Source organism: Thamnophis elegans, chromosome 2 (genome assembly GCF_009769535.1).
Source record: "Thamnophis elegans isolate rThaEle1 chromosome 2, rThaEle1.pri, whole genome shotgun sequence".
NCBI lineage: Eukaryota > Metazoa > Chordata > Lepidosauria > Squamata > Colubridae > Thamnophis > Thamnophis elegans.
In genome coordinates, this window is record NC_045542.1 from 82,334,249 (window position 1) to 82,478,427 (window position 144,179).

At 37.7% G+C, this 144,179-nt stretch overlaps 3 protein-coding genes and 1 long non-coding RNA gene across 8 annotated transcripts; 2 read left to right on the plus strand and 2 right to left on the minus strand.

The window, feature by feature from the left end:
• Positions 1 to 4,803: 4,803 nt before the first annotated feature.
• ZCCHC10 (zinc finger CCHC-type containing 10) lies at positions 4,804 to 19,545 on the plus strand. The gene is made up of 4 exons (XM_032210268.1): positions 4,804 to 4,899; positions 10,239 to 10,397; positions 14,553 to 14,594; positions 17,181 to 19,545. The coding sequence occupies exons 1-4, from the start codon at positions 4,850 to 4,852 to the stop codon at positions 17,461 to 17,463; spliced, it is 534 nt and encodes a 177-aa protein (XP_032066159.1). The 5' UTR covers positions 4,804 to 4,849; the 3' UTR covers positions 17,464 to 19,545.
• Positions 19,546 to 28,323: 8,778 nt separating this feature from the next.
• AFF4 (AF4/FMR2 family member 4) lies at positions 28,324 to 86,598 on the plus strand. 5 transcript variants are annotated; one of them, XM_032211321.1, is made up of 24 exons: positions 28,324 to 28,634; positions 34,473 to 34,557; positions 51,362 to 51,514; positions 51,791 to 51,917; positions 56,590 to 57,381; positions 58,538 to 58,582; positions 60,187 to 60,273; positions 61,467 to 61,503; positions 62,532 to 62,580; positions 63,593 to 63,613; positions 64,279 to 64,333; positions 66,699 to 66,736; positions 66,937 to 67,099; positions 70,233 to 71,156; positions 73,025 to 73,113; positions 74,159 to 74,393; positions 75,263 to 75,360; positions 78,538 to 78,601; positions 78,696 to 78,832; positions 80,051 to 80,122; positions 80,485 to 80,578; positions 80,926 to 80,969; positions 81,802 to 82,022; positions 82,228 to 86,533. In XM_032211321.1, exons 4-24 carry the CDS (start codon positions 51,795 to 51,797, stop codon positions 82,344 to 82,346), a joined length of 3,507 nt encoding a protein of 1,168 aa, XP_032067212.1. In that variant the 5' UTR covers positions 28,324 to 28,634; positions 34,473 to 34,557; positions 51,362 to 51,514; positions 51,791 to 51,794; the 3' UTR covers positions 82,347 to 86,533. The 5 variants fall into 5 exon arrangements, with proteins under 5 accessions (XP_032067212.1, XP_032067213.1, XP_032067214.1 ...); XM_032211322.1 differs by lacking the exon at positions 51,362 to 51,514 and having other exon boundaries at positions 82,228 to 82,346; XM_032211323.1 differs by lacking the exon at positions 34,473 to 34,557 and having other exon boundaries at positions 82,228 to 82,346.
• A 1,615-nt stretch (positions 86,599 to 88,213) lies between these two features.
• On the minus strand, positions 88,214 to 89,361 carry LOC116504354. Its single transcript, XR_004254798.1, has 2 exons — positions 89,273 to 89,361; positions 88,214 to 88,682 (listed from the first exon to the last, which is right to left on the minus strand). It is a non-coding gene; the product is annotated as an uncharacterized LOC116504354 (long non-coding RNA).
• A 15,100-nt stretch (positions 89,362 to 104,461) lies between these two features.
• Positions 104,462 to 123,729, minus strand: GDF9 (growth differentiation factor 9). The gene is made up of 4 exons (XM_032212139.1): positions 123,660 to 123,729; positions 122,052 to 122,144; positions 105,898 to 106,256; positions 104,462 to 105,459 (listed from the first exon to the last, which is right to left on the minus strand). The coding sequence occupies exons 2-4, from the start codon at positions 122,081 to 122,083 to the stop codon at positions 104,540 to 104,542; spliced, it is 1,311 nt and encodes a 436-aa protein (XP_032068030.1). The 5' UTR covers positions 122,084 to 122,144; positions 123,660 to 123,729; the 3' UTR covers positions 104,462 to 104,539.
• Between the last annotated feature and the right edge of the window lie 20,450 nt (positions 123,730 to 144,179).

Here is a 144,179-nt window from a genome sequence, read left to right on the forward strand (position 1 = left end):
TAAATAGACTAACATCAAAAACCTCATCAAAAAAGCATAACAAAGAATGTGCTTTCTGTGCCAACTCAGGAAGCTCAAACTGCCCAAGGAGCTGCTGATTCAGTTCTACAGATGAATTATTGAGTCTGTCATCTGCACCTCTATAACTGTCTGGTTTGGCTCTACAACTCCACAAGACAGACACAGACTTCAGAGGATAATTAGAACTGCAGAAAAAACAATTACTACCAACCTGCCTTCCATTGATGACCTGAACACTGCACAAGTCAAAAAGAGGGCCTTGAAAATATTTACAGACACCTCGCATCCTGGACAAAAACTGTTTCAACTCCTACCCTTGAAACGGCGCTATAGAGCACTGCACACCAAAACAAGTCACAAGAACAGTTTTTCCCTGAATGCCATCACTCTGCTAAACAAATAATTCCCTCACCACTGTCAAACTATTCACTAAGGCTGCATTACTATTACTATTAGTCTTCTCATCGTTCCTATCACCCATCTCCTCCTACTTATGACTGGAGGACTATAATTTTGTTGCTTGTATCCTTAAGATTTATACTAATATTGATTATTCCCTGATTGCTTATTTGTACCCTATGACTATCATTAAGTGTTGTACCTTATGATTCTTGATGAATGTATCTTGTCTTATTAGGTACACTGAGAGGATATGCACCAAAGAAAAATTCTTTGTGTCCAATCACACTTGGCCAATAAAGAATTCTATTCTATTTCCTTCATTCACTTTGTTGTATGACACAAAATATTATAGAAATTTAAAAAATAGAAATATATGTATATATACAGTATATGCCCTGCCTGTCCATTAAATCCCTTTCTATGTCTACATATTCTGCTTTGTTTATTGTGATCATAATAAAAGCTACAGCTAATACTAATCCCAAGCAATTCTGATGTCACTGTGCATAATCTAAACATGTCATGAAGCACATTGCTCATTCTCTATTCTGGGATCATCATGCACATATGGTACTCAGGAATATCATGTTTCTCAGATGCCAAATTCAAATTACACTGCAGATAATATTACATGGTTCTTAGAACTCAGTTGAATTAAATTTTATATTGAGCTATTATCTCACACAGTTACAATATTAAGACTTTTTCAGCTATTCCATTTCTTTTCCAGAAATGATTTCCATTTCTGGAAATTTATATTATAAATATAATGGTTAGGTAATTTAGTTATTTTAACACCTTATTTTTTTTTACAGATATTAAATCCATGAAAGGAAGAACAGATTTGTCTCTGAATATGAATATTTTTATTTGTTCATACTTCATAATAGGAACATGCATAATTGCTATGCTCAAATCCATTATATCATTAATCCTAAGAATACACTATTAAGGGTAGTGATGACTAATCTTTTGAGCTCAACTTGTCAAAAAATTCAGAAAATGCCAAATCTGCTGGCATGTCATACATACTCCCCCCCCCCCGAACAAAAGTGAAACAATTCTTTACATATCCATTTATTTATTTGTTTATTTATTCCAATCGTGTGATTCCCAGGATCTGCCACATACCTTCAGGCAGTAATCTCTTTCTGCTGACAGGCCTCTGCAGCTACCCAAGATTGCTCTAGTTCATGTAAGACCATTCTTGAAGCAGCTTTGGGGAATATTCTTCAGCAGCTTCTGTGGCCTTCAAAAATCCATGTGAAAGCATGCCCCATTCTCATGCAATTTTCGGAAGCAGTAGAAATTGCATGAATTGGGTATGTGTAGTTAGTGAAAACAAAGGCTACGGGTGACATGATAGTGTTCCAATATTTGAAGGGTTGCCACAAGGAAGAAGTCATCCTATTTTCCAAAACATCATAGCCAAGACAAGATACAATGGATGGAAACTAATTAAGGAGAGAAGCAATCTAGAACTAAGGAGAAATTGCCTAATGGTGAGAACAATTAGCCACATCCTACCTTCAGAAACTCTGGGTGCTCCATCACTGGAAGCTTTTAAGAAGAGACTGGACAATCACTTTTCTTGATGGGGTGTCCTGCTTGATCAGGGGGTTGAACTAAAAGACTTTCAAGGTCCCTTCCAACTCTGTTCAAAACACTGTGCAATAGACTATACACATTGAGAATTCAAAGTGCATGCATGCAGAAACAGAAACATAATTCACTAATGACCTGAAAGAAGCCAAGCTAGAATAGGGTGTGATCTTGCACAACCTCTGGAGCCTCAAAGAGTTGCATGAGAGGCTAGTACTCCACAACAGCCTACAAAAAATCTCATGAGAATAGGGTGTGCTTTCAAAAATAGTTGTTGGGTGTTGGGAAACTACAGTAATGCTGAGTCACCAAAACTTTGACATGCGTGTCATAGATTCACCATCACCGTCCTAGCCTATATATTGTGTGAATTCAGTTCATGTAGTTAATTTATGCTTCAACATATCAGAGAAAAAGGAGTTAGTTGAACAAACAATGGTTCAGCTAATCATGAGTAAGCACATAATGCAAACTGGCATTTTCTCAGAAGATCACTTTAATGCCCTTTTAAATTCTATGGGAAACTTGTCCCTATAATGTTAGAGAAGTGCCTTAAGAAATGTCATAGAGAAATACAACATTCTGTGAGAGATGGTGCCCATGAAGGGAGAGCTAGCATGATGGACTATAGGAAAGAGGGAGCACATTTCAGAAAGGGGAGGGAGACAAGAAGCAGCCCAGTTCAGAGCTGGATAGGAGACAGGAAGAAAATGACACACAGACTCTACAATCTCCCAAGGAGATCCATTAGTGTGAAAGTAGTAAAGATTTAGTCTGGCAAGAACCTATCTATAGGTACTGTTGATTTACAACAGTAATTGAACCCAGTCCTAAGTCCACCTAGTCATTAAGCAGATCATCCCTGGAACCACACCCAATTTTACAATTTTTTTTTTGTGGCAGGTGTTAACTGATCATTAAGCAAGCCCATGGTTCACAGTGGGCTTTTCTTTGCTGGAAGCCAAAAGTAAACACTGGTTTCTGGCAAAAAAATAAAAAGTTGTAAATCATGGTGATGTGACTCCAAAGTATTACAAATGGCTGTAAATATAAGCAGGCTGTAACTGAGTGCCCAAAATGTGATCTATCTTCACACAAGGGATTGGAGTAAGAATTGCACTCAGATTAATTTTGTTCTTCCAAGAGGATTTTTCAATACTCCTGCAGTGTTCTGGGAGGTTCGAATTCTGCTAGGACAACATGGATAGGCACTAGGTATGGATGACAAAAGATGAAATTGGAAAAGATCAAAGCCTCTATATTTCCTCAGTGAATGCCAGATCTCAATTTTCTCCACTTATAGAAGGAATGTTCAGCTTAATATGTTTGGATAAAATTCTGTTTAGTTATGTTATATTTCTTTTCTATATTTATATAAATATCAATATAAATTCCTTTTGTTACTTACAATACAGTACATGTCTATTATTTCAAAATCTCCATGGATATTTCAGCTTAAGTGCCTGATTTATGAAGGGAGGCCTAACAAATGTATTTATAGGGTATCATACCAAAAAGCTGCCTTTTCATTCTTATAAACAGATTCTGAAAAAATACTGAGAATGTAGTTGTTGGATTAAAAATAAAAAACAGTATTTTAACAGTTGGATGAATGTTCCGATGTCTGCCCTTCCAAAAGAAATAGTTTATTTTATCAATGGTGTATAATTAAAGTAGTTATAGTCTGTTTATAATCTTGTAAAGACCAATCCAATTCTCATTCATTAAAAAGGCCAATTACAGAAAACAGATATTGGTAGAACAGGCAATAGATAAGTTGCATTTATTTTAGCTTTGGTCATACTTTGTTGTGTGAAGATGACTAAATGTAAGTCTACCTCAGTCACCAAAACATTATCCTATTACAATGTTATAACTTGTGAGGCATAAAAGTGTGTGTGTGTGTATGGGTACCTGCAACATAATATCTCAGAGTTAACAATTGTCAATAAGAAAGACAAAAAAGTCTGGATAGTAGACTTGACAGTGCCTGGAAACAGCAAAAAGAACTTGAGATAATCACAAAATACAAACACCTGAAAATAAAAGCACAACGACCATTTACATCAAACATCCACAACTACCTATCACAGGTTGACAATGTCTTGCTAGGTGGATAAAAATGCCAAATCTGGTGAACATCTGCCTGATTGTGTGATGAACTACAACACTTCCATGTATGTAAAAAATAACAAGGGAAGAGTAGTACAATATTATTTTTTAAAAAATTATGACTTCTTCCTCTTGTTGAGTACAGAACATTCACAAACTGTAGCACATACAGTCCCAAGTAATAATCTATTTTTATCACCTATGGATTTTAGAACCTCATTATATGAAGTTATGACTGGCAGTGTTATCTGAGATTGCAGAAGGATATGTATACTTTTGATTTTTGAATGTTCTTCCACACTCAAAGAAATAAGGGGGGAGGGTGTTTCATATCAGAGACCAGCATCTCCCCCGCCTCCTTTTTATAGCTAATGATCTCTTTTAAGAAAGAATTTGCAGTTCGAAATGGTTTATTCCATTCTGGTTGGACATCAAAAGTACTTAAATAAACACCGCCCTATTTCGGTTGAACCCTCAAGAAAAAAGGGTTACTAATAGCTCGGGGAAAGGCTAAAGGAGGCGAGAGATGCTTGAAAGAAAAAGAGTACGGGCAAGAAAAAGAGAGCAAAGACGCCCACCTACGATGACCAATGGTACAGTCCGAGCCTTCCCTTCCCCGTTCTTTTCACGGGCTGCCGAAATACGTCATCCGATAGAACAGGAAAAGGGAGGGTGGAATTCCCGGCATGCCTCTTGAGTCTGTGCCCGGCCGATGGCTAAGATGGCGACTCCCATGCATCGTTTGATTGCTCGGAGACAAGCGTGAGTGTGTATGGAGGGCAGAGAAGGGCTTGGAGAAGAAAGCTAACACCCCGGACTTCTCGAGAGAGCGGGGTGTTAAGCGATCTGGAGGCAGTCCTGCGGGCGAAGCGCGGGGAATCCAAACCACTCGCTCCCCAGCTGTTAGGGAAGGACAGCAATAAGAGAGAAGAATTGGGAGGACCTTTTTAAAAGGGCGAGAAATAGTTGTATGTGTACAATTGGTCTTTTAAGGAGGCTGGATTCGCATGTACGAGTCGAGGGGGCAGGTGCTGAAGTACCTTAAAACCCCGCTGCTTCTGCAGGGGTCAGGAACTAGAGAGGTGCGAAAGATGTCGTAGCCCCCCTGATAGTAACCTCGGAGGTTTTGGTCCTCTTTTGGTCCATTATGTGTTGCGGCGTGTTTCTTTCAGCATCGCTTACTGTGGAAAAACCTGCAGAATAAGCGGTTTAATGGGTATCTAGACAGTTACAGTCGTAACTTCTTCTTTATTTTGCTTTGCTTAGTGGGGTGCACCTGCAAGTGCCGTCCTCCATAACTATTTCACGAAATGTTATTTGTTCAAACATTGTTAGAAATAAAGTGTAATTATTTCCTATACAGCATTGCTAAAATGTTACCTGCGATGTGATTCTACACTGTCTTAAATAGAATAGAATCAGTGGCCAAAGGTGTACAGTACTGAGCTATGGTTTGTTTGGTGTGTTTTAGCGTACTGTGTGAACAGATCAAACTATGGTTTTATAAATTAATGATTAAATACATCCTTACACTTTAAAGACTTCAGTAATGCTGTTTAGATATATTACATCAAATGTAATGCATGTCTTCTAATTAGCTCTTAATTTTGTGTTAGACATATTATAGTGAGCTTTCATTAATAGTTCTGGCACTCGGTATTTTCTCTCTGTAAATCTAAATATTTTGCAATGCTGCAATTAGTTAAGAAGTTCTTAACTTCTTAGAATTAAATGAATATTATGAAAGAGTCCTAAATCTTCAACCCTGTCCCAATTATTATGTATACAATATTTTAATATCTTCAGAAAACCTGATAAATACACAGTCACAACAGTAAATATAAATACTATATATTTTTATATAATATAATATATAATATAATATGTAGTATTATATGGTATGAAAATGAATATATATAGTCTGATGTATGTATGTATGTATGTATGTATGTATGTATGTATGTATGTATGTATATAATTTTCAGACTATGTCATCCAATGTCACAATTGCTGGTATTCTTGTTAGCAATAATCAGAATTTGAAAATATCAAGCAGACAATGGCAGCTGCTCTGGGACTGGATAACATTTATAGCTTTAAGGAAGCAATAAGCCATGGTTAAATGAGCCATGTAAAATGGGAGCCCAGAAGTTGTTTGTCTTAATTTTCTAAAATTGATCATGTTCTGTAAACATTGCTTAGATGTAAAATCAAGATGATAAGAGAATAATATCACAGGATATTAATTTGCAGTAAGATTTATGTGTTTTTGAGTAGACTGTTTTATGTACACACATTCTCTCTCTGACGCTTTGCTGCATTTCATCTGAACTGGTCTTCAGACAATCTGTTGCCATTTTCCACTACCTCATCAGGAGAAGCTTATTGCAAATATATGATGAAATTTCTGCATAAATGTTTGGATGGCCCATTCAGACATTATCTATGTTATAGCTGTATTTTAATTCTTCAATCCACACTTTTCAATCTACAGTTTTAATTGTTTAGGGCTTTCTGGCTCTCTTACAGCTGCTGAAGAATAATTTTCAGCATTCTTCACCATCAGCTAGTTGAGTTGTAGAGTTATTTTTCAGACGCCTAAAAAATCACCCTGTCAAGATAGATAATCTATTTAATTCTGTATACAATCTTATTCTAATCCACTTAATTGGAAAGATATGAATCTAAGAAGTGAACAGCCCAGCCCATATGTTATATGTCTTTATAGGATTGAAAAAAGCTGCTAAATTGCTTTAATGAATGTAGTATTAAATACTGACAACAAAATATTTTATTTAAAAACCTAGAATGTTATTAAAGAACAAATTTTCCATAACCATATACCAAACAGCAATGTTTAATATTATCAAATCAGTTCAGTTAGAAATAGAATTTAAAGGATTTTAAGCATTCAATCTTCATTTTTATCCTTTTCTACCGTAATCTTTTCAGCAAAATCCTATCTCTCTTCTGAATTTTCAGTCCTGATCCTATATTATTTCAGTTCTATTTGTACTCTTTCAAGCAGCAAGTAATAATGGCAATTTCAGTTGCAGCAACTCTATACCTGAATATGACTGCATAAAGAAGATAATACATTACACAAGAAAAATGATAATGTATTCATAAATTGATGAAATACATTTAGCAACAACCATTTTTTTTTTGGTAGTATCATGATATAATTTAAGAAACTATATGTTTCCAATTGCAATCTTTTTTGCAGTCTCCCAAACCCTAGTTTTGTATTATTTGGAATGGGAGTGGAGAGTGAATGGAAAAATAGATTATTTAAGCCTTGCAAAAGTCTAAACACATTAATTTTATCCCTGAAATTTGGTGTGGAGCTAGTTGGCCCCCTGCAGTGCATCCGGAATAAGCAGAGGAGCTCTAATAATACAAAATTTTCAGAACCTAAACTCTTAACTTTTTTTTAACTTGCATCCTGATATCACATGAAAGTATCTAAGTGAAAAAGATTGTATCACAACACACCATAAATCTTCCTCTAAATTATGCTGTTAATTCTGAAAGAAATAGTTAATATTGAGACTAAAAATGACTTTATGGACTAGAAAAAAAGTCCTTAGATAAAAATTCCAAGGAAGCAAACATTGTATGTGAATCAGTACAATGCATACTTTTGAATGAATATTGAGTTACATTGAGTTGGTTTGTATTAAAAAAATGATGAAATTCAAGTGTCTTAGGCCAAGTAATCTTTGTATCAATTATATAAATTCCAATTAGGTCAGTGATTCACAGCAATATTTTAGCAAAATTTGAATAGCAAAGTAACCAGTTACTGTTGGTTTTATTGTGACTATTTATCTACCATACTAAGCCATGAGTTGTTAAATTTATAAATTGCTGCATTTGCAGAACTTCCTGAACCATTAACTGTGACTTATAAACTGCAGTGACTGAATTTGAATAGCATGCTGAACTCAAAGTAAATAAAGTATGTTTAGCTTGTTTTCGTGAACCCAGCCATTGTGAGCTCAGTCTAGCAGGTTTCTATACTTATCATATATTATTTATTAAATATGCTCTGAAGCTGGTTTTAAATGCTTTGAAACGATAGCATTCCAAACAATGAATTTCTGAATTGTACAGATGAATTACTGATAGTCCTTAAAATACAGAGACAGCCATAAGTGGTTTTTAAAAAAATGAAATGAGTCAGCTATCGTGATATTTAAATATAAGGCATTTAATAATGACATATTTTGAATTTGACTGCTGTTTAAATAACGTAAAATGTTCCTTGTTTATGAACATGCATTTAAAAAGTGACAGCTCGTAACAACCATCAACAGATTATAGGAGGGGAGCATTTTAGGTCAGTTGATTGGTGTTCTAGCCACAACAATTCAAATCAGATGTTGGGGCCATCAGCACAACACAGTGATAAGGATGAAGGAAAAGGTGCTGTAGAATCTTGGCAAATGGTCTGGATATTCTGCTGGATATGGCTGCAACGGATTATCTCTGATGGTAAGAGTTGATTGGCAGTAGAAGCAGGAATTGAAGGCTGGTGATGGGATCAACCAGCCCGGGCCTTATGATTGCTAAACAGCTTCTGGTTTGGTATGACAGCTATCTGGCCTTTGCCATGCAGGAATTGGGTTGTGGGAAATGGGCCTCACTCAGGGACTGTATTTCTGGTGTGCTGTACCATTGCTGTGTTTCAGCCTTCTGCTCTCTACCACACTTCTTAATCATTGAATATTCAGAGGCCCAGGCTTTTGGATGCTGCTTCTAAATGGCAGATCAATCCATAATAAAACCTCTATCACTTGTGATAAGGATGAGAGGGCTGCCTTAGCATGTATTATTATTGAAAGTTGAATGAGCATAGAAGAAGATCTGCCTCTCTGGGTCTCAGCTGTAATATCAAGTTAAGGCCAGGAGATGGAAGCAGGAACTAGCTTTGCTAATGTAGGACGTTCTGGTGACATTCATAGGTGCTATTCCAAAAATGACTGGACATGAGCTTTTGTAAAGTCGGGCTTTAGGGATCATGTGAAATACAAATAAATATAATTATTGCTACGAAAGTGCCATGCAGTTTCTGTCTTGGTGTTTGGAGGTTGAAGGGATCTGGAGGGGGAAGAATAGATTCAACTCTAACAAAACTTGAGTGGCTGTGGGTGCTAGAACCCTCTTATGCCCATGATTTATCATCCTTAATTCTGGATGGGCATATTTTATAGACAAAATCAATGTGCTATTTGGGGGTCCTTCTAGACTCATGGCTTCTGTTTGAGGAACAAGTGGCAACCATGGCTAGGAATAGCTTTATGTTGCGTGCTGGTTATGCCCTTTCCTGGACATCCACAGAAAACACTGTTCATGGTAACTTGTTCTGTGGTTATCTTCCATTGGGGTACTGAAATGGACTCTACTACAATGGCTGATTTGAAGGATATCAGGCAACTAGTTGTTGCAGAATCTGATAGGCATAGATAGAATTCTGGCTACATCTGATATGCCCATGTTAACCTTTGTTACTCAAGCCATCCTGGCTCTCAATAGGCTTCCGAGTGCAATTTAAGTTGTGAGTTATACCTATAAATCCTTCGAGTTATGGGACTGATTATTTGTGGGATCACATTTCTTTAGTTATCTTTATCTATTCTATCCCATTGTATCTATCAGGAGGATCATACTGAAGTTCTTTGATTAATGAAAACCATCTTGCAAGTCTCAGAAAATATGATTTTTCTATTGGAATACCTGCCTTCTGAAACACCATCCAAGCCCGCATTAGGTTATCCCCAACCTAGTTGGCTTTACAGAAAGCTCTTAAAACTTGGCAATTTTCTCAGATATGAAGCTGATTGCTGATTTCTTTGGTTTTTAAATTATCAACCCAGAGTCATTTGCAAGATAGATGGCAATATAAATTGATTAAATAAATGAAATTTATTGAACTGTGAGGATTTGAGTAATCATCAAGTTATAAATAATGCAACTACAGCAGGAGTTAATTTAAAACTGCAGCCTAATTTCAAGCAAAGTAGACCAACTTCTGTTCTATCTGACTTTTTAAATTAAAAAAACCAACTGATTTCAATCACATTTATGTATTTCCACAGGGAGGCAAATAAACAACATGTAAGGTGTCAGAAATGTTTGGAATTTGGACACTGGACATATGAATGTACAGGGAAAAGAAAATATCTCCATAGACCATCACGAACAGCAGAATTTAAAAAAGCACTTAAAGAAAAAGAGAACCAGCTACTACAACAAAGGTATGATTTACTATGTAAAAGATTACATGTCATTTATAGAAATACTTATATCTATAAGGAAAAGCTCAACATTAAGAAAACTAAGATCATAGCATCCTGACCTCTGAATTCCTGGCAAATAGATGGGGAAGAAATGGAGGTAATGACAGATCTTATTTTCCTGGGCTCCAAGATCACCGCAGATGGAGACTGTAGCCAAGAAATTAAAAGATGCTCACTCCTTGGGAGGAAAGCTGTGGCAAATCTAGACAGCATACTAAAAAGCAGAGACATCATCTTGCCAACAAAAGGGCCTATAGTCAAGGCTATGGTTTTCCCAGTTGCAATGTATGGCTGTGAAGGTTGGACCATAAGAAAGGCTGAACACCAAAGAATTGAGGCTTTTGAACTATGGTGCTAGTGAAGACTCCTGCAAATCCCTTGGACTGCAAGATGATCAAACCGGTCAGTCCTAGTGGAGATCAACCCTGACTGCTTTTCAGAAAGCCAGATCCTGAAGATGAAACTCAAATACTTTGGCTACCTAATGGGAAAGAAGGACTCGCTGGAGAAGAGTCTAATGCTGAAAAAGATTGAGGGCAAAAGAAGAAGGTGACAACAGAGAATGAGGTGGCTGGATAGAGTCACTGAAGCAGTAGGCATGAGCTTAAATGGACTCCAGAGGATTTGTAGAGGAGAGGAAGGCCTGGAGGAATGTTGTCCATGGGTCGCAATGAGTCAGATACGAGTTTGCAACTAACAACAACAACAAGAAAAGACCCTGAAAAGCTTCTAACAAGTTCTGTACTATGTAACTGGCCATTGGAGAGGAATGAATCAGAATGTCATGCATAACACTATAACCTAAATAATCCTGAAAGCTAAGCTATAGAGGGTTCATTTTAGCTTGAGAGAACCCTGGGTGAGGTTATCAGGAGTTAAATGAACAGCCTCGTCAATAGAGGTATTGACAGTATTGACAAGGTCAATAAAACATTAATTCACTCTCTACTTCTAAAACAGAGATGAAATGTACTGGCAAAAATGCTGCTTTTCTTTTTTAACATCTATCTGGCAGGGTTACATGAAGGGCTAGAAAAGTTAGAAAATAGTGAAAGTGGCTAAGCTTCTTGTTAAGTCCCATGAGACAAGCAAACTCAGGAAACAAGACCATTTGGATTTCTGAAAAGATCTTTATTGCTTTCAGGGTAACTACAGAATCTTGAAAACCCACTAACAGTAAAGCAGTTTTTCAGATCAAGTCTAATTAAGCAAAGTTCAGCCTCGGTGGAGGCAGAACTTACCAGAAGCATTCTGATATTGAAATGGGGCTGTTTACTGTGATACTGAAGCAGTCCATTTCAAATTTAAACCATCCAGGAGTTCATAAAGTCCTGTGACAAGGATAAAGAGTTAGTGCCTTGGGATCAAGTCTCATCTGAATAGGGCAAATCATAGAGAAGGATTGGAGGTGAACTTTTGTCCAGATGTAAAACCACTGGCTATGAGAAGCTGCTAGAACACAACAGGAGAGGGGAGGGGGGAAGTGAAATTAAATTTGCTCATCTTCTTCCAGGCACAGCTAGTTACTCTGAAACCTGAATTGTCTCTGCCCTCTAACATTTGGGGGGGGGGAGGGATTCTAGGACCCTACAGATGCAATCTTGACATTGATATAGTTCCAATAGTGGTCACGTTAATGCTCATCATTAGTAACATCTTACACAATGTAAATTATAATTTGACAGAGATGCTAATGATTACACAAGAAGAATGGGGGGGGGGAGATTGCAACATTTTTGGAATGGGTTCTAGCAAAGCTGATGTTTGAGAACAGAACTGCCTGTTTTGAAATTGAAATGCTTCAAATTGGAAATGTTTGACACACCTCATGAAGACTGAAAATTGTGCATGGGAAAAGAGAATATTATTTCACTGCCTCTTTTCTTTAATTACAGGGAAACCATTAAAATAGACATAAGTTCGTAAGGATGTTTGTTTGGACATAAATTAGAATATGCCAAGCAAGCCTTTGTCAACTTTACAAATCAGTATGTAAAACAATTGCAGTGGGGGCTCTTTTTAATATCTATCTGTCTATTATGATCAATAGAACTCTGGCAGTAGCCATTTAAGTCAGCAGTAAATACCTTCCTCCAGTTCAGTTTTGAATAATTTTCTTTCATGAAACTATTGTGTGGTCGCTTTTTTTTCTTCCTTTGTTATCTTTATTCTGCTACTAGTTCAGTTCTCCCTTCACTCCATTTCTGTTTCTAGTGTTATTTTCCTGCCCACTCCCTCACTATTTACCCTCATAGTTAAAAGTATTTGTGTAATTTAGGCTTATGCATTATTAAATGGAGATGGAATGTTCTGTTTCCCTTCGGACTGTGCCAAATTCCAGGGAGGCAGTTTGGACCATGCTATTCTGGGTGGAGATTCAGCCTTTTCCAGAATTAAATTATTTGAATCAACAGTAGTCCAATGTGTTCTGGACGCAGTATTCCAGATGAAACAGTCAAATAGTCCCTGAAATGATACACTATATTGCCAAAAGTATTCGCTCACCCATCCAAATAATCAGAATTAGGTGTTCCAATCCCTTCCATGGCCACAGGTGTATAAAATCAAGTATCTAGGCATACAGACTGTTTTTACAAACATTTGTGAAAGAATGGGTCGCTCTCAGGAGCTCAGTGAATTCTAGTGTGGAACTGTATAGGATGCCACCTGTGCAACAAATCCAGTCGTGAAATTTCCTCGCTCCTAAATATTCCACAGTCAACTGTCAGCTGTATTATAAGAATGTGGAAGTGTTTGGGAACGACAGCAACTCAGCCACGAAGTGGTAGGCCACGTAAACTCGTCCAACATCAGTGTGTGACCTCACAAATGCGCTTCTGGAAGAATGGTCAAAAATTCCCATAAACACACTCCTGAACCTTGTGGACAGCCTTCCCAGAAGAATTGATGCTGTTATAGCTGCAAATGGTGGACCAACATCATATTGAACCCTATGGATTGGGAATGGGATGTCACTTACAGTAAGTTCATATGCGAGTAAAGGCAAGGTGAGTGAATACTTTTGGCAACATAGTGTATATCTAGGAGTTCAGATGATCCAAAGAGAAATGCAGTTTTCTAGAATTCTCTGAAATGATCCCTTTCTGCCTCAATGAACCTTGCTCATAATTTAATGAGATGTTATTCAAAGTGGACATATTATAAATGTATTCTTTTTTTGCTACCATGATTTTTATTTTTATTTTAAATAAGAGACTAATTTTTACTAACACTTGCATTTTGGTGACATTATAACTTCCCCCCACCCCTATATAATGCACCTTAAGAGAACATTGCTGGACATTTCAGTCCAGCAAATAAGTCAGGGTTGTTGCTCTTTTTAAAAAATATGTTGAAGGGAATAATAGCTATTCTAGACTAACCAAAGAACTACCAAGTCTGTATTCCTATTAATATGGCTAAGATCTTTTCTTCAAAATTTGTAAATTTTATTGGCCATTTAAATACCATAATTTATAGTTTATTCTGCATTCTGTTATTTTGTTGGTGCTAAAAATGTTTTAAATATTATCCTTTAATCTTAACTATTTTTTTCTATAATCTTAGTTTAAACCTATCTGCCTGCTACATGCATGAAGGTCAAAACCTATGCATTCTCAACTCTTAACAAATTAGTAGGCAGATAGATTTAAACTAAGATTATATAAAAGAATTAGTTAAGATTAAGGATAATTCTTAAAACATCTTTCTTTTTTTTAAAAAAGTTCAGTGTACTTGCTTTATGGTATCTGAAATATTACTCCAGTACAGCTAATACTTTCTTAAGTTGGACTTAGTAAAAAAAAAAACAACCAAAATATTTTGTTCATATAGAAATGATATTTATATGCTATTTGATTATGAAATTTTGTGGATGATTTATTAATAACATTTATTTAAATAGTTTGAATATGCAGTTCTATTTATTTAGTACTTTTTATTGTTTTGTTTATTTTTTATATCTTAGATTTCCAACTTTGCCTTTATGTTTTCTCATTTGTTAAGAAACTGATTTTGATCTTAGTGCAGGTTTTCTGATTGAACTCTTAAAAAAAAGACATGTTAATTGAAGTAATTTCTTCCTTCCACCTGATTCCCTCCCCTCCCAATCAGCTCTGGCGAATGTACTACAGACAGGAAGAACAAGAAAAAAAGGTATGTGAGGAAACATTTTTTTAAAATTAAATAGATTTCATCGCATTAATAGTTTCATAGTATTATTATCTTAAACTTGGACTCATACTGACATGCCCTCCACTTCCGATCCTTTCCTAACTTGAAAGAAGATATTCTTTTTAATATGATTATTCATTTTTGACTTCTATCCTTTCTTTCTGTTCTTAAAGAACTCAAGGAAACTAACAATAATAAAAATGCCAGTACAGAAATATAATAAAATGGTTTAAATGTCAAAACTTTTCCACATTGAAAAAGGCTGGCTAAAAAAGAACATGAGAATAACTTGATAAATCAGGCCTAAGCCCACACTAGCCCTGCATTCTGTTTCTCACATTGGCAAGCCAAATATTTCATAAACAGTGGTTGGAGACCGTATCTCTCCTGTCATTGTTGCTCTCTAACTGGTATTTGGAGGCACCCTTCCAACTCAAGAGAAACATTTGAGTCTTCAAGACTTAAGCTCTCAATCTTGATCCGCTACATACTCATTTAATCCTCTTTTAAAGATATATCTAGGTCATCACCACATTTGGTAACGAATTTCACATGCTAGTTACATGCTCTGTGAAGATTTTTTTTTAAATGATTCTGAATTTCCTTTCAGCCATTTTCACTGGATGAAAATCTGATTCTATACTTTTGGGAAGGAAATGTACCTCAAGAATGTTTCCCTCCCCCATCCCCAATTGTCAGGCTTTATTCAGGCTCCCGGCAATTCTTGGCTCTTTGAATTTCTTGGCCCCCTTTTTTTCAGAAATTGGTCTACTTAGTAGACACAACTCAGCTTGATTAGTCTTTTTTTACACCAGACAAGCATGAAGCCACATATACCTAGAAAATGTGTGCCCTGCACTATACATAAATCAAACCCCTTCTGTTTATGTTTCCAAGTCAGTAAATACCTGGATGTTCTAATGTATGCCTTGAAAGGCACCTGACCTGTGTTGACATAACAGTGCTCTCTAACCTGGTTCTACTGGTTTCCAGCTCAACAATTTTCATTCCTTGCATTACTTTTTCTTAATGTCTCCTAGTTATATTAGTGACTGCTGTATTTGTCTCAGCTACTATGTATTCTAATGTTTGTAGTTGTGATTGTACTTCTTTTACCTTTATTTTAAATATTGTTAGGCTGCCTTAGACGCATTTGGTGTGATTTCTTGTTGAGAGTAAATAAATAAAATGTGAAGAGGGAAAACTTTGAGTTCGTAAATATTTTTGTCTTCAGTATCTTCAATAGTTTTCCATCTCTATGATATTCCCTCCCCCCTCCATGTAACTGGCATAATGCTTACAGTATTATGGGTGTGGATATACTATAGATTTTTATAGGGCCATTATAATGATGACAATTTTATTTTTAGTCTATTTCCTAGCATGGATTTTCAAAGCTGCTGCACAACGACTCAGTACTTTCTCCAGCCTATCCCTGGGAACCCCCCAAGAGCCCAAGACCTTTCCTGGGTATTTAAAGCAAAAAAAAAAAACAACCCACAGATCAAACTCCATTTCTGATGCAGTACATTCTGTAGCTTGAGAAAAATATAGAAGGCCATTTTGTTTGGTGGCCAAACTGACCTTAAAATGTGAGAGCTTCTTTAAAAGGGCCTTACCTGCTGGACAAGCTCTATTGAGTTAAACCCAGTGGTGTAATGGAGTCAGCTTGCGAGAGCCAATTGTTAAATGTTTTGGAATGTTGTGAGCCAGTTCAAACCAGAGCAGAGCTGAACTGCAACAGTTGACATGCCTGTCACCTATTTGGCAGTGCAGCAGTATAAATGGAACTGGCATAGCCAGTTGTTATACATTTATCAGCACACCCTTGCATAAAGGGTTGTGAGATAGCGAGGTTCTAAGCCGTTTAGGGTCTTAAGCACTGAAAAAGAACCTTAAACATTGCCTGGAACACCTTACAATCAATTCAAATAATTGAACATGGATGCATTCTTATATAATGCACTGTAGAAACCTTGCTGCAGAAAACCAGACTTTATTTAAATATCTGTAAACACTTCCTGCCTTATTATCATCAGAAAGAAGGAGGCCGAGGAAGACACATGAACTGTAAATCATTGACACAGTAGGAAATGATGTTCTAATAATTTCTTTATCATTTCATGGGCTGATATCTATGCCTTGAATCAATTAAATGGGTTAATTTTAAAAAACAAAGCTTTTTGTGATGTTTGTTGTTCTTTTATGATTGTCGATGACTACATGGTAAGTCTGTGCAAATAATTCGATACAGGTCCCTTCCCATCGTGTTCCTCCCCCAGGCAAGGATTTGCTTTTTGACATGCCAGTCTCAGGAGAACCTTGAAGCGGTTAACAGACTCTTCTGCTTTGAGAGACTGTATGCTGAGGCAAAATCTCACAGAATGGTTTGCATAGGCTTACTGCAAAGGAAAGTGAAATGTCAGCCCTTGAGTGAATGTCAGAATATTTGGGGAGAAGATGCAAGCTGTTGCCTAATACTTGGTTGTGCTTTTCCTACTAAAAATCTAAAATCTTGTAGTAAAATTGCTAAATAATTCTGCTGGTCTTTTTAAAACTTCTGTCCAGGTCTAAAAGTGTGACAAGTTCCAGCAGCAGCAGCAGCGTCACCTCCGCTAGTGAGTCTTCATCAGAGAGTGATGACTCCTCCTCCTCTTCTTCAGATGACAGTGATAGTGATGAAAGCACATCCAGTTCTTCATCTTCTCCATCATCCAGTAGTTCTTCTAGTTCTTCTGACTTTGAAACAGAGTCAAGTTCTTCCAGCAGCAGCAGCAGCAGCAGCACAGACAGCAGCACAGATGATGAACCACCAAAGAAAAAGAAGAAGAACAATTTAGTGCGATGCTAGGACTATGGTGGCATTAAACAATAGCTCACATCGGAAATGCATAATGGCCAAACTAAACTAACCGGTTGTCTGTTTTTACAGTTGTAAAACGGTATGTGTTTTTACATAGTAGTTGATAGGCCATAATCTGTTAAATGGCAAGTAATACTTACTGAAAGAGTATTTTTGTGGATTACTGTTTAATAGGGAATGCTACCTTTTTTCTTAATTTTTAAAGAAATCTAATATTTATATGAATTAAGGTCCAGTCATCCTGATGTTTACATGCCAGAAAGCAGAATATATTTTCTGAATCATCCTGTGTTATAGTCATACAGCAACCTTGTGTTTACATCAGTTTTATAGTCTAAGTAAGATGGAAAGAGAATATGAAGTTTGATTTCAGATGGCTAAGATACCCAAAGCCATATTTAATGTCTCTCCTCAGTTACAGAGAAAACAACATTGCATTTTGTACAGGAAAAGCAAGCTTGTTTGAAAAAGTAAAAAAAAATAGTTCAATATTGTAGTCAATTAATAGTTTAGTATCAAATTTACATTACCGGTAATTGGATTCTTTTGTGATCAGTATCCTATATACTGATCTTATTACCATCTCAGTCCAGTAGGATTGTTGAGCCTATTGAAACCAGACTCTCTGTCTCAATTGCCCTTCTAGACTTGCAAAAATGATGCCAGGTAGAGATCTTCACATTGTGCTGAGGAATATGTATCTTACTACAATTAAGCTGATTCTCTCTAAAGTCTTATAGCAAGCACTCCTGTAACATTAGGTTTTGATTGACCGCCATGTACAATTTCCTTTTGCTCTTTCATTAGAATAATTGCTGGCTAGTTCCTTCTACTTACACAGTACACAAATTTGTGGAAGAGGATATGATAGTGGGGGGAAGAGAAAGGTAAGATCTATTCCCTCATTCACTCTTCCAGGCAAAGAAAACTCCATTACAATATTGTGTTTCCAATAGAAATAGATATTAATACTATAAGCAAGGTGTCCAAAAGGAATAAAAATAGTTTATGCTATAGTTTCAAAATTAAAAATTAATTATTTCCAGTTTAGAGGAGGTTAGAGAAAGCAAGAGTTTGGGGTGCTTCCTGACTCCTCCTAGTCTTATAATTTAGTTTCATATTTTTCTTCCTTTCAGAGAAAGGGATGTGTTTAAATTTACTCTCGTGTAAAGCATTCGCTTGGCAACTGGTCAATAGATAAACATTTCAGCCCAGAAATTCTCCTTCAAGCTATGTTTTACATTTGGCAAAAGTTTAAAATATTGCCACCTAACCATAGGTTAGCAGTGTTTCTATTCTTTTAAGCCTCTGTTTTTAACTTTTGCCATTTATTAATTCTCTTCCCCCCCCCCAAAAAAAAAATCCTTGAGGAGTTATGGTTGTAATTTAGTGGAATGTAAGTCATTGATAATCAGAGTGAATACTTTTCCAGATCATTTTAAGTTGTCTTTTTAAATGCCCATTCCCTGTTTATGATGACATGTAATGATTTCAGAATAAATTCTTAATGTTATATTACAGGTTTAAAAAAGAGCATACTTCTGTTTGTTACAGATTGGAAAGGGAACACAATGAACACTGAAAAACAGAGTAAAGAAATATCCAAGAAGTAGCATTTTCTAAAATAGAAGGTTATAACATTTCACTCAAAAAGCAATTAATAATCCTGGGCATTCCCTTGAAAAAAACATGTAAGCCAGAGATGAGAAACTTATTTCATTCAAGGCAACACTGATTTCAGTTGACGATGCTGCAAGTGAAAGGGGATAGGGCCATTTCACTTCAAGTTTGCTGCCTCCAAATTACTTTTCTGGAAGCAGATCAACACATCCTTTCCCCGCTGTAGTAATTAAGGTTTTAAACTGACTTTGTTAATATCAAAACTGTTTTTAAATTGTGCACATTTTAAGTTAGTCTTATTTCTGATCAGTGCTTGGCAGAGGTGGATGTTTTTTCCCTGCTTCTTCCAGCTCTCTAGAAGGAGGGAGATCTTGGATTGAACCTGAAGGCCATGTTGGACCTTCATCCCTCTGAATATGGCTTGGATGGAGATTTTCTATGTTCAAATTTAAACACAGGATGAATAGCAAATTGCTCCTTAAATAAGAGGAAAATCTTGAGGGAGCAGCCTGCTGTATGAGAACATATGGCAGCAACAGTACTATTATTATTATTATTATTATTTTTAGCGACACTTGTTTCTGCACTTTTGTCATTCTTTAAATAGTGGCTTAACATTTCTTGTAACAGCGATTTTTCTTCTCATCCAAATCTAAGTGGTTTAGTGTACCCAATGGTTTATTTATAAGGCTAGGATACTCCTTTTTACATAGTTTGGAACAGAACCGTGATCCTCTGTCCACTGAAAGAGAAACAGCATTATCCAGTACTAACAAAGACCACCTTCAGTTTTGTAATAAAAATCCTTGCAGGCAGCTACATACATGTCTCTCTCTCTCTCCCCACCATGCATCAGAATCTTTGAAACAAGGCCAAATGCTTTGATCTTTTTAATCAGACCTGTTCAAGCTTAAAGACTTCCCTTTAAGCTGTTTTTGCACTGTGCATGGAGAGTAGTCTTCAGTGCTGCAACTGAAACGTTTCATCTTTGTGCCTTTCCCTAATATTAAATATGCCCTGAAAGCATTGTAAAATGGAAGAGTTTGAGGTGTTTGCTTTGTTGTCTGCACGCTATTTTGGGCACCTAGAAAAAAATATACAAATACTTACAATGAGAAAAATATTTATTTTCAGTGGAGCTGGATAAAAAAAAAGATGTCTTTAAATATTCCTCCTTGTGATATTTTTGCATAAAAATTATTAGCCTATAACCTGCATTTGATTAATCTGGTCATATTCTAATTTAGTGTCACTTATTTTAAAATGTTTATCTTTTGCAAAGCACAAGTTATATATAGTGAATTTGAATGGAAAATGCATATTATGAAAGATTGCAGTGCATTTCTTGTAGGTTACAGAAAAGAAATAACAGGTTTATTGTGATGAATTATAGCTGTTGACAGTAATCATTAATTGATACAGTTTATTTTTAATTTCTTTTTTGATGGGAGTCTTTTTATGAGGAATATGTGGGAGGGGCATCTTAATATACTAGTCTAGTTAAAGTATGAATCAATGATTGAACTATTTTTTTATATTTTTATGAAATGTGTGTAGACTTTTGAATACAAATGTTCTATTTAAATGTTTATGTAAGTTGTGCATTTTAGTCTGTAACCATTTCTATGTTTTGCAAAATTTAGACACTATAATTCTAAAATTACCAGAAAATTATTTGAATCATGCTATAGAATGTATAATTTAAGAAATTAATAAATTATTAAATGCAAATTAAGAATTTAAACTTTTTATTTTTACAGATTGTAAATTTAGTTTGAATACTGTAGATTCTTTTCATGATGACTAATAACTACCATCAAAAATAATGAAGTAATTAAGCAGAATGGGAAGAACAAATACGGAGATTTAAGGCCACAAAGAAAAGGCAGTGAAAGTGATAGTGACTCCTACAAATATGTAAGATGATTGCATGGCCCAGATATTGGAAAACATGGGTGATACCTAAACAAAGAAGAGAGTTACAGGACAAAGCAAATTATCACACTTTTGCACAAATTGCAATTGCAAATGAAATTTTGCTTTACATGTAAGAATAAAGTCATACATGAAAAGGGAAATGCCAAATGAGCAGACACATTTCAGAAAAGGCAGAAGACCCAAGATAAGACAGATAACGTTAATCAGATAAAGAGAAACAGCACTCTCCCCCCACAAGAATGAGGTTTGTTTTTGCTTGATCAGATATAGCAGAGTCTTTTTGCAGATCATGCCCAAATGTGCAAAAAAGTAAGACTACCAAAGGTTGCTAGAATATCTGATCATTCTTCTGAAAAATCTTTTATAAGAACATATTGTAGGAACTGAGCTTGATGTAGAATGGTTCAGAGTGAGACAAGGATGTATAAGATTCCCATTTTTTTGTGTATTGTCATAAAAATGATAAAGTTGGAAGAGATGACAACAGAAGTCAAAAACAGGAAGCTATACTTAACAAATTGAGATACATACCATTTTATTTATTGAAAATGTAGAGTTAGTGGGCAAGAGGGAGTGATGCAAGGAAAGATGCAAAATATGTTCATTACCACATTTATGTATTTAACCATATTTAAGAACTGCCCATCCCCCTCATGTATTCAAGATCTTGCGGTGCTACCTTGCTTTTGATACTCTTGCCAAAAGCAGCAAGAGATTACAACACTCCCGCCTCATTATGAAAGCAAAAATGGATTACTCTTATGTTGAAACAGTGATATGACAAATAGAGTGTCAGCCTGCATGCCTAGTGACTATACTATTGTTGACAAAGAAATGAAGGTGGCAAGTAGTTTTGATTTGCTCATTTGAAGAATAAAGCTGGATAGCGTGGTAGAGAAATAGAAAGGTCTGATTTTAAGGAGGAAGATGGCGAAAGAGAAAATTGTGAAAAATAAAAATATTTTTCTGGCAACAAAGATCAGAATAGTTCCAAGCAACGTTTTCCCCAGAGGTAATATGTGATAGATGCCTTTCAAGAAGCTTATGAAAGTTACTCTGGACTATAGAAAACCAATCAACTAACCCTAGGCCAAATGAAGCCTGTGTGTTCCCTTCAAGGGATGATGAATAAGCAAAACTTCATGTGATTCGGACATGTGACATGAATGGATGATGAACTAAAAAAATATGCTTGGGAGGTTCAGAGAATAGGAAAGGAAGACACATGTTCAAATATGTAGATGGGTCAAACTGCAGGGCATTTGTCCTAATAGTTGAGACAGACATGGTACCTAACCTCACTTCTTTTGCAGAATATGGTGACCCACTTACAATTGTTAGATGGCTAGTAACTTGGAAACACTATGCCATTGCCCGGGTTCACACATTGGCATAGGGCAATTTGAGTTTAGGCTAATTTTGTGAGTTTGCTTATGTACAATATTCCATTTACTGAAATAATAACATATTAGCATTTACAGTGTGTATCATCTAGCCATCTCCTCCCTTAAAACATTCAGAAAAGATTTAGATATTTTTCAAGTAAGGATACTGAGCAGGATGCAGAACATCTGCATTAGATGCTAAATGTACTTAGAATTATTCTGGCTCATGAAAATTGAGGCCAAGTCATTAAGGAATTGTTGATAATAATCTGATGTGCATGTCTTACAGCTTTTTTTGGCTTTCAAACCTAGGAGTGCAAAAATATTATGCAATGAGTTAAGATAATTAATTACAGACAGGATAAAGAGCGAGCTAAAATATCACAGAAAGAAATGAGGGCAATGCTTAAGCTGAAATACTTATTTCTTGGTGCTGGTATGTACAAAAACAATATCATGCAGTGTCTGTCTGTCTGTCTGTTTTTTGCTTAACAAATTTATATGGCTGCTCACATGAGTGACTGTGAGTGCCTTACAAAATTAAAAATCCAAAATATAGAAACCCATAACCTCCCTGACCATCTGTAGCAGTATCAAACACAATCAAACTAATTACTTGATTGGCTCTGTGTCAACCTGGGGTCTCCCTGCCTGCTGTTGGAACCACATCTTCAGCGCCTTCCAGAAAAGTATCAAGGTAGGATTAATGTTATATTTAGGGAAACAATATTCCATGGGAAGGAAGCCACCACAGAGAGGACCCTTTTTCTTGGTCCCACTAGATGCGCTTCTCTGACAGATGGGACCCACAACATACTCTGCCTTCCAGTTCCGGTGGGCTGAGTATATGTAACTGGGGAGAGGTGGTCCTTCAAATATCCTGGCTCCAAGCCATGTAGGGCTTTAAAGGTAATTGTCAGCACCTACAATTGAACTCAGAATAAACTAGCAACCAATGTCGCTCCCACAAAAGCGGTGATGCATGTGCAAATCTAGACTTGTGTAAAACTTCAGGCTGCTGCAGTTTGAACCAATTGAAGCTTCTGGATATTCTTCAATATTCGTTCCATGTACAGCGCATTACAGTATTCCAAGTGGGAGGTATTAGGGCATTGGCGATTATGAGAAGGGCGTACAGGAATGGGGATAACTTATGCATAACTCGCAGTTGTACAAAAGCCTTCTGGCCACAACTGCCATCTGTTCCTCGAGCAGGAGTTGCAAGTCCAGGAGAATCCTCAGATTACATACCATGTATGGGGCAGTGCCAGCCCATCCACAACCATCAAAGATGTTAATTCTCCAAGAATCAAGAAGCCCCAAACCAAAAACCACTTCCTGTTGCTAGCGTTCAGTTTCATCTATTCCTATCCTGTGAAGGTCCAAAAACCAAGAAAAACATGCTGAGCTTCTTCTAAGCAGTTTCATTTATTGTTCCTTGTGCATAGACAAAAATCCTGCTTAACTAAAGTAAACTACTTACACCAGGAGTGAAATTCAGCAGGTTCTGACAGTAGCAGGAGAACCAGTAGTGGAGAACCAGTAGCAGAAATTTTGAGTAGTTCGGAGAACTGGCAAATACCACCTCTGGCTGGCCCCAGAGTGTGGTGGGAATGGAGATTTTGCAATATCCTTCCCCCAGCAGTAGGGAGGGAATGGGGATTTTGCAGTATCCTTCCCCTGCCATGCTCACCAAGCCCACAGTAAAAAAAAAATGAATTTCACCACTGACTTACACCATTAAACAATACTCTGAGAGCTCCCAGGGAGGAGCTATTCTGACTATCCTCCCACTAAAATTACCTAAACTCTGCTGTCTTTTGCTTCTCTGGAATGCATTTCCTCTCTTCTGGGAATCTGGACTACATTCCACTGCCTCTCCAGACCGCAACAGCCTCCAGGCACTAAGAAAGGGCAGTTATGGCATCACTTAACTCACCATAGGCAGAGATATAGTTGAGTATCATCGGCATACTGATGATACCTCACTCAACCCCCCCTCCCCCCGTGACAGATAATCTCCTCCAGGTCATTAAAGTTTCACCAAGTTAAACAAGACTGGAGAAAGCACCAGACCCTGCAAAATACTACAAAGCAGGGGCTGCAAGTTGGATCTCTTGTTCTCATTCAAGCCAACTCAAAATGGATTTTAGTGGAGAAAATGAACCAGGACAACACAGTTCCAACCCCACTTTCAAGCTCCAAAGCTGTCTCAGAATGATATATAGTTGATGATATCAAAAGCTACAGAGAATCAAGTTATGCAAGGACAGATTTACTACTGTGTTTTCCTGAAAATAAGACAGTGCAGGAGGCGACGAGCATGACCACCTCATGGCTGCTGCTGTGTTGCGCATTGCTGGGCCTGCCACTCTTTTTGCGGTGGCCATTAGCGTGAAAGAAAGGGCAGAGTGACTACAGTTGCAGGAGTGGCTGTTAACTAAGGGCATGTGGTATGTATGGGGCATGTTCCCCCCTGCCTTCCCCCTCCCTCTGACCTTGCCTCCTCACCTTGTGTTGTTTGCGCAGCAAGCAACCAGAGGGAATGGCGAGGACCAGATGTATATGCACTTAAATATTTTCAGGGAGGGCTTATTTTTTTGGGAGGGCTTATTTTAGTGCATGTGTTCAAAAGCCCAATTGGGCTTATTATCCTGGGAGGTCTTATTTTTTGGGAAACAGCGTAACCTCATTCCGTTCCTGCCAGAGGTCATCAAAAGTGCAACCAATGTTTCCATTCTGTATCCAGACCAGAAATTTGACTGAATGGGATCCAGATTTTTTTTCATCCAGGATCCTATGGAGCTGCAGCAAACCATCTTCTCAACAATGTTCCCCAAAAAGGGAAGGTTTTAGTTAGGACAAAAATTGTCCATCATGGTGAGATCCACTGTTGGCTCCTTAAGAAGACAGCAAAACCATTATCTTCTTTAAAGTGCTGGAGCATCACTCCCTCATCCAAAGATGCATTGACTATACCACCAGTATCCAACTGCATGTCGCCTCTTGGGAAGCTTTTGCCAACCAGAGAGAACATGGATCTAAAACATAAGCTGCCAAGCTCATGTTTCCTAAGATCTTGCCAACTTCCTCAAGAGCAACAGGATCAAACCATTCCTAGATAACTGGCTAAGAATCTACCTCAGGCTTCTCTACTGGACCAATATCCATGTCAATATCCAACTGGGAACAAATCTGAATTATGTGCCAGGAAATAATTAAATTCCTCAGCAGGCCCCTGGTCACTTTACGGAGGGCAGCTGGATGATTATCTGCAGAAGCAATTGTTTGAACAAGTATTTCTATTTCACTTCTTGAATCAATGGTAGGCTTTAATTGCAGTTTTATCCATATTTGATTGAGTTCATTCTATGTCTTCTATCAGTGGTGCTCTAGATGTCTCTTGATCCATTTCATCCCTCTCAACCCATTCACAACTACTTTTCAGGTATAACTGTCCAACCAACTTTGCATCCATCTTATAGCTGTGTCACCTAGCCTATATTTTGGCAACATCTGTTAAGATCTCATGGAGCTCTGGTGTACTTAAATTATATTAAGGGCACTGAATTCATATAATCGAGGGCATGATGGCTCAGCAATTTAAAAAAAATTCAGCTTGTCAGCTGGAAAGCTGACATCCTAGGTTCAAGATTTGAATGTCACACAATGAGGTGAGCTCCATTACTTGCCCCAGCTCCTGACCACCTAGCAGTTGCAAAGCATGCAAAATGACATTAGATTAATAGCTACCACTTCAGTGGGAAGGTAACTGGGTTCTATGCACCTATGACATACAGTATAGCCATGCTGGCCAGATGACCATGGAAAATGTCTTTGGATAATGCTGGCTCCCTTGGCCAAGAAACGGAGATGAGCGCCACACCTCAGAGTCGGACACAACTGGACAAAGAAACTTTTACCTTTATTTTATTTCTATAATTAACAAAACGTATTACTCTACCAAAAAAGATCAATGCCTTATTCTTGATAAATCCATGCTGTCCCGATATGCAATCTTCTAAAGTTCCCAATTTTCTTAATTTGTTTGAGTTTTACCCAGTATCAATATAAAATTAATAATCTGTAGTTGGGTGGGTGGTCCTTGCTTCCCACTTGAAGGTAGGAATATTTGCCCTTCCTCAATTCTCTGGCTAAATTATGGTTATCATAATTTCTCAGAGGTCATAGAAATAGGTTTCCAATACAGCATTCACAAGACCTTTCATTATGGATGTAACAGGTCTCATCTTGGAGGCAAAACCATTCATAGTAGCCAGATGCTCCATAATAATCCTTTCCTTACCCTGTATCAATTATTCTGTTCAAATACATTTCAACACAATTCCCACTGAAACAAAGTAGGAGTTGAGGAGTTTGGTAATTACCCCATCATCTGTTAATATTCATCCATCTTCTCTAAAATGAGACAATCCCATCTTTTTTTTTTCTTTTACTATTGACACCATCAATGACTTTGTGGTCTACGCTTTTTATGTTGATTGGGCTGGATTCTTATACAACCTTATGAACAGAACTGCCCAGTAGTGTGTTTGTGCCATGAAAGATGCCTTGCACACAGGGCCGGATTTAGATGAAAAGAGGCCCTAGGCTATTCCACTTATGAGGCCCTTTCACCTCCCATTTTTAAGTTTGTAAATTACATGAGAGACAATAAAATACATCATTACTGTGATATATATCAATATATATATCAATATATATAGCTGGCCTCCCGACGGAGGGCGGCTCTGCTCTGCGGCAAAGGCAGCAAGGCCAGCTGCCTCCCCTGCTGCGCTCAGCTGCCCGGCTCGGCCCCCTCGCCCTCACTTGCCTGGCCGCTGGTGGGCTCCGCGTCGACAGGGTGGCTACTGGGAGCGGCTGCGCCTCTCGTCCGACCGCCGGTGCAGGGAACGTGGGCAGGCTCCCAACTGCTGGAACGATCTTAACCAATACATTTTTATGTTTGTTTATTAGTCATATGTGTAGAATTTCTCCTTATTTTCGGTTCAGTGTTTTAGTGTTCACTGTTTTTAGAATAGTGTAATTTTAATTTTGCTAACAATTTGAATGTAGGCCCCTCTTGATCTTGAGGCCCTAGGCTGAAGCCTAGTTAGCCTATAGGAAAAGCCCTGCTTGCACATCAGTTACAAAAACATCTGATTGTGTCCTCAAACTCTTTTATTCAACAAGGTTAATGTTTCGGTGTTTTTTTTTCTATCCTTGCTCCTCCGTTCTAACATAACTCAAATGCTGACTCTGGTTCTAGCAGTGTGAATGAAAATGTGCAGAATATAGTTTGTGGTTCCACTGCTGATTTTTATTTTATTTTACCGAATTTGAGTTTACACTTCTGATCAAATATCGCTTATTACTTTTAATTATTATTTCCGCACCTGTTAATTAAGTACTTGAAAAGGCATCCCAATACTATATTATTCTTTTGGGATGAAACCAAAATCACTTTGATCAAGGTAAGCCAGGAGGGCAGAGTAACAATCAATGGAAGATTTTCGCCGCAGCCGCCTGGCCAGGCTGATAGTTCCATCGACGACTGTCTTCGCTCGCAGGGCGTCCTCCCATCCGAGACCTCTCGGCCTAAGAAAGCGGGTCAAGGTGCCCGTTTGGGCGATCGCATCTGCCTAGTGACCTTTCCGCGAGTTCACAATCCCCAAACGAGGAAACCTGGCAAGCCTTCATCCCGAAAGAGGGACGGCGCTCGAGGCTCGGCAAGGCCTTTCCGGGAGAGGATCACGTGGTCGCCTACTTGGTCCCGCCCCCCCTCAGTCGCCGGATGAGGCGCGGGCGGGAGGGGGAGGAGGCTGCCCGTTGACGCGGGGGTTGCTGGGAAGTCCTCTACGGGGGAGGGAGAGGGAGGGGGAGGGGCAGAGACAGAGAGAGGGAGGGCGAGGAGGTGGAGGAAGAAGGAAGGAGAAAGCGGCAGGGACCGCCCGGGCCTTGACATCGCCGCCCACCCGCTTCGGTCCCGTCTCAGGCTCGCAGCTGTCGAAATGGAGTGGCGCCGGAGATGGTACTCTGCCGCCGTGCCTTCCTTTGGGCGGTGATCCGCCGTGGCCCGCCTTTCCCCTTCTCTCGTCAACGGCTCCTGCCGTTGCCGTTCCTGGGGGCCTTTCCGGCCTTTTGTGGCTCGCGCGGCAGCAGGCCCCCCCCACCCCCCGAGAAATGTTCGGGGCGGTAGCGGAGTAGTCCGTGGAGGTGAGTGATGGGCGGCTCGGGAAGGTGGGCCCGTCGACAGGGCCTTTGGGCTGGGCTGGGCGGGGCGAGGTTAGGCGCAGTTAAGCAATTCAGAGCCAGATAGGCCCCGTGTCTCTTTCTCCCTCCCCCCCCCCGGCTTGGGGGTGGGTGGGGGAGGCCCGGGAGCGGACCGCTCGCCCCATCCTCCGGGTAGCCCCAACCCCTCCTTGTCTAGCGAGATGCCTTTGTATTGCTTGTCCTCCATCGGCTGCTGCGGGAGGGGGTGCTCTGTACTCTTCCGATCCCAAGTTGGATTTGGCTTTCCTTCTCCCCCCCCCCCCCTTGTCCCACGCCCTGAATTTCCCATGACTTCGCTATCCGGTATCTTCTTTTCCCCGGATCCCACCTCCCTTATTCGTCCCACGCCGAGCTCGGTATATTTTGGGGAGGGTGGGGGAGACGTTGTCTTTGAAGGTTTGAGCGTGCCGAGATCTAGAGGCTCGTGTTACAAAATGGACAGACACGGGTTATATATATGAGTCATGTGTGTCTGAGTGTGTGTCCAGGTAATAAATGCATATATACATATATACACACCCCAGGCAAGTTTTAGGTGTTTTCTTCTGCCTTCCTTTCTTCCTTCCTTCGTTCCTTCCTTCCTTCCTTTCTTTCTTTCTTTCTTTTTCTTCCCTTTCCTTTTCGGAAGTGTCAGCAAAGTCGAGGCAGATGAAAGAGACAAGATAAGCTTTTGACGGAGGGCCCAGTCATCTCTTGCACAAGTTGGGTTTAATCAGAATCCGGCCTTTGACGTCATTGCTTTGTTCCTTCTACTTTTGCTATCTGTGTTTTAAAGCACTGGGCATCCGAAATCTATTTCAAATGTATTGTGCTTCCAACAACCCTCCATCCCCCTTCTCATAATAAAAGCACCCACACGCTGTTTCAACACATCCAGTTGAGTCCGAAGCAAAATCAAAGAAATCTGTGCTGATAGGGTTGTTTATTACACAAAAATGCTTGGTGGAAAAGAAATGACTTCCCTTGGAGCTAAAGTAAAACAGTGGTGTCACCAGCCTCCTTTCCAAAGGAAAGGATGTTCTAACAAACTCAAGTTCCCTGGGCTGATTAAGATTTATTGCAAGTTTGGTAGGTCCAGATCATTTATGCTGGGCTTTTCCAAATGACTGATTTTTCTAGCCTTGGCATAACGCCTGCTTGCGTCATTTTTGGGATGAGATTGTGGAGAAAGGATCCCAGAAACCTTTGTATTCAGGTTTTGGTTTTTGCCTCTGTCCTATAAACTGTGCCTTTTCCTCAGTCATCCACTACATGTCCTCAGTCACCAATAGGTTTTATGACGTTTCACTTTGCTGTTGGGGAAGGTCATCCCAGGACACCTTAATTTATCATCATACCATGAATTAATTACATTTGATTTATTCTCTGCTATTCTACTTTGCTGAATACTTGAAATAGTTAACAATTTTTTAAAAACCAACACAGAAAAGAGACTTTAAAGTTAAAAATATAAACTTCAATACTATTAACTGTTAAAATTTGGTAAAATCTGTAAAACAAAATTACAGATTTTCCAAAAACAAATGTTTAGGCGAATATATTTTTGTTATTGCCTTGCCAGTCCAAAGTGTATTATTTTTGTATATTTTCGCCACACCCTATTAGTCCTTGTCATATCATGCTTGGAGCAAGTGCTCAGGAAATCAACAGCTAGCAAACTTCCAAAGGACTTGTGTTTACAGAACTTGTGAAGGATGTGTATATAAGGGATTTCTTGTGAACTTCCAGACTTGCATATCTCAGAATAGAATGGGGATAGTCTCTACAGATAAACAACAAAAACAATTATTGACTGGTCTGCAAAAGGATTCACTGTCAATTGCAATTGTGTGTACCATTGCATTATACAGGGATTGCGAGGACAAAATGCAAACATCCTAAAACTATTCCAGGTATATATAATTTCACATCTTTAACGCAAAAGAATACAGGAATAGTTCAGAACTATTTAGACCAGGGTTCTGCACATGAAACCAGCACATTGAGTTGGGCTTGGTGCCAGATAATTAACCAACACTCTTGAAGGATCAATTTTATATGGCCTCATGTTGCCAAACCAGTTTCCACCCTCACAGCTGCATTTTGCGCAAGCTGCTCTCTCCAATTCAATTTCAAGGCATCTCCATGTGAAAGTGTTTTGTTCTCTTTTTATAAAGCTATATAATATTACAACCAAGAAATTAGCAAAAAATCATGCTTGAAAGTATTGATAATTGAAATAATAGTTGGAATTGAAGTAGGTGTTTTGTACTACTAAAAGTTTGGGCAACTCAAGTGACAGGTAAATTTCACATGAATTATGATAAATTATATTTTGAACAAATTCATTTAGACTAAACTATTTTCTTGATTTATGGACTTGGACACTATCAATCTACAGCTCCTCTATTTTGCTTATCGATCGTCATCCAGTCTATTATTGATCAAGCATCTTCATTTGTAGTACAGGTAGTCCTTGACTTACAATAGTTCATTTAATGACTGTTTGAAGTTATAATGGCACTGAAAAAAGTGACTTATAACCATTTTTCACACTTACGACCATTGCAATATCAATCATGGTCACATTATTTACATTAAGATGCTTGACAACTGTTTCATATTCATGACGGTTTCAGTATCCTTGAGTTATGTGATCCCTTTTGCAACCTTCTGATCAGCAAAGTCAGTGGGGAAGCCAGATTCATTTACAAACCGTGTTACTTTACACCTGCAATGATTCATTTAACATGTGTGGCAAGAAAAGTAATAAAATGGGGCAAAATTCACTTAACAAATTTCTTACTTGGCAACATAAATTTTGGGCTAATTGTGATTGTAAGTTGAGGATAATCTGTATAGTCAATTCATAATTAGGAAACAAAGACCAGTATAAAATATTGTTTACTGTACTAAATTCAGGTGTCAGAATTTACTTTTGATGCTGTGATTTGAAACAAACTTACAAATGTGAAGAACCAGAGGAACCAAAGTTGTTTAATTAAAAACTGATTAAAAAATAAATAAAATCTTAGTATATATACATCTTTTGATTCATTGCTGTTCTTAGATTTGGGCTCAGTTAATCTGGGATGTATAACTAGCCTGGATTTCCTTTTTTCAGTTTATCACAGAAGTTGACTTAGAAAAACATTCATTGGCTGGATTCTATGAAATCATACCTCAATCATAGGTTATATCAATGGCTAATGCTATTAATATAGCACTAATGGTTTGAATTATTGTTATGACTTGCATGAATTTTGGTGGTAGGCAATATTGTGGATTCCAGATGTTTTGAATTACAACTTTTATAAGTATCAGCTAGCATGAACAATACTTTCAAGTAGAATTCTTCTAATGTCAAACATCCAAGAATACTACATAATTCTGTTTGGCAATCTCACTAATTATCAAGTGCAATGATAACTTTCTAAGCTTTAAGATAAGATTACCTCCAATGCTAATGTGCTATACTTGAAATTTATTGTTGATCATGTATTTGTTTGCTTTTCTTCCAATTTTGGGGCCAAAGATGTGTTCTGTCTACACATTTATTTGTAATGGAAATGGATGGAATCACTAACTCCCAATCTATGTATTGGCAAGGTGGAGAGATTGTTAAGAGGTGAAATCATGACACACATAGCAACCCTTAAAAGTAACCTCCTTTGCAAATCAGGAGACGACAAGAAAGTGTAGTTGAAATTGAAAAGAGTTGCCTACATATACTATAGCCTGTCTTTCAAAGAAAGATAATACTGGCTATATTCTGATAGCACATGGGTAAGGTAGTCCTTGACTTAAAACCACGTTTGAACCTAAATTTTCTGTTCCTAAGCAAGAGAGTTGTTAAGTGAGTTTTGCCTCATTTTATGGCTTTTCTTCCCACGATTGTTAAGTTAAAAACATGGTGGTTAAGTAAATCTGACTTCCCCATTGATTTTGCAAAAGGGGGGAGGAATCACATGACCCCCTCTATTCTGAAACTGTCATAAATTCATGCCAATTGACAGACTGGATTTTGATCAGGTGATCTTCTACAATGGTTGTAATATTAAAAATGGTCACAAGTCACTTTTTTCAGTGCCGTTGTAATTTCAAATGGTCACTAAATGAATGGTTGTAAATTGAGATTATCTGTATTTGACCACACTGGTCAAATACACATAATCTCGATTTACAATCATTCATTTAGCGCCGGAATAAAAATCAAAACTGATAGTTCTATATAAATCTTATTCGTTTATAATGCTTAGACAATAGACTAAAATTCTAATTTCTATTTCTTTAACTTTTAATGGGCTCTTATCCAATAAGCTTTTGATTTAATTTTAAAATGTAGATACATTAAATATCTTTTCTTAATGTACGCATTTATTTGCATTCTTTTCCCAATAAATATATTATCTGTTTATTTTCCTTGTATGGTGTGTTTAGAATTCGCCATCTCCAAATAAAGGTTTTTTTTTTTTAATTGTCAACTGCATTAAAATATTTGAGGAAGTATGATTTTTTATTACATAAGCATGCTCGTTCTCTAACCAGGAATTAGGAAGTGTGTTTGCTGGAAATTTTGTCCACGTGTTATAGATGCTCATAAAACACCTGCTTTATGATGCATGATGTTCTATGACTGGCATGATGCCAGTCAGGCATGATGCCAGTCATAGAACACTCACTTATCAGGAGTCAGCTGAAGGAAGTTAGCACCCACCCCTCTACTAGAAAAATGAAATATCCTAAGAAATATTAAAAAAGCAGAATATTATATTTCCCTGGACGAGAAATGGAGAAACATGTTTTTAGACAGGAAACAGATTCACTCTTAGTAGCCCTACCCCCACTACCTTTTTCAATGGGCCATTAAGGCCTGAGCCAATCTATTGTACATAACCCCTTCAGGCAGAGCCATTTCATTGCCCTTCATTGCACCACCCAACCAAATTTAGCACACAGATAACCTACAAATATAGCTATGACCTCTGACAGCAACCAATCAGGATACTCTTCCTGTGCCCCAGGAAGTTAAAAGCCCAGAGGGGGCATAAAACCCAGGGACTCTCAGCATCTCTTCCCTTTTCACCCAGGAGCTCCAAGGCATGTGATCTTGTCCACCATTAAACCATCTTTCCAAAGAGTCTCCATGTTTCCAGTGTTTTCCCCCACTTGGAACTGAACCCAGATAGACATTTCTTCCAATACACCTGTTGAAATTGTTTCTATCCAGAGTGCTCATTTCACCCAACTTAACTTTTCTTTGTGAGTGGGTGGGAGTGTTTGTAGTAAGTATGTATTCTGCAATCCAAAGTGCTACATTGTACTAAAGCCAAAATCTTGCAGTGACATTACTTACAAGGTTTTGCATAAGGAATTGTATTTCATAAGTATATATTGTTATTTTCTTACTCTACTATTAATTTGCACATAAAACTAAATCTTGGGTAATTTACAAACATTTTTCATGTAATGAAAGTCATTGCTAAAGACAATGACATTGCTATACAATAGTATTAATAACATTTTGATAAACCATACCAATAAATATTGAAGTAATCCCCATAAATAAAATGCATTTTAACAAGAACAAGTTAAGACATAAAAATGGATGTATAGAACTGAATAAGGATGTTGCCATATTTTTTTTAAAACTGTAAACCACTTTTATATCATTAAGAAAATTCAAATTCTCTTTTATGTGTGATAGCATGTGTACAAAAACACCAAATAAGAATAGCTAGTTTTAAATATAATGTACAAAATTCTGCATATTGTATTAATGTAGAATTTTCCTACCTCCAGATAAGTTTGCAGTGTTGTAAATAAAAAAGATCAACATAATGCTGAAGTGGAACGGTTTTCTTTTCCATACCTAAGACATACCTATGTAAGTTGTGCTTCTTTTTTTCTTTGACAATGTAATGATGTTTTTGTCAAGTTCATAATGCCTATCTAATTGCCAGTTTTGTTTTGCCTATAAACTGTTGCTGGAATGATAATTGATTAGATGTTCTCTGCTTGTATAATTGAATTTATGTAAGCCAGAAAAGTTTTCTTTAGCACAATTTTTAAATGCAATGCCTTCTGAATTATAGGCTTAGAAATATCCATGTTCTGTTGTTCATCCCTGAGTATATGAAAACATTGATGTGAAGGGTTGGAGAGGTGATATCCAGGGCAATGTGAGCATTTCTCCTCTCCTTATCTGGAGAGATACAAAAAGTCTATCTATCAGTCTCTTTTAGAGACATGCTAGTCCCTTCCCTCCTTCCCCACCCAGAAGTCTCCTCAGGGTAAGCATAGTTATGCAAATTATAGAAAAGGAACTAGTAAACCAACAAAATTAAAGGCATGACATTTTTAAAAAAGGAAACATGTAAAACTAGTTTATACCAACTCAATCACATACCTCTCATGTTCTTTCAAATCACCTTAGCTACCATGAAACATACGTTTACCACTTTGGTTGTTGCTTTTCATTGTTTGAACATCTCACTTAATTTCTCACCTCTGGTTTTGAGGATCTCATCAACTCTATCCAACCACAGCTTTTCTCTCAACTCAGGCGTCCTTTCACATTCATTCAGCATCCATTTATTTATGGCTATCTCTTCTTGTTTTAAAATCCTCCATTCTCCAGTGTACTGCTTGGAGTGTCCAAGCAAGGGTTAAATTCTGTCCCACTGCCTAAGGACTGGATTGAAAATCTTTGGCCATGTCCTCTGGCTCCTTCCATCCTCAGTTTTTCAATTCAGTCCAAAGCCCATCGGATGTATTTAACAGCCTTAGCTGATAGAAATTCAATTGCTACCTTTCCTTAGCTTAGATTTTTATTGTTTTACCTTCCCTTTTCAGTTAGCTAGCCTTCCTTACTGTAGCAGTATCGTTTGCCTTGCCCTGAGAAGCCGGATTCGCTCGGATGGAGCGGTGCGCTTCTCAGCCTCCCGGGCGGCTCGTCACCTCTGCGGTGCAGCCGCCCAGCTGATCTTCACTGGCGGGACTGTCTGAAGCTTTGGCAGCCCGTCCGGCATTCGGGAGGCACTTCCATCGACTCCAGAGGCTGCACGACGAGGGATCGACCAGGAGCGGCCATTCTTCTGCCAGAGCCGCACCACATGTTCCCACTGGGCGTGGCCATCTTGGTGGCGGTGGCCATTTTGGAGGCGGTCTTTTTTCCACCGAAAAGCTGACTTGCTGCCCATTGCTGCCAGAGCTCCAGGACCCACCGGATGCATCTCCCTGCAGCAGTTTTGGGCAAGTGCTTGGGCATTCGGAGGCCTTGGCAGCTGCCATCCTCCATGGCCCTTTTCCCCTGCCAGTAGCAAGTTCCACCTGCGGCCCAACAGAGCCCTGCCCCTTCTCCTGACCACAGTGCCTCAGCCTGAGCAAGTGCGTGGGCAGAATCACCATCTGCCTCCAGGCCCAAGTTTTCCTCAGGCTCAGCTGTGGATATCTCAGGCAGCATGGACACGGATCCCATTGTTGAAGCTCCTGAACAAGGGCCCTCCACCGGGATAGATAGGCTCTATAACAGAAGGGCAGCCAGGGGAGCCAGGGGAGCCAGGGCCTTTCCCAACCTGCCCCTCCCCCATCCTGTGGGGGAGAATCACAGGAGTTCTCCTCAGACCAATCTTATAGAGAGTCCAGGTCCCCTTCACCTTCTATTGGTGGGGGTGCAGATCTGTTTGACTGTGAGGTAGGAGAAGAAGAGGAGGATTCTCCCCCTTCCCCCCTTCTGTGCCCTGTAGGCCAGCCTCAAGTTCTATTTCCAGGACGGGGACCTGCCCAGTGGAGGACCACCTCCTTCCAATGCCACCTCCTTCCAATGCCCTTATGCCCAGGGCTCTGAACGAAACCAGGACAGGCAGCCCGTTAGGGACAGGACCTATCACCAGTCCTTCTCTAGATGCCCATTTCAAGACGGATCGGCTAACAAGATGTTCTGCCGTAAATGACCACCAGTCACATACTCTTATAGGGGGTCGGTTTCAACTGTTTGCAGAAAGTTGAGAAGCGACCATGTCAGATGCGTGGCAGTGAGGCTCGGCCTCACCCTAAAGTTCATTTCCATTCTCCCTGTCATTTCATTCATTGTCCCACACCCAGGTATGCCATCAAGAAGGGCTCATGGAGACAGAGATCCGTCATCTGACAGAAATAAGGGCCATAGAACTGGTTCCCCTGGGCAGGAGAGGAGGGGGTTCTACTTTATCCTCTTCCTGGTCCCAAAAAACTCAGGAGGGTGGAGGGCCATCTTGGACTTGAAGAAGCTCAACTATCATCTTGCCTACAAAAAGTTCAAGATGCAGCCCCTCCAGTCAATCCTGGGCAGCCTTCGACTAGGGGATCTGATGACTTCCATTGACTTACAGGAGGCCTACCTCCACGTTCCGATAAGACTGGCCCACAGGTGATTCCTGCAGTTTTATTATGCTGGCCGGCATTACCAGTATTGGGCCCTTCCCTTCAGCCTGTCATTGGCCCCGAGGGTCTTCACAAAGATACTGGCCGCAGTGGCGGCGGACCTCCAAAAGTGCCCCATTTGTCTACAATGTTATCTGGATGACATTTTGATCCAGTTGTTGTCCCACATGCAAGCGCTGCAGGACCTGAAAGTCACCATGGACTCCCTGCAGTACCACGGGTTTTCCATCAACCACAAGAAGAGTCATCACACTCACTCCATGAGAGTGGTACACTTGGGAGTGGTGATCGACACTTCGTCACGCCTTGTATCCCTGTCTCCAGATTGGATCCGCAGTCTCCAAGACCTGGTACAGCAGGTTCAATGGTCTCACTGTTCCCGTGGTCCTGCTGTCGCAATTGCTGGGCAAGATGATTTCCTGTCTGGCAATTGTTCCCTGGGCAAGGCTGTACACAAGAGACTTGCAATGGTTCCTCCTTCCATTGCAAAGAACCAATGTTCCACTTGTACATAAGCAACTTCAGGGCCCACGTTCGCCCATCGCCGAAAGTACTTCGCTCCCTCAGGTGGTGGCAAACACCAGCATTGATGAAGAGCTCGTTGTTCTGAGAACCCAAGCGCGTGATCCTCACGTTGGATGCCAGCCTCTTCGGGTGGGGAGCTCACCTCTGCAACAAGGTAGTGCAGGGCAGGTGGTCCGCCAGCGAGCTCACCCACAACATCAACTGGCTAGAGTTGAGAGCAGGCGGTTTTGCTCTGCGCAAGTTCCAATCAGACATGCAGGGGCGTCACATGCTTGTTCACACGGACAATGTGGCGGCAAAAGTGCACATCAATCGCCAAGGCGGCACCAGATTTGGCGCATTGATGGTGGAGCAGATGCACTCTAATGATGGGCAGAGCGTCATGTAAGTTCCATAAGAGCAGAACACATATCGGGGATAAACAATGTTCAGGTAGATTGGTTAAGCAGGTCCATTCTGGACCAGTCAGAGTGGCACCTGCATCTGAACCTGTTTCGTCATCTGTGTCTCAGGTTCGGCACTCCTCTAGTTGATCTTTTTGCCACCCCAGAGAACGCCCAACTTCCCTGATTTTACACCAGGTACAGCCACCTCAGGCGGAAGGGGTAGACACGCTCAACTGCCCTTGGCCCAAGGGCCTGCTTTACACCTTCCCGCCATTGCCTCTTCTTCCTGGACTCATCAGGAAGATTCTGCTGGAACAAGTGGAAGTGCTGCTGGTGGCCCCTTACTGGCCTCGAAGGACTTGGTTTGCCGACCTCACCAACCTCTCGGTCAGCCAGCCTTGGAGAATTCCCCAGGATTGGTCTTCCTCAGCCAGGGGGTCATAGAACACCCAGAGCCACAGTGGCTCAATCTTACCGCCTGGCACTTGAGGGGGATATCCTAGCTCAAGCCAACTTCTCGAGGCAGGTCATTCATACCATCCAGGCGCCCCTGCGTCCCTCCACCATCAGAATCTACAGGGCCACGTGGTCTGCCTTCTTCACCTAGTGCGGCTCACATTACCTAGAGCTAATTTCTGCATCTTTTTCTCAAATACTGGACTTCCTCCAAGAGGGTTTCGATAAAGGACTAGCTCCAAACACCTTACGACACCAAGTCGCTGTATTGGCCACTGTAATATCTGTTGACTTTTCCCAACCGCTCAGCCATCACCCCAGTGTATGGGCCTTAAGGGCGCATCGAACCTGCGGCTGCAGGTGATCCATCAATACCTGTCCTGGGACCTTGCTGTTGTTCTCAGTGCTCTATCAGATCCACCCTTCGAACCTCTCCACTCTTCTTCTATAAGGCACCTTGCCTTCAAAACGGCTTTCCTCGTCACCATTACCTCGGCAATGAGAGTGTCTGAACTGGCAGCCCTGTCAGTCAGGGAGGATTTGTGCCTCATCCATAGAGGCAAGGTCATTCCCCGGCTGAACCCATCGTTTATCCCGAAGATCAATCTCTACTTTCACAGGACCGAGGAGCTCGTTTTCTCAAACTTTTGCCTGAGGCCCTCACATCCTAGGGAACGCCTTTGGCATACCCTCGACGTGCGGAGAGCATTGAAGCCGTACATTATGCGTACGTCCTCCCTCTGACGCTCAGAGGCCTTCGTTGTATCATTTCAACCGGCGGCCATGGGCCAGAAGGTTTCATCCGCCACCATCAGTCGCTGGCTCAAGGCTCATATTGCCCTCACCTATGAACACCAGACTGACAGCGCACTCAATCCGAAGCGCAGCGGCTACTTCAGCCTGGGCTACCCAGGCCTCGATTGAGGAAATCTACAAATTGTTCTCGGTGCACTGCAGGAGTCCAACCCCACCCTGGGGTATTATTTCCAGAATGTCCTGCTTTTCCTTGTGAGGATACTTTGCCTGACAGACATCCGTCTCAGATGGACCATGCCTTCATTGAAAAACTGAGGATGGAAGGGGCCAGAGGGTGTGGCTAAAGATTTTCAGTCCAGTCCTTGGGCAGTGGGACAGAATTTAACCCTTGCTTGGACACTCCTGCAGTGCACCGAGAACGACCCTTCAGGTAAGCCAATGGTCATTCCAACTGTATTTAGTTTTTGTTTTGCCTGATATACAGGTAATCCCCGAGTTACAAACGTTCCCTTAGAGAACGTTCACAGTTATGCTATAAGCATCCCTTGCGTTTACAAACAAATCCCAAAATTACGAATGTTGCAGCACCTCAGCAGTTGTTCGCCCTTGCGAACAACCACAGAGGCTCTGCAACATTCACTCTGTCTATTCCCCCACCTCACCAGGTCGTCACAGGCACTTTGTCTATGGAGGCTCACTTACCTTGTGAAACTCTCCTCTCTATCCTGGTTTCTTTGCCTGATTCATTGCTTCAGGCTTTTGGTGCATTTGCAGAGAACAGAAGCCTAACATACTGTGAGATCATGCAAGATCAGTAGCGCGAGATCTCGTGCTACTGTTCTCACATGATTTTGCATTTTGGGCCTCTATTCTCTGCGAATTGAGGCCTGGACATTTGCAAATGGAGAGAAGGCTTCATTCCTTCAGGCTTTCCCTCTGTTTGTCATTTCCTTGCTGAAGCCTGCAGGGAGATTGTATCCCTGTAGGCTTCAGCAAAAAGCCTTTGCAAAAAGCCTTTGTCGGCCCTAGCAGAGCTTGGGAGGGGCGGCGCATCCCTCTGAAGCTCTGTTCCTACCAGCAAAGGCTTGTTGCAAAGTGCTGCTGAAGCCTATAGGGAAGCAATCCTCAAGCACTTCTGCGGCGAGAAAGGAGGCCCGGAAGGGTGCAGGCATTCCTCTGGGCTTCTTTTTTTGTCACCGAAGGCTTCATCAAGTGGTTTGGTTGCGAGAAAGGAAGCCCGGAGAAGCGCAGGCATCCCACTGCACCTCGTTTTTTGTCACCGAAACCTTTTGCAGATGAGAAAGGAGGGAGCAGGCAAAGAAACAGAAAGGCTGGAGAGGAGACAGATCTTCATAAAGTAAGTGACCCAGTGGGGCAGAATGGGGGAGAGCAATTGTGGGGACCCTAGTGGGGAGGGAGAGTTAGGTATCTCAGTGGGTCAGGGGAGGCCTTGGGAGGTCTGAAGTAGGTGCCCTGTTCCATTGCTAGTCCCACCCCATGACTCCCCCCCCCCCCCTGAGATACCTCATGTGAACTTAACAAGCCACCCATTCGATTAGCAAATCTGGGGGTAAAAGGAGGAGCGATCAGATTCAAGTTACACAATTCACTCCTACGAATCCTTGGGTTATGAATGGAATGGGCAGGCTCCATTGCATTTGTAATTCGGGAAGTACCTGTACTTAATTTTCACTTCTGTATATAACAAGTAGGGCAGAAGCATGTTTTATATGCAGCCATTTTGTACTTTTTTTAAAATGAACATTCATTTCTTGCAATAGACCACAACCTTTGTACTATATTAATATTTGCATGCCTTAAAATTTCTCCATCCATTTTTCCATTTTTTAATAAAAAAGGTAACAAAATGTCTTCAACATGTCTCACAGTTTATAATTTCTGTTTATTCAATGCACTCTCCATTTCAAACCCAACTACCTGTCCTTTGAAAGCTTGATTTTCAGATCCATAGTCATCAAATGAATACAATAGCAGAGTTGGAAGGGACCTTGGAGGTCTTCTACTCCAACCCCCTGCCTAGGCAGGAAACCCTATACCGTTCCAGACAAATGGCTATCCAACATCTTCTTAAAGACTTCCAGTGTTGGGGCATTCACAACTTCTGGAGGCAAGCTGTTCCACTGATTAATTGTTCTAACTGTCAGGAAATTTCTCTTCAGTTCTAAGTTGCTTCTCTCCTTGATTAGTTTCCACCCATTGCTTCTTGTTCTACCCTCAGGTGCCTTGGAGAATAGTTTGATTCCCTCTTCTTTGTGGCAACCCCTGAGATATTGGAACACTGCTATCATGTCTCTCCTAGTCCTTCTTTTCATTAAACTAGATATACCCAGTTCCTGCAACCGTTCTTCATATGTTTTACTCTCCAGTCCCCTAATCATCTTTGTTGCTCTTCTCTGCACTCTTTCTAGAGTCTCCACATCTTTTTTACATTATGGCGACCAAAACTGAATGCAGTATTCCAAGTGTGGCCTTACCAAGGCATTATAAAGTGGTATTAACACTTCACGTGATCTTGATTCTATCCTTCTGTTTATGTAGCCTAGAACTGTGTTGGCTTTGGCAGCTGCTGCACACTGCTGGCTCATATTTAAATGGTTGTTCACTAGGACTCCAAGATCCCTCCCACAGTTACTACTATTGAGCAAGGTACCACCTATACTGTATTTTGTTGCCTAAATGTAGAACCTTATTCTTTTCACCATTGAATTTCATTTTATTAGATAGTGCCCAATGTTCAAGTTTGTCAAGATCCTTCTGTATCTTAAACCTGTCTTCTGGAGCGTTGGCTATTCTTGCCAACTTGGTGTCATCTGCAAATTTGATGAGTTCCCCATTTATTCCCTCATCCAAATCATTGATGAAGATGTTGAAGAGTACTGTGCCTAAAATAGAGCCTTGGGGTAGTCCACTGCATACTCCCCTCCATGTGAATGCAATTCCATTGAGGACTACATGTTGAGTGCGTTTGGTCAGCCAGTTACGAATCCATCTGGTGGTGATGCTGTCCAACCCACATTCTTCTACTTTATCTAGTAGTAGGTTATGTTCTACCTTATCAAATGCCTTACTGAAGTCCAAGTAAACTATATTGACAGCATTCCTCTGCTCCACTAATTTTATCACTTTGTCAAAGAATGCAATAAGATTAGTCTGGCATGATCTGTTTTTGACAAACCCATGTTGGCTTTTGGCTATTAATTTGTTTACTTCTAGGTGTTTGCCAATTTATTGCTTGACTATCTTTTCCAGAATCTTTCCTGGTATTGAGGTCAGGCTGATAAGTCTATAGTTTCCTGGATCTATTATTTTCCCTTTTTTGAAGATGAGAACCACATCAGCTCTTTTCCAGTCCTCTGGCAGTTCCCCGATGCTCCAGGATCTCTGAAAGATATAGTTCAGTGGTTCTGAGATCTCATCTGCCTGTTCCTTCAGAACCCTGGGGTGTAATCCGCCCGGATCTGGTGATTTGAACTCGTCTAGGGTAGACGTGTTCATTTTCCATTTTCTTCCCTATTTCAATTTGTGTTCCTAACCTGATTTTTGTGGTGCTGTTTTTGATAGGTTGGACTGTTTTATCCCTTTGTGTAAGGACAGATGCAAAAAATGAGTTAAATAGTTCTGCTTTTTCCCTGTTGCTTATCACCTTGCCACTTTCTCCCAGCAATGGACCAATTGTTTAACTTTTTTCTTGTTTTTAACATGTTGGAAGAAGCTTTTTAAATTATTTTTTTTACTTTTGTGGCAAGCCTTTCTTCATTGTGAGCCTTAGCTTTCCTTACTTCATCTTTACAGACTCGGGCTATTTGCTGATATTCTGTCTTAGTAATGTCCCCCTCTTTCCACTTTTTATACTTAACTTTTTTGTCTTTCAATTTGTCAGAGAGTTCTTTATGCAGCCATGCTGGTTTCTTTTGGGAGCTGTTATTTTTCTTCTTCATTGGTATTGTGCTAGACTGAGCTTTTGTAATCTCATTTTTCAAAATTTCCCAAGCTTCTTGAGTTGTTTTCCCTTTGAGGATTCTCATTCATGGAATTCTTCCCAAGCTCTCTATTGAAATTAGCTCTCTTAAAATCCAAGACTCTAGTTTGACTTCATTTTACTACTTGTGTTTGCATAATGTTGAATTCCAATATTGCATGGTCACTTCCCCCCAGGGTTCCTATGGCTTCAACACCTTCTATCATTTCCTCTCTGTTAGTGAGAATTAAGTCTAATATGGCCGATCCCCTTGTTCCCTTCTCTACTTTTTGGGAAACAAAGTTATCTGCTAGGTTCGTTAGGAACCTGTTGGATCTTCCACTTGGTGCAGAGTTTGTTTCCCAGTTGATGTCAGGGTAGTTAAAATCCCCCATTACTATTGTGATGTGCTTCCTACATACCTTAGCTGACTAGCAAAAAGTTCATCTACTTCCTCTGCTTGGTTGGGTGGCCTGTAGTATAGACCTATGGCAATGTCATTCCCCCCTCCCCAACCTTTAATATTGACCCAAATGCATTCAAAATATTTCTCTTCTTTATTGTGCTCTATTTCTGTAGAGATGTAGTTATTTCTTGTATATAGTGCAACTCCACCTCCTCTTTTATTTGGTCTATTTCTTTTAAATAATTTAAATCCTTCTAGCTGTATGTTCCATTTGTGAGTTTCATCTCACCAAGTTTCTGTAATGGCAACAATATCGTATCTGCCCTCATTTACTTGAATTTCTAATTCGCCCTGTTTATTCCTCATACTCTGTGCATTGGTGTATAGAGTGTATATTTGAGTCCATTTTGATTGACTCTGTGTTTACTGTCTACATAACCTGTGTTGATTGCCTGCCCCTATTTTCTTGCCACTTGTATGATTCATGCACATGGTATGGCACTCACTATTAAATGGTTGGTTTTGCTTGACAGCAGGAGTGATAATCTTACCCGCACAAACATCTATGTTACATGCACTGATAACCCTATGAGTTTTAGATTGCTGGGGACAGAAATGTTCTGTATCAATTAATTTTCTGTCCCCGTTGTTCAGTTTAAATGTTTATCCAGAAAATATGCAAATTTAATGCCAAGTAACTCAGTCCCTTTCTTGGATGGGTGCAAACCATCTCTTTTGTACAGTTTCATTGGACCAGCTGCAGGCATCATGACTAATAAAACCAAAGCCTTCTCTTTTACACCACTCCTTTAGCCACACATTAAACTCTGCTACACTCTGGCTCTTCCCTTTTTGTTCCTTATATACTGGTAAAACCTCTGAAAAGATAAGCCTACAACCTACACTACTAAGTTCATACCCCAAGCTCTGGAAATCATGCTTCACAGAAAGTACATCTTTTTGGGACAGATCATTTGTGTAGATGTATAATAGCATCAACGTCACAGTCCTTACTTGCATTCTTGACTATCTTAAGAATATGCCTCTTGTGTCTGCTGGCAGTAGCACCTGGCAGACACCTGATCTCTTTTAAAACCTCCATATCCTTTCCTAAATTTACATTCCTTACGATTGAATCACCAACCAGAAAGTGATTTCTCTTTTTACATACCTTGAACTTCTTGTGCAACTGATGTGTGATACCTGGGTCCCCATTTTGCCTTTCCAAAGAAAGTTCTTCATTTTGGACCACGATCCCCTGCTTATTTGAGTTATCACAACTATCTTGACCTGTCTCTTTAGTGTCCCCATTAAGGTCAGCAAGGGCACTATATCTGTTATGCTGGGTCACAGCAAAAGCTTTGTGTTTATGGTTCACAACTCTCACCCTGCCAGATCCCACGGTTGTCCAGACTACTCTTCTCCTGTGGAATCTTTGCGGTAGGGGGGGCTGATAGCGTGGCATGGCCGAATTGGACACCTAATTTCTGCTTGGAGAGCACAGATTAGAGATTCTAGATAGGTAATCTGTCTATGTAGACTAGTAATTTGTTTACAAAGGGGACAATATCCAAATTTGAAAAGAATACTGCGAAAAACAGCTATTATATTGAACTAAGCCGGTCATTTTGAAATAAAATAAAATCACAATCTCAAGTGCACTTATCCAGAATGCATTATTGCTACTTTGGTTTATAGATATATGATTTGTGCGCCATTAGGTGTTTGGGCTACTACCTAGTCCTCTTTGTCTCTCTGACTCTCCCCTTGTAGCCAGCAGCTCCAATCACCAGCCTCAGGGAAATTCAAATGAAATGGACTTAAAGGGCCCCTACCTAGTCCTCTTTGTCTCTCTGACTCCCCCCTTGTAGAAAACAGCTCCAATCACCAGCCTCAGGGAAATTCAAATGAAATGGAGTTAAAGAGCCCCTACCTTTGTCTCTCTGACTCCCCCCTTGTAGAAACAGCTCCAATCACCAGCCTCAGGGAAGTTCAAATGAAAGTTTAATCATGCAGCATACAGTCTAACATTCCCTGAAGTTCATTCAGATTCTCAGCCAACAGCATGGAGTCATCTGCGTAGAAAAATACACATACATTCAAATTCCCAGCCAACACATCTTGACCGAACATTTTGTATATTTATCCATAGTTACAATAAGCAATCAAAGAGACATAACACACTCTTGTCTTATACCTTGATCCTTGCTGAACCATTTGTTAAATAATAAATTTTCATACATTCTTTACATCCATCATACAGTATATTACCATTGACAGCTAAACCAAAACATTCACATTTATTCAGTTTATCATACACTTTTCCTAAACAGATAACTTTGTTTCTCAGATTCTTTTATTTCATAAGAGTTGTGTTGTGAACAAAACTTGATATGTGTACCATCTCAAACTTTGCTGATTTTGATTTCTTGTATCCTTTTGATCATAATTCTGCCATACACTTTTCCAAAAACACCTAGCAAGCAAATGCCTTTTAATTTTTGTGTGCACTTTTGTTATTTTTTACATTAATGGGGATCAGTGCTAGTATTATTAGACACATGCATTACAGTAACTGCATAGTTCCTACTCAAACAACTGACATCTATATTTTAACATTTCTCCAGTTGCACTTATCTATGTTTTCAATCTTAGAATTTACAAGTTTTTTATGGGTAGCCCTTGACTTAACAACCACAATAGAGCCCCAAATTTCCTTTGTCAAGCAAGGCGGTTGTTGTGAGTTGTGTCCTATTTTATGACTTTTTTTGCAACAGTTGTTAAGTTGCAACTGCACTACAGTTAAGTGGATCATTGATAGTTAAGCAAATCTGACTTTTCCCATTGACTTTGCCATTGTCAGAAGCTGGCTAGGAAAGTCACAAAGAGGGATCACAAGATCCCAGGACAATGCAACTTTCATAAATACATGCCAGTTGCCAAGCCCCTGAATTTTGATCATGTGACTAGGGGATGCTGCAGCAAACATCATAAGTTGAAAAACATACATAAGTCACTTTTTTTCAGTGCCATTGTAAGTTTGAACAGTCACTAAATGGTTTTAAGCCAAGGACTACCTTATATAATTTTCAATTTCATTTTCACCCATTTTTTTCTTGGTTTATTTATACCATTCTTTTAAAATGCATTTATATATATATTACTGTCATTTTCATAGAAATCAATAAATACTTCTTTCCAGCTTTCTCTTTTAGTGGAAATCATTTCCCCATATTTATTTTTAGTTTACTTCACTCTGTTGGAGTTTCCTTTTTTTTGCCATCTTGGCTCATTTTCAAAACAACTTTGTATTTCCTTTAAAATTATTCTGCATTTTCTTTGTATATTTGCTAACAGGAAACAGTAAGTAGCACACATAGTTTTTTCTGAATAGTAGTGCCTTGAGTAATGGTTTGTTTCTATCAGCATTCCTGCATGAATGGAGGAAGGGTCAAGCTAGTTAGTAATCAAAATAGGGAGCAAGTACTCTTAGAGATTGTGGTAGTGAAAGTATTATTAAGATTGCATTAAATTTATTCAGTGTTTACTTCTGCTCTTTCAGAGATCAGAAGTAAACAATTCTATGAGTTGTTATCTTTTCTATTAGAATGCCTTCAAATGGATAGTTGCGACCATTAGGCTTTACTCTGAACTGGCCAAATGTTGTTTTCTTGATTCTTACTACATAACAGTGATGACAGCCTCCTTCTTCTATAGGAATTTATTTGTGTACAGGATCTTAGCTGAGCCACTAAATGGTCTCACATTCATTCAGTACTTTACTCCAAGTGCTCTGCTAGAGAGATACAACTTTTTGTAAGGACTAGCCTCAATTTAGTTATTTTCAAGTAAGAAACTTGTGTGAATCTCAGAGACTATGATGAGAAAAAATTGGTGACATGCCTAGGCAGATATATTCCCTTAGTTTTCAGAGATTATGGGAAATAATTCGGATAATGTTATCCATGCTAATGTGCAGCTTTTATCAGTTTCAAGTTTATTTTTAAACTTATCCCTAGACATAAATTACGTAGTAAATTTAAGAACCCTACTGCAGTGCACACATAGAGAATATTGTCCAAAATGCACCAGAACAATCCAACAGTCGCTTTATTATAATTATTACATTATTATTGCATTAGAGATGCATTGTTCAAATTTGCCTCAACTAAAAGTATTATCATTTGTTCAGAGCCGAAATGGAACTGTGAACTGTGTTCACATTTTAAAGAGGGTACAGTTGAACTCTTAAGGAACATATTTCAAGCCCCACAATGAGTTGCTAATGTAGTGTTGTGCCATGAGCTGAGCTTGAACAAAATTAAAACTCATATTTAATTTGCATATTCTCTTATTGGCTAAAGTTAGTTTTGTTCCACTGTGGAGTTAACACACTAATTTTAAGTAACAACTTTGTTTTATCTTGCGGTAAGGACATTACATTAGAAGTTGAAGAACTGCGGTTTAGTGCAATCCTGATAATGGGATATCAGTGGGTAGAGGCAATCTTTAAAACAGCAGGCCAAGAATTTGGATGATGTATCACACCCAGAGATACGTTTATGGACAGTCATTCACTTTTTCTCCCAAGCTTCCCCAAGCCAAGTAATAATTCCCAAAGTCAAAAGATCCCTATCGCAATTTTAATGTCCTCCAAACAGATGTTTATGGGGGGAAATTATGTGGTAGCACACTTGAATACAGAGTTTGCTCCTATAATGGAGTTCCTGAATATTAATGCATGTTCTGTATTGCTTCTACTACAAAGATGCCTGGTTGCAGCTACAGTAATAACATGCCATCAACTTGTATTTCCAAATCACCCAGATCTATTTTATTTATAATTGTTATTGCCAATGTGATTTTATTTCTCATAACATTGTTAAGGTTCTTGTGTCAAAGCTTGAGCACACCAGTTTTATAATTGGGTTTTACTGTTTTTTTTCTTGCTTCTCACAATTTTGTTTTTTGATTATTTTTGAGCTGGAGTTTGGCTGTGATAAAAGTATCTAATAAAATTACATTTTTATTTTTTTCATACTTTTGAGACATAATTTCTCAACATTATAGTACATGATTTATATGGTAGACATAAATACTTTATTGAATCTGTTCTAAAATCAGTAATTTGGGAGCTGGCCATCCTAAATGAATATGTTTAGATGGGTATACAAATAACTAGTTATTTATAGTAACACAGAAGCTTATTTATCTTTCATAACTAAATATTGGCAAGCAGGAGTAAAATTGTGTCATGTTTTGCTCACTGGCAACATCTGCTAAGAGCTATTTCTTCTTTGTATTTTTATGTTGCATAGAACACCCCAGTTAGTTAAAAGTTAGAAATAAAAATAATTGAAATTAACATTATTAATCTTTAAAAGTCTATCTAAAATTTTCTTAATTGTTTTCATCATATTAGAACTAGTAGGAGCTAAACATCTCCCGAACAGTTGCATTATTCTAAATTTTAAAATAAGCTATTTTTTTTCAGTGCAGGTAGTGTTTAGTGCAGGTAGTCCCAACATACGACCATAATTGAGCCTGGAATTGCAGTTATAAGAAATTGCGGTCATTAGGTGAGACATCACTTGACTGGATCCAATTTTTGACATTTCTTGCAGTGATCAGTAAGGGCATATGGTGGTTGATAAGTGAATGCTGCAGCTAAGCAAATTCATTTCCCCCAATGAGCATTTTTTGCCTGAAACCAAAAGTAAACACCAAAAACCATCAAGAAAGCTGAAAATCCAAATCAAACAGTTGTAAAGGTGAATAAATTGCCAAGTGCCCAAAATGTGATCACATGTGGGGATGCCGCTGTCATAATTTTGAAAACATCGTAATAGCTCTGGGGAGATCCATCATAACTTCAGCCAGTCAAGTGACCACTTGCAAGTCAAGGACTACCTGTATTGTATTATTCTCTGAGCTTGGGTGGCTGATATTGATTTAAAAAATGAATCTAACTTTATTTTTAACATTTTAGAGAATGACCTCCTTTGATATTTATTCTTTTCTCTTGAAATATGTTTGATTATCCAAGGGAACTTTAATATTCTTCTTACATATTTTTGTTTCAATATTTGTTTTAGCTGAATATAGCTATTTTGTACCTACTGTAGCCTTTTATTAGCCTTTTGTCTACATGTTAATTGAAGTATTAAGTGAGCTTCATGCCTTCTAGTCACATTTTACGTTTAATATGAACAGTGAAGTTTGAGTGATCTTATTTTGCAAATGCATAATCTTATCAATAAACACAGTACTACTTGGATTGTTTTGGATAAAATGCAGTTTCTGGTTGTTACAAACCAAAGAGGAACTAACATTTCAAACAGAATTTCTTACATTTTCCAAAGAAATACCTATATCATATAGTCACAGTAAAAATTATTTCATCAAAAGCTAGTTGACAGTACATACGATTGAATTCAAAACTGAAAGTATGGATTTAAAGTACAAACAAATCCTTTTTAGAAACATATAAAGAGTAGATTAGAGACATATTGTGGAGCATTTTCAATAGACTGACAGAGAAAGTTAGGGGGACTGCAGGTTTTGTATATAAGAATGAAGAAACATAGCACTTGCTGATAAGAATTTTGAGTAAAATACACGCAGTCTTTACAACAGCAAATGGGGCTGGAATTGCCATTACTAAGTGACACAGTTGTAGAGCACAATGTCATGTAACCATGCTGCTTAGCAACAGTTGTTTAGATAGTCCCAGTTGCCATCATTAAGAAAGGATCTTATGTGGCTTCTGACTTACTGATGGCTTCTCCATTGACTTTGCTTCTGGGAAGCCAGCAGGGAAAGTTGTAAATTATGATCATGGAGACACTGCAACAGCTGGAAATCTGAGGACTAGTCATAAGTACCACTGATCAGCATTGTCGCAAGTTTGAAAGGTCGCTGAATAAATGGATATAAGCCAGGGACTACCTGTACTTTATTCAAAAGTCCTCAATTATTTTTTTGAAAAACTGTTTAAATGTTAAATTAGACAATACATTTACTTATACAATAAAAATAATATTTAGAATTGATTGGATTCCATTATGTTTGCATAGAAAAGGGCTGTCAAAACCGGAATTTTGTTGGAAGTGTAATAAGGATAATGCTTCTTTAAAACACATGTTTTTACAATGATCTCATTTCCCAAGATTTGGGAGAAAGTATGATTGTGCAACAAAAGCTAAAATTCTCAGAGGGCATTATTGTCTTAAGCTGCACACCTAGTACATGGAAGTTGATAACTGGACAAACAATGTAAATGGATTATCTCTTTACTATGGTCAAAACACTGATATTGCAGCATGGAAAATATAAATTTATGGCTCCCTTTCTTTCAATGAATTGAAGACTTGATTGCCCTTGTCACCTATGAGTGGATTGTCTATAGATGTAGACTCTGTAAGGACAAGCATAATGAAATACAGGACTCATTTATACAGAGTACTTTATGTTGTATAAATGTATTAGAAATATTTACATATTTGAATATTTGCATTAGACAAGTATATATATAATTGTTTATTGTTATAATGATATATGTGTCATATTTTTTCACTTTTTGTTTTATTGACTTATTTTGACAATATCGTTATCATTCTTATGTTTTGTTAATTTAAAAGCAATAAAAATTACAGTGGTATCTCAGTACTTGTCATTAATTGGTCCCGGGAGGTGAAACGAGTACTAAAAAATGAGTACCAAACAAACCACATGACTAATGCGTGACCCTTTGTTTCAGCTGAAAGGGTAGCAAGTCACGAGGCAATTGACATCAACAAGTTCTAGCTTGCGGGTCGAGTACCCAACAAACGACGAGTACCAGGACAAACTTTTTGCGTCACAATGCATCGATTACCAAATTCAATGAGTTTCAAAGCAGTCGAGTACCGAGGTAACACTGTAATTTTTAAAAAATTAAGACAATACATTTAATAGTTTATTTAAAGAATGCAGCATAATTTTTCTTATGAAAGTAAACGGCTAGGTTTTGTCAGTATGTATGCATAAGACAATTTCTGATGTTTAGGCACTTATAGATTTTTAAAAAATGTGCATTAGAATACTTTTTTGTAAAAAAAAAAAGCAAAGCTGCAGATTGTCAAGGTGTAAAAAGCAGAATCACTTACTTTCATACCCTCTCATATAATTACATTGTTTTTCTTTATAGCAACATGAACCGTGAAGATCGGAATGCGCTGCGTATTAAAGAAAAAGAGAGACGTAATCAAGAAATTCAACAGGGTGAAGAAGCCTTCCCACCTAATTCTCCTCTTTTTGCTGAACCATATAAAGTTGTAAGTTCATGAGGTTTGTTATTTTTCTTAATGATCACATCACAGATATTTTTTTTCTGTAAATTCAGTACTGTGATGAACTTTCTAAGTAGATGTAGTGTATACCGTAATATAATCAGTATTCTAGAAACATGAAAATAAGAATTTGAACCTTACACTCTAAATGCAAATACAGAGGGAAAAAAGATATTTTATAAACTTACATTATTTTTTTAAAAAGTTTATGTTGATAGACCTATTAATGAAATATTAATATTGTTAGGAATAATACAAGCTCATTCATGTCAACATTCTTTTCTTAATGTCCCAGCACTGACAGGTCAAACCATTTGACCATCGAACTGTCTAAATATGAAATGGTAAATAGAAAGTACTTACAGAGATAATTGTTACAATGTACTCTTGCCTTGTAGCAAAAGAGTAATTCAAGACAGTAGCATTACTGAGATTGCGGAGAATGTTTTCTATAGATGAAAGGTAATTATTAGGGCTTGATATTTCTAGTACCTGGCTGTTTGTACATAAGAGATTCACTTTGATGCTGCAAAATGTGTTTCTTTCATGCAGTTGAGTTATTTTCCTGATCATGATGGCATACATTATTTAAGCATAAACTGTTATTTTTATTTGTGCTTTCATTTTAAGACTGAAAGAGGGGAGTAGACAATGTGTTGTTGCTTTTCTTGTCCCCTTATTTAAAGGTACTATGTGTATTTCAATATTAAATAGTATTTAAATATTTTTTAAAAATAGAGAGAAATAATTAAGAAGAAGGGAAAAAAAGTTTTCCCACTTGTTTTTCAGTCATCTTTGATTTCAATAACATTCTCAATACAGGAAGGTAAATACGTGTGGTGAAAATTAAGAGTAGTTAACATCTGCATTAAACAGTCCAGTGAACTTTGTTTATTCAAATTTGTTATAGTTGGACAACTCCACTGACTCTGGATGGCATATGAAACAATAAAATAAAATAAAAACATATAAGAATAAACCAATCTTAAAAGTAACATAAATCAAACAGAATGAGGGCTGCCAAAGTACAATAAAAATAATAAATGAGGGAAATAAATAAAATAATATACCGTGTTTCGTTTGACCCCCCCTCCAAATTTTGCTTGGACCTTATTATTGAGGGCGGGGGTTATTGGTTTGGGGTTGCCGGGTGGCTGCTATCTTGCGAGCGGGCGCCCGAAGAGCTGGGCACAGCCTCAGGGGCAAATGGCTGTGTTGCACTGTTGCAGCAGTGCAACGAAGCCGCCATGAGATGACCACGCTCATGAGCAGCTGCCCGGCAACGCCCTTTCCTAGCCGGTCAGAGTGCCACTCACCAACCCAGTAATATCCCAAAGGTGCTAAGCCACGTGGCACTCTGCCCGGCTGGAAAGAGAGGTTGCGCGAGCACTTGTTCTGCCTCCAGCTCGCGTGACTTCCTGCTTCACCATTGCCAACATTCCCTGCAGGGCTGGCCATGGCGCCACTGCCACCCCGCTGCTGCTGCCACGCCATGCTCCGAGCATAACCGGCTTCTAAATTCTGGAGATCCGCTGCCAAGTCTTCCATAGAGCGTAGTCCCAGAGCGGCTGCTGCCGGAAGACTTGGCAGCGGATCTCCGGAGTTTGGAAGCCGGTTATGCTCAGAGAATGGCAGTGGCAGCGGGGCAGCGGCAGCTCCCTGGCCTATCCCTGCAGGGAGAATTGGGCATGGTTAGGCAGGGAGGCATGCGAGCTGGAGGCGCCTTTGGGATATTACTGGGTCGGTGAGTGGCGCTTTGCCCGGCTGGAAAGGAGCATTGCTGGGCAGCTGCTTGTGAGAGCAGCTGCCCGGCAACCCCCACTCCAGCTGGGCACACACCACTCATTGCTCCAGTAATATCCCAAAGGCATCAAGCAATATGAGCGCCTTTGCCCCCCCTCTCCCTGGCTCCTGCAGCTTTGCGCCTTTGGGATATTGCTAGGTTGGTGAATGGTGCTCTGCCTGGGTGGAGGGGAGGTTGTCCAGGGGGTTTATTATTGGGGGAAGGCATATATTTTTGCTCACAGGAAAAATATGGCATGGTCTTATTATCAGGACATGTCGTAATTTCAGGGAAACACGGTATTATCTCCAGGCCTGGGACCAAGCTAGAAGATAGGATACACTCCTTATTTTGGAGAGTGGGAGTGCTGTTCTAGGGAATGGGGCCACCACAGAGAAAGCAAAACTCCTCAATTCCACAAGATGCCAATATTTGATAGACGGGTGCTCATTACACTCGGCTGGAGTGTACTGAATAGAAAGGAACAATTTTAGACAATTGGCAGTGCACATATACATGTATTTGGGGTTGAATTTTTAGCGTAAAAAGCGTTATTTACTTGCTGGCTAGCTTTATTTGTTTACTTCGTAACTCTATGGGTGATGATTTAGTTTTAGAAATTTTTGTATTTCTGTCCTTTGAGAGAGGTTCTATTTCTTTATATATTTATTTTATTCAGTTAACTTGTGCTGGTTCTTTAGTTTAATTACTTAAAAGTGTAGTTTATTTTTAAAGATTAAGTTCTGAATATGATTTTTAAAAATCTGTTTTCTTCTAACGTAAGCATTTATATCTTTCTATGCGAAATACAAAAATCATCTTCTATGCAAAGATTGACAATTTGTTGTTTTTTTCCATTCTCTTTATTAGATCTATACCATTCTACGGGTATAGACTCTCCAATATTGCCTTACAAAATAGCCAGATTTTAGTGACACAGTTTACCTTTAATTTTTCCCCCTTCAAACAAAACAGTGGGAAGAATCACGGGAAGTGGACTTTTCTATTCTCATTTTTAAAAACCCCACATGATTGAAATTTTGCCACAAATTTATATTTTTAAAACTTTTTTGGCTTTCAGAATTGGAATGGGAATGCTGTGTATTCCCATTTCAACCATCTGTGTATAAACTCATCCAGAAACTTATGTCTGAAAGAATAGCGGTACTCAGAGGCCCATAGATTGTTGGGAAGTAACCCTTCCTTCATTGTTGAGAATGTTATCCTCTCTTGCCTTATATGGTTTGCGCCATGCCTTGATTTTAAAAAAGGGAGATACAGATCTCTAGAAAAAGAAAGTCCCTCTTCTGCACTTTTGCTTAGTCAGTCAGTCAGTCATTCGACACTGTGAACAAAGCTCTTTATATGTTACAAGTGGCAATTCCACTATGAGGACAGGTTATCAGTTTCTTTAAAAATAGGGTTTCAGGTTCAAATTTATATTGCAAGATTGAAATGATTTTTTTAAAGTTTCCTAAAGGAAAGGCATGTTTACAAAAATGCATTTAAAAAAGCTAGAAAAGATGGTGTACTTTTGATATAAGAAATCAAAATGTTGAATATTTTTAATTACAGAAATAAAATTATTTTGAAACGCATACTCAGTTTGATGAAAAATATAGTTTCCAAATAATATGCATAGTTAAGAGAGCTCTTTCTTTGCTGGTTTTCCAGGGCCCCTACATCCAGAAATCTTTTACTTTCAGTTTTACCTGCAATCTGTCTTTCAAATTTATACCTGTTCTTCCAATTAATCACAGAAAATACAAAACTCTGTTTGCAGCAAGTGTCATGGAAAAGCTAAAAGGCCCCTCCCCTAATACCTTTATATTAAGAAGCTAAAATTCAGATGCATATAGGCCTTGATATTAGTAACCTGCTAGAATGGTCAAGAATGCTTGCAAAAGCAAGAATAATTGAGAATGATTGCTCAAATGAAACCCCAAACATATCATAGGACAAGCCAATGTCTTGGGAAAAGATGAACTAGGGGGAAATATACTAATTATGATATAATCAGAGGTGGTACTTAGCAGGTTCTGACCAGTTCTGGAGAGGAGAACCGGTAGCGGATATTTTGAGTAGTTTGGAGAATTGGCAAATACCACCTCTGACTGCCCCTGCCCCCATCTATTCTCTGCCTCCCAAGTCCCAGCTGATTGGGAAGAAATGAAGATTTTGCAATAACCTTCCCCTGGAGTGGGGTGGGTATGGAGATTTTACAGTATTCTTCCCCTCCACGCCCACCAAGTCACACCCATAGAACCCGTTGTGAAAAATTTTGAATCCCACCACTAGGTATAATGTGCTAATTGTCACTGGAAATTAGAGACAGAGTGCTGATTGCTGCTAGATAATGCTGATTATGCTAGCCAAGTAATATTGGCTGAACACTGGATAAGATGACCTAAAAGGAATGGAGGTAAGGTGAGCTTTTAAAGAAATAACTATAAAAACTACTATTGATGGAGTGGCTTTTGCACAGACCTACAGAATGATGCCTCTGTGTCCTTTTTCTGCGCAGAATAAAGACTTTGCAATCTCTACCTCCATTTGTGTTTCACTAGGCATGGCACACCTGGTACGAACCCAGCTTTTTCAGACAAGTATAATGTAAAAATCAAAGGAATTTTAGTGATATTTCTGGGTAATAATTATGTATTATTTTTCTGGGGAGTTGGATTGCTTTTCAAATAGCTGTGCTTTAAATATCAGATGCTTCAGATGGCTGCTAAAAAAAGATTACATGGATAATTTCCAAATGTGTATTACCATTTAATAATTCATCTGATATAAAATTTATATGATTACAGTATATCTTAATACCGTAACATTATGTATCGTTTTTATTCATTTCATTCATTCTTCACACAGACCAGCAAAGAAGATAAATTGTCTAGCCGTATCCAAAGCATGCTTGGAAACTATGATGAAATGACGGATCTTATAGGTGACCAGTCTCTCCAGAAACTTGTTAGAATTCCCAAACCAACCGGTCCATCAGCAACAGACGACAAATCAAACCAAAGTTTCTTTGGTGATCAGAGACACAATACTGGCTCTCATCAGAGCAGCAAATGGACACCTGTAGGCCCAGCGCCTAGCACTTCTTCCCAGTCACAGAAACGGTCCTCAGGTTTACAGGGTGGACATAGTAGTCAACGCAATAGTGGCAACAGCACTAGCAATAGCGGACAAAGGCATGATCGTGACTCATATAGCAGTGGTGGAAGCAGCAGTAGCCGCAAAAAAACCCAGCATGGATCAGAACATTCAAAATCCCATTCTTCCAGTCCTGGAAAAACATCTGTTGTTTCTTCTCTGAACCCCAGCCATTCCAGATCTCATGGAAATGACCATCACGGTAAAGAACATCAGCGATCCAAATCTCCACGAGACTCAGATGCCAATTGGGACTCACCTTCCCGTGTACCGTCTTTTTCTAGTGGTAGCCAGTCGTTTCCTCCTTCGCTTATGTCAAAGTCAAGTACAATGTTGCAGAAGCCTACTGCTTATGTAAGACCTATGGATGGTCAGGAATCAATGGAACCAAAGTTACCTTCTGAACACTACAGTAGCCAGACTCATAGCAACAATATGAATGAACTGAAACCTAGTAGCAAAGTACATCTAACAAAGCTGAAAATTCCTTCTCAACCACTTGATGTAAGTTGTCTTTTTAAAATGATGGTTATAGTAGTCAGAACGATGATTATGTCTGATGTTTTGTAAATATAAATTAGCATTAAGAAAGTTACTAAGAATATATAGCATGCACATTTTCATATAAAGTCCATTAAATAAACTAAATAAAAAGTAAAAGAAATACATCACTGTTAAAATATTAATTTTGATTTTCAGTTCTGCATGCTATTATTAATTTAGCATTAAGACACTAGAGAGCTGGTAGTACACAGCAGTATTTTTGTTATGTTGATATTTGGTTCCGATAATTCAAAATACAAACAGATAATTTTGGCAATCTCATAATATATTAAATGAGCTCATTTAATATAACGAGATTGCCAAAATTAGCTGTTTGTATTTTGAATTATCGGAACCAAATATCAATATAACAAAAATACTGCAGTGTACTACCAGCTGTCTAGTGTCTTAATGCTAAATTAATAATTAAATTAAAGTTTAATACTAATTCATCAGTTGTTCTCTGTTTGGATTCACTCATGTTCTCTGAGTTTGAATTCACAAACTACTGAAGCAGATCCAAATTCCGTATATACCGTCTATATTTAAAATAAAAACACTATCATATATGATGAATGATTAAAAATTGTAATTTATGTTTTTATTCCATCTCCTGTATAGAATGATAATCCTCAGAAAAACTGGCATCATTACTTTTTAGTATGCTATGCATTTAGATTAAACGATTCTTATTTTCAATTACAAAATACAACATGCACATTTTTATATTAAAGAATTTTTTTTCAGTGATTCAGTATTTTCTTTACATTCTGGATCTAAGGACATCATTTAAAAAGGCAAGGTACAGGGATGACAAGAGAACTCTTCACTCACATACTTAACAATTTGCCTCTTACTTTTTATTAAGAATTATAGTTTGGTAAACAGCTGTAGATTTCTGTGGGCTTTATTCAGCCCATTGTGATTTTAGTGAGATTTCTAATGATTTTCTGGGTGGGGAGGGGGAGAGAGCATCACAGTTATTAGATGAAAGTACCTAATTGAGTTGGAGACCTGATTGCTTTGTAAAATTAGACATTTTGGATAGCGCTATAAGTTTTGGAGATGTTAACATGTTGACATGTAGTTCAGTTAAATTTTCAATATTGATTTATAGGCTTCAGCATCTGGTGATATGAATAGTGTGGATGAGATTCTAAAAGTAAGTTATACGTTTTTACATTGGCTATTATTGTTTACTTGCTTAATTAATTAAAATACTTAAAAATTATTTTAAATTTCAAGTATAATTTTAAAAATTATGAAAGAAAAGCATATTCCTATATTAAGGTAAAAGTAGAGAGCAAAATTCGCAAGGAACATTTTGCTGGAACAGATATTAATGATGTTAATTCTTTATCTTGAGCATTTTGACAGCTGGTAAAGGAATAGTAACGTTGCATGTCTTCAGTGCTCTTATGACTAGAATTCATATTATCATTTATGAACCCACTGGTATTTTAGTGCCATTAAGTTATACCTAAAAATACTAATTCCAATTGAAAAAAACCATACAAGGCAAACACAATCTTCATTAAAATAGCTCAAAGGCAATTAACAGAATGCTTGATTATTTTAAAATTACTGAGTAAATTGTTTTTTGAATAGTGCCTAGTAGTAATGTGCCAGGCAAGTTTTTGCAACTAAAATATTCAAAGAACAGGTGCCATTGTGAATGACCCCTTCACATATGCGTGCGTGTACACAAACAATTTAATCCAGAGAAAAGTTGCCCCTAAAGATCTTAGTACTGATATAGGAAGAAGTGATCTTTCGTGTATCTGTTTGCCAAACTAAGGATTTAAAGCAAACATCAGCATCTTGAAATGGTTGAGAATAGACAGGTGGTTTAGTCTTTAAAATGTTATGTTGATTCCATCTAACTGTACCAGTTGTAGTTGCTGCATTCTGCATTAAGGTTTTGAGGTCATCATCAAGGGACAATAACAAATAGAAACCCAGTAAGAAAACTGAACTCGATTGTCACTGTCAGATCATTCCTGAAACACTAGGAAACCAGCTGAAATGTATTAAAGGCATTCTGCTGACCTGAAGCCACTTGAGCCTTTAGTGAATTCTCGCAGAAGAATTCTCTCCCTTTATTTGTCTTTGCCATTATTTAACTTTTAAGTTTTATTGGCGTTATAGTAATTTCTTTCTTTGCTGTTGTGTGCTGCTCAGAGTTGTGGGGAATTAAACAGCATACAAATTTAATAACCTATTTTATGATAAGAATGTAGCCCTGTCTAGAATGAGCTGTACTTAATTTTCAAACATGGAAATAGCAATCCACAGTATCTCCCATCTTATCAATTTGGCCTCAAATTTATTTATGCAATAAATCCAGTAGCTAGAGAGCTTCATTGACTCAGATGACAAAAATTAGAATCAATTGGTAAATGGACCCAAGTGATTGAAATTTCCAATTATACTTTCCATTCAGTATTTTAGTTACTCTACTTTTAAATGCCCAGACTAGGTTCATCTCTACTTATAGCTCTGTAGTTGAGAAGTGAAAGGGGAGTTGGGTGATTATTATTGGGAAAGAGATTAAGGTGAATCTAGAGCAGTGGTTTTCAACCTTTGCAAATTTACAACATGTGGACTTCAACTCCCAGAAATCCCCAGCCAGCCTGTGTCTAGAACATGATTGAGTGACACTGATGATATTCTGTAGATATATAGTTAAATTATATTGCATTGAAAGAGAATGTTTCAGTGTTGTTTTGGAATTTTTCTAATGTTTTGGGTTTCTGTTCACAACAGGAGATGACCCATATTTGGCCACCGCCACTTACTGCAATACACACACCTTGCAAAACTGAACCTTCAAAGTTTCCATTCCCAACAAAGGTAAATGAATAATGCTATAAAGTAGCTGTTGTTAGAAATCAAATAATCCTGGGATGAGGAAACAATATTTTCTGAAGAATGATTTTCTGAATCTATTTCAACTCAACACTTGGTTTATTTTGTGGCCTTGAAACTTCTCTTTCTTGTGTAATTGTTTTGATGTTAAAAGTTATTTTGCACTATTTTTTCACCTGTAGTTAAACATCTTTTAATATATTCTACACATTAAATCATACAATTATTCATAACCGAAATCCTGTCTGGAAGCTTGAGTTGGGCTGTTTTCTGACATGGCACTTCATTGCCTTCAAAGGATTTTATTAGTACTATAGGCAATCCAGTGTAAATGGTGCAGTGCTAGATTTCTAACAAACATGTACTGTTTGGTGACAGTTTATTCTAATGAAAAAATATCCAAAACTGACAATCTGTTAAGAAATCATTGTTGCACTGGGAAGAATCAGAGAATCTAATAGACTTGACAACTGGTTCACACTTTTGAGCAGTTGCAGCACTCTGCAATCATCTGATTTCCATTTGCAACCTTCCTTGCTGGCTTCCTCAGAAAGTCTATGGGGAAGCCAGCATGGAAGGTCACAAGTCACTAGGGTGAGTCTTCCCCACCAGTGCACCCACCCCTAGTCCTTTTGTGCTCATGTTGGCCACTTGTGCATTTTTCTTGACATTTATTGAATCCTCATATACCCTCCCCAAACTGCACACTTCCCATCCACATAAAAAACTTCCCAACATGTATTCCTGCACATCCTCCACAACTCATGATGTAGCTCTTACACACCTATCCTGATCCATACCAGGCCTCTCATGCATACCCTTGTGCATCATACCCCCACCTGCCAGCAGCCACTTACCTGCTTGCTGGTCTGGGACTTGCAACTTCCTATCAACTTTCCCACTGCATTTGGTTGTGGGAAGCGTTGCCTAACCACCTTGGGCTTTGGTTAATAATGGCAATATAGACTGCAAGGATTGGGTTTAGCATCAGTAGTTCTGGTCCTAAGTGCTATTGTAAGTTGAGGATTACCTGTACTTTTTTCATATATGAACTTTGCATTTATGATTACTTAAATTACACAATGGACTGGCAAATGTAAAAGCTGCATGATATTTGGTAGCTTAAGCTTTTCCTCTTAATATGTACTGTTAATAACAACTTTTTCTGTTTTATACAGGAAACTCAGCAATCTAATTTTGGCTCTGGGGATCAAAGTAAGTACATGCTTAATCTCTCTATTGAATTATTCCTTTGTCTAATTTTGATGTTTTACATTCAGATTTTCTTTGGAATGCTTTTTAAAAAAATATAAATAAACATTTAATACTGATCTAATGGGACTTTCAGCAGAGGAAAGAACTGAATCACATTGCTCATGCATTCTTCCAATTATGGTTGTATACTTGCTTATTTAATAGGACATAAGGTTAGAACATTTGGCATCTCATGATTAATTTTGCATTTCCTTACATTTGCTCTATAGCTAAATTTGAGGATTTTTTATGATATATTTTGAATATGATATATATTTAAAGCTAAAGAAGTGATTCATGAATCCTATAATATCCATAAATAACAAAAATGAGCACCAGCAGAGCTGTCTTCACTTGCTTTTCTAATTGGGACAGAATTGTAAGCAGGCAATATCTGTGCCAGACCTTTGTGAGATAATTTTCCTGTTCTTTTATTTTCCTGACATTGGAGTGATTCCAATTTTAAAACAAATTTCTTTTAAAAACGATTGTTGTCAAAATTAATTATAACTAGAATTCTAACTAGTATAGCTGCATGCAATTTGAAATATCAGACTATTCTTCTATAACTTTGATGACTGATCTACTTCATGTATATAGTGTGCAATTGAGTGTCAGGGCTCACAAACATCTTGCCTTCTTTCTTTATTCCTTACCAGGTTCCCCTACATGCCATCTTTGCCCTATATCTAATATTTTGCTAATATAGTGAGCTTGAATGTACTGTATTTTGCTTACATTGAAATCCTGAACAAGTGATGGTTGTTGCACATTTTATACAAAAGTGTCCCTTTTTTCTCCCAGAAGCAGCACTCATATTCCATGGTCTAAATTAAGCAGACCATCCATTTACAAATTTTTTTCTGAAATAATAAACTTGTCCAATCTTGCAATGTCAATCTGGGCCATTATAGTCTGTAAAGTGTATAATTTGGTTAGTGCACATGTTTTCAGAGTTCACTTTTAAGCCATTACATTCTCCTTTTCAGAAAGATACAATCCTTCAATGAAAACATCTAATGGCCACCAGTCTAAGTCGTAAGTATGGCTATAATTTTGAGTGAATATAAAATAATTAGCAATGGTCATATTTATATAAATATTATTTCAAGATACCTGCGTTTACTACACCAAGGTATACTTATTTCTAAATAATTCACTTCCTGTCCTAAAAAACAGAAATTGAGTCTGTGCTGGAGAACAGGAAATGACTATGGACCTAGGTTTCCATAATTTTATTTTATTTAATAAATAAATTTTTATTTATTGTAAAATTGTGTAAGGCTTGATGCATATTCAGTTTACTTGGCAGCAATATGGAAATGTTTGGAATAGGATATTTTTGATTTCAAGGCCTACCCTAGTAGCTTTATTGAATTGCCTTTTAAGCCGCTCGATATGTCCTTATTCCTACTCCTCATCTTGCTCTGCATTTGTATGTACGATCAAAGACATTCTGGAGTTGAGGCCTCCCAATGGTTTGGCAATCCAAACAACTATAGAGTTGATATTTCCTATTTCTGCTCTAGACTTAGAACTGGATAGGCAGTTTGAATACTTTATGGTTCAACATTTAAACAGCAATCTCAGATTTCCTCTCCAGGGTTTCTATAGTTTAAAGTATTACAGTATTGCAATGCAGTTGCAGGGATGATTCCATTTTTCCCCAGCTTAAAGAGCCCTTACCACATAAATATGGTAAGTAGGTTTCAGAGTCCTACTAAAAGCCTACTTGTTTGTAGAGACAGACATATCTTGATCATACCTAAAGTTATTTAGAAACATTATCTAATGCTGTTTCTGGTTATCCATGCCACATAGGAGAGTAAAGCCAGTAATTGGTGCCTTTTATTAAGAGCTTGAAACTGATATGTCTCATATGCAGTCTGCAGCAGTTGCAATCCATTTCTTTACCTTTTGTGTATTTTCTGCTGTATGTGTAGAAGTCAAGTGTAGAATGTAAATAAAATATCACTCAATCTAAGTTTAATCTTTATTTTGAAGTCTTTTAGCTTGAAAATGTTTAGCCCAATTTCTGCTTCTATTCCAGATGTGAATCAAGCCAGACCAAGTAAGATATTATGTTTGTTATTGTTTATCATTTAATGTAATGTCTTAATTTTTTGAAAAATACGAATATTTTGTTCAGATTTAGTTATTTGTAAAGTATTCAAATCCCAGGACTTGAATTTTCAGAGTAAAGCATGAAAAACTGAAGTATGAGCTAATAACTTTTAAGTCAGTTAAAAAGTTATAACGGTTTCTAAATTATAAATCTAAAATAGGTTTTATCTTACTATCGAGTACAATGGTTTTTAGTTTGGATCTTTTGTAAAATTATCTATAGCCTCAGTAATGTGAGTTACTTATAATTGTTGAAACAATAGTTATTACAGTCTCTGATCAATTTGTTCCTGATTTAATATTGACTGTTTTGTAAATTTTGGGTAGATGTGGTCTGTTGCAGCATCTAGACATGTTTGCAACATAGTTTGGATTTTATTTATGCTAGTTACCATGTTGTTTTCTGAGGTATGAAATTTTACAATTAATGCTTGCATTTTCAGAATAAGTATTGGGCTTTGATAGTATTGTAAGTCCTTACTATCATTCTTGGAGTAGTATTTTAGTTTAATAATAAAGGAAAATCAAAAGTATCATGATATGGTGTATCTGATAATATTTTTAACAAATATTTTTTTCCATCTCTCTCCCTCTCCTCCCCCCCCCCCCCAGTGTTCTGATAAATGATTTGAAACTTAGCAGCAGTGAAGACAGTGATGTTGAACAGGTTATTATTACTATTAATTTCTGTTCTGCCTTTTTATTCCCAAATTGAAGAGCCTTGTGACGTAACCAAATTTATGTAATATAAACACAAAAATGAAATTAATCCAAGGCAAAGACAAAAAAACACAGTTTTAAATTGGAGCACAATTAAAATCTTTGTTCTAGAAAAACCTATTAAAAATAACTTCATTACTTTTTTTTTTTAAGATAGTGAAGCTCAGGCTCACTTTCATGCCTCAGTTGAAAAAGCTGTCCATGTTCTTAGTGGCAAATCTTTGAAATGGAAGTACAGTCCTGGACAGCTCATATGATATGTTGGTATTCAGTTGTTGTTGGCAATCACATGTGAAATGCATTAGTGTAGGTAGTCCTTGACTTACAACTACAAGTGAGCCCAAATTTCCATTCCTAAACAAGTCAGTTGTTAAATAAGTTGTGCTCCATTTACAAACTCTTTTGCCACTATTTGAAAGAGAATTGAATGGTTGATAAGCAGATCTGGTTATCCCATTGACTTTGCTTGTTAGAAGCTCTCTCAGAAGGTTGCAAATGACAATTCCAGGACTCCGGGATGCTGCAAGCTAGGGGAAGATCACAAATCATGTCCACATGACTACAGGATGTTGCAAGTGTCATACAGCATATGTGAACCAGTTGCCAAGCACCCAGTGATCACATGATCACAAGAGTGGTGTGTCAGTTGTAAATTTGAGGACAGCTCATAAGTCACTTTCTTTATCATTATTGTAACTTTGAACCATTGTTAAAACAATGCCCGAAGGCTACCTGTACTGTAAACTACATCTCTAGCTAAAGAAAGTTGTCCAGTACAGGTAGTCCTCAATTTACAACAGTTTGTTTAGCAACCATTTGAAGTTACAACACACTGAAAAAAGCAACTTACGACCATTGTTCATACTTATGGTTACTGCAGCATCCCCTTGGACACGTGATCAAAATTCAGACGTTTGGCAACTGGCTCATATTTATGATGGTTGTAATGAACCAAGATCATGTGATCTTTTGCAACCTCTGACAAGCAAAATCAATGGAGAAATCTGATTCACTTAGCAACCATGTTACTAACTTAAAAAATGTAGTGAGTTGCTTAACAACTGTGCCAAGAAAAATCATAAAATGGGGTAAAACTCAATTAACAACTGTCTTGCTTAGCAGCAGAAATTTTGGACTCAATTGTAGTCGTAAATCGAAGATTACCTATACCCGTGATGGCGAACCTTTTATCCACCGAATGTCCAAACTGCACATGCATGCAGGCCCAAACTGAAAGGTGTTATCGTGCAAACACGTGCATGTGCATGTGGACATGTGTTCATGCACAGACATGCTCAGCAGAGACCCAAAAACCAGCTGACTGGTGGGAGGCGGGGCATTCCAACACTGGCAGCGTGGCAAGAGGTAAGATCTTTTTCTTTCCTGAGCTTCTATTTCGTTGTTTGCAGGGAAACAGAAGCTCATGAAAGAAATGCCACAGAGATCTGGATTGAGGAGACGGAGCATGTGCCAGCAGAGAGGGCTCTGCGTGCCACTTCTGGCACGTGTGCCACAGGTTCGCCATCACAGACCTATTCCGATTAAAGCATTTATTAAAGATCTATCTTTCTTGAATTCAAGAATAAATTTGAAATAGTAAGGCTATGCAGTGCTTTAGGTTCTGTTGGAAAGGTGCTTCAGTGAGCATGGGAGCATCAATTCAATCCCTGTCCAATGCATTAAAGCAGCTTTGTCTTTATCCAGAAAGACTGATTTGCTGTAGGGAGACTTCCTGCCCAATCATATTAACAGATGTCTCTGCTTTAGTCGGTCCCAAATAGGAGCTGTGTTCCTACCCCTGTGATTTCCAAAGGACCTCTTTCTAATGGAATCAAAAGCATTGCACAGACCCGACAGGACACAAAAATGTAATAAACTATATCACTAGTGAAAAAATATCACAGTGGCCATTATAAAAAGCCTGGAGAAAATGTTTAATCAAGTGTTAAGAAAATAAAGACAGTGGGAGGTTTCATGGCAGATAAATTAACTCAACTGGAAACATTACTCTGTTTTCTGTCATTTACTTCATTTTAAGTAAAACTGTAAAAATTTAAAAAGCAACACTGGAATTGTACTCATAAGTGTATTTATTTCAAGTACCAGATACAGGAAGAAAAGCTGATATATAAATTTACACAAAATGTGTGGTAGTATTTAAACTATGAGTTGATAATCTAATTTCATATTGTTTTCCTTAGTTTTCATTTATACAGATAATCCATCTTTATCCATGTCATAAAACACTAACAAAGCTATTATTACCATAATTTTAATCAGCACTAATCTGCATTTTTTTTCTTTACTTACAGGATTTTGATAAGACAGTACCAAGAGGCACACCTGGAAGGTATGTCTGGCAGTTATATTAAAGTAATATGCATGGTAGTTGCATATAATCTATTTTTGAGAATTAGGTTTGAAATAGTTTTACCTGCAAATGCAGCCTTTTCCATGGTTGTTTAGTTACTTGCTCTTCATATCCTGTGAATAAGATTTCAAGATTTTAAAACCTCTCAGCCTTTGTTCTTTATTCCCTTTTTCTCCTAGTAATTCTGAGCCTTCCCAGCATACAAGTGAAGGAGCAGATAATTCTAGGGATGACTCAAGCAGCCATAGTGGGTCTGAAAGCAGTTCGGGTTCAGACTCAGAAAGTGAAAGTAGTTCCAGCGATAGTGAGGCAAATGAGCCTTCTCAAAGTGCATCTCCTGAGGTAAGTTTTTTTTCCCTCTGCCTTTCAAATAGTGCTATGGCTGGCAACCATGACATTAATTGCCCTCAGGTACTTCAATAAACAGCAGTAACTCTGTATGTTACAGCTTTGTGGAATCAATTAATTAGTTTATACAAATAATCTGTTTACAATCAAAACTTTCTAACAGCAAACATAGCCTGATGCCTGTTTAGCTTAAAACCAAAAAACTACTGATGATTTCTATTTACTCTCAGGATTTCCAAAATTTGCAGAAGTAAATGTGTTCAATTTGTTCTGATTACCGTTTAAATTTTGCCAAAACTTTGTTGTTAGTTGCGAAGTCATGTCCACCCCATCGCGACCCCATGGACAACATTCCTCCAGGTCTTCCTGTCCTCTACCATCCTCTACAGTGCATTTAAGCTCACGCCTACTGCTTTGGTGACTCCATACAGCCACCTCATTCTCTATCGTCCCCTTCTTCTTTTGCCCCCAATCTTTCCCAGCATTAGGTTCTTCTCCAGTGAGTCCTTCCTTCTCATTAGGTGGCCAAAGTATTTGAGTTTCATCTTCAGGATCTGGCCTTCTAAAGAGCAGTCAGGGTTGATCTTCTCTAGGACTGACCAGTTTGATTGCCTTGCAGTCCAAGGGGCTCGTAGGAGTCTTCTCCAGCACCATAGTTCAAAGGCCTCAATTCTTTGGCGCTTAGCCTTCCTTATGGTACAACTTTCACAGCCATACATTGCAACTGGGAAAACCATAGCCTTGAGTATACACACTTTGGTTGGCAGGGTATGGCTCTGCTTTTTCGAATGCGGTCTAGATTTGGCACAGCTTTCATTCCCAGCAGCAAGTGTCTTTTAATTTCTTGGCTGCAGTCCCCATCTGCGGTGATCTTGGAGCCCAGCAAAATAAAATTTGTCACTATCTCCATTTCTTTCCCATCTGTTTGCCAGGAATTGAGAGGGCCAGATGCCATGTTCTTAGTTTTCAATGTTGAGTTTCAAGCCAACATTTGCACTCTCTTTCTTCACCCTCATCAAGAGGCTCTTTAGTTCCTCTTCACTTTCTGCCATTAGAGTGGTATCATCGGCATATCTGAGATTGTTGATATTTCTCCTGGCAATCTTAATTCCAACTTTTGATTCATCAATCTCCACCTTTCTCATGATGTGTTCTGCATTTAAGTTAAATAGGCGGGGCAACAGAATACATCTTTGGCGGACTCCTTTCCCAATTTTGAACCAATCAGTGGTTCCATATCTAGTTATCACTGTTGCTTCTTGACCCGCATTTGTCAAGAGACAAATAAGATAGTCTGCTATTCCCATCTCTTTAAGAACTTGCCACAATTTGTTGTGATCCACATAATCAAAGGCTTTAGCATAGTCAATGAAGCACTAGTAGATGTTTTATGGAACTTCGTAGATTTCTCCATGATCTAGCGTATGGATGGAAGAATGCCAAATCTTACACACTGTAAATTAACATTTGTATGTTGAGAAAGCTAGAGGAACTCTTCTTGTTTCATAGAAATGGAATCACCAAACATCAAAGGCAGGAATTCTTGGGTGAATTAATTAACTCTACACTTAATATAAGTCCTTCACTTAAATAATTTGTTTAAAGTTACAACAGCTCTGAAAAATGTGACTTATGACTGCACTTATGATCATCACATTTCCATGGTCATGTGTTCAAAATTTGGGTGCTTGGCAACTGGCATGTATTTATGACAATTGCAGCATCTTGGGGTCATATCACCATTTGTGACTTTCCCAGTTGGGGAAAGTCAATGAGGACACCTGATTTGTTTAACAGCCATGTGATTCACTTCACAACTGCAGTGATTTGTTTAACAAACGTGGCAGAAAAGGTCATAAAATCAAGCATGACTCACTTAACCATGTTGTTTAGCAGTGGAAAGTCTATTCCAATTGTGGTCATAAGTCACATACCACCAAAATGTCACTTTGATAATTATCAAGAAGGAAATAAGGTGGTGGGATATGGATGGCATTGATTTGATCAAACAACAGTCTATCCTCTGGAGGGAGAGTGGGTTAAAATGCATGCGCACAAACCTTGATGATTTAAAAATGATTTTAACTGATTTAAAAATGTCATCCTTGTAGAATTATGATACGGGGATATTCCAAAATGAAGGAATTCCTTTTCCATTCTTCAAAATGATTGTGTTCCAGCTTGTTTATTTGTTTAAAATGTGCTAACTGTTATATGCTATATCCAAGCTGCTGAAAATGTTATATTTTTTAAAATGTATTATAAGTAACAAATCAAATGTTAAAACAGTAAACAACAAATACAGGTAATCCTCAACTTATAACAGTTCATTTAATAACTGTTTAAAGTTGCACTGGCACTGAAAAAAGTGACTTATGACTGTTTTTCACACTTAACAACCATTGCAACATCCCCATTGTCACGTGATCAAAATCCAGGTGCTTGGCAAATGACTGGCATATTTACGATGGTTGCAGTGTCCCAGGGTCATGTGATCCCTTTTTGTGAGCTTCTCACAAGCAGTCAATGGGGAAACCAAATTTACTTAAAACTGTGTTGCTAACTTAACAACTGCAGCGATTCACTTAACAGCTGTGGAAAGGAAAGTTGTAAAATGGGGCAAAATTCACAACATTTGTCTTGCTTAGCAACAGAAATGCTGGGCTCAATTGTGGTTGTAAGTCGAGGACTACCTGTAGTCAATGGTTTATACTGTCAAGAAACCAGATATCTGAATTGCACAATGAAGCTTCTGTACTGTGCTAGCTGAGCCCCTAGGGATAGCTCTCTTAGCAGAAAGGATTGCTACTGATTTGTGTCCGTTATTATTGTATCAGCCATTTTGGGTAACACTGAATCTGCTTGTTTGAAAAGAACAGTGCTTCCTTCCAGGTTGATGGTATGAATTGTGAGCTGAATTCTGTCATTCTGATGCAGTTCTCTTGGTTGAGAAATCTAGCAAGCTATGGCAGCCCTCCTCTCATTTCTAGATGGTTCTCTTTTCAAATCTGGATGCGATCACAGCCTTTGGGCCATAGGAGAGAAGTGAGCAAAATAATCCCTGTTTTTCTCAGGCTGTATTCATGCAGAATTTTGTCATTTGGGTTTTCCTCTTTTCTTTCTTTAGCCTGAGCCACCTCCAACAAATAAGTGGCAGCTTGACAACTGGCTAAACAAGGTGAACCCACACAAAGTATCTCCAGCTTCTTCCGTTGACAGTAACATCCCATCAACCCAAGGTTACAAAAAAGAGGGGAGAGATCAGAGCACAGGGGGAGGATATGCAGACCAAAGTGGATCAAAGGATTCCATATCCTCCACGCCTGGGAGAGATTCAAAAGGTAGCCAGAAAGGATCGGAGAGCAATCGTGGTCGACAGAAGTCACCTGCTCAAAGTGATAATGCGATCCAAAGGAGGACTGTAGGCAAGAAACAGCCCAAAAAAGCAGAGAAGCCATCAGTAGAAGAGCCCAGAGGAGGCCTGAAGATAGAAAGTGAAACCCCTCTGGACATGGCAACAAATATACCCTCTAACAGACACAAAGCAGCCACAAAAGGCTCCAGAAAACCAAATATAAAAAAGGAGCCTAAACCGTCACCTCGGCCTATCACAGAGAAGAAGAAATGCAAGGTGGCAAACAAACCCACCCAGAAATCTAAGGAATTCATTGAAACAGATACCTCCTCCTCTGATTCTGACGAGAATGAGAGCCTTCCTCCTTCATCACAAACCCCCAAATATTCGGACAGCAATAGGACTCCTGTTAAACCTTCCATAGAGGAGGATGACAATTTTTTACGGCAACGAATGTTCTCTCCTATGGAAGAGAAGGAACTCCTTTCACCGCTCAGTGATCCTGATGAAAGATATCCCCTTATTGTGAAGATTGACTTGAGCCTCCTAACCAGAATACCAGGGAAGCCTTACAAAGAGACAGACCTCTCCAAATCAGAGAGGAAAAACGTGTGCGAGAAACATCCAAGAGAACCCCAGAAAACGACTTCTGACAAAAGTTCCAGCAAGGGCAGAAAAAAGCATAAAATATGTCAGGTCAGTTTCCAGAATGAAGCTCCAAACTTGTGATCAGAACTGAACATTTAATAAAGTAGTTTTTAAAGTTGGTGGCCTTCATCCAGAGGTTATTTTGATCTTCGCCTAACATAACTCACAGGGTTGTTGTGGAGGAAAATAGGAGGAGAGAGTCCTGTGCCTAGAGTTCCTAAAAATGATGTACAAATCTAATAAATAAATGTTAAGTGTTCACAAATAAGTACTGTTCTCTACAGTATTGATTACAAGCTTGACGCAAAGCCTTGTTTAGATATAGATATATAGGTATAAGTGGAATGTAATAATAGATTATGATATAGTCCTTTATGAACATAGGGTCTATAACCACGTTAATAAATGTGGGCAATTATGTTTCACTGTTAAAAGTAATTGCATTAATTTTATTAAACTTCAAGAATATTGAAAATATTTTTTTAAAATGCTTAGCAATAATAAATAAATAACTAGGTGGTTTAGGATAGATAGGTAAGTTATTCTTTTTTCCTGTCCGCCATGCAGCTTGTCATTCCTGCAAGGTTTATTTTTAAACTGATTTTGTTTTATTATATAATAATATATGTGCATAGTTATATCGCTGTATAATTCTTATTTCATTTTAATGAGAAGATATTCTCAATGTTTGTAGATCCGATTTAATACATTATTAATGGTCACAGTACTGTTTTGGCTTTGATTGGAAAAGGTCTTTTGAATCATACTGGGCCAATGTAATGGCTGCAAAGGCCAGAGAAAAGATGCAGCTGCTTTAATGAGTTCCTCACATATGCCGCAGGAGCATCTCTTACTGCACTTTTTCCCATTTGAAGCCAAAGCACTGCACAGCCCTATTAACTGAATAGCTTAATAACAAAAATATTCCTACGTATTTTTGGAAATAGTAAAGTAAATAGGACTAGAAATTTCCATTTTTAGAAAATGCTGTTGTCAACATAGCAAGAGTTGTAGCTGTTTTGACAGTCTGTGGTCAATAAAAAATAAGGTGTCACATTTGTTTACATTCATCAAATTAAGCAGTATTTCTTGTACTATGGCATCATAGATCATCAATGTATCATCCATGTATGTTATCTACTGAGGAGATGTGAGGAATATTATTTGTAACAGTTGTAAGGAATTATGGGTGGTAAAAAATGGAAGAAATAGCAATGACTAAGTTGGTTGACAGCTTCATAAAAGGCAACTTGGCCCAAATGGGGAGAAATATGGGGGGAAACACTGAAAGTTTTCAAAGATATTTTGCCTTAATATAACTGAAAATAAGACTGGGAAATATCTTAATATAATTTCTAAGAATGTATATTTATTGCTTCCTTAGTCTGGCCCAGCTACACAACTATTTAGGCAGCTGTTTTGCCAAGATTGTTATCACTCATCAGGGTCTAGGAGAACTTGCCACAGCCATGGCCAACTTGCTGCGGCTAACTTGCCATGGCCATCTCACTGAAACCAAATCACCGTGACACAACTCATCAAGGCCAACTCACCACGGGACAAGAGTTACACTAATATCAAGAAATGGTGGAATAGAATAATTAAAAAGTAATGCCAAAAGAGGGACAAAATGAAATAGGAATATGAAATATGATTATTTTAAATAATTAAATAGAATTGTTGAGTTGTCCTGCAGCAAGTTGGCCATGGTGAGTTGTTCCATGGTGAATTGGCCATGGCGAGTTGGCAGCAGTGAGTTGGCTGTGACAAATTACTATGGCAAGTTGTCCCATTCCGCACTCATATCATCCTAACGTCACTGGGTTCTTTGAGAATTGCGATGATTTATAAAAATCAGTGTAGTTGAGATTATTAAACTTTGTCTTGGTTATTAACTCTCAAATGTCCTGTCACAGAACTCAGAAGACAGCAGAGGCACCGAAAGCAAGAAAACTAAAGTGGAAGAAAAACCTTCTTCAGCACACAAGACTTCTAGTAATAGAGAGTGAGTAACTTTCCAAGCTATAGTACACAAGTACATGGTGTACTTCAGTTTCTTGTTTTCATTTCATTTAGGGATCAAGCAAATCATTTCTTTTTTAAAATTCAGTTGTATTGTATTATTTGAACAAGCACTGATGCCAAGTGTATTATCTTACACATTTCATATTTCCATTGCAGTTTTTAAATCTTTGGGATGTCATTTTTAAGACATACTATTCCAAATATTGGGCATCTCCATCTTTCTAGATTAAAAAATACTTTATTTGGAGACTTCAAATAAAGTGCTTCTAGCTGCTATGATGTCTCTGGAACTTTCTATACCTTTTATTTTATTTTTTTAATTTGTTTATTCTTATTTTTGAACTTCCCAATAGTCAAAGCTCTTGTGCAGTTTACAATATAACACATTAAAACAAAATCAATTTATGTAAAAATATCTGTACTACCTTTATATATTGATTATTACTTAATTAGATTTATAGGAGGAATTTTTTTAATGCTTTCTAACCCTCTGCTATTTTTCTTTTCTTTTTCTTTTCCTCTGCTATTTTGCATTCCCTTGTTTTATTTGAAATAACCTGCTTCCATTTTGATTGTGACAGTTTTGATTAGATGAAAAGTATTGTAGGCAGATATATATTTATTTATATCTTGAAGAATAAAGGATTAGGACAAGGATTAGGGAAGATAGAATCTTTTTGTGATTTTGGCATATTGTGGTTAGTTGCACAGTCAGCCAGATGTTTAGACTGGATTTGGCATTTTATCTACCTATTGAATTCTTCCTAAGGACCTGGATAAGCAGATTTGTTAGTTGATGCTGTTAAAGGTATTGTGAACCGTTGGAACAAGTAAACAAGTTGTAAACCGTTTCAAGTAAACTTCCTTTTGCAAATTTATATGATCTTGGTATATTCCAGCTATTCTTTTGCTCAATCTGAGATAACTGTCAAAAGTTTATTGCTTGTGCAAAAGCAAAATACCCTTTGCATATAATTAAATACATCATCTCTAATTCTGTTTCCTATTTTATTTGGGGAGGACAGGTCTTCAAAGCAAAGCACTGTTAAAGAGAAGGATCTTCTCCCATCTCCAGCTACAACCTCAGTTGTTGCAAAAGATCCAAAGCAAGAGCATGGATCTCGGAAAAGAACTATCAGTCAGTCTTCTTCCTTGAAATCAGGCAGTAATAGTAACAAGGATAATAGCAGCACTAAAAGTAGCTCATCTAAGCAAAAGAAGACGGAAGGAAAGGCTTCAAATAACACTAAAGAAACAAAGGTAAAAAAAAACACCTTCAATTAGTGATTATAGCTTGTTTTTTAAAATCTTGTGTGAAATTTAGCATATATAAACTTTATTTAAAAAAATATCCTGCACTAAAACTCAGGCCTGCCATTAATCCTCTTCCTAATACCAGAGGCACTTATGTAGTTGCCTCTGTAAAACAGGTAGGTCCATGTGATTTGGAACATTGCTTCATTTGAGTCCCTAAATGGGTAAATGTCCAAAGACCTCTTTCTTCCTTGAAGATGTTTGAATTGTTGGGGAACAGATCAGGTTTGTGTAGATTATATTGAGAGCTTAGCCTAATTGACATGATCCAAATTAATGCTGACATTCCTAAATAAGCTTATATTTTCACACTAGGGAAATAGTTAAATATTTAATCCAAGAACATACAGATGTGGCCAAAGATATTGGTAGCCATCCACTTCCCATCCCCCTCCCAGCATGCCATTAAATAAATTTAAGCATGCAGAATATGATTTTGTCCATTTTGCAAATTCTCCTATTTTTGAGATGAAAAGCTCTGTTGGGGAAAAAACAGTTAAATGGGATGAAGCCTATTTTTGTCAAATATTTGCTGCATAGCCTAGCTCAATGTAAGTTAGTATACCATTACAGAGACAACAAAGCTTTATAATTCAAATATTAATGATGCCAAATAATTACTGTATTAACAATCTTCATGCAAATTATAATAGCACAATTATTAAAATCTCACCTGCTTTCTGTTTTGAATTTATTATAATGGTTAACACATTTGTTTGTCAAATTAAATTTGTGGCAAGCCTGAACTTGGCAATTACAATGCCTGTCCTTCCAAATAGTGTTTTAATTAACTGTATTCCCCTTTTTTTCCCAAGGAAAAGGTTTTAAATAATTCTTCTAATTGTCCTCCTGACTCCACCACAAGTTCCAATAGTTCAAAGTCCCGAAGAGCAAAGCTAGTATTTGATGACAGGTGAGAACAAAGAAGAAAAACAAGTGCATGGTTTTGTTGTTAGAATGCATTCCTAAAATTATGGAAACATTTGGGTATAGTTCATATTATTTTTTCCCTATAACTATACTGTAATTTGATAAAAGTTATAGGAGACTCTTTGCTAGCCAAAAACTTTAAGTTGAACATATTTTATAAGCATTCGTGAGTATTCATCTGTAGTAGAATGTCCTGAGAGGTTAAAATGCTCTGTTATTTTTTTACGCTTGTTCTGAGTCCTATTGTCAGATTTGTTCCATGAATTTGTTTCATTAACAGATCTGGCCTGTTTGTGCTACAAAAAATGCAGAGGGGCATTCGAGTTTTGCAGTGCTACATTTTGGGGATGCCAATATGTTATATTTTAAAAATTGCTGATGAATAAGATTGTTCCCAGAAGCTGAGCGGTATTTTGAACTCACTTTCCAGCCTACGATATATCTATGAAGATTCTCAGTCATCCAGGTCATGGTTGTCCCAAAGGTGCTTTTTCAACAGGCAACTGGACTTTCTGGTTTTCCTTTGAAGAGCTGAGCTGAAGAAAAACCAGAAAGTCCAGTTGCCTCTTTGGGACAACCATGATCTCTATGACTGAGAATCTCAATAGATATATCCTAAGATCCCAAAGTTGCTTTTTCTGACAAACTTGCAAAATTTGACCCAAATTCATTACTGTATATTCCATCTGAACACATTAATGACATTGCAGGCAGTTGAGTCAAAGCTGAATCCAGTATATCTGTTATTCACAGAGATGTACAGATGTACATCTGCTGTACACAGGATCTCATGCTAAGCACCAATATAGGAACATCATCCAGTATTCTAAAACAGCAGCCCCCAACCTTTTGGGCATCTGAGACCGCTTCTGTGGAGAGAAGTTTTTCTGTGGACTGAACGGGGCATGGTTTCATGTGCTGTCTGCATCCTGCAGTTGGGGTGGACCAGTTGGGAGACCGGTTTCTGGCATGCCACAGACCGGTTAGGGACCCCTGTTCTAAAAGCTCTGCATTGTATCAGTGCAGATGGAAGAACAGTGAACATTGCTAGACTGGAGTTATGTCTTGGAGAAGATAACAGGATTTGTGTGTGTTTGTTTGTTTGTTTTGAAGGCAGGAATTTCATCATGGTTTCTGGCAAAGTGTCCTAAATAGTATTAGAGATTTAGAGATTTATTAACATTTATAGGCCGCCCTTTTCCCTGAGGGGACTCAGGGCGGCTTACATAAAATCAAGGGAGGGATATACAAACAATAACGTAGACAAAAACATAAAATAAAATAATGAGCAACATTCATTCATCATTTGGGAGGGGCAATTATCTTTGTCCCCAGGCCTGACGGGCTAGCCAGGTCTTAAGGGCTATGCGGAAGGCCTGGACGGTGGTGAGAGTACGAATCTCCACGGGGAGATCGTTCCAAAGGGTCGGAGCTACTACTGAAAAGGCTCTCCTCCTTGTAGTTGCCAGCCGGCACTGGCTGGCAGATGGAACTCGGAGGAGGCCCAATCTATGAGATCTAATTGGCCGCAGGGAGGTAATTGGCAGAAGGCGGTCTCTCAAGTACGCAGATCCACTACCATGGAGGGCTTTATGGGTGACTAGTAGCACCTTGAAGCGCACCCGGAGATCAACAGGTAGCCAGCGCAGCTCGCGGAGGATAGGTGTTATGTGGGTGAACCGAGGTGCACCCACGATCACTCGCGCGGCCGCGTTCTGGACTAGCTGAAGTCGCCGGATGCTCTTCAAGGGCAGCCCCATGTAGAGCACATTGCAGTATTCCAGCCTAGAGGTCACAAGGGCCCGAGTGACTGTTGTGAGGGCCTCCCGATTCAGGTAGGGTCGCAACTGGCGCACCAGGCGAACCTGGGCAAATGCCCCCCTGGTCACAGCCGTCAGATGGTGGTCAAAGGACAGCTGTGGATCCAGGAGGACTCCCAAGTTGCGAACCCTCTCTGAGGGGTGTAGAATTTGACCCCCCAGCCTGAGCGATGGAATACTGGTCGAATTGTTGGGAGGGAAGCACAACAGCCACTCGGTCTTTTCCGGGTTGAGTACAAGCTTGTTAGCCCTCATCCAGTCCATAACGGCCTCAAGGCCTCGGTTCATCACGTCCACCGCTTCATTGAGTTGGCACGGGGCGGACAGATACAACTGGGTATCGTCCGCATATTGATGGTATCTTATCCCGTGCCTGCGAATGATCTCACCCAGCGGTTTCATGTAGATGTTGAATAGTAGGGGGGATAAGACCGAACCCTGAGGCACCCCATATGTTAGGGGCCTAGGGGTCGATCTCTGCCCCCCCACTAACACCGACTGCGACCTGTCCGAGAGGTAGGAGGAGAACCACCGCAGCACAGTGCCTCCCACCTCCCGCAGTCATCGCAGAAGGATACCATGGTCGATGGTATCGAAAGCCGCTGAGAGGTCAAGGAGAACCAGGATGGAGGGATGACCTCCATCTCTGGCTCTCCAAAGATCATCGGTCAATGCGACCAAAGCGGTTTCTGTGCTGTAACCGGGTCTGAAGCCTGACTGGAAGGGGTCGAGATAACTTTAAAAGTGTATTAAAAGTGTTTATTACTCCTGGTATCAGTATATAATTGTGCAACCCAAGAAAAGTTCTTTCCCATGCCAAATTAGTGACAATTGAGGCAGGCTTCTCCATTTCATTCCATTTTTTTAAATTCTGTCTCAGTTAAATGTGATATTTAGCCTATTTCTAGTCCCTTCTGTTAAACTTTGCCACTTCATGGGAATTAAAAAGTGTGACCTTTCTATGGCAGCCATTGTCCTATGGAAACTGTTTACCCTGACGTTCAGCAGGCTTCCACTTTCCTAGCCTTCCAAAAAGTGTTGAAAAGTTGAGCTTTTCCCATCATCTCCAAGATAGGATAAGATGACTGCATCTCAGAAGCTTCATTTAGTGCCAGGTTTTTGTTCTTAATGTTAATAGCTTTAATATGGTTTTTATGTTGTATTATGGATATTTTTTATTTCATGGGAGCCACCCACAGTTCGTTGCAAGATGGCTAGCTATATGCAGGTTTTGAATAAATACTCTTTGCATTCCATCCTCAAATAGACACAAATAATGAAATAAGCAGAACAAAAAGATTAGACATATTGTAATTTTATCGTTTCATTTTATGTTGCAGAAGCTACTCAGCAGATCACTACTTGCAAGAAGCAAAGAAATTAAAGCATAATGCCGATGCATTGGTAAGAAAAATGTATTGTCTATTGATTGAATCCTTTTAAGGTGAATTCTTTGACTTGGTCATAAATCTCCATGTAAGACACTTTTTTTTTTTAGTCTGACAGGTTTGAAAAAGCTGTTTATTACCTTGATGCTGTAGTTTCATTTATTGAATGTGGGAATGCATTGGAGAAAAATGCTCAGGAATCCAAGTCCCCATTCCCTATGTATTCTGAAACTGTGGAGCTCATCAAGTAAGTTATATAGACAATCAATTAGTATAATTACCAGAATAGGGACACAATAGGGAATTGTACTCCTAATTGATATACTATATTAGTAGTTGGTTCTAGAGGTGTTCTTCAGTTGCCACCATTTGTTTCTAAGACTTATATGGCAGGGGTTTTTTTTGTACAATAAACCTGGATGGCTCACAGAAATAGTAATAAAAACATAAGGAGTCAAACAAATCAACATCAAAAACTCCCAACAGCCCAAAAATAATCCTCCATTCAGCAAAATTTACATTGACCAGATTAAAGCCTCATCCTAACTCAGTGCATGAAAGAATCAGTTCGGGAAAGCAAGGAGAATCGTGGCCTGCTTTCTAGGTCCCAGCAGATGGCAACATTTATGGCATCTGGAGCAAACATGCCCAATTCTCTGATATGATACACTTTGAATTGCACCTGGAACGAAACTGGAGAGCAGTGGAGAAGTACAGGCAAACTACCCAAAGCTTTACATGTTGCTGCATTCCAGACCTGTTGTAACTTCCAGATTGTCTACAAGGGAAGCCATGTAAATCACATTGTGATCCAACTGGGAAATGATTAGAAAGTAAATGATTGTAAGAAAGGCCTTCCTGTCTAGGAATGGGTGCAGTTGCTGCACAAGATGAATCTCTCTTTTTGTTGAATGAGATGAATCTGTCCAAAAGCTCCCCTAGTTTGCTCCTTGAGCCTGCACTGTAGTCCAGAATGCCCCCACCCCAAATTGTGCACCAGCTCTATCCAAGGGAAAGCAGCCCTACTGAAAGTTAAACATGGCACCAGATCCAAAACCCAGTCCCACTACACTTTCCTAGGTTAAGTTGGATTTGGTTCCTCCCATGCAGATTCATATAGCCTTTAGGTACTGAGTCAATATCTGAATTCAATTGCCTTGCCAATTGTGCAATAGGAGTGGAGATGTATAACAGGATATATCGTTGTTTAGTTTGTGGCAAAAGTAAGGTATTAAATCTTATATAGAAATAGTTAATATTTTGCAAGTGCTTGCAAAACTAAATATCATTTTAAACACTTTCTTAACACTTAGCTTAGTACAGTGTACAAACTCTTATCTTTGCTATACTTGACATGGTTTTAAGAAATGGAAAATGCTCAGTATTCAAGCTCTTAGGCGATTTTTTTTTATAAAAGTGAAAAAGAGTTTTAAAATGTATTATTTGTCTTATTTTTTGGTTGAAGGTATACTATGAAGCTAAAGAATTGCTCAGCACCAGATGCAACTGCTGCAGACAAAAGGCTAGCAGTATTATGGTATGTATTCAGAACTAAATTAGCAAGATGGGAATAGCTAGAGGCAAAACGTATTTGGGTAGTCTTTCATTTTGTGTGTGGTCAGATAAAGCATATATTACTATTCCAGTTTAATATATGCTTATACTGGAAGCAGCACAATCACTATATAAAATAAATAATTATTTGCTTTATTATTAATTTTGGGTTTTAATACTTGCATTTCTTTCTAATCTTTATTGAAATTTAATTATTTTAATAAAAAAGCAATTTTTAAAAAGAATCTCAGTAGAAGTATAATTTCTATTTTAAAATAAATTAAAGATCAGTGAGGATCTTTTATTAGCAAATTTCTAAAGTAGTAGCTTTCTTCTTTTTATTAGTCTCAGATGCCAGTCCCTCTTATATTTAAGACTTTTCAAGCTGAAGAAGGAAAGTGCGTTAAAATATTCCAAGACACTGACTGAACATTTGAAGGTAAAAATGTGTGTTTTTTAAAAAACGTATTAACTTGTAATTTGAAAGATTGTCTTTTTCTAAATATGTTATCATTGATATATAATTCATTCATCATGCTTTTGAAAAGTTTATTGTGTCACTTATTTAATTATGCAGACATTTTTACACTTCATTTTAGTAATAATTATGCCTAGATTTGACTTCCATTCTTACTCAAATTCTTCCTAGTGTTATAACATTTATTAAATTGACTATTTCAAAGCACTTCATGGATTGATTTTTTTTTTTTTTAGAAATTTGTTGTTATAGAATGTATAGTATTTAATTTGTATTCATTTTGAAATTTGTGGATTTTTCCTAAACAGAATTCCTATAACAATTCTCAAGCCCCATCACCTGGTATGGGAAGGTAAGCATTTATGTAATGCATTTTTTTGTTTTTTGCATGAAGGCATGAATTAAACAGTGAAAACATGAAATGGATAGCTGAATTTCCAATCCAATTTTGAAGCATTATAAAAGCAGTTGTTCTATAAGGCTTTACGTTTTAATTAATTTGTGGGTAAATATTTTCTTTATATATGTTTTATATGACAGAACGTTTCTATTTTCGCCTGAAAGATTCAAACTTCTTTATGCAGACTTCTGTCAAATTTTCATAAATAAGGGGAAGGGGATTTTATTGCATAATTATATCATATACCAGAGCAATAGTAGTATCATTATAACACTAATAATATCATTGAACGCTTATAAGCAGTTTGAATGGTTTAAATAAGTGATGAACCCCAATCATAATTCAGTTTTCAGAATAAACATAAACACACACGTACATGTTTGTGTGTTTGAAAAATTAGATGGGCAAAAATTATATGCTTCCTGTCACAACTACCCTGGGCTGCACACAACAATCAAAGAAATTAATATTAAACTTTTTTTAAAAATAAAAACAAGGAGTGCTTAGTACTCTTTACATTCAGTTACCTCCTTAGAAAGGGTGCTTAAAGGAGGTTTAATACTAGATACATGGGTAATACATGGGTTTAATACATGGGTTTAATACATGGGTTTCTGCTGCAGCTACCAGGGCACAAATATTGAAATTGTATTTCTGTAGTTAATAGCAGAATGCAGGTTTTGAATTATGTAACTTTATAGCAGTTTTGTAATTTTGCATGTGTTGGTAAAATTTTCTGTTTTGCAAGTGTTAGTAAAAAAAAGGTTCCCCTTTTAATTTTTAGCAAACCTGTCAGTATGCCATCTCCAGTTTCACCGAAATTGTCTCCAGGGAATTCAGGAAATTATTCGTCAGGGTCAACTAACCCTTCAGGGAGTGCTTCTTCAGTTACTATTCCACAGAGGATACATCAGATGGCAGCCAGCTACGTCCAGGTTACTTCCAACTTTCTATATGCCACTGAAATTTGGGACCAAGCAGATCAGCTTGCCAGAGAACAAAAGGGTAAGATTGTGTTATATATATATAAGCATTGTTGCTGCTGAGTCAATTAAAGCAATAAAGCTTTGATATATTTTCCAATCTCTTTTTGAATTATAGTTTTATAAAAACTAACAAGGCATGTGACTTTTATCAATTTGTTTTGGGAGATGTCATGGGAAACAGTCTTTTTCAATTTGTTTATTTTTCTTTTCTTTTTTTTCTGTAGAATTTTTTTCAGAACTGGACAAAGTTATGGGTCCTCTGATCTTTAATGCAAGTATTATGACAGATCTGGTACATTACACCCGACAGGGATTACATTGGTTGCGTTTGGATGCCAAGTGATAACTGGATTGAAGTAAGAGGTTTGCTGCCTCTGGTTTTTTTCAACACTGTGTCATAAAAAAAAATTAAGGAAGACTGCCATAATGAAAGCAAAGAAAGTGAAATCAAAGAGAAAGGAACACTTTCCTGTGTCTCCCAGCATCATGTGTGTAAGAACCTCCAAACATTGTGTTAATGAACTTTTTCAGCTGACCCCATTTTAAAAAATATATATTTAAAAATAGTTTAAACTCTGCGATGTTTTAATGTAAGATGGATTCACTGATTTGCAATTGGATTGGAATTCTAATAATGATGCCTAACAAATCTGTTTTAAGACTTATTTATTTTAATTTGTTTTTAAAAGCTGTGTTTTGGGGTTGGTTTAAAACTTAGCTGTTTTTCCTATGAATTTTACCTAATCAAGTACTTAGTGAAGATTAAATGTAGACACTTTATTTAAGTATTTTGTGAGCTTTGTTATTCTGTAATGTCTTGTGATGGTGGAGCTTGTAAGAGAAAGGTCAGGGTTGATAGATTTTAAAGTGTAGACACACACATTTTCCTGCATATTTATGTCAACCCTTAATGATGGCCACAGTTTTATTGATGTGCTAAGTTACAAGATTATAACTTCATCATCAATTAAATCATTTGAAGTCAAAATATTCAAGTATTTGAATGGAAAATCAGTTTTGAAACACATGTTTTAACACTAATAATCTCAGTATGTTACAAAATATTGCATTTAATGCAATATTCAGTGTGTTGTGAATCAAAATGGACTTCGGTTTCCGAGTATAAAATAGGAATGGTTTCAGATGGACAATCTCGTACTTTGGTGCAGCCTCTTTTATTTCCTAACTTGTAATTGTTAGACACCAAAGCTTCTAACATTAGTAATTCCTTAGGTGAAACTGATGTGCTTCATCAGAAAACGCCATGTGTGACAAACATCTGTCTTTGTCAGAATTATGTAATGGACAAGACGGGGTAGAGAATAGACCTGTAAATTACAGGGACATTTTAAACTGTTCGGTCCAATTAATTTGAAACTTTGCTTTTATGCCGTTCTGTGGCACATTCATTAATGTTAAATGTTTGTGATGGGAACAGATTATTTAGTTATAATGAAATAACTGTGATCAGCAAGAATCATGCATGGAAATCTGCTTTAAGCAAGGTACCTTTTCATAGAAGGTGCTTATCTGATTAAAAGAAAAATACTGCTTTAGCGTCCCTATCATGTCTGGTGTGCCTTATGCCTTTTTAGATGAAGATTTTAAATACTGTTTACAAGACGTTTTACACTTAGGACCTGGTATCCAGTCAGTCTCCAGCAGTAAAATTATACTTCTTTTTCCTAATTCTAGTGGCTGTCATTTGTTGACAATTCATGTTGCTTGTACTTTAGAGTCAGACTCTAAACCTTTTCGTTGTGGAATTGTGATATGCTGCTTTGCCTGCCTTTGTTCCTAAAACCCACCCAGATGTGAACATGCATGTTCAAGAAAACAATTGCACTAAAATTATGTCTAGCTGTATAGCTATGTGCCAAAATGATGGCGAGTTTTGAAAGAAGGATAGAATTTTACACCAATTAGTATTGCAGTATCTTTGGGACAGTGAAAGTTCAGTAGCTTCATAAATTATAACAACTAAAGAATAGTTTGTATATTCATGGATATTTGTATCCTAATGGGATACTTGGTTTCTTTTATATCCTGATACTTCGGATCTGTTACGTTGAAGTTGCTAACCACTTGGTTTGTAATCAAAGTAATTAAAGCTTACTGTTGCACCCTGCAGCACAAGAATGAGTTGTGAGAGCAGAAGAAAAACATGTAGGCACAACCATACAGCATTTTTGTTTATACAAAAAAGTATATTGTGGTTTTGCCATTTAAGTGATTGAATTATCACTGTAAATTTACTATGTGCAAAAATCACTTTAGCTAATCAATAATGGGAAAACCCATCTGTTTATATGAAATTGCAACATACCAGTGTTCCACATACTTATGTTCCTTTCAGTCAGTGTGAGCAGCTGTCTTGGAGAAGATTTTTTAAATCACTCCCTTAGCAAACAATTTATCGTATTTACTCTTAACGCAGAGATTAAAGAGTTAAAGAAATATTTTTAGCGGGCTTTCAGTGTTTCATGTGAGCTGCTTGTGAAATTGTGAAAAGCAATTTTAAAATATATGCATTTTCATAAACTATAGAGTCAAGAGGAAGAGCACAGATTCCTGCTAGCATCAAATAATAGATAGCTAATTTTCCAAGACTAATTTTCCTGCTAATATCAAAAGTCAACATCTTTGACATTTGAAAGTGCCTGACACATTTATTATAGTAAAATCTTTACATTATCCCAGCGTGGATTATAGGCGCTCTTCTTATAAGGTGCTGCAATGATCATTTGACTAGCTTGCTTCCTTTTGTACCCATTTAACATAGACTAGCAGTAAGAAAATGTCTCTTTTTTATCTATTGTTTTTAAACTAGAATAGTATATATCAGACTGATTTTTTATATATCTCCAGATACTTCCTAAGTGTTTGTCTCTTTATTAATTTAGCAAGGCTTCTCTAGGTTTAAATGTAGACTTAAACGCAATGAATTACCTGTTGCAATAGCTGTCTTGTGGAGGTCTTATTTGGATGTCCTAAATAAATCAATTGTTTATTCATAATAAGTTGTTTGTTTTCCAATTTAAGGATCAGTCAAATTTTCAAGCAATTGAAATCAAATTATCAACTTTTAAAATACCACCTAACTTAAGAATTCAATTGTCTCAGGAGTGCATGAGTAATTTGCCAAAGTTCATTGTCAAATGTAAGGACGTAATAAACTTAAAGTTCAAAGGCAAGTGACTTTCCTTAATTTGCCTTTTATTGAGTTGGACTTAATCTATTCTGAACCCATTGCATGTACATCTTGACGACTAACATAAATTGTTCAATTATTTTTGTTTGAAAACTCTGGAATATTATATATTATCGAGTCCATGACTGAGTATTAACACATCAGTGTTTTCATATATCCCAGTGATGCGTCTTTATAAGATGGCCTAATACTTTACACCTCAGTGAGCAAAATGAATTGCTTCATCGCACATATAATTTCGATCCCCCCCCCCCCAAAAAAAAAACCTTGTTGAGTTTTAGGAGAACAATTCACAAATGGTAGGATGAAATCCACTAGAGATCTTGAAATGCTTTGTCAGAGTGTTGGCAGTGAATTTTTCAGATTGTATTGGACTGAGAGGTTATAAAAGTTTTATTTTGGGCGTTAGGAATAGGTTATAAAACAATGGACATATACCATTCTAAAATGAAGTTTTGATGGCAAATTTAGTCTGGGATCCAGTGATTTTGTACATACGTGGCTACTTCCTTTTGGATCTTAAATGAACATTCAGGGTACTAGACTAAATGACCCCAACGTGTTCAAATGCAATTTAAGTCCCTCGTCTGTAAAGAAGAGCAAATGGTTGTAGACCTTTTGACGGCAGTATGCAATTTGTAATATACGTGTTTCTAATACTATATCTATATGCCGAAATAGATGAAATTAAGCCTGTTCAAAGTTTGTTATTATCTGTGTTAGATTATAGTACATCTAACTACATCACAATATCTATTGAGTGTTGAGCCATCCTCATTTTGATGGTGGTGATAAATTTCGCATTTTATGCAGGAATGCTTTCAGTTTCTTTTAGATTGTTGAAGCTTCATTACTATGATTTTATACAAAACAACCCATGTAAGAGTGTTACGAAGCAAGTGCAGCCATATGGAGCCAATAGGTATATTTGCTTGCCGAAGGCAAGTAAGTCAAGCTGCAGCAGATAACTGTATAGTTTGCCAAATTTGCAGTTTATAGGAAATACTACTTTGCTATGTGTAATCCTTGCCCTGTAATCAACCCTGCAGTATTTTATTCAAATGGTTTAAATGGGCCTGAGCAAATCAAGCTGACTATATTTAACTAATGGAAGGAGAAAGGAACCTCCAAACATAGGATAAGAGTCTTGAATAGCAATATTTCATAAATATTTGGATCAAAAACATAATGATTTTAAATTGAGCAAAAAGCAGTATTGTGGGAAATTTTAGTTTCCAATGGTTCAATAGTATACTTTACTAGTCAACACTATTATGAACTTCATTTCCCCCCACACTGTAACTAACACAGCTTAGCTGTACAATACAAAGTGTGATGAACAGTTTTATTCTTTTAGATAAGTTCAATGTATTTATGGCATTTTATAATAGCATACGGGAGATAATTTACTAATAAATCTCACTGGAGTGAGGCTATTCTGGAAATGCAAGCATTTTCACTAAATGCGTTCATGCCCTTCGCATTTACTGATTTACAGTAAATCCAAGTTCTGAACAAATTCAGTTCATTTGTACCACCGCTTCCACTAAAAAACCTGTTGACCTGTTGAAATGTTGGCTTTGCTTCTTGGTTCTATTTAAAAACCTTTCTGGCAAAGCATTTTGTTTCTGATAATGTGACTGCCAAAATAGAATTGATGTTGGCATATTGGATTCAAAACCATTTTCTCTTAGTGAATAAATAACATCAAAACTGCAGCCACTGCCCCATGATGATTAGATTCAGATGTCTGAAAATGTGGCTGCACAGCCCAGGCATAGTCTCTGCAAGCACATTTGTATCAACTCCCTTTTAAATGGTTTTAAGAAGTTTTGTATATGGAGGATAAAGTGCTTATATATTTATAAAGATTTTTTATCTTATTTGAAATTATTTGGTAAGGAAGATTTTCTTTTAGTTTGGGCAATGGGGGTGGGGAGAGAGGTTATTTGTACCCTTTTATCTTTTTTTTAAAAAAAATCTTTCTTTAAAAAAAAAAAACCTTGAACATGCATCTTGGTACTGATTATGATCGGCAGTATGGCTGTCTGTTGTGTGCATTGTACATGCTGTGTCCATGACTTACATTTTTACTTACTATTTAGTCATCTGTTCTCAACCAAAACTAAACATATAAAACTGATTTTTCTTCCTTCCTTTCCTTTGCAATACATTTGAAATTTCAAAAGGGTACTTTGGGCTCCAAATTAGGATTTCTAAGTCAGTATATGTGCATTTCACGTATGTTAATGGTGAGCAAAGTATTATATACTAACCAGATTTTTCCCCCATATCTGTATAGTATATTCTATGTATTTTGTGGTATTGAGATTATAGAAAGTTTAGTGTCTGAAATATGCGTTTAATGTGTATTTTTAAACAAATTTATGGCAATTAAATATTTGGAGAAAAGGGTATCGCATTTCAATTTGTAAAGATCTTTTTAACTACTGTGTCATTAAAATGCTTTGTATAATGCAGAACTGTAACTGGAGAAACTAAGTTTAATAAATATCAAATAGATTTTCTGTATTAAATTTTATAAGCACTGTGCTTGAATTAATCCTTTAGCATAAACCTTTCTGCCATGGCACTGCACATTAGATCAGAAAATCTTTTCGGTTTGGGAATGGGAGCAATTGTGATCTGTCCTCTCATTTCCTGAACACAGAATAGTGGGAAGGTGATAGGACTTCCTACGATTGTCATTGAAATATTTTCATTAAGCTGACTGCAGCATTACCCACTACGCAATGAAAGTTTGAAAGCCATAGGAAAAATTAAAAAGGGAAAAAACTTGGAAGAGTGTTGGAATTGGTGGTATTTAAATGCCTGTTGTTAATAATTTAATGTTCTTTAAGTGCTTCATTAAGACTGGAAACTGCTTGAAACTGTCTAGCACTATTAATGGTTAGATAGAGTCAAAATGTTATCACTTTTGCTCAGAAGAGTCATCTGTTGGAAAAGTCCATCTGTTCTCAGAATATTTTCAGTGTGTCTTAATTGTTCTTTCTCTTTTGAATGGTATGCAAGAAAAATATCAAGTTGTAGTTGCTCTTACAAGTATTTATTTATTTTGTTTTGCACACAAAAAAATACAAATAAAGATAAAATCAGTTGAAGCTACCATAGCTTGGATAAAGCACTATTGGAACAAGATGGAAAATATAAACTAAATTAGCATATATTTCTGCCAAGTTGAAATTCTTTCATTTGTCCATACAACTGAAGCACCAATTGAAAGCTTTAAATATATATGTATATATATGTATATACACTATATTGCCAAAAGTATTCACTCAACCATCACATAATCAGAAGCAGTTGTGAGCAAATACGTTTGGCAATATAGTGTATATATATTAGGAGAGGTGACAATAAATAAAGGGGAGCATAATCCAAGGTAACAGCTTGTTCTTCTTAAGACATAATTACTCTTGCAATATTCTTAAAGAACATAGTTTGTTCCTGCAAATAAAACAAAGAATCAGTCTGATTTACTGTTTTAGGCACATTAAGATTAATCCATTTGTAGGAAAGAATCTAGTATTTTTAACTTCTGTAATATTGAAGCAAACATTGCATTACTTTGTTTCAGAAAAGCAATAGTGCCACCAGTACTTATTTAGCTCATTTTTTAGAGTTGCACATCCAAATGGGAGGTTTTTGTTGTTGATGGTAATGATGTACAATTGCAAGGAATAAGAAATGTATCAATAAAGGTAAATCAGTTTTCATGTTAGATTGTCCTAGAATTGCCTGCATTACATTTTCCAAATGTTTTAATTTCAATCTGTACTGTACTATATGAAAAATTACGTTTAATGTTTCAGTTTTAACATTAAATAGAAAATATTTGTAAATGAAGTCTAGGTTTGTAATTTCTTTTGTATTGATTTTTTTTTTTTTGCTTCTGCTAATTTACAGAGAAACATTAATTTATTTTTATCTTTCTCCTATTCAAAATGATCTGATAATTGCAGTTATCCTAAGAGTAAAAAAACACGCTGGAAGTAGTAGGAAACACTTTTCATTTTCAGGCATGAGAAGGAAATTACCTGCACACTCTTGTGAAGCATTCACTGTTATCTCTGCATGGTGCTCCAACTGGTCTTGAAAATCCCCTCCAGAAAGGTGTCGTTCTTTTGGCCTCACCAGATGAGCATTTTCTGGATGCATGAAGCACAGTGTACCTGAAACATAATTATAATCTGGCTATGATATGAAGCTGAAATCTGTTTGAACATCCAGCCCTAGAATTCTCTTCAGACCTTGTTTCAAATCCTGTCATTTCTGCATGAAATTTATACCACTTACTCTTTCTGTACAAAACTTAAGACAATTATAATTTCAAACTTGCCTGTCTCACAGAAATTCACATAACTTACATCTTAATGTCACCAATTTTCCATACTAATTTATTGACAGTATTTGCAGATTAGCTCAATTTTGAAACTCTTGTACAAAAAGAAAAGGCAAAATCCAATAAATTAAACAAGTTAAACAAATCCAAACTGTTAAACAAATATACATATACAAAGCTACTTATCACAATAAATTTCCCTGGAGCATAAGATGCCTTGGTTGTCATCAGTCTCTTTCCCAGAAAAGCCAGGGTTTGTAGCTTATCAAATAAGCCAATGTGATAGAAATTTGAGAAGAATGCCATTCCAAAAATGGAAAACATAATGCAGAAGGTTTGTCCCCAAGGTCTCTGAAGAGGACATTAAGGGAAGAGACCTTGAGTAGCCCACCCTTCCTGAACTACTGGGTAAGCCAGAAGCCATTGGAAACGGATGTAATTCCTTCCATTGAGGAAGAAGTCCAATACTGAAATAGTAATTCCAGGATATCCTGGATTCTTGATAATGGCCCCTTCTGATAACAGACATCTCTTAGGCATGATATATATATAGAAATACATTTGCCTTACAATTTTGAAATTCAAATGCCAATTACGTCCTTACCCTGAAAAAAGTAGGGCTGAACAAATTGAGAAGATTGCCAAAGCTTTCAAACCCTGAATCATCTTTTGGATCCTTTTGGGCCCATCAATTTTTTCACAAAAGGGAATGAGTACACTTGAACATCCTGGTTCACCTTTTATAGATGCAGGTTCCCATTGCATCACTCTTCCAGCTTATTCAAGGGACAAAGATCACTTTAGAGACACAAAGATTTAATAAGTTAATGTCTACTAAGTGATAGTCCAAGGTCTGTCCTATAAGCTAAATATATTTATTTTTCAATACTTGTACCTTGATCAGTATATGAAACCTGCCAGCTGTTCCTTTTAAAGCCTAGAATTCACTCTATTTCGTGTACTTGTAAGTGGTCAATGTCAAAGCACAAGAATATAAGTGATGCTGTTTTCTCATTGTGTTTTAGGCTTAACTACATAAGAAATAACTACCTATGCCTAGCAAAGGAAAAGGAAAACAGATTTTAAAAAATCTCTATAGTGAGTGGTGTTTATTCATTATCATCAAATAAATACATAATCATGCATGCATGTACCACAATTGGAATTGGTAAATGTAAGACTGATTCTCTAAACGTTTTTGCTGAATAAAACGGATCAACTCTTAATTCTTCACAGTGTGTGGCAATAATATATTTTTAACTTTTCTTCACGAAGATAATGGTGTTTAAGTTCAGAATTTGCCTCAATTGTAATTCACTGGGAGTATCTAGGAAAACTTCAGCATCTCAGGCACAGATTGAACTTCATCAATTCTCTGACAACTAAAACGTCTGCAACAATTTAAAGTTTATCTAGTATTTACATTTATTTTCCTTTTTAATTAAATTCAGGCAACACTATAACGTACTGTACCTGTACAAAAACATGTCCACAGGAGGTTATGGCAAGGTCAATACTAGTGTCTGCTTCCCTGTGCATTTGGCTTAAATTTTCCCAGTCCAACATCAATAAGAAATTAGCAATTATGGACGAAAATTCATTTGCAGAAACAGAAATATTGTACAATGCTATGTCCAGATTTTTTCTGGTGCTACTATTTATAAGATATTCCAAAATACTTTGTTTAAAGTGTAAAATGCTTGTTTTTAGAGATAAATACTTAAAAAAGACTCTAAACCCATTGCCCCCTATATGTGTGCAAGAATTGCAGTATCCAAGATTCTCGAATGGTTATAGACATGACACATCTGGAAGGCACCAAGTTGGTAGGTGAATAAGTCGTTCTATGCATCTAAATTGCTATTGCATGACTATTGCAAATAAAAACAAACATCAAGAACTTCTGGGATGCGGGTGGTGATGTATTACATTTAGATATATATCTATATATATATATATATATTATATATATATATATATATATATATAATCTATATATATTATATATATACTATATATAATATATATATATATTTTACAAATTCACCGTCAGTCAATTGCAAAAGGTAGCTTTACTCAGAACAGCTCACATCCTCCGATGATACCTCTTAACACCCATCGCACATCAACATCTGTCTATCCAGGGTTCTTAGGAAGGACTGGATAGCTAGATTAAAATGCCAAATCCAGTCTGAACATCTGACTGACTATAAGACAAACCATTTAATAATTTTAATGATGGAAACACCATCAAAAGCCATCAATACCTAGTGACAACAACCTACACAGGTGGAATTAACCGGACACAAGCTGAACTGGACAGCTTGATCAAAAAACAAGAAAATTCATGATTATTCACTATGCATTATCCCTGCAGTAATATTAATAGATTATACCTGGCCCATAGAAATGGAGGCAGAGATTTACTTCAAGTTGTTGTTAAAGAAAAGCAATCATTCGCTGATGTAAAGGATCTTCAAAATCAAGCACTGATGCAACTTAAAAATTGGAACTTACTGAATGTACAGGAGACAAACATGAATATCAAAATGATATAATTAAAAATGATATAAAAAAACATGCTAGCATTACACGGCCAATCTCTGTAAAAGATCAAGGAAAAATGTATAAAGGTAAACCTGGAAATTCCTTACAATAGGAACATTGAAAAAAGAAGGCGAAGGCTTGATTTTGGTTGCTCTAATGCAAGTTATTGTTACTAATGCAGCCCAACGCCAGAACTAAAAAAATCATCAAATGATTTAAAGTACAGATTTTGCAAAAAAGCAGAAGCAGCAATACAATCATATACTCAGTTTTGCAAGAAGATCACACAGCTGATTATTAATACAACATAACACAGCTGCCAAAATGATTCACTGGAACATCTACACAAATTATCATGTGCTGCTAAGGAAAAATTGGTGGGAACAGATAGCTAAAACCAGCAGTTTAAAATATTGTGGAATTTCTGAATACAAAATGATAAAAAGACCCACCAAATTTAATTGTGTAGATAAAAAAGAAAGTGTAGATAATTGACATGACAATACCAGATGATAGTGTAAGAGAAGAGAAAGAAGTGAAGAAGGTCACAAAGTATTAACACTTGAAAATGGAAATGGAAAAAATAAGTCATAAACCAGTTGTAGTGGTCCTAGGGTTATTGGCACACTGGATATAATACTAAGCAATCTTGGACAACACTTAATCTCTAAACACCAATAAAAAACTGGCAGCTATGATTACACAGTGATGTGTGAAATAATAAATTATATAGACAGAAATAACTTGTTATTGAGTAAGCAGGGCCAGGACCATTCGAAGTAAAGTTACTTTCCCATCACAAATATGCAATGACAAAGCAAAGGAATAATGATTCAAGCTATGAATCAAGTCCAATGAGAAGAGGCTATCTGAAAAGAATGCACCAGTTCTGGAAAGAAACAACTTCCTGAATCAGAAGTAACAGAACAAAGGCTATTAATTAATAATGCAAAATAAGCATTTGCAGAAGTAGAATTAGAAGAATTGCAAAGGTCTAATCAGATAAAGAAATTGAAGCTATGCCAGAATAGTTCAGATAGTAGAGGCAAAACAAATGGAGTCAGTAGTAGAGGAAACTAGCAAGCTATTGAACCATTCTCATTTCTAAATCAGCTGCTTTTCCCCAGAAAGAACAAAGTCCTCTAACTGAAAGAAGAACAGAAAACAAATAACTGATTATCTAAAACAACACAATAATGTTGCCTGCATTGAAGCCTGTACAAAACCCTAAGCTAGCACATATTAAAAGATGCAATACTGTAATATTGAACATTAGTACCAGCTCGCTCTAAGAAACAAACTAATGTACAGCACAGCTGTAATAATAACAAGATCTTGGATGCAAAATCAACAAATGTTGGTTGGTTGGTTCTAAAAATGGAAGATCAGATTGGAAAATAAGATCAGCATGTTATGTTCAGATGCAAGCAAGCAAAACACATGGAAGAAAAGAAACTAAGGAGGCCCAGTTTGGTCTAGTGGTTAAGATGCTGGGCTAGAAACCAGGAAACTGTGAGTCCCACCTGTGGCATGAAGGCCAGCTGGGTGACTTATGCCAGTTACCCTCTCTCTCAGGCCTACCCACAAGCAGGTTTCTGACTGTGAGAAAAATAGGAGGAAAGAGTATTAAGTATATTCACTGCCTTGAGGTATTTATAAAGTAATAAAGGCAGGATAAAAAAAACTAATCTTAAATAAAAGTAAAAAATACTGATCACAAAATGTCGTCTAGAAACAAGGAAGATCAAGCAAGCAATGGAAATATTAAAGCAACAACAATGGACAAGAAAATCAGTAGATACAAAATTCAAATTGCACACTATAGGCAAAATTTAAGATGAATCAGAACATTTCTACCAATCTTTCAATAGAGCGACAGTAATGAATCAGTCACACCTGAGAAAGTAGGAAGTGCGGTTCTGGGGAGATAACCCTAGTAATACAACGAGAATGCCGTTTGGATAAAGTAGTGGATAAGAATAAAAGAAGAAGCTGAAATGAAAGAATTTGTAATAATGGCATGCGAGGAAAATCTAGAACTGATCAGTACCGGAGGAGAGGTGAATTGCATGGTTTTGATTGAAACATCTGACTGGTCTGCACTCAATCATTGCCAAGCAGTAACAGAGGCTACACCCAGCAACTATAGACCATTTGCCTGCTTACTAACAATGACAAATTGCTAACTGGTATGGTAACTAATGCAGCCCAATTGAAAACAAGCTCTTTCTATCTGAGCAGAAACAAACTGCCCAAACAGCAGAGGGATAAAAGATCAGTTCCTAATTGACAAGATGATTTGGAAAGCTATTTAGAGAAGGAAGACCAACTTGAATGTAAGTTGGATAGATTACAGGAAGACATTTGCCACATGACTGGATAATCAAATTTCTAGAAATAACAGGAGTCAGGAAAAACATCATATCTTTTGAGCAAAGATCAATGGCACATGGAAGATACAGTTGCTGGTCAATGGTGAAAAAAACTAGGAGAGGTTAATATTAAGAGAGGAATCTTTCAATGAAATGCACTATCACCTCTATGGTTTGCCATTACACTGATTCCTTTGTCGAGAATAAAGGAGCCGAGGTGGCACAGTGTTAGAGTGCAGTACTGCAGGCCACTTCAGCTGACTGCTATCTGCAGTTCAGCGGTTCAAATCTCATCGGCTCAAGGTTGACCAGTCTTCCATCCTTCCGAGATGGGTGAAATGAGGACCCAGACTGTGGAGGCAATATGCTGACTCTGTAAACCGCTTAGAGAGGGCTGAAAGCCCTATGAAGCAGTATATGTCTAACTGCTATTGCTATTGCTAAGAATAGAGAACAAGTTCAAGCCATGGCTATCAAACATCAAATATATCTGCGAGGCTATCCCACCTCCTTTACAAGGATGATCTAAAGCTGAATGGGGAAAAACCATCTGAAATGGAATCGCTGCTCAACACTGCCTGAATGTACAGCCAAAGATATTGCAATGGAGCTGGACTGGACAGATGTGCCACCCCTACCATCAATAAATGAAATCTGAAGGTATCAAGATGTCCTATGGAAATAAGCTCAAGAATCTTGATCTTATCTTGGATGAGGAAGATCACTACAAGTACCTGAGCATTCTTCAGGCTGATAACATCAAGCACACTGAAGTCAAGAAGAAGGTTAGTAGTGATGCATTGAGCTAGAACATCATGAAGGCTTAATTAATACCAAGATACCAAATTGGCCTATAAGAAAGACCAAATGAAGAATGGAAAGTAGAAACAGAAAACGAGACATGGCAAAGCATAATATTACATGACCACCACATAATAAAGCTAGTAGGCAAAACAGAAAACCACAAGACCTGGCAATAGCTAAGAGTGAGAAAGGGGGCTAATCTGATTGCACAAGACAAAGCTTTAAGAACAATGGTATACAAAGCCAGAATTGAAAAGACAACAACAGACAGTACAGTACATTATCTGTGCAAAGAAACTGAAGAACAGTGAACCACTTAGCTGCTGCAAGAACACATTAACTGGTTACAACAACAGCATGATAAAGCAGCAACAGCAGCACATTGGAATATCTGCAATAGATACTACTTGCCTGCAAACAAAAAAAATGGTGAGACTAAAAAAATAGACAAAGTAATAGAAAATGAAGAAGCTAAAGTTCTGTGGTGTTAGAATTCAAAGAGACAAGCATCTGCTACACAACACCCCAAACTAAACAATTGTTGATAAAAAAGACAAAAAGTCTGGATAATGGACATTGCAGTACCAGTGGAAACACAATAAATGAGAAATATTAGAGCACAAAGTAGAAAGATCTACATAGAGAAGTAGAAGAAACTCTGGCAAAAGAAAGCCAAGATAGTACCAATAATAATAGGTGCCTTGGATACAAATTCCAAGACACCACTAGAGTGGAGCATCACTTGAACACCATTGGCATTGACAAAATCACCATCAGTCAATTATAAAAAAACAGCTTTGCGAGGAACAGCTTACATCCTGCTGCAATATCTTTAATATTATTAAATAACAATGTCTGCCTATCACAGGTTCCTTATTTTTTATTTTATTTATTAAATGTTTATGTTGCCAATTTCCCTTATAAGGTGACTCTAGGGAAGAGTTTGGTAGGTGGATAATGCCAAATCCAATCTAAAATTTGCCTTATACAACAGCAACAACAACAACAATAATAAATATAGCTATGTATTACACTCGAGTTCATGGTTGGGACTATGGGACTTCTGTAGTACTTAATCATCCTACAAAAACCAAATGCTTATTGATGAAACATACTAGCCCTACATTTTAATTAATCTCGTATGTTAAAAAATAATATTTCTTTCACCAACTCCACAAAAAGCCCAAACTTCTATAACATTTCACTTCACTAAGCAAAAAGTGTTCATACAGTAGGGCAACATTTCTCTGAATCTGGCACTGTGCTTGCTTTGTTTAATGTTTTCTGTTTGCATGTACAGTAAGTACTGTTTGTTCTAAGCAATTCACCAAATCTCTTAGAAGCTAATCTTAGCTTGTTTCAAAATACTTTTCACGGAAGAGGTAATTTGGCTTGTCAAACAGGACTTACAAGAGCAGAACTTGTCTAAAAGCTGCACACAGAGAGAGCACAGACCCTTTACTTCATTTAGGTGCCCAATAAAATGTTCTCATGTGTCTCAGAAAAATAAGGGCCAATGTAGTCTTTGAAAGCAAATATGGGGTAGCAATAAAAGAGACAGCTTAAGAAGCAGCCTCATGATTTTGCCAAAGTGCTTTGTCACTTTAGCATGAGATATTCACTTAGCTAGGGATCGTTTGTAGAGCACCTTTTTGAATTGTTGGCACAGCCCTATGTGTACATTTCAGATTATATAAGATATTGACAAATTGCTTGGAGAAACTGAAACTTAAATCACCTGAGTTGTCATGCTACTTATCAGTTTGGACCATGAAAGTTTATGTACGTTATCCTAGAACATGGCTGGCTATCCAATTAATATTTCAAAGTGGGTGCTATTGAAAGAGAAAACTAAAATCTTGATGTGAAGAAATTATGATATTACTTAACCAAAGTGTAACTGCTGGGATAGGAAGAATTTTTTTAAAAAGCATCCTATAACATTGTGTATGCATATGCACATACACACACGTGGCATTATTAAGTATAGTGAATTGTCATGTTATAACAACAGAATGTGACTAATCTTGCCAACCTGCTAAGTTCCATGAAATACTTAAAATAAAATATGAAAATCACTCATGTCACGGATGAAGTAAAATCATACGGTCAGAAAAAAATCTTGAAAGCTTTTAGCTCAACCAACACTTAAATTAATTGATGTCCTGAAGTTAATTTTAGCACTTAGGAATTTAAATCTTCAATTTAAAATGCAAAAATGTCATCAGCTAATATCAACTTTCCTGACAGTATATAAAAGATTACTGCATTGAAGAGAGACTTTCTTGGTAATAATTCAGTTAATTTGAGTGATGAAATAACAACAAGTAATAAATATTTATCTAAATAAAGTTCATAGGCAAACATTATGCATTTTTCTTTTGCCAAATGAAGACCTTTTTTTGGAACCAATGAACTATTAGGTAAACATGGAATCTCAGCTTACAGGGGCAAAAAGCATAGATCCCATGAAATCTCTTTCCCAGACTCAAAAATTAAAGTTCAAGTAAACAAAGCACAGTCAGTTACTAACTAAAACTAAACTGAGCTGCCATAATGGACTGTTTCCAAATTTCTTCTGCTGTCTATTTACCATTCTGGAACTTAACATATAAATGTCTCTAACTTTACATTGTGAGTTTGCAGTTATCTGACTTAAAGGAAGATCTCCAGACAACTAAAAGTACTGTATTGAATCAAATATGATTCCATGAAATAACCAGGTTCTATTTACTGACTACACTCTGAACAGAAATATTCTCATACCTACTGTATGTACAATGCTATACTCACAGGTATTTATGTCATCTCACCTCCTTTTGTCAACCATATAATCCCATTTTTAAGGTCACATATTTTCCTTCTTCTGCATCCATATTTAGTTTGTTTACTTCCTTACTTCATATAGATCCACCTACTGAAGATGGCTCCTTTACATAAAAACATCTGAAGTCACAACAAAATGCAATAATGAAAACATAATAGAAACAAATGAAGTTAAAATTACTGGCCCACATGCCAGGCAATGCTTAACTTCAAAGGTATATTGAAACATCTACATACAGTAAATCTTTTAGCTTTCTTGAACATTAATCACATCAAGATCTTTAACATAGATCTGCTCCAGAGGAGCAGGTTGCCACCTCTCTGACTTCTTTCAAGGAGGAGATCGATTACATTCTCTCCTGGATAACTTGAACAGGATGGATAGATTCTATACTGAGCAGATGGTCCCACAAATTCTCCAAATTCAAGCACTCATGTTATTATCAGTATTGTATCTTATTTTGACCAAGGTTTTGCTGCTAAAGGGGGTCTCAACCCTCAATATGCATACATAATATGCACCAATGGTAGTTCCTGAATAGTCCTCAGGGACAGACCTAAGAAAACATATTGCAGTACCCCAACTGCAAGATAATAAATATGTAAATTTCTAAGCCTCCCGTTCTAAAAAAGGCTAGTAATTTTCAGAACTATCAAAACTGGCTGAAGTTACCTTTGGCCATACTCTTAATCTGCTGCTCTAATTGTAAATTCAATTCCCAAACTGTAAGCCTGTTACTTCAGGATAAATGCTATCCCAGAATTAGAATAAGAAGTGGCAGCAAGCCAGATAATTTCTGCACAAACAGCCACTCTGCTGGAATGAAATCCCTTATTGCTCCCAGACATCAAGTAAGACAGCCACAAGATCTCTTACTCAGCCCTGGGTGGAAATATATCAATAATCTCAACAGATACACTGCACTCTCAACATCGTTGTACATCAACTTATGGGATGATTCTCATTTCCCTTTTCAGTGACTATTTAGTAAAACCACCACTATGGCCTCTCCTCTTTCCCCATATTACTCGGTTCTATCAACCTTTGAGCTGATGTGGCGAATCTAGGGAACTATCTTTGCACTTTCTACTCAGGTTCTCCATGGCAGTAGCACAATTGTGGTTTTATCTGAAGCAGGTATGTCCTGCATGCTAGCCTAAGATTTGATTGAAGGTAGACTTCTTAAGTCTAGACTGGTATGCAATCCTCTCCTGGTGTTTTATATCTTCTGAATCACTTCACATACGTAGTTCCCCCTTCTCTTGCTTTGGTAGAGTCCTCTATCCGAGCCACTGATACCACTGCTCATTTTCCAAAATCCAGCAATGAATCAAAAGGCCGTTCCTTCCTGCAATCTGCATTCCCTAGACTGACCAAGTTCTGTTTTGCTTAGTATACATCATGCTTAGATTATCCTAGAATTCAAGGTGTGGAAATAACCCATTGCACCCATGCAAAAGTTATGTTGCTAAGGGAGTGGGGAGAAGAAGCCAGAATCAAGACCCAGATTTGAAGTAATATGCAACAGAAAGTCAATCATAATGCTGTTTTCAAGATATCATCTTACTTAGAATAGAATAGAAGAATAGAATAGAATAGAATAACAGAGTTGGAAGGGACCTTGGGGGTCTTCTAGTCCAAACCCTGCTTAGGGAGGAAACCCTACACCACTTCAGACAAATGGTTATCCAATATCTTCTTAAAAAACTTCCAGTGTTGGAGCATTCACAACTTCTGGAGGCAAGTTGTTCCACTGATTGTTTCACTGTCAGGAAATTTCTCTTTAGTTCTAGGTTGCTTCTCTATTGATTAGTTTCCACCAATTGTTTCTTGTCCTGCCTTCAGGTGCTTTGGAAAATATCTTGACTCCCTCTTCTTTGTGGCAACCCCTGAGATATCAGAACACTGCTATCAAGTCTCCCCTAGTCCTTCTTTTCACAAAACTAGACATATCCAGTTCCTGTAACCGTTCTTTATATGTTTAGCCTCCAGTCCCCCTAATCATCTTTGTTGTTCTTCTCTGCACTTTTTCTAGAATCTCAACATCTTTTTATATTGTGGTGATCAAACTGAATGCATATTCCAAGTGTAGCCTTACCAAGGCATTATAAAGTGGTATTAACACTTCACATGATCTTGGTTCTATCCCTCTGTTTATGCGGCCTAGAACTATGTTGCCTTTTTTTGGCAGCTGCTGCACATTGCTAGCTCATATCTAAATGGTTGTCCACTAGGACTTCAGATCCCTTTCACAGTTACTACTATTGAGCAAGGTACCCACCTATACTGTACCTGTGCATTTTGTTTTTCTTGCCTAAATGTACTTTTTCACCATTGAATTTCATTTTTTTTAGATAGAGCCCAATGCTAATTTACATTTAGTTGGTCAGGACTTTGGATCAATAAGAAGTTCTATACCAAGAAGGTGGGGCTTAGCAGTGAGAAGACGGAGTTTCAGGCTATTCCTGAAATTCCCCTATTCCGAAGGAAATTGGACGGGTCGTTTTGGACCCAAGCTGTCCCGGAGAGACAGTGAAAGGTTGGAGGAGATCCAGTGACCTCAGAAATGTTCGCAAAGTCTCTGGGGGGCTTGGAATTTAACCTCCTTTGCCAGTTCCTTCTGGATTAGCTGTAAGCTAACCGAAACTGCAGGTTGCCCCTAAGAAGTGGGAGTGTTTTCAACTGGTAAGCTGATTTTATTACTCAAAGAGGTCCGCATTAAAATTTAAGCTAATTGAAATCAAAGAACAGAAGAATCTAGCGGCGAATTGGTTTTTTTTTATGGGTTTATGGTCGGTGGTTACCCTATTTCTTAAATGTTTTGAATGCTATTTACGTGGATAAAGGAAAGATTACTCCAACATTCCCTCTGACTCTCCTTAAGTGGGCTGTAAACCAATTTACTATAATTTGGCTTCTTACAATTTGACACTTTTATTGCTTGGCTGTGTTGGTCTAAGATCAGATAAGATTGCACAGCTCCCAGCGTGTTCTTACTTGCAAATATCTTAAAGCTTCTAGCTGCATCACAATATGGCGTCTATACATGCTTCAAATGATTCGTTTCAAATGATAAATTCGTTCTCAATTTTCTGTCTTCACTTTACACAAAAACAAGGTATTATAAACTGCTATACTACTGATGCCATACTACTGATGCCTTTTGTTCCTCTGCACCTAGTTCCCTACATTAATATGGAACACTGTGATACTTACAGATTTACCCCAAGCCAAGATGCACCATTAAAATCTAGTATCATTGCTTCACTTCTATGTAACAAAATAGTATTTTATGATGTGTTCGTCTATATTTAAAGGAGGCACAGAAATCAGCCTTGGTTTCAGGATCAATTCTTCTAACAGGCAAAAATGCATGTGCCATTTCTAGCACATGGCTTCTGATTCATGTTTAACTCAATCATGGTTTAATTTAGATGTCTGACTTTGCACTGAGCCATACTGGTCAGTTTCACTAAGATACCTAAGCCACCAATCAGCCAAGCACATTTGATTTAACATGTTCTACAAACCTAACCTAAAGATTTGGCTTAGATTCTTATCATTCTTCATTGTTTCTTGGCCTCAACAATTCTTTCTAAATTAAAACAAATGCCCTTGCTGCCAACCCAGTCATTGCCTTTGCTTTCCTATTGCAAAAAAACCTCAACCCAACCATAAAATGCTGAAACTTTCTGCTCATCCTACAATAATATTAAACAAATAAAGCATTCAAACTATATCATTTTGATGCTTTTGGGTCAGAAAGAGCTTGTCCCTCACAACATTTGGTTATTTAAATAGACTATTTCTTCTACGAGGAGAACAGATTTGTAGTTTAGGATATAAACCTGGCATAGTAACTCTAGTCAATGGTATACCATAAATGATCATTGGCACCAATGCTAACTGTGCTTTGGTTTTAAAGTTGGTATTCAACATATTCAGGAAAAGAACAGCTGGTGGAAACTTAACTATGGGACTCATAGCCATGGGAGGAATAGTAGGGATATCTTAAATAACTGACCACCCATCTTTGGATTTCAAGCCTCATTAGCCTCTTAAAACATGATTAATGAGATTGTGGGAGATGTAGCTGAAAACTTTGGCAATATTTGCCTCAGCAGCAATAAATCAACCAGATGACTGAAGGGATAGCTCCGCATTGACAAGGCAACTTGCTGAAGGGCTCAGTGCATATTTTATGAACCGAGGTAGCACAGTGGTTAAATGCAGCACTGCAGGCTACTTCAGCTGACTGCAGTTCGGCTGTTCAAATCTCACCGGCTCAGGGTTGACTCAGCCTTCCATCCTTCCGAGGTGGGTAAAATGAGGACCCGGATTGTTGTTGGGGGCAACATGCTGACTCTGTAAACTGCTTAGAGAGGGCTGAAAGCCCTATGAAGCGGTATATAAGTCTAACTGCTATTGCTATTGCTATAGCCTAAAAAAATGTTTGATTGTGCTTTACTATACTAATCCACCTGTGATTTAAAACATGGTTTGATTCAGTCCGTTGTCCAAATCAAACTCACTGTTTTCTAAACTATACAGGGCACCCAAGATCTTGAAAATGTTGCTGACTATCCCACTGAACATTTTTAGTTTCAGCTTGACAGCCAGTTTTGAAACTCAATGCATTGTAGCATTGGAGAAAATGCCACCTGTTCTTCTAATCCATGCTTACTTTCCAAGGCAATGAAATTCAAACATGCCAATTTCTAACCCCTTCCTGCAATATTCTTCTATTTGCATGCTAACAACACAGACCCCATCTACCTTCAATCACAAATGTCTTGCTCATTACAGAGATATCTTCACATGATCCATTACAAAATCTCTCACAAACTTCAGATAGGAGCAGACTAGGTAAAATTGTAGTGTCTATTACAGGGTTGTTTTTCATATCAACTTTACATATTTCAGCGTACTTAGTTAGTTCCAGGGAATGTGAAAACAATTACTTTCATTTAGGCAGTACCTTTTTTCTTTAAACTGATCAAAGTATTTGACTACCAAAGATTGCTACAAAATATAGTTAATAAATGATTGGGATTAATGGAAAAATAAAAATCAAGTCAAATTACAAGTGTTCAGGCTTATACACTTAAATGGGATTTCAGTTACAGATAGAACATTAAAATGCTTTAAGATATCTACAGAACACCTACTTTTAAAAGTTCACTAATACCATGGACTATAGTGCAGATTTTTAATTTATATTGAGGTGAATGATGTTTTCCATTGATAAATCAGAAAGCAAAACTGAAAGCATTTAAAACCTGAATGTCAGAGTTAATTAAAGTCATAAATCAGATAAAAGCCCATTAAAAAAGGGATGTTTTTCAGCCTGCTGCAAAGTTCTTTCCACATTATTAAACCTGTAAAAGAAGGTACTTCTACACAGAACTCATGCTTATATTATTACCAATATTCATACTTAATGCAGTTTGCTGGTTATTGGAGAAGTATCTTCACATAACTATTGCAAAATCTCAAGTTATTTAGTAGGAGTGTATAGAGATATAACAAACTTAGTCTGCATTATTTTGCAACATGAACTTGCAAAAGTCAGAAAAAATGGTTATTGCTTTAGAATGAAATTTACATCTGGTAGTCACAATAGTCTCAACCAGCTTCAATCACTAAAAATATAAAAATTAAGCAATTGAGAAATCAGTAATAGTAAGACCCTTTGCTTGAACTAGTTTAAAAACTTTAACACATGTCTAAAACCTGTCTTGTATGACTAGTTTAATATGCCTATTTTCATTAAACTAATATGTAGTTTAATGAAAAGAAGGACTAGCAGTGGTCAGATATCTCAGGTGTTGCCACAAAGAAGAGGGAGTCAAGCTGTTCTCCAAAGCACCTGAGGGCAGGACAAAAAGCAATGGGTGGAAACTAATCAAGGAGAGAAGCAACTTAGAACTGAGGAGAAATTTCCTGACACTTAGAACAATTAATCAGTGGAAAAACTTGCCTCCAGAAGTTGTGAATGCACCAACACTGGAAGTTTTTAGGAAGATGTTGAATAACAGTTTGTCTGAGGTGGTGTAGGGTTTCTTGCCTGAGCAGGGGTTTGGACTAGAAGACCTTCAAGGTCCCTTCCAACTCTGTTATTCTATTCTATTCTTACTCTAAAACAAAAACTATTGTAACATAACATGGTATTTACTTATTTTAATTTAGATAAATGTGCTTTTTGTCAAACCCCAAAACACCAACAATTCATGGATATTTTTTTTTACTTTGAAAACAAGAAAACCTCTTAATTTATTTTGCCAATCAGAAAAAGCTAAGAAAAACAAACACATTAGAATTATGCTTTTGCACTTCATACTTTATTTTTCAATTAATAATTCACAAGTAGGGAAAATATCAAACTACAAGGTTCATTACATCACAATTAGTTTTAACGGCATGTACAACGTTTCGCTATCATGTTCTGATATTCTTTGTATACAATTGATCTATCAGCCTCCACCTTCAAAACACTCAAAGGACTGTAGTCAGCTGGAATGCAGGAAAGTTCAGGGATTGAAGAATCCAGTTTCTCCCGCATGATGTTCAAAATAACAGCATGAATTGGAGAGCCATAGCGATGACCAACAATTCTTGGACAGTCACCTTTGCAATAGTGAGGATTGTATCTATGTGGTGCAATTATCCATTTGTCCCATTTTAATTGACTGAATTCCAACCAAAAGCTGTGAAGCTCACATTCATTTTGAGGAATGGAGAACTGTTTGTAATACTGACTTATGTTAAATATTGGAAGTGGAGTGTTTTTTATTTTCCCATCTTCTCTTCTGTGACGAGGTATTCTTCCCTGTTTAAGGCCTTTCCTGGCCTCTTCACTGGGAACTGTGAAAGGACTCTTTTTGAGACTAGACAATGTAAAATTCCATCTGTGATAAGTGTGCTCACTAGTGTCAACAGTATAGAGGAGAAGAAAAAGGGATCTCTGTGCCATGTTGAAGAACTCATATTCAGAGTTGGGATAATGTTCATTTTTCAAGCAGGTGAAATTCACAGCCAAATGGAGGTTTCTTTTCTTGTCAACTATCCAAGGGTGAAGAATAGTGGTCATATCAATCTCAATCCATTTGCGTCTATGTTCAAAATCCAGACTGAATACCATTGCATGTGGAACATCGATGCACACTTGGCTGGAGGCATCGCTTTCTTCAACAGCCACATTACAAACACAGGTAAGATTTGAAGCTATAGGAACAGACTCATCCAGTGAGAACAGTAAGGCTGACTTGAGTAAGTGTTCTGAGGCAGTAATACCATCCAGGTTGAAAAACAGGTCTATTGAATGAAGATCTCCTGCAAAGAGATTGAAGAAAAAAAAGTTTAAACGAAGTAGTTCTGCCCTCCCCGGTTGCTCCTCTTAATCACTTTATACTTTAGTATATTTGCAAATGAAAGCAATTAATCTAACTCTTCAGGCATGCTTTTTTTTTTTAGCAAATGGCAAGGAAGACAGTCATTTTAGGGTGGCAGCCATCTTGAATATCCATTTTTTTAACCGAAGCCTATCAGTATAAAGCTTTGGAGAAACAATATGGCCACTACTACTGACATTTTACAAAAAGGTTATTTTCCAACTACAGCAAAATATAAATATATATTTAGTTATTACACTATTAAAAGGGACTCCAAAGATGTATCCCATTCCATTGTACATGGAACAACAAGCAAGACCACCCATATTTTGACAAGGTACAAAAAAAATAGTTAACCCAAAAAAAGGTTTTCACATACCATTAGCAGTGGGATGCTTGCATTCAGCATGTGGTGTGACAAGACGGACAGTGTTGTAGAGATGTCTTTTGTTGGCCTTAAGAATGCCTTCCTTGGTAGCAAACGTTTTATACAAACTTTTCATATACCGTAGGGCTCTAGAATCTGGGGGTGGTCTTGAGACATCACTTTCCAAGCCCTGGGCATCATAGTCAGACAGCAGCTTGAAAAGAGCAGCATGTGGGCCTTGGTCATTTTCTTTTGGAAGAACAAATGATGACGGAGATCTCTTGGACACCTGCAGCTCTGAGAGTGGTAATGGCTGAGAAGTCCCTTCATTTCTCAAACAAGGGGCACACAGGACCCCAGGAAAGAAGAACCTGTCCAAACAGAAACAAAGAAATAATCTTCCCAAAAGCTTCGTGATGAGGATTAGTTGGGCAAGGTAACTATCTCCTCCATAACAGAGCAAGCCCTCCAAAAAACAAAAGAGCCAGCTCCTTCTAGCCTCTTAAATAAAGCTACACTAATTGGACCCCAAGGAAAGCCGCACCTGATGGTGTCATCCTATTTACTTGGACTCCTCCCTTTCCACGTGAGGGTTCCTTTTCGCCTGAAGTTCAGTAAGGTTAAAACCAGATTTAACTAAAATAATTTGGAACATGTGGTGAAATGTATGCTGTAACTCTGTAACACTTTCCAGAAAGTAAGCCCATAGTTCAAAATAGGTCTTCCTTGTGGAAAGGGAGATTTAAGCTTGTGCTCAAGATTAATTAGTCCTGATTCTAAAACTACAGCTGTGCTTAACTTTAGTGCCAGATAATAGAAACATTTAATTTGATAGTCCTGTGCATGTTGAAGACACATTCACAGAGCAGTGCTTGTTTGGGATGTGCTTTTCACTGCACTGGCCTTTCAAATGAAGACAAGCATATAGAGAATAATGAATTCCTGGAGGGAGGTACTGTCCCCATTTATTTGTACCCATTTCCTGTGTTCTTATTCATGTTTATTCTTATTCCTGTTACCTTGTACACGAGTGACAAACTAAAAATAAATAAATATTATTACTATTGTCTAACTTGTTTTATTTTCTGTTCAGGTAAATAAAATGAGCAGGCTATTCTATAATTTTTTTTAAAAAAAAAACCTCTACAGTTTTAAGAATGATAATAATGATCCAGTGTAAAACAACTTTTCCTGCTTAAGCCACAATGAATGCCATGATAATTTCATTAGAGAGTTTTCCGTGAATGGAATGAAAGAAAAAAAAATGAATCGCAGATGTTGTTGCTTGCTTTTTTATTAAAAGAACTTATGATGGTTGAAAAAAGCAGGCAAGGAAATAGAATAAACAGCTTTCCAATCAGTTCCTCCAGCTGAATATTTTAAACTATTACTGAAGATTTCTAACTAGAGTCCTTGGGAAATCTAGCAAGCAAGCCTAACTCCTGAGTAGCAGTTTCTACCAAGCACCAGTCTATAGTTAATGTAGAAGAGAAATCCAAAGACCTTCATAATGTTTCATTATGCAGCTTCATAATATAGTGACTGAATAGATAGACTGACTAGTTAGCTAGTGTGTTGTATACCAGTTTATGCCTTTTGTCTCCAAATTACATACTGCTTGGAAGAGTTCCTTTAAGGTCCCTTTGATGGAAAAGAGTTATCACAAAATTAAGACCAAAACAATATTCTGCAACCATCCAAAACAGCATATGCAGTGCTTTGGAACTCAAGAATGGATTTCAAATCACAGTAAGGCCAAAAGTATTCCTTACTGTGAAGCTGTTAGCTTCAAAGGTACTGGGATTTTTTTTTTTTTTACAGATCTAGAGTTTGATTTTCATACATTATAGTATTTTTCCATATTTATTTAGACATACCTCACAAGAGCATTATGTTGTACTCATTCAATAATGAGCATTTATCATGCGATTTTGAGTTTTTTAAAGCTCTGTATTCTGCAGTTTCTTAAAAAGTTTTTTTATTTCATTTACATAATGCAATACATTTGTATATTTGATTATTGTTTCTTTGGTATTTACACAAAAATGTACTGGTTAAAGGTTTATTCATGTTAAGTCAAACTTCTTATGACTATGGATTTATTAAATACATTTCTATCCTACTGCAATTAAAAACTCTCTCCATGCTACAGACATGTGGTAGAGGTATGCAGGTTTTGGGAAGTAATATAAAACTGGTTGCCATTGATTTCTTCCAGAATGTTTTTGTTTAAAATTCCAAACTAGTTTCAAGTTCTGAGTTTTCCTCAGGTGGGTGTGTAAATGGAATTCAGTTGTGGTTGGCAGAAATTCCTTAAATAATATCATAGTTGTGTAATCTTGAGTTTTTGTCTTTCTATTTAGAGGTAAGTCACACTTTGCTTGAAGGGTTTGTTCAGAGAATTATAGCCAGAGAATTAATCTCTAACATTTAAAATGTTCTTTTGTGATATGGGGCTATTAAGAATAGGAGCCCTTCTCCAGAAATGAGAAGCCTCTGTAGGTAGACCTTATGAGTTTATTACATTGTAGAGTCTGTTGTCTCTATGTATTCTTTATTTCTAAAATTCTCAGGATTTCCAGATAACTTAATTCCAGGCATTATCCATGACAGAGATCTAGAGAGAGGGCTTAGTTAATGTCGAGGAGTCCATTTGCTTTCAGTGGAGAAGAGAAGCAAAATTAATTGTGGGTGATGACACCACCAAAACAAGTGCAATACCCTCCATTTTTTCTTCCCTCTTCATCTTCATGTAGGCTGAACAGGTAGACAGGAGAACAACAGATTATTTTGTCAGAATCCGAAACTGGCAATTACAAAGATTTCAGAACTTAAGAACTGCATATCACTTTAGCCTCAAAAGAAAGCAGTGGAACTAGAAAAGTGTGTAATCTATTATAATAGATTAGGAGGACTCTACCATTCCTTTCATCTTCCATTAATTTTTAAGAGGCGTACATGATCAGAGAAGCTTGGCCCCCAACAGACTTTATTTAAAGAATATTTTACAGATACTTTTGTTGACAATCTCTATCAAACCAAAGGAAGGAAGTTTGTTCTGAACTAGCTCCTGGCTCTCCTAAGACAGTGGGTCTCAACCTTCCTAATACTGCAACCCTTTAATACAGTTCCTCACGTTGTGGTGAGCCCCAATCATAAAATTATTTTATGTTTTCCGTATTTTTTCTAAAACATGTGTTTTCTGATTGTCTTAGGCGACCCCTGTGAAAGGGGTCCTGACCTACAGGTTGAGAACCACTGTCCTAAGAGATTAAATTCTTCTCAGGCTCTGTTTAAAATAAGTGATCTAGAACATAGCCTTTCTGATCTGCAGATATTTCAATAGTTCATTTAATGGGTCTAGATTCAGTTATGAAAGTCTTCCATTCCTTATTTTGTTCCATTCTAGTTCTGGCAAAATTTCTTCTGCATTCTTTACTCTGGACCTCTGCTTGGTTTCTGCTGAAGTTCAGGCATGACATGGAGTTAATAGGATTTTCTGATGAATTCATTATTTCCCTAAGGTATTTTCTTCTGGGTCTCAGTTTTGTTGCCAGTTCGTCTTTTCCTCATATAACTCTTGCCAGTATTGCCATATTGATGCCACTTTGTGTGGACTCTGTTCTGTTTTGAAGGGGGCACTAGATTCCTTGTTTGTGCCCTGTTTGTAAGATTGGAAAGTCTCTGTCTCACAATAGTGATTTATTCCTTGTTTCCTAAATTCATTAAGAGATACCCAGTGATTCAAATAAACTTTCTCTATTCTTAGTCTTAGTAAACAAACCATGGTTCTTTGTCTTGTTAATCTTTGTATTAAACTTAGTTTTGCAGCTGGTGTCTTTTGATGAATGAACAATGCTAAACACAGATTTGGTCTTGTAGCATTTGCTTCCCCCCCCCCCCATAGTTTTAATGGCTGCTTCTACTTTGTATTATACATTGTTAAGTATTTGGATCAAAATCCCATCCAACTTTGCTGTAAAAAATCTTTCCTTATTCTAATGTTCTGAATGCACTTTGTGCTTGAATTCTGCCAATTGTGGAATCATTATTCCTTCTTCCTAGAAATGGATGCAGTTCTGCATAGGTAGGTCACGTCATGCTGAAAAAATTGCTTAATTTTCTTCAGTTCATAGTCCTTTATTTCTTGCCACCTTGTAGTATAACAAATGTCAGATTCTAGGAAAAGTCATTTTTGTCTTATCGTTATAATTCTAGCAGATTTCCATGGATTGGATCAATGGATTCTATTTCAACTTCTACTGATCCCTCTAGTGAAAGGTCTGGTAAATTTCATCCTCATATGATTACCTGTCACCTGTTGATCCCACGTTCTATCTCTATTTAATGTGATTTTTTTTTGGTACATTGTTAGTTGTCAGCTTGTGATACACAATTGTTCTATTTAACGGTGACCAGATTCTTGTCAGATAGAACAACCTAAATCAATGTTTGTTAAAAAAAAAATTCCTTCGGGACTTTTCTCACTTTTAAAAAATTATTGAAAACCACAAGAGATGTATGGGTTTGCATGGAGTATGTTTATTAATATTTACCATATTAAAAATTAAAATTAATGCATTTCATCCACTACTGGATCAAATTTATTTTTTTAACATAGGCTGGCAAATAAATTTGATTTTGTGGACCTATGAGAGAGTCTGGAGGGATGCCCGGTGATCCTAGTATCACTTGGAGGAGATATTTCTTGGAGGAAGTATGTATGCTTATGGGCACTATTAGGCAAATGATTGGGTTGTTGTATAGGTATGGCTTTATTAATTTAATCAATTAATTGATTAATTTACATGACTGCCCATTCCAAGTACATGACTCTGGACAGCCAACAATAAAAAAAAAAACAGAAAGAGCTTTGTGGAAAGATCATGTTTATTTGTGGATTCATCTATGTTGGCATTTTGTTCAATCCCTGTGACATCAGGCTCAGTTATAAAGTACAAACTGCACACTCTAAATTATTCTCTTGACCTATTACCTGAACTGACAGCTGCTCACTTATTTAAAAAGCAGCAAATGTACACATCAAGAAAAATGTTTTGAGGTACACACAACCATAAGTGATACCTGAGTGTATCAAAGTAACAGTAAAAAAAAAGAAAAGAACAATAGAACAATTAAAAGGACCGTGAGAAGCATTGTGGGAGGCAAAGGCTCCAATATGGTAGAACTTCCATTTTTAAGGTAGAAAAGAAACTAGGTGGGGTTTAGATGGAACTCACCCACCACATGGAAAGAAGAACTTGAACAAAAGTGAGTACAGTCAAGGTGATGGCTTTCCCAGTTGCACTATGTGGCTGTGAAGGTTGGACCATAAGAAAGGCTGAGTGCCAAAGAATTAAGAGCTTTGAACTATGGTGCTGGAGAAGACTCCTGTGAGTTCCTTGGACTGCAAGGCGATCAAACCGGTCAGTCCTAGAGATCAACTCTGACTGCTCTTTAGAAGGCCAGATCCTGAAGATGAAACTCTGACCACCTAATGAGAAGGAAGGACTCATTGGAGAAGAGCCTAATGCTGGGAACGATTGAGGACAAAAGAAGAAGGGGATGACAGAGAATGAGGTGGCTGGATGAAGTCACTGAAGCAGTAGGCATGAGCTTAAATGGACTCCAGAGGATGGTGGAGGACAGGAAGGCCTGAAGGAATGTTGTCCATGGGGTTGCGAAGGGTTGGACATGACTTCACAACTAACAACAACAACAAATATTGTACTCACATCTGATCCTGGAAGAAAAAAAGCATAGAAAAGAAGATCCAGCACAACAAATAGACATGCATTAAGTAAAAGAGAGTAATGATTTACTGTAGAACAGCCTGCCAAAGCAAAGTTAGGTTCCAAAACTGATCCTGGCTGGTTTGATTGTTTGCTGATCTAAACTTTGTCTTCCCTCCTTTATATCTTTTCCAACATACAGGAGAGTACAGACAGCAGATGGGAAACTGATCAAGGGCCAAATTCCTAGTCAGCCATGGAAACTTACTGGTGTCTTTAGTCCAATTATTATTATTTCTCAGGCCAGACTTCTTCCTTTGGTGAGGCAAAGTAGAAGGGGTAAGGGGCATGGAGGATACCATGATTGTTGTTGTTGTTGTTGTTAGTTGCAAAGTCGTGTCTGGCTCATCATGACCCCATGGACAATGTTCTTCTCCAGAACCATAGTTCAAAGGCCTCAATTCTTTGGCGCTCAGCCTTTCTTATGATCCAACTTTCACAGCCGTACATTGCAACTGGAAAACCATAGCCTTGACTATACACACTTTTGTTGGCAGAGTGATGGGAGATGCCATGATACTGAATGTAAACAACATTTGTAGAATAGCTGGATAAGGAAAAAAATGTGTTTCTGTAAAGTGTCACAGGGGGCAGAAGTGCTATATGCAGTAGTGATGATAAAGCCCAATAGGATATTCATGCAGTTTCTGATTAAGTCAAAAAATGACTTGATTTGAAACCTAGTCTTGAAAGGAGTAAACTGACGGAGCCAGAGTAAATGGTCACTAACCACAATCCTTGATTATATTAGCCTTGTCTTAATTTTATGGAAAAATATTGTAACATTGGATATTTTCCTCAGAAGGGTGGTATATTGGAAAAGAATAGATTCTTACACACAGGTAATATACAAATCGAATCTCCAAATAAAACTAAACAATGAAAGGCAGAAATTTTCAGGGATACATGAAAATAACCAGTTGATTATTATATAGTCAATTTGTGTTTATTTTTTGGCAAAACATTTTTGTTAGTGATGGATGGATGGGAAGATAGTATGTCATCTAGGTTCAGCAAACACAGGGCAAATAACAATATAAGTTATAATGAACCTTTCTTTTATATTTAATGAAATTGCTAGAAGTATAACAATATATTTATTTTCAAAAATGGCAGATGATTGCAATTAAACCATTTCATCCACCTGCCAAGCACATATTTCCCTCCAATCTGAAGCTTTCAAAATTAAACATATTTAAAAAATGATAAGAGGGGACTTGATATGTTGTAATTGGGGCATGATCAGTTACACAAAGAAGGCAATGAAGGTAAAATATAATTTTAAAAATCCTTAGCAGATCTACTCATAGAAAAAATTTCTTCATGCTAATCTGTTTGTGATGGCAGTGTCCGCCCAGCTTTAATGCAGTGTAATTCAAGGTATATTAAAAACTCATTGGTCTCTTTGAGAGAAATGTGGCACTCGATCAGGTTTTTGATAACTGGGATGATAACATTTGGGATGATAACATTTTGTCTTCATTTACACTATTGCAAACTATTAGTTTTGTTGGTCTTACTGGATTATTCATTATTTGACCTGCTACCAAGAGAACACCTTCACTTTCATTGATACTCTTTGAATTTACAGGTTGCAAGTCTTGATTATTTTGCTTTGATAGGCACCTGAATGCAAAATAATTGATCTCATTTGTAATCTTTCTTCTCATGAACTGCAGATGTTGACATACTTCTCTTCATATTGCTCACAGTTTACTGTATTGTTTAACTTCTGTTTAATGTTGGTTCTATCTTTCCTTTATGGACTTTCTGTACAGATGGCCCTTAACTTACGAATGCAACTGAGGCAGAGATGGCTTTCTGGTGGTTCACCCCGGAGCAGGCGAACTAGTAGTGGCGGCAGTGGGAGGCTCCGCCCACCCACCCGAACCATTCTGCACACGTGCAGAAGCGTCGCACATGCGCACAAGAGAACCAAGTAGTATAATAAATGAAACCCACCACTGAAATGAGCCCAAAATTTAAGTTGTTACATGAGACAAATGAGTTTTGCCCCATTTTAAGATGTTTCTTGCCACAGTTAAGTGAATCACAGCAGTTGTTGAGTTAGTAACATGGTTGTTAAATGAATGTGGTTTCCCCATTGACTTTGCTTGTCAGATGGTCACAAAGGGGGATCACATATGATGCCAGGACATTGCAACTGTCATAAATATGAGTCAATTGCCATCATCTGAATATTGATCACGTGATCATGGGGATGCTGCAATGGTCATAAGTGTGAAAAACTGTCATAAGTCACTTTTTTCCAGAGCCATTGTAACTTCAAATGGTCACTAAATGAACTGTTGTAAGTCGAGGACAAGGGATTTTTGTCTGTTTTATCTTGCTTGTTTCTCCAAAGTTTCTCTTTCCTATCTCAAAATGCCCTGGATTCTGCACAATGTGATGACATTGACTGTATTTCTCAGAATTCGAAGGCCGTAATTCTCTGCAAGTTTTAAAACTTTTAAAATAGCTCACTCTGTCACTTCAATCCCTTGTTAAAAAAGAACAAAGGGGGAAAAACTGTATCTCTTCCTGCCTGCAAAAATCAGGGGCATTTAATTTATTATTAAAGCTGCTTTATCATGTCCAGAATAATAGTTGCTCTCTGCTTTTTTTTTATCTTTTCCTTTCTGCTTTTCTCACCTTTCATTTAGAAAGTATAAAAACAGTTTCAGTTTTACATCTTTCTCTTTAAAATATATTCTGCAAAATCTATGACCTCAAATATTTCATGTCCAAACTCAGTTCCCAGATTAAATGTGGTTGGTGGTTTCAGAGTCTCCATTTATATTCTTTTTCACTGTTTGTTGTTCTTCTGGCTCACTTTCAGTCACGGCTGCCAAAATGTGTGTAACAAGTTAGGAATGCTTTGAGGTTTTCAGACTTTCTTCCAATGACAGGGAAGAAGCTGGTGTTGCTTTTAACTTGTTCCTTCCCGCCCAGAACTCCAGAACACGGAAACTGTATCTCACAGTTGTCGATGGAAATTCTCAGTCATCCAGGTCATGGCAGTCCCAAAGGTGCTTTTTCAAAAGGCAACTGGACTTTGTTTCCCCTCATGTTCTTTCATATTACATGCCACCTGTCATGGTTCAGGATTTAACATCCTGAATACTTAATTGGAGAAAGAAAGAAAAATAGGTCTATCCATTTGTCATTTTTATTTTTTTGCTCTTTAGTCATTGACTAAATTGCAACTTTGGGAGAGATTGTAATATTCTGGAATGGAACAATATTGCCTGCTGAGATATATAGAGTAGACAGACAACGGTTCCACCACAAAACTGCGGAGGACAAAATCGCGCTCGACGAAAGCGCGCATTTGACGTCATCACAGCGCGACGAAAACATCGCGCTGTGATCGAAAAATGTAAAAATAAAGCAAAAACCTTACCCTAACCCCCCCAAACCTAACCCTAAACCTAACCCTAAACCTAACCCTTAACCTAACCCTAAATCTAACCCTAAACCTAACCGTTAACGTAACGCTAAACCTAACGCTAACCCTTAACCTAATGCTAAATGTAACCCTAACGCTCTAAACCTAACCCTAACCCTTAACCTAACCCTAACCCTAAACCTAACCCTTACCTTTATGTGAATCGGCTTGCTTTAATTTTAATTTTATTTCAATTTTTAATTTTTTTCATCGCGCTGTGATGACGTCACATGCGCGCTTTCGTCGAGCGCGATTTTGTCCTCCGCGGTTTTGATGGGTCACGCAGACAACATGGACAGGAGGGCAAAAGGCAGAAATAAAGTTGGCTCTGGATAGTTCTGCCTTCTAGGATAAAACAAGTTTTACTATGGTGAAGATGAACGATAAAGCAATGGCAAGATATGCCCTTGCTTTAGAACACAATTTAGTCACAAGTCACAAAAACTTTATTACCACAAATGGCCAGGATAAAACAACACAATAGGGTATAAGATTAGAGCCAGTTTGGTCTAGTGGCTAAGGCACCAGTCTCTAATTAGGAGACCATGAGTTCTAGTCCTGCCCTGGGCATGAAAATCAGTTTGGTGACCTTGGGTCAGTCACTCTTTCTCAGTCCAACTCAACTCACAGGGTGGTTGTTGTTGCAGGGAAAATAGAAGGAAGGAATATTAGATATGTTCACCGCTTTGAGTTACTTATAAAAACAAAAAGTGAAAATAAAATAAAATAAACAAATGCAAAAGCTGCAGTGCGGGAAAAACAGACCTAAGTAAGAATCAAAAATGGATATTTTTACAAAAAACCCTATATATAAATAAGAAAGTAAGTACAGTAAATAAATATAAATACATAAATTTAATAGCCTCTTAACAATTTAAGAAACCCTTTGGAACCTGCTTACAGTCCTAGACTTCAAATAGGGATGAAGCAGCTCATTTGGAAAAAAACACACATGCGTGATTGACTCCCTAATCTGAAGAAAGAGTATTTTGATGCAATTGTTTACCTGTGATATTTTCCTATGACAAATGAATAGAGTTTCTAAGGAGTGTCCTAGCTTTCTCACCACATATAATCTCCTGTACTAGCAAAGGATTTTTGATTCAGGTTTGTCCCATGTTGTCTGTGTTGTCCATCTATTACGTCTTTAACTACAGTATAATTTAACTTGGGAGAGATGTATTTGTGAGTGGGACAGGTGATCATCTAGTACAGGGATCAGCAACCCACGGCTGTGGAGCTGCATGTGGCTCTTTCATCCCTCTGCTGCAGCTCCCTATCACCAATCAGCTGCATAATTGATAGGGCTTTTGGTTAGAACAGGTAGAGGAAAAAGGACGCCGTGCTATGAGAGATTCTATGGTGGGGGAACCGAACTTCCGGTTGGCTCCAGAATTGAATGGGGAGCTTCCAGTTAGGACCTTTGTGGCTCTTTGAATGTTTAAGGTTGCCGACCCCTGATCTGGTATATGTGTTGTTACTATTGAAGGCTGTCGTTATGCAGTAGCTGATTCTTGCATACCTATTTCAGGAATGTTTGCTCCTTTGTATGTTGAACCTAGTAGGCTTCTTAATCCAAGTATTTTGCTTCTTACTATGTTAACCTCTGAAAAGACATGGGGTCTTTTCGGCATTTCGGCATTTTGTTGTTGAAAATCAGTTTTATTATTTATCTTTATTTAATCAATTTCCATAGTCGCTAAGTAGCTCTGGGCAGCTTACAATTCTAAAATTATGAAACAATTAATATAAGCTAAAAAAAATTTACAATAATGTAAACATCCACAAAAAAATGGAATTTTTTTTGTTGTCTTTGGGTCAGTTTTGACTTGCCTGGAAAAGTATCTGAAGTTTTCTTAGCAAGATTTCAGAAGTGGTTTATCATTTCCTCCTTCTTGGGGCTGAGAAAAAGTGACTGGCCCAAAGTCACCCTTAGACATCTTTGAACCTAAGACAGGCCTGCAACTCATAGTCTCCACATCTACGCTGGTGCTCATCAAACTGGCTCACCATGTGAGATCCTATGATGCTAACATTTAAAGAATGCTGTTGGTTACCAAATTATTTAATTCCAATTGATAACTACCCAGAAAATCCATTGTAATTTTGGATTCAAATATCTGGAGGAACACATATTTCTATGGGCAACATATTAGAGAATAAGGTCACTTTTAGCCCCACGTTGGATAATGTGAGCGGGCGATGCTTTTCCCAATATAAGTTGTCTATCTATAGGTGCCTCATTTAAAAGTGAATTGCTGGAATTCTTGTAAACTTCCTTAGAAAGGTTACCCAGATGCTGATAGAGCCTGGGAAGCAGGAGGCTACTGTACATCTATGTATTTTGTATTCTTTAGCACTTAGCACCATAACAATAGCACTTAGAGTTATATACCACTTCATAGTGCTTTTACAGCCCTCTCTAAGTGGTTTACAGAATCAGCATATTGCGCCCAACAATTTGGGTCCTTATTTTACCCATCTTGGAAAGATTACCAATTTCCTTTGTAGTTGCATCCATATAAATCCAAGAGTCCTTAATCTTCATATTTGTCATAGATATCTACAGACTCTAAGAGAGAGGGTGAAAATTTGGGGTATTGGTTGTTTATAAAAGCCTTGTTGTTCCTAGCCTGTATGCTCAGAAGAAACTTCTGTACAAGGGAAGAGGTGCCTCTGAACCTGAGCTGTCTTAGGGTCAACATGGATCCTTTCTACCTCTTTTGCCTTAGCTTGAAAACAATCCTGATTTGGATGACTTGTTATATAGACACTCAAATTCCTTGCCTAAAACTTTTTGTTGTGGGGAAAAATTTGCTTGAGAGTAGAGGGAAAGGAATAAAGGTAGCCATTATTTATATATTGCCAGGATTGAGGGGGGGGGGGGGAGACAGGAAAATCTCCACGATTCTCTGGGTCAAGGATGGGAAAAATTTAAGAAGTGGTTTGAGAGTTATTTCTCACACTGATAGAAAGTCTAGCAAAAGTTTCAAAAATAACAGCAACATATTGCATTTGTCAAACTTCGAATCTCCTTCATTATAAGAGCACAAGAAAAGTATGCTTCATAAGTAGTATATATAAAAGTGCTACACTTGACATAGAGGAGTCACTTGAATTTTTCTGTTTTCACCTAGCAAATCATCATCATCATCATCATTCTCCTTCTGCTTCTTGTGGGGAATTGAGGGAGAGACAAACTTTTTGTTCTTGTTCTTCTGGCAGCCTTAACCATTGCCAATTGATGTTCAATCAATTAATCAATCAATTAGAACAGAGCTGGAAGGGACCTTGGAGTCTTCTAGTCCAACCCTCTGTTCAATCAGGAGACCCTATACCCGTGATAGCAATAGCAATAGCAGTTAGACTTATATACCGCTTCATAGGGCTTTCAGCCCTCTCTAAGCAGTTTATAGGGTCAGCATATTGCCCCCAACAACAATCAGGGGCCTCATTTTACCCACCTCGGAAGGATGGAAGGCTGAGTCAACCCTGAGCCGGTGAGATTTGAACAGCCGAACTGCAGAACTGCAGTCAGCTGAAGTAGCCTGCAGTGCTGAATTTAACCACTGTGCCACCTCGGCTCTCCTGGTGAACCTACGACATGCGTGCCAGAAGTGGCATGCAGAGCTGTCTTTCTGGGCACGTGAGTCATTGCCTGTTGCTCTTCTGGGTTCTTGTGTTCCGGCCAGCTAGTCTTCACATGCGTGGGAGGGCCAAAAACCAGAAGAGCAGCCTCCCATTGCACATGGGCATGCACCAGGAAGATGATCTTTTGGTTTTCAGCACAGGCATGCACACCAGCCACTTAGTTTCGTGCATGCATGCATGCCAGAAATCAGAAGACCATGTGGCCGGTGAACATGCAGGTGCTGGAAACCGGAATATCATCTTCCTGGCGCATGCATGCTCACCGGGCAGCTGTTCTTCCATTTCCAGTGCACACATGCGCACTGGCCAGCTGGTCTTTGCATACACATGCTCACCAGAAACCAGAAGACCAGGTGGAAACTGGAAGATCATCTTCCCGGTGTGCGCATGTGCACCAGGTGCCTGCTCTTCTGGTTTCCGGCATGTGCACATGTGCACTCCTGTTTTGGCACTCAGTGCCAAAAAGGTTCCCCAACATTGCCTTATATCATTTCAGCTGTCCAGTCTTATGCGTTTTTGACGTTGTCTCTCCATCTTCTTCTAGGTCTGCCTTGTGTTCTTTGACTTTCTCCTTTTTTGTATATGCCTTGTATGATATGGACTACCACAATATCCTCTCCAGGTGAGCAAACCACTTCTTCTCTTATGATCTCATTTCTTGTTAGGAATATAATCTAACAGTTGGGTTGACAATATATAAATCATGTAACAATGCTATACCTGTTTTCTTTAAATCACACTGTAAAATGTGATTGGTTGCTGTTTTCCTCAATCGGTCATAAGAGGGAGCCAGAATGACTGTTAGCTTTCTGCTTGTGAGATGCTGGGCTGATCTGATTTGAGTGTTTTGGAAGCTGACTGTTAGAAAGTGCTGTCAGCTATTGTAAGTTTTGCAACTGCTAGCAAACTTTGAGTACCGGATTGTTTGTATGATTATGGACTATGTAATTTGGATTATCCCTTAACTGAAAGACGTTGATGACTGACTGTCTTGGACTGTTTGATGGACTCTGATACCTTTATTTCCACGAAAGTAAAAGCCTATTTAAACTGCAGTGTCTCTGTATGCTGGTTTGTGTGTTCTCAACACAACTCTCACAATGCTTCTCTGAACGCACTCGCTCTCCCAACAGGGAGCTTACCTAACATTTTATCTTTTCTGGTCACTCCAGAAGCTTTCCTCAAAGATCTCATTTCTGTGGTGACTAACTTTCATTTATGTTTTATTGTAAGTATCCATGTTTGGTACTGGTAACAAAGTGGCAATGAATATGCTTTGTATGATATACTTCTTTGTACTGATTGGCTTATGCCTTATGCCTTCTGCCTTATGCTGTAGGAATGGAGCCAGCTGTCCTAATACTTGGTTTGCCTTACCACGTCATATGCTAATCTCTTTATCTCATTCATTTTAGCAAATGTTATTAATCTGAATTCTGATCCTTTTTCCTTGGAGAAACTGTTTCCTGTCTGGACTGCTAGGAGGGAAATTTGGCACTATTGATGTTACACAATGGATTTTGTGTCTAATAAGATGTTCTTTTGTCTTCAAAAGCCCTTAAGACCTTCCAAGCTGGAGCTAGAAAGTTAGAAGACCCTATGAGTTAGTATTAGTGCTGGTAGTTGGGGGCTGCCAGTTTAATTTTTTTTGCATATTATTACTTTATGATTATATTGATGTTTTGATTCACTGTCTAAAGTTGCTTGTGTTGCTGTAGTTGCATTGAAGTGGGTTGAGTGATCAAGCAGAACCAGTACCAAGCAACTACCAAAGAGAAAATTACACCCCCAATTTAACCCCGAGCTACATATATTCCATTTCTTGTAAAATATTTCTTGGATATAAAAAAGTATGGTTTTAACTCCCTGTTTAAGTAGTTATGAAAGTTTTCTTTTTCAAAGCTAATGTTTCCATATAGTAAAGATGGCTTTAACACACACACACAAATAAGCTATGAACAAATTAAATATAAAGTTTCTTGTCCTTTTCCAAAATTGATTGAACAAATTGTAATTCAGCAATCTTGTGCATTTGGAACATCTTTATTTCACTCTTGTGTTGTCTTTGTTGAGTATGGCTTCCTGATTTTATTGCATATAGCTTCTAGTTGCTGGGATGTGAGTAGCAAAATGTTGGCTTGTAAGGGAATTCCCTAGGTTAGAGATCCTAGCTTGTATGGTATAGCGTAAGCATACTTGGTGTAAAGCTGGACTTTTGTTGCACTTGTGGCATACTGGCCAAAATAGGGCAAAACCAACAGTTCTTGTTTTTATTTAAATAATGTTTTTATTTAATCTTATTTTATTTAAATTGTGTTTAAGGCACAGTTAAGAATAAGATGCCAAATTAATATTCCCATAACTTTTCAAAAATTGTTACGTGAAAGTACCAATTGATTGAAGCTATGAAGACTGAATAAGCCATGATTGGATGTAGTTGATGAGATTCTCAGAAGAAAAGCAGAAGGTACAGAAACCAATGTTTGAAATAGTGGACACAATTTTGATACAGCAATATTTTCATGATGCTACTTGCTTTCATATTTTTAATCTTGCGGGTATCATTGCAGATATAGATCACTTCAATGAAATTTCAGCCTTAATTTTCCATGTCTCATATCTTTGATATCATCTTCATGAGTTCATAGCCAAATTTATTGGTGTCATTTTAATTTGACCAATTAGCACTCTTCCTATTGAGTACATTAGAGACTCTTTTTAGAATGCTTGTATTGGTGTGGTAATCTCATAACTCTGAGTTTTGCTACTTTTTTAATTTAGTACTTTATTTTATTGATTCCAGATAGTACTATTCCACTACCTATGGGTTATATCTCAAAGTAATTTAAAATAAAAATATTTCATTGAACATCTCATCTCTGAGATTGTTTACTAATTAAAAATGATAAAAGAATTGTATAGTCCCATTTCTATTTTTCTTTAAAAATACACCACCTTTCTGTCCCTTAGGAAGGATGATTATTATTGTAACTTCCTTGCCCACATTGCTACTTATTCCCATAAATGTGCACAGAATGGAAACAGATCGAAGATTAAGCTTGCAACTTAATGTTAAGATCAGTTGTGCCATTAGAAGAATTCATCAACCTGGTCAGATGGCAGATGCCAAGAGTCTGCAGTTATCTAGCTGTCTTTCCTGAGCACCAGTTTCTCCTTCTGCTAGAAGACTTTTTTTTGAGGGGGGGGCACTGAATAAATCTATACCCCTTAAAGTGATCTGCTACTTGACAGTAGAGTGGAAGATGTTAACTTACCTTAGTTTTACAATAATGTCAGTGATGTACATGGAGTGAAGGAAGTTCTCTTTATTGTCCTCCCATCAAAAAATTGGGTATCTTGTTGTGGCTCTGCACAAAGGAGAATAAGAATTTGGAATCTTTTAGGGTCTCCTTTATTTATGAATCAAATTTATATGATTGTCCATGTTACAAATGGGAGAACTAAAGCCAGCAAGGAAAACATTCTTCAAAAGCCCTTAAAACATAAATACAAACAAATTCATGAAAGAAGGCATCAGAATCTTACTCAGGGTTCCACCACAAAACCGCGGTAGACTAAAGCGCGTGTGACTAAAGCGCGGTGACAAAACCGCACCGTCAAAACCGCGCAAGAACAGCGCGCCGATAACAGCGCACCGACAGAAGCGCGCTGTAACATAACCCTAAAAATAACCCTAAACCTAACGCTAAACCTACCCTAAACCTACCCTAAACCTAACCCTAAACCTAACCCTAAGCCTAACCCTAACCCTAACCCTAAACCTTACCTTAAGTTAAATCGCGCTTCTGTCGGCGCGCTGTTGTGGGCGCGCTGTTGTGGGCGCGCTTTTGACATCGCGGTTTTAGCGCCGCGGTGTTGTCGGCACGCTTTTGACATTCGCGGTTATGTCGTGCCACACTTACTCAGAACACAATCAAGGTTTGGGCTGTCTGTCTGGGAATCCCCAGGTCTATTTAAAAAAACTATGTTTTGAGAGAATTGAGTGATTTTGCCTTCAAAAAACATCCTCCCCCACCCCGCAATTGTCATTAATACTTCACGGTGCAAAATTCAAGTGAGACGGAGCAGCTGTGCCAGGTTTATGGATGTTCTACCTACAGTTTTCTATGAATAAAACTTTCCAGAGAGTATGCCTGAAACGTTAACTTCAGGAGAGTTTATTTTTCTCATGCCATCTCCTGGTCTTTAGGTGTTTGGCCACTCAACCTCAATGGAATCTTTCACGACCCAAGTCACAAAAGGAGAAGGAAGTTTTTATTTATATACCCAGTTATAATTTTTGGAAATCTTGCTAAGCGCTGTCTGCTTCAACTGAGAACTTTTTTTTGAAAAATCTCATTACCTGAATAGATTTAATTGAAACTTTTGGAATTGTAGTAGAGGCTTCATTGCCTGGAACAATTATCCTGCTGTTGAAGGATAGTCTTTCCCAGCAGTTGTTAATGAATTATATATGGGATACATTCAGCCAATCCTAGATTTCAATATGCACCTGACATATGAGAAGTCGAAGTGTACATACTTTCCACACTATGATTTTCCTCATGCATATAATTTGCCAGCGTCTTTCTGGGAACCAAATATGTAATTAGAAAGTCAGAGAAAGAGCTGGAAGGGTTGCCAGAATATTCTGAAACCAAACTTCACTAATGTCTGCAACATAACATATCAAAGAAAAGACAGGACAGCCTTACAATAATTTTCTTCAGAGACAAAGGAGACATTTGAAATCCTTACTTTAAATTAAGAGCCAGATAAACGTGTGTAGGCATTCTATGCAGTAGATCAATACCTTAAAAGAGTCTAGTTACAATCTGAACCTTGACACAAATTCTAAACTGAACATAAATCTTCCTATTTACCATTTGGTGTGCTGGTAGGCTTTTCTCTTGCATGAGAGGATCTGGGTCAAGCTGAAACACAGTTAGTCTGAAGCCAGCGTTTCAGGTTCATTATTTTAACCCCACCCACTTTCATGCGATTGGATGAGAAATTCTTCCAATTGCCTGTAAGATGTAAAAGTAGCTAGGGAACCAAAGAAAACTCAAAGAGCTGCTTCTACTGTGCTTAAGGAAACCGTACTCCTATATCCAACATAAAGGAATAGCAGCAACATCTTGCTAGAGACTGGAAATGCATATCATCTACATTGGTCTCTTTAAAATAATGCTTCCAAGCTGCTACTTTGGAAAGTGCAATTAGACAGAGGCAGCATCAAATGATGACAAGCAGGTAATTATGATTTTATGATAATCCCCATATAGTCCTAGAGTACATTGAGAAATAGACAAATCCAGAAATGATAACATGATATCTACCTTAAGGTGATAAAGTCTATTGCCTGGGAATGTGGCAAAAAAATATGCATCTGACCGCAACGTTATTATTATTTAAGATAAAGTAAATTGAGATTTCTAAATGAAGATGAGCTTGAAATTGGCGCGGATAGGAAAGTTTTCTTGTTGCTAGACTTTATAGTGTAGGGATATTTTAAGGAAGAAAACTATGTACTGTAAGCGGTTTGAATCCAGTTTGGTGCATTTAACAACGACAAAAAGATAACTGTGCATGGAAAACCACTTATTTCTTTCAAGCAAGATTGAACTGGAGCAAAGGAGGAATTAAAAAATTGAGTTATATATAAAATCATATGTATTATGTTTTTGCATTGTTTGCATTTGAACTATAGATGACTTGGTTTTTAATGTATTAATTTATAGCCATAAATTACTATAATATATACTATTTTCCATATGTGTGGGAAACCTTATAAGAATCTATGTGTAAAATAGTACTTTGGGGGATTTTTAGTCCGCTTATTCTGAATTTGCAAACACTTTACAATTACATTATCTGGAGAGGTTTGTTTAATTCAGGAGAAGCAAGTTCTTTCAAGACCAAGCATAATGGAATTGCCTTATCTTCCCCAGGATGCTGAGGTTGTAAAGTACGGGAATATTATTCATTTTATTATTCACTTGTATGGTTTTAGTGAAGCCATCAGCTAAACAAGTGGCCTTTGATGGCTGAATCGTGCAAGGGTTGGTTTATATGATTTTCATTGCTTCCAGAGCAATATTTCAGGTCAAAGCAATAACCAGAAGCTATGTAAAAATGGTAACTCTTTCTCAACAAAAAGTTGAAAGGGGGGGAAAAGGCAACAATGTTAACACAAATTAAATTCCATCAATACTTAGAAAGGCCATGTTCCTGTGTACTGCAATATCATCAGAATATGTGTTCAAAAAAAACCCTTTGGATATATTTTCTGATTTTGTTTTAACCACAAAATGTAAAATTATACGCAGCTTTCAATCTGCAAACAATCAAATAAAGGAATAAAATATTTTTTTTGAATAAAAATGTTTTATAATTTCCTTTTATAAAAACCTTATGAAACCTTACAAAACCTAGGAACAGTTCAGGGGATTTACCAAAGCTGTTCTACCCGAGTGGAATTAAAATTCTTTAAAATACAGCTGAAGATACATACACACCAAAAGACATAATTTTGCGGCTACCACGTTTTGGCTGAAAAACTTCAAACAACCAGCAGTGCAAACTAAAATTTAGAATCTCTATTTGTCTCTGGTGCTATCTAGTGTCTGTCAGGAGTATTGCAGTCCAGATGTGTCACTGTGTGAAAAGCTACAGTATACAGTAGTGGTCCTTGATATGTTCCCAAGTTTTCTACTGATGAGAAACAAAGTTGAAGAAAAATTGTGGAAATGGCTACACGTCTGGAAAGAATGTCATAAATGAAATGAACTTCCCAACCAATCTAATAAAAATAAATTATGCCCCTTCACAACTCAATGAATGTTTAAAATGACCAATTACAGGTAGCTCTCGAATTACAATGGTTCATTTTAGAACATTTAACATTACAACATCACTGAAAAAAGGGACTTATGACTAGAACATCCCCAGGGTCATGTGATCAAAATTCAGGGTCTTGGCAACTGATTCATGTTTATGATGGTTGCAGTGTCCCTGGTCATGTGATCATCTTTTGCAACCTTCTGTCAAGTAAAGTCAATGGGGAAGCCAGATTCACTTAACAGCCATGTCACTAGCTTAACAACTGCAGTGACTCACTTAACAAATGCCAAGATATGTCATAAAACGGGGCAAAATTCATTAACTGTTTCACTTAGCAACATAAATTTTGGTTGTAAGTCAAGGATTTCCTGTATGAGAAATATCATCATACTGCTACATCACTGAGGCAGAAATGGTAGCAACATTAATTTGCCAACATTAACATTGTGATTTCTGAATTTTAACTACATTAAGAGTTGTTACTTCATGGGAACTTTAGCTGTGATTTGGATATGTTTTATTCTGAACCATCCTGGAAAACATTAGATTCAAAGTCAGACAAAATATTTAAAATTAAAGGCATGCCCTCAACACAGAAGTAGCAATCATCAAACCACAAGAGATCCAGATGTTATGACTTTGTTTTCCATTCATTCTCTGTAGCTTAAAGTCAGAGTTGGGGGGATAATTAAGTTAATCTTCTCAGGGCCGACTGAGATCCATTTCGGTTTATCATCATTGAAAGCCACACCATGTCTGTGGTGAATTTGGCAAAAGACCATGAGGTAAAGCTTTCATTTTTCTGATTTCAGACATTCTATTTGGCTTCCCTTTTTCCTTGCTTTTCACTACCTTTTATACAGTAAATCAGGTGCTAATTGGGAAATAAAAGATAAAGTAGCAGCATCTGTAAGTGGGCCCTTCGCCTGTGATGGATGTTCTTTGGCTCCATAGGTCTCAAAAGTCCTTTAGGCAAGAAACACTTTGATATAGTTAATGCATCTTCTATACAGGGAAATGTAAATAAGCCAGTTCTGGTGTTACATAAGTAATTCCACTATTTAAGGAATGCTGCATAGCTTAGGGAATAGTAATTGTGTGGGGCCACACGAGGTGAAATTACATCAATCTTAATAGTAACCCTTCCACCAGTATATCTGACATTTAGTGGGTTTTTTTTTCTTAAAAGTGTTTGACTTAGCTTTTTACAGATGCTTTATCATTTAAGAAACTATTAAGACTTGGAACAAAATCAACTGGGAGACTGCTTTTAATGTTTCCACTTAAATCAGGTCAGCAGTGGAGGGATGCAGCATGTATTAGAGAATTGCCTATTGAATTATACCCTTTTAAAAAGTAAAATGCTGTTACTTTAATATTCATGTAACAGCTATAATTCCATTTTTATAACCCCTTCAAAATTTTATGACCATATATTTGATACACATTGGAACATATGAATGGGATTTGTTGCAACATTGTCTTCTATGCAATAAACATTCTTGCAGTTTGAATGGAGACTAAATGTGTTGCTTTGAAATCCCATTTAAAACATGGTAAGTGTGTAAAATAACTCATGAATTATATTCCATTGATGGTACTAATAACCAAATGCAATCATGTAGGTTATATTCAGTGAATTATGATTATTTAATCATGTCTTGAGACTGCAGAAAACGTCACCAGTCAGGCACAAAAACTTTGTCTATCCTGAAGAAATCAAACAAAATAAAGGGGGGAAATCTCACGTATTATGTTAAAATTAAATATAATTTGGGAGGAAAAAAACAGTGCATGGGCAGTTGTCAAAACATTGTTAAGGACATTTATATATTTTAAAAAACCATTGCAGTACTTGAAGCTAAGCATTTAGAAAATATGTTCTAGTATGGATGGTACAAACTGTTTAACCAGCATGAAACAGGTTGTGCTATTGTGAGTAAAATGATTGTTCAGCCATTTGAGACTTGAATAGCACTGGCAATTCCAAGCTATGATTGCCAACCGAAAATTGGCTCAGCATCAATGAACCTCCTCTACATGGCTCCTTTCTCTCCTTTTCACTGGAGGACGGTTGAATGCAACTTCTAACATAATCACAGTGTTTTGGAATGGTTTTGGGCAGAAGATACTTCTGAGCAGCCTGAAATTAAACTAATTTGAAAGAGGAATTTGCAGACCAACTTAAATCCAATGACGAAAATGTACAGTTCTGTGTAACTGTATCCTTATGAGGGCAGAAAAATACGTAGGTATAAAATCTGCTGTCTCCTGTTCTGTTTGTTTTGACTCCATGCTGAATGGTGCAGCCCTGATTATGGATAAACAATATGTCAACAACAATGGGATTAGCTGCAGGATTCTCTTCATCCTCTCTAGGTTTCCTTCCTCCCTTCTCCTGTTCTATCATAGTCTGAATTGAATAACATCAGAAACAAACAAAAACAATTGGGATTTCAAATCATGAGAATAACTTTTAAGATTTTTTTTCTCTTGAGCCTCTCCTTTTTTTAATCAGTTCAACAATGTGTGAGTCCAAGACTCTTCTATTTCTTATTCAGGAGTCATTGTGGAGGGGTTATGGCTTGCTATATTCCAGCTTCCAGTTATTCCACTGCTAAAGTGGCAGTGGAAACAAACTTGAAGCTCTTCCAATAAGCCTGGCCCTATTATGTAGTTTTAATAGATGTCTGGCACAGTCCTGCTGCATCCAGCTCTTTAGGAGACAAGAGCAGAGGAATGAAGGCAGACAAAACTGACCAGAAAGGAAGGCAAGGCACGAATCAGCCTGAAATGGTCAGAAGCAGCTGGGCCATTATTGGTTACTTGCTCACACCTCTGATATAACGGGTGGTGAATCATAATAGATAATACAGATCTTGCAGCTGAAATGGATGTTGTCAACTTAAGGGGGAAAAACACCATCTTAGCATGATTCAGCTATTAATAACTTAAGCTGTTTCAGCAAGGGCTTGGGATGAGATGATGGTAATATCATGGGGATGCAGCCCCCCCCCCACACAAAAAGATACTGGTAGGTCATGTTTATCTCTTGATTAAATTCAAATAGTGAAACGCCTAGTTTGTTTTATAGAATGAATATATATATATTCTGTCTGTCTGTCTGTCTGTCTGTCTGTCTGTCTGTCTGTCTCTATATCTCTATCTCTATATCTCTATCTCTATCTCTATCTCTATCTCTATCTCTATCTATCTATCTATCTATCTATCTATCTATCTATCTATCTATCTATCTATCTATCTATCTACCTACCTACCTACCTACCTACCTACCTACCTACCTACCTACCTATCTATCTACCTATCTATCATCTAACTCAGATGTTGTGAAACAGCACTTTAGATTCAAAGGCAAAAAGGTGCTTTAGCCACATTATTGTGCCCCAGGTTGGCATGGCAGTCAGCTACACAATTCTCACACAAGATGCAATTGCTTTTTCCGGGTGATCCCTGAGCAACTCTGCCTGCTCTAAATCATTTTGTGCCTTTGAATCAGAAATATGGCATAGCCCTAACATTAATGCTTACTGCTTTGAGGTTTGAACCACCAAGGTGCTTCAAAATGGAAAAGATAAACAAAGAGTTGCTTTGTGTTTTATGGAATAAGGAGTGACAGTCAGCTTATGGTAAAAATGACTGAGGTTGGAACTAACGTTGTGTTTTAACATGGCTCAAAACACAATTGCCAACTCAAAATGAGGAACTCTTGGCATATGGTTTTACATCGACCTGAGTTAGGATGAGTTCTGGCTTCTTCTACTGCCGGTTCGCTCAGGGACACGCTTTGGGCATGTGTGTGCTTCATGCGTGCTACACCGCATGTGCAGTAGGTTAAAAAAATGTGTCTGCTCATATGTAGAAGCAAAAAACAAGATGGCGCTGCTTACAGCGCCGCTGATAGACTCGGTTAGGGGGCATGGCCAGCCGAGTTATTACCTACTTGGCCAAACCGGTCCGAACTGCTAGGAACCCACCTTTGCTTTCAATATATAGATTCTTGCAATAGAAAGGATAGGGAGTTTTGCACCATGAGCAAAGAGGTTTTTGAAAGTCATAATCATTGGGGTTTGCTCATGTAAAGTCCTGCTGGGGAAGATGAACAATGGATTTGACAGGTCTCTTTTCAAGATGGTGACACTTGCAGTTAGTTGCACAATCCACAGCCTTTTTAATAGAATAGCATCTTTGTGAGAGCTGAAAATACAGGTTGATAGAAATATACCTCTTGCCACTGATTGATATCTTGTTGCAGGTCAGGCTTTCTTTTCCATGGTTATATGATATGACACTCTCCCAATTCAATTTATTTATTTATCATCACTCCCATTCTCTTCTAAATATCTTTCAGTTCTTTTGTTTATGTATGAATGTTGTTGTATTTTAAATTGTTGTTTGTCTTATTTATCCCCTTTCCCCTTTCTATTGTAAGCCGCCCAGAGTCCTCCGGGAGTGAGCGGCATACAAGACTAATAAACTCAACTCAACTCAACTCAACTTTATCCAGATTTCCATTCTGACTTTTTCTCACCCATCCTTTCCTTTTCCCAAGGTATTCCAACCTATTACTTTATTTCAAGACCGTTTTACAATTTTCCTGGGATTTTTTTGTTTCTCCTCTTTCATTCGTTGATTCCTCCTGCAAATCATCTGTTATTCATTACTGGCGTACTTGCATATTTGTCTGTGCAACTAATTGTAAGGACTAATTCACCCTGAGTGCCTGTTGTCTCTTTTTGTACTTATTACGCAACAACCACATTCATCTGCCTTAAGTATGCTTAATGAATTTGCACTTTTTTACAGCAGATTGAGAACTGAGAAGGATCAGGTTTCAGTCAAACTGTCCTGTAAAAATTATTAGAAGAGTGATGCTATAGTTAAAAGTATGCAATATAAAGTTATTTGGCACATGGACTGATTTCACTTTACCAGACATTTCATTCTGTTCGGGTAAAAAGCATATGTATGCTTGCATGTGTATCAGTGGTGGGATTCACTTACCTTCCCTACCAGTTCGCAAATGGGAACACACACTCGTGCATGCTCACATGTGCCACACATCTGCACATGTGCAGTGCTTGCGCATTACATTGGGGCAAGTGGGTGGAACCTCCTGCAGCTGCCACTACCAGTTTGCCCGAACTGGAGCAAACCGGCTGAATACCACCTCTGATGTGAATGTAGTATTTGTATGCACTGCAGTAACATGAATTGCAAATATGCCTCCCCCTTCCATTTAATGTTTATGAATTTTAACAGGCTTCATTCACCCTCTCCAAAGAAAGTCCTGTGAATCAGGCAGCCTGCAAATAATTGTAATAAGCAATAGTATGTTGATATTACTGCAAATACTTGTTCTCTGATGACCAACAATATTTTTGTTTTTCACATGTTATTTAATGGGAGAGTCAAGCTTGAGATTGGATATAGGAAATGTATCCAAACTAGCTATGCTCCAAAGAGCAGGGGGTAGGAATGCTTGTTTTAAGTAATTTAACATGAAATCATCTTTCCTCTTGCTAGACATTTGCAAGTGTCATATGTCCTGCTTTACTGGTAGATTATAGGGAAATCCAGACAGAGCTACATATCTTGTGTAACCATTAGGAAAGCTAGGATAACTCGAAAGAAGGTATTTAATCTCTGTATACGTATTTTAATCAACTATGCTCCCTTTCTTTTGGGGGAAATTCTTAATTTCTTGTAATTCTCTAGCTTTAGGGAGAATATTGATGTAAAGTCTTTTAGTGTGCATCTTTGAGTCAGTGTTAACTCCTGATACCAAGAATCATTTAAAATCAGACTAGAGCTGGAAGGGACCTTGGAGGTCTTCTAATTCAGCCTACTTCTGCTCAAGCAGGAGATTCTATACCATTTCAGACATTACCATTACCATTAAGTTCCTTCTTAAAAACCTCCAGTGATAAAGCAGCCACAATTTCTGAAGGCAAGCTGTTCCATTGATTAATTGTCCACACTGTTAGGAAGTTTATCCTCAATTCCAGGTTGCTTATCTCCTTCATTAGTTTCCATGCATGGATTCTTGTTCTGCCCTCTGGTAATTGCCTGGACTAGTCCCTGTAATTTTCTTGGTAAGGATTTTTCAGAAGAAATTTGCCCTTGCCACCTTCTTCCTAAGGCTGAGAGAGAGGGTATGGCCCAAGGTTACCAAACTGGCTTTTTACCTCAGGCAGGACTAAAACTCACAATCTTCTGGTTTCTAGCCTGCTGCCTTAATCACTACTTTATGTTGGTTCTCCCATAGATACAATGATGGAAACTGTGTCAGAGTGCCAGCTGAAGTATCTGGCACCACATAAAGAAGCCACTTGATTAGATATAGTAATTATCTTTCCCATTTGAGGGATTAAATAAATATACATGATTTGTGTTCTATTGTTCAGACCACAACTCATGCATCTCTCTGACATCTGAAACTTTGCCAAGACACAATAAAAATATCCCCATCCTTTAAAAAAAAATTGCCTATTCTGAATAATTTCAATTTTATTGATGGGTTTTAAATTCAAATACAGAAGCCAAGAAGAAGATTTTACTTTTTGTTTCGTCTCAAAGAATTGAGAAAAGGAATATGTGTCTTTGTGTGTATGCATGTGTCTCTCATCAATATATAGTGTGTGTATGTACATATGGTCTCATCCATGTACAGTTTGTTCCAGTAGTCTATTGTCCCAAAGATGCTTTTTCAAAACAACAGACTTCCTTTGGTTTTTTCTTTGAAGATGTTTAGCTTTTCATGCAAGAACCGCCTTCAAAACTTTTGAAAAAACACCCTTGGGACAATCATGACCTGGATGATTGAGAATCTCCATAGACATCCAATAACCCATTGTTTTTACAAATGAATGGATATGTAAAGCAAAGAATCTGAGGCCAAACCAGCTTTCCCCATTCTGATATTCTCTAATTATGCTGACAACAGCTTCCATATACTCTTTGAGAAGATGGCTAAAAGCTATTTTTTTGTTGATTTAAAAATCCAGCAAAAAAGGAGATTCCCCACTTTTGAGGAGTCTTAGCCTAAATGTTTGGAGTCCTGAGCTGTTTTGTTTGCGAGGTTTGCAGAATGAAGGAAAAAAAATAGCTTTTCTGTGGTCGAGAGTGTTATTATTTATTCAGTCCCTTGGTAATAAAGACACTATTGTTTCAAAACTTTGCCTCTGCCAAGTAACACTTAGCAACACAGTAGCTAAAGGCTTCCTGCTTCATTTATTCATTGGTTTCCCTACAAAAAGGGAATGAGGATACATATACCATTTTTACCCTTTGTGATAATTTGCAAGAGAGGCTATTATGCCTCTTAAGTGGGATTGTCCCTCTTTGTGGCTGTGACATAGAGGATTATTTCTTTATTTGGCTTTTTAAAATGGCTAGTCCAATCAAGAACTTGAGAAACAGGGAAGTGATCATTCAGACTATATAGCCTGATGCCATGATACTGATGGAAGCCAGATTAATAGGCCAGTGTGAAGTTTCCCCATGGATGATACACACTAGGATCAGATGTGTTATTCAGACTGTTTGGACCGATTCGGGCGAACCGGTAGTCTTGCCCACACATCCCAGGTCTACGTCGTCCTATTTAGCCATGTTTTTTAAGCCACACGGATGCATGCAAGCCGCATGTGCAAGCAAAACACACGCACGAAAGGCACGCATGCTCACAAAGTGAGTGGGCGCATGTACGGCGAATCGGTGGTAAACTTATGTAAACCCCACCTCTGAGTAGGATGAATATTGTTGTAGTTTATGAAGCACTGGGGAACTCATACAAGGCACACTAAAGGCAAAATATAAAGTCAGCTTTAGAAATAGTTCTGAGCAAAAAGATGAAAGTCTGAAAAATAACATTTTTATGAAACAGCTAATAGGCAAAGAAAAATTGGCTTTTATTGTAAATATTCAATTTATAATTACCTGGTTTATGGTTGATAACTTTTCGCATACATTTATTCATTCTATTCGTATATTAATATTGACTATTTGTCTTTCCTATGTAAACAATCACTACTGAAAGCTTGCTTACAGAATACTCACAAAGTTTCAGAAGTTATTATAGTCATCTGGCAGGGATCATTGCTTGTAGCTATAGTTTACGCTGTGTACACTATCCAGACTCATTGTTGTGAGCTGGACAGCTATATAAATTATTTAAATCAATGACATACCACAATTAGTAAAATGCAACAGCATTTATAAAGGCCTTCTTAAAATCAGTTGATTATTGTACGTAACAGATTTTTATCATGAATAGTCTAAGTTCATTTGCTCTTCCTGATTCAAACATAACTTAGTTGAAAATATGCAGAGTTGGAGAAGGTTGATACAGATGATACATTGTATAGCTATTGGAATGGAAGAATTTCCTAATTAAATAACTTATGCGGCTATTATTATTATTACTTTTTTTGCATTTTCAGAGAACAATCATTTAACTATGCCACTGTATTCTAGTTAAGTTAATATATATATTTTCCTTGATACTTGATCCTGGATAGCCTAAGTACAAAATTATACAGAAGGACTTCTTCCCCAAGTAATAATATGTTCCTTGCCATGTATTTAATTTTTTTTTCAAGATCAGAGATGAATGTCAGCTGATCGTAATAAATGCAGTTGGTTTATATTTTATCTCACTGTTGTAACTGGAATCTCAGAGTAGCAAAAGATCTTCAGTGTATCCCTTTTGAATATATTTATTTATTTAGCTTACATTTATGATTGCTATCTACTAAAGGCATGCTGGGCAGTGATCAAAAATTAAACAAAACCAAATTCACAATTCATTATAACCTAGAGAATTACAGTTACTGATCTCAATTATTGGGATACATATATTTTTAACTCTGTGAAAGTGCATTTCTGCATAGAATTTTAAATGTCACATCTTAGATATCTATATGCAACTAAAGTTGAAAGTACTGTTGTTTTTTAAAAACTACAGATTTTTCATAAATCTGTAAACTATTGAAAACATAGGCATTTTTATGGTGACCTTGTTAAAGCATGATGAAAGTCTAACTAAACCTGCATCATAATCCTGATTAGTTAATTCATATTTAATCTACCCAAAGCCCCCCTTCAGGCTAAATATGTGTATTTTATTAACTTCAAAGGAGCAGCAGATGTTATTAAAAATAATATGTAATCATATGGGAAATATAGTTTTACACTCAGACCAGACCTGAAAATAGGTTTACTTAACAAAATTGTAATATGAAATTTACCTCATCTTTTGAAGTGAGTCAAAAAGTGGACTTTATGCTTAAAAGCCAAAGACATGTACTTTGAACTGGACAGCTAATCAATCAAACAAACAAATCTGTGAAACATCTATTGATGTTGAATTGGATGTATGTAGAATTTTCTTGGCTTAAGTTTTTTGAGCAGTCATGATACAGAAGAGATCGTACATCAACAATACGAAGATTCCTCCAAAATTACCCTGTTCAGGTTAAGGTTATCATGTCCCATTTCTTCACTTGCTAGTTAAGTGGTAAATTGTTATTAGATCTTCTTTATCTCTTAGCCTCAGGCTCCAAATTGTCCAGAAAGACCGGTTATGACCCAATATCTCATTCTGGTTATGAAAGACCTGATCTCTGATATTTGCTGCAGGGCTCAGCTGGTAATATAACATCTGTGTCTGTTGCAAGAAAAGCCGAGTATTATACAGAGCCTCTTGATGCACTAATTATGTGTTCATAGGTTGGGGGCTAGACAGATTTTGCCAGAATATGTGACTACATGTGCTGGCTAGATGTTCTTCATTGATTTGGCATTAGATCAACACCCTATGACGTGAAGTGATCATTGAATTAGGGTGCCATTGCATTCATAGAAAAGGATAATATTTTGAATATGCACAAGTCCTGGCTTACTTATGAAAGTCTTCCTTCTTCCATCTGCCTTCCCTATTTTTGATGTTTGCACATTTTTGAAGCAACGAAGCTTTTATTTAAAAGAAAAACAGGATTTTGTGCTGGATGAGGCAAATCATAAGTAGGCATTATTTTTTGTTTGCTACAATCAATATTAAAAAAAAACAGATTTGCATGCAGAGGCACCGCGATATTTCCTTTGATTTTGATAGGAAATCATTTCCTTTTCAATGCAACATTAGGTCTGCAATAGTATGTACAGCATGCTTAACAATAAGAGTATACTATAGTTTAACATTTTCGTTTTATCTCGGTTGCATGTCACTCTTTACTCTTATGGAGGTTGATATCAATATAAAAAAAAACATACATATTACAGTAAGCATATATGGATTTAGGTGAGGGGGACAAATGTTCTACAGTCATGTTTCTCTAAAAGAAAGTACAACTTACAGTACAGGCAATGGAATTAAAAAAAAAGTTAAACTATAGCATGTTTTTATTGTCAAACACCTTAAAGGCATCTTAAGAGCCATGGTGGCACAGTGATTAGAATGCAGTATTGCAGGCTAAATCTGCCGACTGCCAGCAGTTTGATTTCACTGGCTCAAGGTTGACTCAGCCTTCCATCTCTCCAAGATCGATAAAATATTGAAAGAACCCAGATAGTTGGGGGCAATATGCTGACTTTGTAAACCACTTAGAGAGAGCTGTAAAGCACTGTGAGGCAGTATATAAGTCTAAGTACTAATGCTATTACTGTATGAACTGTAAGAAAAGCAAAGTTTAGCAAAATTTTGAACTTCTCTGAAAGCCTAAGGAGTTCACTGCTGGATTTGCTGTGTTCACTTAACATGTGGTTCTCACATCAGCTAACCAGATTTGGACAGAAATGCAGTGGCGTCACACAAGATTTTGAGATATATTGTGATTGTTCTACTAGAGTTTTAGTCATCGGTGGTACCAGTGGTGGGATTCAGCCAGTTTGCACCACTTCGGGAGAACCAGTTGTTAAGTTTCTGAGCAGTTTGGTGAACTGGTTGTTGGAAGAAATCATTAGGGCAGAGAACCAGTTGTTAAATTATTTGAATCCCACCACTGGGTGGTACCCAGTGATAGCGTTGTTCTTGCTGATTTTGTCAATTCTATTAAATGTTGTTCTTGTTACTGTTTATTACTACATTTCAGGATAGCATATTTCATACCTGGAACACTTTGTGAAGTCATTCCTTTCAACTGAATGAAACTGAACTATTAGAATGAAAGGAAAAAATCCGAGGAGTCCTTGGGGCTCTCTGAGCTGGCGGATGTTTCATTACCCAAACTAGGTAACATCATCAAAGCTGCTCCTCATTTCAACCCTGAGCTATATATATTCTCCTTTATTGGAAAAAGTCTCCTCGCACTTCTATCATGCCTCCCTTTGCCCTGCTTTCTTCTCATCTAAAACATCCTAAACGTGGTAATTTTTCATCATTCAGAAGTTGCTATGGCCCTTTGATCATTGAGGTTTCCATTTTACAATTTGCATTTTCTACAAGGTACACTTTTCCCTACCGTTGACAAACAACATCTCACTCATCGTTATTGATCTTTTAGATCAGTGATGGCTAATCTTTTTGGTGCTGAGTGCCGAAAGTGCATGCACACAGCCAGAATACAATGCATCCGTGCCCCCTTGCACACCCCGCCCCTACACGCACACACACAACTCCCACGTGAGCACCCCGTCCTCATGCATGCGCGTGCGTCTCCTGCATGTGCCCCACGCCACATGCAAGCATGGCAGAGACCAGAAAATCAGCTGACCAACAGAAGGTGCGTATGCATGCGCAATGGAACTGCACTGGGGTGACTGCTCACATGCCCGCAGAGAGGGCTCTGCATGCCACCTGTGGCACACATGCCATAGGTTCACCGTCACAGTTTTAGATGCTAATCAGAGGGTCAAGTTTCAATAATTAGATCTCTTCCTGAATGTCTACGTTGTCCCTGATGGTGATCCTTTCACCCCAGAATTTTTGCTTCTAAATAAGAAAAAAACGTGGATGCCAGTGGCCACGTGTTCTGAATGGAATTTTAGGAATGTAGTTAAATATTGATCTTAGCCATTTGTACCTTGATAAGCCGTGAGTACCAGATATAATTCCAGTGAACTAGTCATGATGTTTGCTTTACATTTCACATTTTTATTGATTGCATTCTTCTGAGAACGGCTGGATTTTTTTTAAAAATAAAACTATTCATATAGGTTTTTTTGTCTCATGATTTTCTATTAAGAAAGGGAACTCTTGTTTTGCCCCCCCCCATTATTTGGTTAAAAGCAAATGCATAAACCACAAATCAGTTCTTGACAGGGAGACCATAAATTAATGAGTGTTGATCATATCACTAAGCTGTGAGCCTGTAAATCAATCCACGCATGTTCCAGGTAGATTTTAATGTCACAGGAGCAATACTCTTGCATGACCGAGAGTGTCTTCAGTAATTTTCACTTGATGAGGGGAAATGTAGTGAATGGGGTGCTGACCTTGAAAGAGGTAAAAGAAAAAAAAAACCCGGATATTTAATTCAAATAAATGGACAGGGATATCTAAATCCCACAAAAATCAAACTTTGAAGATCAGGCGTGAGAAGTGGTCCCTTTCAAGTCACCTTTAAAATGGGTTAGGGTTAGGATTATGGTCAACAAATATTAACAAAACACATTTGGTAGACAAAAGTGGACCCATGCCAATTATCCATGTCCAAATAGACTCCAGGCCTATGATGGCGCAGGGGTCACACAGGTGGCACACAGAGCCGTTTCTGACGGCATGTGAGCTGTTGCCCCAGCCATGCATGCACGGGAGTGGGGCACATGTGGGAGATATGTGCACATGTGGGGGGGGGGCTGGGGGACCACCACATGCACGGGAGGTGGGGGTTGACATGTACATACATAGGGAGAGGGGGGCAGAGCAGGTGGTGTGGGGCCCTCCCTGGCTCATTTTTGATCCCAGGAGGCTGCAGGGAGGCCTACTATGCCCAAAACGGGGTACGGAGGGGTCACACAAGCATGCACAGGTGCATGGGGCATGGGGGTGGTATTGTGCGTGCATTGCATTATGGGTGCAGGTGCGCACTTTCAGCACTCAATAACAAAAAGGTTAGCCATCACTGCTCTAGACTCTCTTGTTGTATGAAAAGACAGGTGTGTGATGTGTGTTGAGGTGGCAGACTCCAAAGATTATTTTATTATTGTAGCTTATCTATCTCTCATCTATCTATCTATCTATCTATCTATCTATCTATCTATCTATCTATCTATCTATCTATCTATCTATCATCTATTCATTACTTCTCTATGACAATAAATCAGTTTGCCTTCGTAGACTGCCGAGATTATGTGAATACAATATCTGAGCATTCCAGATGGTTCAGAGTGAGAATGGGAAAGTATCCAGATTTAGTTGTCCTTGGTCTCTGATCTCTTCGTGGTTTTTGGAAAAACAAAGCAGGAGAGCATGGTGCTTTTTCCTGTGATCCTTGGGCTCTCTTCTCTTCTCTGCACTGCCACCTCTTTATTTCCTGAACTGATTATTTCTTTTTTCATTGTATATTTACTTTTCCATCACCACTCCTACTAGATGTATTTGGTATGTGCTTGTAACTAAGAATAGTACAATAAAAACATTATAATAAAGTAGCTGTAATGGACTATGAGAATAACCATGGGAGAGAGGAGGAAAAGTTGTAGCCTATCAATGTTTTGATAAGAGAAAATCCAAAGGAACCAAGGGGAGGAGAAAGCTTCTTAGAAGGGATCTTCCCTAATTCTCTCGAAAATAAAGTGAGGGCAGGGAGTGCTTTCAAACAAACAAGTTTTGGTTATGGTAACACTACAATAAAGGTTATATTAGTACTCATAGTCTTAGTTTCCTTTCCAGCCTGTCTTGAAAAGCTAATAGCTTTTATAATCCATTGCAAAAGCACAATAAATACTTAGACATATAGATAGACATATAGACAGACAGACAGACAGACAGACATTAGTGGGTTTACTGCATAATATTAGTGGCTTTTTTTCAGAGACAGATTTACCGTTCTCTATTATGTACCATTTCCACTGTCATGACTTTACTCTTCCTTAGGACTTGTCTTACTTGCAAGGCTGTCTCCATCATTAAGGCAAAGGACTTAGACCTCATCACTCTGCACACAGCATGGGGAGGGCTGCATTCTGCTTGTCAAGCAGCGTGTCATTTTGGTTTATCCTTCCCCCTTCTTTAATCTGTCTTGTAGATCTACTTTATCAATTAACTATTCGCCGCTTCTACCTCTCACCCAGTTTGGCTGATTTCCCTAACCCTAAGCTCAAAATAAGTTTAGATATCAAAACTGTTCTTGAAAATATTTTGGAACGCTAAACTTTTTGCTGGAGAAGGTAACTCTCCAATGAACTTACCCACCTCCTTCCAACTGAAATCCAAAATGCATATACGTTCCATACGTTGTATGGAAAATGACATTTATTTTTCATGAAATTCTGTGGCAGCATCTTATTTATTTATTGGTTTGTCAAACATGTACAAGATAGCAGGTATAAATATAAACATAGACATGAATGAAAGAAATGAATACAAATAGTTGGGCACAGTAGGACAGGGACAGTAGGCACGCTGGTGCGCTTATGCACGCCCCCTTTACGGACCTCTAAGGAATGGGTTGGGGTCCACGGTAGATAGTTTAAGGTTGAGGCTGTAGGGGTTAGAGGATGTAACAACAGAGTCAGATAGAGCATCCCAGGCATTGACCACTCTATTGCTGAAGTTGTATTTTCTGCAATTGAGTTTGTAACGGTTTACCTTGAGCTTGTATCTATTATTTGTCAGTGTATTATTGAGGTTGAAGCGGAAGTAGTCATTGACAGGTAGGATGTTGTAGCAGACAATTTTGTGTACTGTGCTTAGATCACACCGCAGGTGGCGCAGTTCCAGGTTGTCCAAACCCAAAATTTCAAGCCTGGTGGTGTAGGGAATTTTATTGTGAGTAGAGGAGTGGAGTACTCTTCTCGTGAAGTACCTCTGGATCCTCTCAATTGTATTAATGTCCAATATACAGTGTGGATTCTCCCATTCTTTCCCCCATTCTTCTGCCAGGAGATGCTGTGGGATGGACACTCAAGAACCTCTACAATTGTTCATATGAGCTTTGGAGGTACTTGCTCTGCCATTAGGCAGGTGAATCATTTGCCTCGGGCACCTGATTCTGGGTATCCATAAAAGATAGAAGATTGTTTGTAACTGATTTAGAACTGGATGTAATTCATCAGTGTGTCAGAAGTTTGAAAAGTAATCTTTTGACAATCATATTGCTAAACATGTCTCTAATTGCTTCTAGGAACTTACAGAATCCATATTATGTCAAAACAAGAGCATATGATTCATAACATCACCACACAAGTGGTACAATTAGGTCATGATGGTTAATGCATGTATTCAAGTTGAATCTTTTGTGTACTCACATTCCCAGCAATTATCTGTGTGCTTTCATAAATAGGCAACAAATGCCAGCTAAAGAGTCCCCTGTGCTTTATTAGTGAAACAATGGAGAAGATTGGTTTTTATTTACTACCACTTATTACATCTAAATGGCATGCTACTTCAAGCCCCAGTGAGTAGTTTCCTTTATGTTCCTCCATGTGCTGCTATAGCCATCTCTTTAAGGAGACAACAACAGATAAATAGTGGCAGATAACAGTGATCAAGAACAAATGATGAATAAGGTAAAGGTTCCCTTGCACATGTGTGCTAGTCGTTTCTGGCTCTAGGGATGGTGTTCATCACCGTTTCAAAGTCGAAGAGCCAGCACTGTCTGAAGACGTCTCTATGGTCATGTGGCTAGCATGACTAAATGCCGAAGGCACATGGAGTGCTGTTACCTTCCTACCAAAGTGGTCCCTATTTTTTTACTTGCATTTTTATGTTCTTTTAAACTGCTAGGTTGGCAGAAGCTATGACAAGTAACGGGAGCTCACTCTATTTCGTGGTGCTAGGGATTCAAACCGCTGAATTGCCGACCTTCTGATCAAGAAACTCAGCGTCTTAGCCTCTAAGCCACAGCCTCCCTCTTAAATAATGAATAGACCCTGACAAAAAGATAACTACAGTAACTGTAGTTATGTACAGTAACCTGTAACATGAGCATTTTTAAGGACTAGGAACTAGACAGGAGGACCATGCATACATCAACCAGAAATCACCCAGAAACATATTGGGATCTACCTTCTATAGGTTAGTTCAGTGTTTTTCAACCTTTTTTGTGCAAAGGCACACTTTTTTCATGAAAAAAATCACAAGGCACACCACCATTAGAAAATGTTTAAAAAATTTAACTCTGTGCCTATATTGACTATATATAAAGTGTTTTTCCCACGGCACACCTTACACTATGTCACGGCACACTAGTGTGCCGCGGCACAGTGGTTGAAAAACACTGGGTTAGTTGATCACACTTCTGATGTAATGCAGCTTTCAGCCTATTGTCATTTTAATTGTCAGGACTTTAGAAAGAATTCACCATAACGTAAACCTTGTGAAGCAGCAGTAGAGGTCCCCAAGTGAATCGATTTGTTTTTAAGGCTGGGAAAGAGTAATCTCCTTATTGCCTGTGGATGATTTTTGAGATATCAGGAAGATAAAACTTATCTACTTATTTATTAGGTATAAAAACTGTCAAGGCAGAGTTGGCAGCATTCTTTCTCCACACAACCACAACCCTGTGAGGTAGATTCGGCTAAGTCATCCAGTAGCCTTCCAGGACTGAAGATAGACCAGATCAACAGCAGTGATAAGTAGGTTACAAATAATTGTCCAGGATAACCAAAGAGAGAGATTTTAAAAAGTTAAATGTTGTTTTTGTTTTATCACCCCATTTCTCCTTTTCCGGGACACTTTAAGAGTCAATGCTACAGTACCAGTAGCCTCATTTTTTTTCCAATTTTGATAGTTTTATACTAGATTGACTGTCATGGCATGTTTTGAAATGCAGAGCTCCATTGAGAGACAGCTTGTTTATTTATTTTTCTCAATGACCTCAGAATGTTTGCAGACAAATTGCTATTTTGGAGGCCAAAACTGTTTGCCTGTCATTAAGATGTATGATTCACAACTGTCAGACAACTTTATTTTAGGGAACAGGGATGTCCTAAGGTAGCTGATTTGAACTTTCTAACATGTTAACCAATATGACCTTCACAAAAGCTATACCATCAGAGGGTTCCACCACAAAACTGCGCTCGACTAAACCGCGCCTGACTAAACCGTGTCGCTGACATCATCAACAGGGCGACAACAGCGTGGAGACAGAAGCACGCTGTAAACCCTAAACCTAAAATTAACCCCTAAACCTAAACCTAACCCCCCTAAACCTAACCCTAAACCTAACCCTTAACCTAACCCTAAACCTAATCCTAACCCTTAACCTAACCCTAACCCTAACCCTAACCCTAACCCTAACCCTAACCCTAACCCTAACCCTAACCCTAACCCTTACCTTAAGTTGAATCGGCTTGCTTTTAAAGCGCTATTTAAAGCGCCCTTCTTTCTCCGCGCTGGCTGTTGTCGCCCTGTTGATGACGTCAGCGACGCGGTTTAATCGGGCGCGGTTTAGTCGAGTGCGGTTTTGACGGGTCACGCATCAGAGCCCCCAAAAATGTATACCCATTGACCTAGTAACCTTCTGTCCAAACCTGGGACAAATATACTAAAATATTAAAAGTATGTGTACCTTTCCAATGCACCCTCCTGGGGCTATGAAAGTAACTTGATTCTGGCAAAGATTAACAATAATCTTTGTGAGATCTGTAGACCATTTAAACAGTAAAGTCTGAATTCTTTAGCCTCATGATCATTAGGTGAATTTTGTACTATATTCCAGATACAATTTCTCCAAAAAAACATTGCGTCCAATAACTAACTCTCTACTCTCTTTGGTTATTTTTCATGCCTTGTTCCTTTTTTTCATACCGTCTTTGGAACAGGAATAATGAGTTGTGTTATACTTGGAGCAATCCCTGTTGTTTAGACACCCCACGTGATCTGGTTGCCAGCATCTGCAAACTGGATGGAGCAATGCAATGAATAAATAAAATCTGACTGCTCTGCACCAGGTAGTTGTTTCTTAGCCCTCCTTCAACAACTGAAGAAAGATGCTTAATTCTGGCACATTTCTCCCATGCTTTGCTTCTTTATTGCTACTGACTTGCTACTCAGTTGGTCAAAATGAAAACAAGATGGGGCAAAAGGTCTTACAATTGGCTAGTAAATGATATAGGTTTTAGTGATATGTGATTTGCTCTTGTATGGGCAAATATTCTAGCAACAGCCAGAGGGCAATTCCAAATTCAGGAAGGTATATTCTTTTTGCCTTTTTATATGTTGTTTACATGTCTGTATGTGAATGTGTGTTTGTGCCTTTGAGTCAATCTTGACTCATGTCAACGTTATGGACAGGATCATAGCATAGCAGTTAGACTTATATACCGCTTCATAGGGCTTTCAGCCCTCTCTAAGCGGTTTACAGAGTCAGCATATTGCCCCCACCTGGGTCCTCATTTCACCCACCTCGGAAGGATGGAAGGCTGAGTCAATCTTG

Bases quoted from the DNA above. Each gene is read 5' to 3' on its own strand.
- ZCCHC10 (XM_032210268.1), top strand. From the start codon at position 4,850: ATGGCTAAGATGGCGACTCCCATGCATCGTTTGATTGCTCGGAGACAA. The intron at 4,900-10,238 runs GTGAGTGTGTAT...GTATTTCCACAG, and splicing joins TTGATTGCTCGGAGACAAGC to GGAGGCAAATAAACAACATG. The intron at 14,595-17,180 runs GTATGTGAGGAA...ACTTCTGTCCAG, and splicing joins AGGAAGAACAAGAAAAAAAG to GTCTAAAAGTGTGACAAGTT.
- AFF4 (XM_032211321.1), top strand. From the start codon at position 51,795: ATGAACCGTGAAGATCGGAATGCGCTGCGTATTAAAGAAAAAGAGAGA. The intron at 66,737-66,936 runs GTATGTCTGGCA...TTTTTCTCCTAG, and splicing joins CCAAGAGGCACACCTGGAAG to TAATTCTGAGCCTTCCCAGC. The intron at 78,602-78,695 runs GTAAGAAAAATG...TTTTTTTTTTAG, and splicing joins AGCATAATGCCGATGCATTG to TCTGACAGGTTTGAAAAAGC.
- GDF9 (XM_032212139.1), bottom strand. From the start codon at position 122,083: ATGTACATCACTGACATTATTGTAAAACTAAG. The intron at 106,257-122,051 runs GTAAGTTAACAT...CTGTTTGGACAG, and splicing joins GACATTATTGTAAAACTAAG to GTTCTTCTTTCCTGGGGTCC. The intron at 105,460-105,897 runs GTATGTGAAAAC...ATCTCTTTGCAG, and splicing joins CAAGCATCCCACTGCTAATG to GAGATCTTCATTCAATAGAC.